Raw genomic sequence first — 144,179 nt, 5'->3', positions numbered from 1 at the left:
CCAAGTTGACCCTGTCAGTGTGAGAGTAGTCCTAGGGGCCAGAGAAGTAGGGCCTGCACCTAGTCCTTGGTGTCTGAGAGGATCCAAAGGCCCATGTGCCACCTGAGAGAACTGAAGAGGTGGGGACCCTCAGGGGCAGACGGAAATACAATAGCCACACGGGCCCAATAGGTCAGGGGGCCCACATCTGTCACCAAAGCAGATAGAATTTTGCATTATGATGGGCTGTTGGACTGTAAAGGGTCCATAAAGGGTCCTCCTGTGTCTTTGTCCTCACTGGGGACCCTGTTATAGATTTTGCACTGGGAGGCCCTTTTCTTCATTCTAGGTTGAAGTATAATATGATCTTTTATAATGTTGGTCAGATCCGGGTGATGGCTGGTAAATGATCTGCCCGAATACTACGGCTTCAGTAAACTTTTCCAACATTAGACTCAGCACTTTCCTACCGCTCAGTTATTGATTAGTGCTTAAGAAGCTTTTTTACTTGAACATATCTTCTGCTGGTAGACCTTAGAGCTTATTAAGCTGTTTACAAGGATTTTCTGCACCACTTAACCCTTCCTCCCACCCCACCACCTCTTTCCAGGCAGCGACCACTTCCTGCAGAACGTTTCTTTTGGAGATCCCCAAAATTCTCAATATTGACTTACTCCACCCAAACACAGGCCTGGCATATACATGTTATTATTGGAATAAGGAGAACTTCTTTGTGACTCGGAAAAATATCATTGTATTAATATTGTTGGGTAGACTTTAACTACCGTATGTAAAGCTAGTGTTATGTGTTATCAGCCACAGTCATTACATTTTGGGAGAGGCTGTATGATTATATTTCAGTGATGCCCCATAATTGATTATTGTGTTATTGGCTGATGATGATCTATCAATGTCTGTACATATTTTGTGAATATTTTGCTGACCTTGATTTTATCCTAGTAAATTGATTTTTTTTTTTCAAAAAGTTCCTTAATAGTTAAGAAAATAAATTATATAACATTATAAAGGTAGGTGAGCATTGTATATGCAGATGTAGCAGATGTCAATTCTTTGTGCGGATTCCGCAGCGGTTTACACCTGCTCCATAATAGGAATCCGCAGGTGTCAAACCGCATGTGAAATCCGATACACAAAAAACGCAAAAAAAAAAATCCCGGTAAATCCGTGGTAGTTCCGCAGGAAATCCGCAGTGCGGATTACCTGCGGATTTACAAAAATCAGTCGGGAAAAATCTGCAGAGTAATCCGCAGCGTGTGCACATACCCTCAATAAGCATTCAAACGACCACCAATCATTAATAGTTTACTAATCGACGGTCGTATCGTGCCACCAGCTGGTCCGTCTTAATGGAGTTTAAGTGTGCAGCAGAAGTGTGTTTTTATTTATGTAGCAAAGCTGTGTATTTATTGATGTGCATAGCTGTGTGTGTTGATGTAGCAGACCTGTGTGTGTTTAGCTGAGCTGTATGTGTATGTAGCAAAGCTGTGTGTGTTTGTGTTGATGTAGGAGAACTGTGTGTGTAGCAGAACTGTGCGTGTGTGTGTCTACAGGAAAGCTGTGTGTGTATGTAGCAGAACTGTGTGTATACAGCAGAACTGTGAGTATATAGCAAAGCTGTGTGTGTTGATGTAGCACAGCTGTGCATGTAGCAGAACTGTATGTGTACACCAAAGCTGTCTGAGTATGTAGCAGCACTGCGTGTGTACAGCAGAGCTGAGTATATGTATCAAAGCTGAGTGTATGTAGCAAAGCTGTGTGTACGTATCAGAGCTGAGTGTCTGTAGCAGAGCTGAGTGTATGTATCAGAGCTGAGTGTATGTGGCAGCACTGAGTGTATGTATCTGAGCTGAGTGTATGTAGCAGAGCTGAATGTATGTAGCAGAGCTGAGTGTATGAAGCAGAGCTGTGTGTATGTATCAGAGCTGAGTGTCTGTAGCAGAGCTGAGTGTATGTAGCAGAGCTGAATGTATGTAGCAGAGCTGAGTGTATGTAGCAGAGCTGTGTGTGTATGTAGCAGCACTGAGTGTATGTGGCAGAGCTGTGTGTATGTATCAGAGCTGAGTGTATGTAGCCGCACTGAGTGTATGTATCTGAGCTGAGTATATGTAGCAGAGCTGAGTGTATTGTGGGAATACGCTACCTGAGTGGGTTGGGGAATACTCGCTTGGCAGCAGGATAAACACTTCAGGCACGATATCTCACACATATCAGTCTTATTTGGTTTATTAGACATCATAAACCACATGACGTACAGTCCATTGCATTACATTTCATGAACCTGTCACGACCCTCAGTCCGTTCATGCAGCTGATAGCGGGGTTACCTTTCAAGAGTTCCACTCCTCATGCTGACTACCCGTCAGTCCCATGGTCCTCACCAGATTGACCGTCCAGGTCGATGGTCTCACAGTGCTTCCAGGACGACTCCAATCCCAAGAGCCTCCAACACTGACCATCCAGGGCCTACAGCACACAGGCCACTCAGCAGTGTCCAGTCAGGACACATGGAAAGTCTGTCCACACTTGTAGACTACCAAGCACTCACTCTGCTTGAGCTACACAAACCTCCTTTTCATAGGTGTAACCACACCCAGGTACCTGTCACATGGCTAGTCAGGTGAGCGTTACATCACTATAGGTCCTCATACTCCTACAGGGGAAAAGGTGCAGTGAGTGCCCTCACCCAGTGGTGAGGTATGTGGGTAGCCAGACCCTTCCATCTCTCATAGCTACCCAAAACCCGGACCCAGGTGCACTAAATGACATCTTCAGTACTTACGTGCTCTAATGACAAGATACACTGAGTTGCATCACAGGGAGCATCCATCCCTGTGACACATACCTCCCATTAACCACAATGCCGGACACTGTCTCACTACCACATCCATGCATACCCATGACCTCAATATGCCTCCGTGCGTATACTGGAGAGACCATGCAGTGCCCCCTACCTGTTACAGGGGTCACTGCATCACAGTATGTAGCAGCACTGAGTGTATGTATCAGAGCTGAGTGTATGTATCAGAGCTGAGTGTATGTAGCAGAGCTGTGTGTGTATGTAGCAGCACTGAGTGTATGTAGCAGAGCTGTGTGTATGTAGCAGCACTGAGTGTACGTAGCAAAGCTGAATGTATGTAGCAGAGTTGAGTGTATGAAGCAAAGCTGAGTGTATGAAGCAGAGCTGAGTGTATATAGCAGCACTGAGTGTATGTATCAGAGCTGAGTGTATGTAGCAGAGCTGAATGTATGTATCAGAGCTGAGTGTATGTGGCAGCACTGAGTGTATGTATCTGAGCTGAGTGTATGTAGCAGAGCTGAGTGTATGTAGCAGAGCTGTGTGTATGTAGCAGAGCTGTGTGTGCATATACACTAGAGCTGAGCGTACATGTACTGTGCATACAGCAGTGTGTATATATGTGCACTACAGAGAGTGTAGATAATGAGCATGCTGTAAAGCTATGTGTCTATAATACACATGGTGCAGAGAAACATTAACAATTGACCTATTACCTCCCTCTTCTACGTTAACATTTGCATTAAAATTAGTGGCATTCACCCCACCACTTTACACCACTAGGGAAGTTTTAATTCGTATAAAATATGTTTTTCCTAGTTTCTGTTTTCTGAACTTGAGTTGCATTTTTCAGTCCGAATAAAACAAATGCCGCTATGGATGGTGTCCATATGACAACTGTTTTTTTTTATCAAACCCATTAAATTTAATAAGAGAGTTTGATTTGAAAAACAGATCAAAATAGCACATGCTGCAACACAGACGTAAAATACGCTGAACAAGCCCCAAAAACTGTCACACACACTAAAAACAAATGAAAATGCAGCGCACTGATAAAAAAATGGTGTGTTTTTCTCCTAACGAAAAAAAAAATTAGATCTTAACGAATCCTAAAATATGAAAGCTGTTCTCTGATTGGTTGCTTTTGACGACACAGACATATTTCCTTTCCAACAGTTTCACAAATTCCCCCCCCATGAACTTTTCCCGCTATTTGTTTGAAATAAAAACAGTATTTGTTGCCCATAACAACCAATCACAGCACCCCTTTCATTTTTCCAGAGCACTGCATAACATAAAAGCTGTGCTATGATTGGTTGAGCAGCGCATAACATAAAAGCTGTACTGTGCTTGGTTGCTATGGGCAACAAAGACATTTATCAATGTTTTCCACTATGAAAGAGCAATAATTTAGTATTCCTAACCAACATTGTTGTCCCTGTAGTCACTAAAGCCAATAAATTATGCTCCAAACTTGGTCGTTCATAACAAAGACTGCATTAGGGAACAGGGTGGTTAGAATTCAGTTATCTACATATTTGTGTCCGTTGCCAGGGTCATGTGATGTGTATTACATGACGACGACATCTTCTGTGTGTCAGTGTTCAGAGCAGATAAGGCCAACTGTCCAGATCTGCTGAGATGATGACGCTCAAGCGTTCACGACACCGTGGAAACATGGCAAATATTACGCCATAGAACCTGATATATTTCACTGCTGCGATGTGAATAATGAGCGATGTTCTCCATCCAGGCTGTGGAGATGTCCTGCTGATCACAAGCACCAGAGCAGACAGTGAAGAATACCTGGTGGCAAATTCTCGTGTAGGCCCATTTGTTGCACGCTCTGCATGCTGTCAACTTAGTGGTGGCAATCAGCCTCTTGTATCTCCAAGTATCGCCGAGACATGGCGTGTGTATTTGTAATGATAGTGGGTTTGGAGGCTTATGACAGGAAGACGGGAATTGTGCAAGTATCTTCTTGCTGAGCCAGACGCTGATAGCATGTAAGAGCCTGCACTTGTGGGACCGCAGGGCCCTCCTGATAACATCACAGGCTGATAACGCAACGTCTCGTAAGACAAACTGATGAAAAGGTGGGGAGATTAAGAAACAAAAAAAGGCTTTATGAATGTAACAGTCATTAACAGGGATGCCTAGCCCTTTCCTACCCATGTATATGTGCTTTCCATATATATATACTGTATTACCCATGTGTATGATGTGAATCAACGCCTTCGAAATGTGGCGCTGGAGAAGAATGTTATCAATACCATGGATGGCAAGAAGAATAAATAAATCAATTTTGGAACAAATCAAGCCAGACATGTCACTAAAAGCACAGATCATCAAACTATGACTTGCCTACTTTGGACACATCATACGAAGAGAGCAATCACTGGAGAGGAACATCATGGTCGGAAGAATAGAACGAACAAGGCGAAGAAGAAGACCAGCGACCCAATGGCTTGCTACTATCAAGATAATGGTGAAGACCCTGGTGGACCTAGCTAGGCTTGCACAAGATCGATCTTCCTACAGATCTTTCATCCACCAAGTTGCCATGGCTCGAGACTGAGCCAGAGGCCGTTAAATAATATGTGAGGTAGAGAGTTTGCATCTAGCTCCTGAGACCCCCCCATCAAACCTCGGTTTTTCTGTGGAGAGATGCACTGCAGGCTTTACCTTTTTTAGTCACTACAGGGCAAATGTAGTATTGTATGGCGGCCATTCAGTGACTGGCAACAGTTTGGATCCCAAATATGGGACAACCCTCTACGATGTCCATGTGTCCCCTTCCTACATCCTACATACTTGCCTGGACTTCCCAGGCCGATAGGGGACAAGGGCTTATGTAAACCCTGGATGATCTGTAGAGGTAACCTGGGAGAGGTTAGGTTGGTGGATGGAACTTGAACGTCCACAGAAATGGTGACAACTATGACCTTAATGTATTAATACGTCAAACATGATCATTGGTAGGAGGGTGACCATCAGGGTATTTTTACATGGATTTTGGAAGAGATTCTGCTCCATAATCCACATGAAAACCCCTTTAAATACTCTTAATGAGCTTCCTATTAATTACATTGTGAACATACACTTCTAGTGCATATGGTGCTGTTTATTCTTGTATGTTTTTCTTCTTATGTAAAAAGTATCAACCTGTAAATTCCTGATCATTTCTGCTTGAAAAACTGCCCCAAATTTAACTACTGCATTATATCAGTAAAAAAAGAAATGCCCCATCCAAAAACTATGTAAAAAAAACACATCAGGTTTTGGATGGCAACTTTTCAGCCAGAAAAACCCAAGTCAAAGAACTGAGTGTGAATATATCCCTACACACAGATGAAATCCCACTGTAAATGCCTACAATTTTTCCTCCCATTGTTGCCAACATATCTCAGGATGTGTAGATTGTCCTAACTGTGCCTGAGCCTATTCACGTGCACGTATTACACTGCAAGTAACAAAATGGAAAATTTCCCATTGTGGGGTTATAAAAATTATTTAAGAAATTTAAAATAAAATCAGAAAATATTTATCAAATTTTGGTGTTTTTACATCAATTCTGGCCAGCTCTGCCAACCATTTTTTTTTTTTAAATTGGACAAAGCTTAGCTGGGACGGGCTGTGGCCAAGCGTGGCAAACAAATTCATCATGATTCAAGCCATAAAAGTGTTGTCAACTACAAAAAAAATGTATTCCGGCCCCTAATTGGAGTACATCTTACTGAATTTGGGTTGCATCTTACTCCAGAGCACTTTCAGAATGCTGATTTTCAGGAATTGTGGCCTAAATACTAACATATAGTTACCCCAAAATGGTGTGTTTAGAAAGTACAATCGTCTTGCACAAGACCTCCATATTTCTTCATTAATGAGAAAAATTTAAAAAAAATATTAGTTCTAGAATGGTAGGCTGAAATGCCCAAATTTTTGTGTTGCCCAAAAATTGGTTAATAGAGAATATGGACAGGGATTGTGCTGCTAGAATAACCTGTAGCATAACCCGTTTTAGCAATTTTATATCAATTAAAGTGAAACTTTTGCTGAATTTCTTAATTTAAACTGAGTCCTTCCACCTATTACCACTGCTCCACTGATTCTGGAACAGTTTTTCTTTTTCTTCTGTGCCCCTCCGTTCCAAAGTTATGCCCCCTGGTAATAATGGTGCACATATTCTCTTCAACTAACTGTGCGTATACCACAGGTCTTCTCTGTGGATGAAGCTGTGTTTTGATTGGCCAGTATCCGACGTGAAAAAAAACAAACGTTCTGTGGTATACAACCAATTGGCAGAAGACAAAATGTACCTCTTTAGTACAGAGGGTCATAACTTTTAAACGGAGGGGCGCAGAGAAAAAAGAAAAACTGTTTCAGAATCAGTGAAATAGCGGCAATGGGAGGATGTACTGAGTTTAAATGAAAAAAATCCAGTGAAAGGTTCTCTTTAAAGGGCGTTTCCATTGCTGTAACATGTAGAGATGGATGGAATTAGTTTCTTTGCATCACGATAAGATTCGGGTCATTTGGGGAAAAAGTTGACCCGAAATTCATTTTTCATAGTTATAAATTTGCCCCTAAACAGACACTGCTTTCCCTTTGGAATTGAATATATATAGCACAGGCCACGTAGTATATAGGAGCCATGTAGTATATAGCAGACAAATACTACGTGGCCTGTGCTATATACTATGTGGCTGCTACATACATACATACATATTGTAGAATACCCGATGCGTTAATACAGGCCACGCAGTATATATCAGTGGCCACGCATTATATAACACAGCCCAAACAGTATATAACACAGCCCACGTACTATATAACACAGCCCATGCAGTATATAGCAGCCACGGAGTATCTAACACAGGCGACGTAGTATATAACACAGGCGACGTAGTATATAACACAGGCCACGCAGTATATAACACAGGGCACGTAGTATATAGCACAGCCCGCGCAGTATATAGCAGCCACGCAGTATATAACACAGGCACACGGGCAACGTAGTATATAGCATAGGCCACGCATATATATATATATATATATATATATATTACAAATTTTTGTAAGTAGGACTTTTACTAGTAGTAACCTCCATTAAATCCTGATATAGCGATCATCACAAGATCTCATCCTGCCATCACTCTACTGAGCTCTGCTGTTTCATTACCCTCCAGGTTGCGTTATCTCAGAGCCATAAAGTGGGTGCTACTGTATGTAGACGCCCCGCACAGCAGGAATCAGGCTGGCAGACATACAGCTCCCAAGTCTCTGATGTCAGTAAACACTTCTCTGGATAAGTGAGCAGAGATAATCCATGGAGATAAAGATCCAGATAAAGAACAGAAATCCTGATAACCCTGATTATTGCAATCCAATATTTCGAAATACTTATAGGGGTTCCCTAGGATGCTGATAACCCATCCCTGACTTGGCCATTTTTTCATTCTACACTTCAGTTTTTACCTCCCTTTCTTCCAACAGCCATAACTTTTTTCTATTAAAATAGCCATATGAGTGCTTGTTTTATTATGGGACGTATTGTACGTTTAGAATTACACCATTTTTTTTAACCATATAATGTACTGAAAAACGTGAAATAACCAAATAAGTTGAAATGGAGAAAAAAAATGAAATCACGCTATTGAGAGGTTTTTTTTTTCAGTTTGTGGAAAAATTGATCCGGCAGCATATTTTTCCAGAACAGTATAATTACGGCGATGCAAAATGTAGCATTGTTTGTTGCAACCCGTAACCTTTCTTCATTTAGGTTGTTGGGGTTGTATGACCATTTGTTTCGTGAGTGTCAAGATGCAATGCGTAGTTTCCCTTAGTATTATTTTGGGGTGTATGCCTTGTTTTAATATTTTTTATTGCATTTTTGGGGGAGGTAAAGAAATAAAATTAAAAAAAAAAAGCAATTCTGCCATTTCGATGCCAAGTGCATTCATAAGACCCCCGGGCACTTCTATGCTGGAGTTCTCATGATTGAAACATTGGATCCCTGCGTGAAAGATGTCATTTTTATTGAGGCACAAGTGTCTATACAGCCATATCACTACTTCCACTTGTAAAAGCGTGCTGATAAGTTCACTTTAACCCATTACTTGCCAAATTAGCAATTTTCATTTTTTTTTTTAACAGATTTTTAATGATTTGGGTCCTAATGAATCAGAAGCATAATTTGCAAAATTTTTACAAGTACGGATTTTTCAGAAAAGGGCGTCCCAATATTCAATTAAAAATGACAATGACATGATTTCCTATTTTGAAAACATTCATTTTACAAACACAACACAAAAAATTGGACCTAATTATAAAAATTATAAAATCTAAGTTGCTAGAAGCTAAAGATTAGGCGTCCCAAAAAAAGGACACTGGTAGATAATGGGTTAAAGATTTTTGTAGAGTCTGGGTATCCTCCACATGCTCTGGTGTCCCCTCTCTCAAAATCAAGCAGTAGGACACTGCTGTGTCTTAGGCCCCATTCAGACGTCTGATTTTCGCATAGAAGTGCTATCCGTGTTTTTCAGGGCTATCACTTGTACCCGTGATAGTCTATGGGCGCCATTCACACGTCCGTGATTTTTGTGAAGTGATCAGTCTATGGAAAATCACGGAAACATGTCTGATTTTGATTTGAGCGTCAGATCAAAACCAGCAGTGCTACGGGTGCGTTAAAAATCGGACTGCACTTGGATGACATATGAGCGCAGCCTAATGTTCACGAACTGTCAGCATGAACACATCCAAGAAAACTAATGATGCTTGGACCACACTCTTATCAAACCGTGTGATCAAAATAATCGACCTGTTTTTATCATTTGTGAGAAAAACGGATGTCTGAATGAGCCCTACAGGGAAAATCATGTGCAATATGACAATCTCAGTACAACGCTGTGGAATATGTTGGCGCTATACAGACAATGTGAATAAGCTATGCCACCTTGTATGTAAGACCAAGTTCACACATTCAGTATTTGACATCAGTATCTGTAGCCAAAACCAGGAGTGGGTGATAAATGCAGAAGTGGTGATGTGTTTCTATTATACTTTTCCTCTGATTGTTCCTCTCCTGATTGTGGCTTACAAATACTGATGTAAAATACTGAAAGTGTGAACGTGGCCTAAAGCTCATTCTATATATGAGAAGTTTTCCATCTCCAACTATACTTTCTACTTTCATTGCTGTCAGTTTTCTAGAGACCTGCTTGCTGTCAATGAAGAGTTTTTATTTACAACCCTACTAATCTGATCATTCATGGAGCTCAGGTTGTGCCTTCAAAGGTAACTGAGCTTCTGGGCAAACATTTTTTTTAAATGGGCAACAATTCCCATCTTTTAAAATGACAGCACAGATATTACTTTGTTATCGGAATCCGAACAGAACCGATCCTGAGAAAGTTACGATGGCCCTCCCAGCCTCCGAATTAAGCAGAAGGGCCCTTTATGATTTCGGATGGCTAGCGAATCTAGTGTGTGATAAGTCAATAGATTGTGAACCTCACGATGGATACATTTATTCTACGGAATGTCATATGTATGAGATGTCATCACAATATAATGGCGGATTGTCATCAATATATAGGTTGGCGGAATGTCATCAGTATATAGGTTGGCGGAATGTCATCAGTATATAGGTTGGCGGAATGTCATCAATATATAGGTTGGCAGAATTTCATCAGTATATACAATAGGTTGGCGGAATGTCATCAGTATATAGGTTGGCGGCATGTCATCAGTATATAGGTTGGCGGAATGTCATCAGTATATAGGTTGGCGGAATGTCAGCAGTATATAGGTTGGCGGAATGTCATCAATTTATAGGTTGGCAGAGTGGCATCAGTATATAGGTTGGCGGAATGCCAGCAGTATATATGTTGGTGGAATGTCATCAGTATATAGGTTGGCGGAATGCCAGCAGTATATAGGTTGGCGGAATGCCAGCAGTATATAGGTTGGCGGAATGCCAGCAGTATATACTGTAGGTTGGCGGAATGCCAGCAGTATATAGGTTGGCGGAATGTCATCAGTATATAGGTTGGCGGAATGTCATCAGTATATAGGTTGGCGGAATGCCAGCAGTATATATGTTGGTGGAATGTCATCAGTATATAGGTTGGCGGAATGCCAGCAGTATATAGGTTGGCGGAATGCCAGCAGTATATAGGTTGGCGGAATGCCAGCAGTATATACTGTAGGTTGGCGGAATGTCATCAGTATATAGGTTGGCGGAATGCCAGCAGTATATAGGTTGGCGGAATGCCAGCAGTATATAGGTTGGCGGAATGTCATCAGTATATAGGTTGGCGGAATGTCATCAGTATATAGGTTGGCGGAATGTCATCAGTATATAGGTTGGCGTAATGTCATCAGTATATAGGTTGGCGGAATGTCATCAGTTTATAGATTGGCGTAATGTCATCAGTATATAGGTTGGCGGAATGTCATCAGTATATAGGTTGGCGGAATGCCAGCAGTATATAGGTTGGCGGAATGCCAGCAGTATATAGGTTGGCGGAATGCCAGCAGTATATACTGTAGGTTGGCGGAATGCCAGCAGTATATAGGTTGGCGGAATGTCATCAGTATATAGGTTGGCGGAATGCCATCAGTATATAGGTTGGCGGAATGTCATCAGTATATAGGTTGGTGGAATGTCAGCAGTATATAGGTTGGGCGGAATGTCATCAGTATATAGGTTGGCGGAATGTCATCAGTATATAGGTTGGTGGAATGTCAGCAGTATATAGGTTGGGCGGAATGTCATCAGTATATAGGTTGGTGGAATGTCATCAGTATATAGGTTGGGCGGAATGCCATCAGTATATAGGTTGGCGGAATGTCATCAGTATATAGGTTGGCGGAATGTCATCAGTATATAGGTTGGCGGAATGTCATCAGTATATAGGTTGGCGTAATGTCATCAGTATATAGGTTGGCGGAATGTCATCAGTTTATAGATTGGTGTAATGTCATCAGTATATAGGTTGGCGGCATGCCATCAGTATATAGGTTGGTGGAATGCCATCAGTATATAGGTTGGCGGAATGTCATCAGTATATAGGTTGGCGGAATGTCATCAGTATATAGGTTGGCGGAATGTCATCAGTATATAGGTTGGCGGAATGTCATCAGTATATAGGTTGGGCGGAATGCCATCAGTATATAGGTTGGCGGAATGCCATCAGTATATAGGTTGGCGGCATGCCATCAGTATATAGGTTGGTGGAATGTCATCAGTATATAGGTTGGTGGAATGCCATCAGTATATAGGTTGGTGGAATGTCAGCAGTATATAGGTTGGGCGGAATGCCATCAGTATATAGGTTGGCGGAATGTCATCAGTATATAGGTTGGCGGAATGCCTTCAGTATATAGGTTGGAGGACAAGGATTCGTGCTCCGTTAGAGCAGCCGTATCGATGATGTCATAGGGCGAGCGGCGCGGTTCTGTGGATGGGAGGAGATAGTGGTGTCATAAATACATTTATCATGGGTCCCATTGTACCGATGCTAGCGGCAGCCATCCCTGGAGCTCCTGTTATCTCCTTATTACACCTGCTCCAGTTAAGAGATCAGGCTGAATTTTTTTCCGCAGAATCCAGGGTTTTGGGACCGTTAATTATTCTCAGAGGGTTCGTGGGGCCCTAATCTTTCACTGGCAAGCAGCATCTCTAACTGTCTGAATCCTCCTCCTGTAGCTGCTGATAATACACCATCTGCATGAATGAACGCAATTATCAGGCCCTGTGCCGCGCCGCTGACACGACTGCACGATCCGATAATAAATGTGTAGTAATGACACGCCGCTGCTGATTATCTGCCCGATATATAGCCCTTTACTTCAATTGTTTGCCTATCTAAAAATGGCTCACTATAAACGCGGGGTTCTGTGCTCTTTATAGCGCCCCCTCGGCCCGACCGAGATCATTTAACCAGCCAATGCCCAGATGCAAAAAAAATCATCTCAAATTGCTAAACACACATAGAATTAATTATTACATTTGTGCTTTTTTTGGTCTAATTTTTGGTGTTTCTTTTTCTCCACCCGTTTGCAATATATCCTTCTTTAATTCACACCTTTTTTTAATTTAATTTTACGTTGATCACTTTTTTTTTATATGTTCATCATTGTGGCTGAATCAGCAATATACATTTTTTCACAAATATATTCCAGAACCCCCCACCGCCCCACTGGGGTGATTTTATATAAGTCCGCACTTATTGTGTACAATTTGAGTCATTTTAAAGGAACATGAAACTTTTCACATTAAAAAGTTGTAAAAAAAAAAGGTTAAAGAAAAAGTCATGAACCACATAAAGTTGTGGCCAAAAGTATTGACACCACTGCAATTCTGTCAGATAATACTGAGGCTATGTGCACACGCTGCGGATTCCATTGCGGAATTTTCCGCAGCGGATTTGATTAAATCCGCAGTGCGAAAAGTACTGCAGATTTATCGCGTTTTTTTGTGCGGTTTCCACTGCGGTTTTAGACACCTGCGTTTTTTTTAATATGGAGCAGGTGCCAAACCGCTGTGGATTCCGCACAAAGAATTGACATGCTGCGGAAAATAAACCGCAGCGTTTCCGCGCGTTTTTTTCCGCAGCATGTGCACAGCGGTTTTTGTTTTCCATAGGTTAACATTGTACTGTACACCGCATGGAAAACTGCTGCGGATCCGCAGCGTCAAAAACGCTGCGGATCCGCAGCAAAAAACGCAACGTGTGCACATACCCTCAGTTTCTTCCTGAAAATGATTGCAAACACAAATTCTTTGGTATTATTATCTTCATTTAATTTGTCTTAAATGAAAAAACACAAAAGAGAATGAAGCAAAAAGCAAAACATTGATCATTTCACACAAAACTCCAAAAATGGGCCAGACAAAAGTATTGGCACCCTCAGCCTAATACTTGGTTGCACAACCTTTAGCCAAAATAACTGCGACCAACCGCTTCCGGTAACCATCAATGAGTTTCTTACAATGCTCTGCTGGAATTTTAGACCATTCTTCTTTGGCAAACTGCTCCAGGTCCCTGATATTTGAAGGGTGCCTTCTCTAACATGCCATTTTTAGATCTCTCCACAGGTGTTCTATGGGTTTCAGGTCTGGACTCATTGCTGGCCACCTTAGAAGGCTCCAGTGCTTTCTCCCAAACCATTTTCTAGTGCTTTTTGAAGTGTGTTTTGGGTCATTGTCCAGCTGGAAGACCCATGACCTGAGGGAGACCCAGCTTTCTCACACTGGGCCCTACATTATGCTGCAAAATTTGTTGGTAGTCTTCAGACTTCATAATGCCATGCACACGGTCAAGCAGTCCAGTGCCAGAGGCAGCAAAGCAACCCCAAAACATCAGGGAACCTCTACCATGTTTGACTGTAGGGACCGTGTTCTTTTCTTTGAATTCCTCTTTTTTTCTCCTGTAAACTCTATGTTGATGCCTTTGTCCAAAAAGCTCTACTTTTGTCTCATCTGACCAGAGAACATTCTTCCAAAATGTTTTAGGCTTTTTCAGGTAAGTTTTGGCAAATCCAGCCTGGCTTTTTTATGTCTCGGGGTAAGAAGTGGGGTCTTCCTGGGTCTCCTACCATACAGTCCCTTTTCATTCAGACACCGACGGATAGTACAGGTTGACACTGTTGTACCCTCGGACTGCAGGGCAGCTTGAACTTGTTTGGATGTTAGTCGAGGTTCTTTATCCAACATCCGCACAATCTTGCGTTGAAATCTCTTGTCAATTTTTGTTTTCCGTCCACATCTAGGGAGGTTAGCCACAGTGCCATGGGCTTTAAACTTCTTGATGACACTGCGCACGGTAGACACAGGAACATTCAGGTCTTTGGAGATGGACTTGTAGCCTTGAGATTGCTCATGCTTCCTCACAATTTGGTTTCTCAAGTCCTCAGACAGTTCTTTGGTCTTCTTTCTTTTCTCCATGCTCAATGTGGTACACACAAGGACACAGGACAGAGGTTGAGTCAACTTTAATCCATGTCAACTGGCTGCAAGTGTGATTTAGTTATTGCCAACACCTGTTAGGTGCCACAGGTAAGTTACAGGTGCTGTTAATTACACTAATTAGAGAAGCATCACATGATTTTTCAAACAGTGCCAATACTTTTGTCCACCCCCTTTTTTTATGTTTGGTGTGGAATTATATCCAGTTTGGCTTTAGGACAATTCTTTTTGTGTTTTTTCATTTAAGACAAATTAAATGAAGATAATAATAACAAATAATTTGTGTTTGCAATCATTTTCAGGAAGAAACGGAGTATTATCTAACAGAATTGCAGGGGTGTCAATACTTTTGGCCACAACTGTATACCATTTTGAAGAATTCAGAACGAAAAAAGTCAAGAAATAACACAAAACAAACGAAAAGTGATATAAAAATGCAAATGATTAACTGGGCCTCTTGGTTTTCCATAAAAAAAAAAAAAAGTCCTGTATAGAAATCTGTACAAAAAGTGTATTATTTTGGATACTTTTTTGGTTACTTTTAGTGTGTTTATTATTTTACTAGATGGTGGCCCGATTCTAACGCATCGGGTATTCTAGAATATGTATGTAGTTTACAGCCACGTAGTATATTGCACAGCCACATATATAGCACAGCCATGTAGTATATAGCACAGCCATGTAGTATATAGCACAGCCAAGTAGTATATAGCACAGAGACGTAGTATATAACACTGCCCATGCAGTATACAGTATAACCCAGGCCACGTAGTATAGAGCACAGCGATGTAGTATATTGCCCAGCCACGTAATATATACCACAGCCACGTAATATATACCACAGCCACGTAGTATATAGCACAGAGATGTAGTACATAACACAGCCCAAGTAGTATATTGCACAGCCCACGCAGTATCTAACACAGCCCACGTAGTATATAGCAATGTGGGCACCATATCCCTGTTAAAAAAAAATAAAATATAAAATAGTTATATACTCACCTTCCGGAGCCCCCGGATCCAGGTCAGGCGTTTACCGATGCTCCTCACGACGCTCCGGTCCCAAGAGTGCATTGCGGTCTCGCGAGACCACTACGTCATCATCTCTCGAGACCGCAATGCATGGACCGGTCACCGGAATGTTGCGAGGAGCAGGAAAGGCCTCGGCTGGATCCGGGGGCTCCACATAGGCAGCATCAATAATAAAAAGTTGGTCACACAGGGTTAATAGCAGCGGTAACGGAGTGTGTTACACCGCGGCATAACGCGGTCCGTTAACGCTGCCATTAACCCTGTGTGAGCGCTGACTGGGGGGAGTATGGACTGCGGGCACTCACTGCGGGGAGAAAGGAGCGGCCATTTTGCCGCCGGACTATGCCCGTCGCTGATTGGTCGCGGCAAAAAGGCCACGACCAATCAGTGACTTGGGATTTCCGTTACAGACAGAAGGACAGACAGAAAGACGGAAGTGACCCTTAGACAATTATATAGTAGATTTATTATTATTTTATTATTTTATTAAATACATTTTTTATTAGTTATTATTATATTACTTATATTATATTTATATTAATATATTTTGTTATTTTACTATTTTATTTTTATATTATTTATTATTCATTATTTTATTTATTATATACTGATGAGATTTGACTTTTAGTGTGTTTTTTTTTTATTTTCCTAGAAGTTTCTCTATAGGACCAAAAGGACGAAAGATTAAAAAAAAAAAAAATCTGAATTTTTTTTAAACTTCCCTTTCATTATAAAATGAGAATTGAAACTTTTTGGAAACTTAAAAAAAAAACATCTCACATTACATGGAGCTGGCGATAGACCTATTTACATGGCTGACTGTCTCTGCTTTAATAAATGGCAATAGCAGTTTCAAATAGCAATAAGTTGCAAATATTTCTGTAAGAACAATGGTGGGAATTTGTGAAATGATATTTTATGCGTTATGCAGCAGGTTTTTTTTCAATATTTTATGAAATTTTTAAATTTAACAATAATTAAAAGGGATTAGAGATAAATTAAATAAAAAGGTAAGGAAAGATTCAAGATGATTAGTTTTGAACCTATTTCCCACAAGAATAAAGTGCAAATGCTTCTTAATAAATTTATTGCAGTTTTGGGCTGTCATTCCACTAAAAAATGAAATTATTGGCTTTTTATGGATATTGTTTATTATGCTCATATTATGCTCAGATTTATATTTATTTTTATCCTGAATGCATTCCTGCTCCTCTCCATTTCTGATATATGGCCCCTTCTTCCCTGTGTGTAATTCAAGTTATTTTAGCCAAGTGGGTGTGGCCATCTGTTCTTCCCTGTGGGTGTCTTCTTGGGGACCACACCCACATGACTAACAAAATTAGACTTATATCCAGTAAAGAGGAGCCATGTTACAGGAACTGACAGGAGTATAGGACCAAGAGAAAAATAACACTGGATTCAGGAGAACAGCGGCAATCACACCAGGAAAAAAGTTACATATTTATGGTAAGTGACAGGTTCTCTTTAAAAAAAGAAAAAAAAAAAATATTAAATATAGTTAGAGATGCATGTTATTTGCTGTTATGTCATTGTAAAGCGCCATGGAATAAATGGTGCTATAATAATAATTAGGGGTGTAATGAACGTGGAGGAAGCTGGCCCGCCGACGATAGAGCCCTTTTCAGCTGTGAACGCACATTTAGTTGCAGTGTTTTGTAGCGTAGAGAGCCCCTGTCCAATCAGAGGCTGGCAGCTGACGTCAGCGTGCCTGTCGCGGGCGGTGCCTGTTGTTGTGTGGGCTGGCTGTGGAGCAGGAAGAGGATGCGACTTGTGAAACAGGAACAGGTGAAAGAATACAAATAAACCATAATTACTGTACGAGGTTAATTGGGGGACATTATTAGTGCATAGGACCAGTTGGGGACCTTATTAATGTATGGTACCAGTTGGGGGACATTATTAATGTATAGGACCAGTTGGTGACATTATTAGTGTGTAGGACCAGTTGGGGGACATTATTAGTGCATAGGACCAGTTGGGGACATTATTAGTGCATAGGACCAGTTGGGGGACATTATTTGTGTGTAGGACCAGTTGGGGGACATTATTAGTGCATAGGACCAGTTGGGGGACATTATTTGTGTGTAGGACCAGTTGGTGACATTATTAGTGTGTAGGACCAGTTGGGGACATTATTAGTGTAAAGGACCAGTTGGGGACATTATTAGTGTAAAGGAACAGTTGGGGACATTATTAGTGTATATTACCAGGTGGGGGACATTATTAATGTATAGGACCAGTTGGTGACATTATTAGTGTGTAGGACCAGTTGGGGGACATTATTAGTGCATAGGACCAGTTGGGGACATTATTAGTGCATAGGACCAGTTGGGGGACATTATTTGTGTGTAGGACCAGTTGGGGGACATTATTAGTGCATAGGACCAGTTGGGGGACATTATTTGTGTGTAGGACCAGTTGGTGACATTATTAGTGTGTAGGACCAGTTGGGGACATTATTAGTGTAAAGGACCAGTTGGGGACATTATTAGTGTAAAGGAACAGTTGGGGACATTATTAGTGTATATTACCAGGTGGGGGACATTATTAATGTATAGGACCAGTTGGGGACATTATTAGTATATAGGACCAGATGAGGACATTATTCATGTAAAGGACCAGTTGGGGACATTATTAGTGTAAAGGAACAGTTGGGACATTATTAGTGTATAGGACCAGTTGGTGACATTATTAATGTGTAGGACCAGTTGGGGACATTATTAATGTATAGGACCAGTTGGGGACATTATTTGTGTGTAGGACCAGTTGGGGACATTATTAGTGTGTAGGACCAGTTGGGGACATTATTAATGTATAGGACCAGTTGGGGACATTATTAATGTATAGGACCAGTTGGGGACATTATTTGTGTGTAGGACCAGTTGGGGACATTATTAGTATATAGGACCAGATGAGGACATTATTAATGTATAGGACCAGTTGGGGGACATTATTAATGTATAGGACCAGTTGGGGGACATTATTTGTGTGTAGGACCAGTTTGGGGACATTATTAGTGTATGGTACCAGTTGGGGGACATTATTAGTGTAAAGGACCAGTTGGGGACATTATTTGTGTGTAGGACCAGTTTGGGGACATTATTAGTGTATGGTACCAGTTGGGGACATTATTAGTGTAAAGGACCAGTTGGGGGACATTATTAGTGTAAAGGAACAGTTGGTGGACATTATTAGTGTATAGGACCAGTTGGGGACATTATTAGTGTAAAGGACCAGTTGGGGACATTATTTGTGTGTAGGACCAGTTTGGGGACATTATTAGTGTATGGTACCAGTTGGGGGACATTATTAGTGTAAAGGACCAGTTGGGGGACATTATTAGTGTAAAGGAACAGTTGGTGGACATTATTAGTGTATAGGACCAGTTGGGGACATTATTAGTGTAAAGGACCAGTTGGGGACATTATTTGTGTGTAGGACCAGTTTGGGGACATTATTAGTGTATGGTACCAGTTGGGGGACATTATTAGTGTAAAGGACCAGTTGGGGACATTATTAGTGTAAAGGAACAGTTGGTGGACATTATTAGTGTATAGGACCAGTTGGGGACATTATTTGTGTAAAGGACCAGTTGGGGGACATTATTTGTGTGTAGGACCAGTTTGGGGACATTATTAGTGTATATGACCAGTTGGGGACATTATTAGTATAAAGGACCAGTTGGAACATTATTAGTGTATAGGACCAGTTGGGGACATTTTTAATGTATAGGACCAGTTGGGGACATTATTAATGTATAGGACCAGTTGGGGACATTATTAGTATATAGAACCAGTTGGGGACATTATTAATGTATAGGATCAGTTGGGGACATTATTAATGTATAGGACCAGTTGGGGGACATTATTAGTGTATAGGACCAGTTGGGGACATTATTTGTGTATACGATCAGTTGGGGACATTATTAGTGTATAGGACCAGTTGGGGGACATTCTTTTTGTGTAGGACCAGTTTGGGGACATTATTAGTGTATGGTACCAGTTGGGGACATTATTAGTATAAAGGACCAGTTGGGGGGACATTATTAGTGTAAAGGACCAGTTGGGGACATTATTTGTGTGTAGGACCAGTTTGGGGACATTATTAGTATATAGGACCAGTTGGGGACATTATTAGTGTAAAGGACCAGTTGGGGACATTATTTGTGTGTAGGACCAGTTTGGAGACATTATTAGTGTATGGTACCCGTTGGGGGACATTATTAGTGTAAAGGACCAGTTGGGGACATTATTAGTGTATAGGACCAGTTGGGGACATTATTAGTGTATAGGACCAGTTGGGGACATTATTAGTGTGTAGGAACAGTTGGGGACATTATTAATGTATAGGACCAGTTGGGGACATTATTAATGTATAGGACCAGTTGGGGACATTATTAGTGTGTAGGACCAGTTGGGGACATTATTAATGTATAGGACCAGTTGGGGACATTATTAGTGTATAGGACCAGTTGGGGACATTATTAATGTATAGGACCAGTTGGGGACATTATTAGTGTATAGGACCAGTTGGGGACATTATTAATGTATAGGATCAGTTGGGGACATTATTAGTGTATAGGACCAGTTGGGGACATTATTAGTGTATAGGACCAGTTGGGGACATTATTAGTGTATAGGACCAGTTGGGGACATTATTAGTGTATAGGACTAGTTGGGGACATTATTAGTGTATAGGACCAGTTGGGGACATTATTAGTGTGTAGGACCAGTTGGGGACATTATTAATGTATAGGACCAGTTGGGGACATTATTAATGTATAGGACCAGTTGGGGACATTATTAGTGTATAGGACCAGTTGGAGACATTATTAATGTATAGGACCAGTTGGGGACATTATTAATGTATAGGACCAGTTGGGGACATTATTAATGTATAGGACCAGTTGGGGACATTATTAGTGTGTAGGACCAGTTGGGGACATTATTAATGTATAGGACCAGTTGGGGACATTATTAGTGTATAGGACCAGTTGGAGACATTATTAATGTATAGGACCAGTTGGGGACATTATTAATGTATAGGACCAGTTGGGGACATTATTAGTGTGTAGGACCAGTTGGAGACATTATTAATGTATAGGACCAGTTGGGGACATTATTAATGTATAGGACCAGTTGGGGACATTATTAGTGTATAGGACCAGTTGGGGACATTATTAGTGTATAGGACCAGTTGGGGACATTATTAGTGTGTAGGAACAGTTGGGGACATTATTAATGTATAGGACCAGTTGGGGACATTATTAGTGTGTAGGACCAGTTGGGGACATTATTAGTGTGTAGGACCAGTTGGGGACATTATTAATGTATAGGACCAGTTGGGGACATTATTAGGGGCCGGGGCAGGGGACGCTATTACTCCCCAATCGGAGACATTAATATTCCCCATTGTGGCCAATACATTACTATTGTTTCATGGGGCCACAATTTGGGACTGTATTGAGGCATATAACTGTATGGGGGCAGAACAGCGCACGCTACGACTATATCGTTGGACTTGTATAGCTGGAAGAAGTGGAATAAATCTTGGCTGTCAGCGGCCCAGTGATGAGCTTATTAGTCACCGCGTTTCTAAGTGATGCACGTCACCAGGACAAACCACGACATTGTCTTCACTCCGTGGATCTGCAGCCTCCTAAGTATTTAACGAATGAATGAAAAAGGGATCAAACTCCAGCGCAGTCGGTAATGGGCAAGTAACGAGTCCCAGAATTCAGGGCCGACATTATGGGAAGATGAAAATGGAGACAAAGATGCGGCTGTGAAGTCACAACCCCTGTAACTGATGCGACAATGGAGGACGACCAATAACCCCAGAAAGACGTGAAAAACCATCGATTCCTACATTTATTGTTTTGTTTTTTTTACAAAAAGCGGAATATCGTCCTTAAGGGGAATACACGAAATTGTAAAATGGCTCCGTGCAGTCATATCATGGTGAACATCAAAGATTTAGGGTTTTGCCGTTCCTTTATCTGCCTCTCGTTTTCTGTGATAAGATAGGTAATAATAATAAAAGAAAATTGTAATTTTGGTGATCAGGAACCATGAACATAGACATATCAGATGGAATCTTGGTACAAATTCTGAGGAGATCAGTTTGTGGCTTTTTTCTGTGAATTTTCGTCTCCGCACCATTCGCTTTGGCCCATATGGCAATGCAGTTTTGCTGCCACCTGCTGGTAGGTATTGGTAGATACAGGCTTGCAGAATAAAGAATGAAAATACCAGACATAGAAAGAATAACTTTTATTCTACAGCTATATTAATTATATAAAATTATATAAAAAAGGCAGAAGTAAATTAAAACTTGAATTACAGGTGCATCTCAAAAAATTAGAAAATAATCAAAAAGTTAATTTATTTTTGTTAAACCTTAAGAAAAAACAAAATTAAAATATCACATAAATTATGTAAATCACTTATAGAATATCTAATAAGTAACAAAGAGGCCGTAACTACAGGGCCTTCTCACAAAATTAGAATATCATCAAAAAGTGAATTTATTTTGGTTCTTCAATACAAAAAGTGAATCTCATATTATATAGAGTCATTACACACAGAGTGATCTATTTCACGTGTTTATTTCTGTTAATGTTGATGATTATGGCTTACAGCCAATGAAAACCCAAAAGTCATTATCTCAGTAAATTAGAATACTTTATAATACCAGCTTGAAAAATGATTTTAACCTCTGAAATGTTGTCCTACTGAAATGTATGTTCAGTAAAGGCACTTGTAAGGAGGAGAGACGACCTCAGCGTGCCTTGTCCGGGACGAGTCCGGAACCACCGGTGCTGTCACCCGAGTTGCAGGGGGGGAGAGTTTAGTTCTCCGGACAGACCTTTGAACATGAGACCATGGAGGATATAAAAGGGCGACAGTGCGCGGGACGAGTTCAGTTTCCTGCGCTGGACAAAGTAGGCCCAAGCCAGAGTGGCCTACGGAAGCTTACCAGAGACGTCAGACAGAGCCGTTTCCAAAGATCGCTGACGGTGCTGTCTCCCGTAGTGCCACTGACCGTAGAGGGCGCACTCCCAGACAGGACGACCCAGGCCACAGAGTGCGGCTGCCTGACATATCAGCTCCTGCATACTCCCATGCTGTGGCTGCGTTTAAAAGAAAGGACTGCCTCCTTCAGCGGATCTCCCTCTTGGACTCAGAACCTGCGACCGGCCATTCCAGGACCACCAACGGCACCGGAATCCAAGGCTCTTTCCCTACCAGGATGACACTGGATTCTTCAAGCATTCAGGCCGGAACGCCACTGCTATCATCTCAGAGACTGCTCCTCATCAGTACTGGATGGATGCTTTTGAACTCTTCCCTTACTTTATTATACACCTGTTGTCCCTAAGTTGCACGTATACAGTTTTACTGCTCTATCCTCCATTTACCCCCTCCCTGTGTGGAGTAAGGCTAGTTTCACATTTGCGTTTAAAAACGCAGCATTTAAAACGCAAACGCAGGTGGTGAAAAAAACGCATGTAAACGCGTGCAAACACTGCATTTTTTAGACGCATGCGTTTTCTCATGCGGTAAAAAACCCGCGGCGTTTTGACGCGTTTACATGCGTTTTTTCCTGCGTTTGCGTTTTTGAAACGCATGCTGAGAAGTGTGTGACAGCTGCCAATCATCAAAATTATCTAGAAAACCCACTATAAATAGAAATAGCTAGGGTTGGGGTTAGGGTTAGGGGTAGGGTTAGGATCCCTAGGGTTAGGGTTAGGGTTAGGGTTAGGGTTTGGATCCCTTTATCAGCTTGATGGTGGGGGGTGGCTTATCAGTGTGTATTCTTGTTTTTTTCTATTGAAATGCATGCGTTTAAAACGCAACCAAACGCATGTGCTTAAAAACGCATGCGTTTACATAGACAGCAATACGTTTTCGGCAAAAAAACGCCTCTAGAAATTACTACATGTTGCATTTCTGCAACCAAACGCAAGCATAGAAACGACGCATGCGTCGTCAAACGCGTCAAAACGCATACAAAAAAAACGCATGCGTTTTTAATGTTAAATATAGAAAAAAAACGCATGCGTTTTTTTGCGCTAAAACGCAGCAGCAAAAAACGCAAATGTGAAACCAGCCTAACACTGTTAGGCTGGAGTCACACACAACGTAGAAAAAAAATTAGTCCGTTTTAGATGGACGAGAATCGCACAAATGTTTCCTGAACAGTGATCCGTCTGTTGGAATGCAAGGATGCACCCATAGACTTGCATTTGCGAGTCCGATCCGATAATCGGTGACAATCGCAGCTTGCTGCGATTTTCTCGGCCTGAAGAAAATGGCCGACAAAAAATTTTTTTAAAAAAATCGGCTGCTGGGAGCTAGTCCATAGATTAACATTGGTCCGAGTGCAATGCGATTTGTTATCACATTGCACTCCTCCATTTAAGTCGCCAGTGTGACCCCAGCCTTAGACTAAATCCCTCTGTTAACCCTTGCTCTGCCTCCAACCTTTACTGCATCATTTCACCTGCTTTCACACTCAATACTTGGTCAGGGCTCCTTTTGCATCAATGCGGCGTGGCATGGAGGCGATCAGCCTGTGGCGCTGCTGAGGGGTTATGGAAGCCCAGGTTGCTTTGGTAGCAGCCTTCAGCTCGTCTTCCTCTTGACAATACTCCATAGATTCTCTATGGGGTTAAGATCAGGCGAGTTTGCTGCCAATCAAGCACAGTGATACTGTTGTTTGTACACCAGGTATTGGTACTTTTGGCAGTGTGGACAGGAGCCAAGTCCTGCTGGAGAATGACATTTCCATCTCCAAAAAGCTTGTCGGCAGAGGGAGGCATAAAGTGCTCTAAAATTTCCTTGTAGACGGCTGCACTGACTTTGGTCTTGATAAAACACAGTGGACCTACACCAGCAGATGACATGGCTCCCCAAACCATCACTGATTGTGGAAAGTATTGAGTGCATTTACTGAACATACATTTCAGTAGGACAACATTTCGGATTTTAAAATCATTTTTCAAGCTGGTGCTATAAAGTATTCTAATTTACTGAGATAATGACTTTTGGGTTTTCATTGGCTGTAAGCCATAATCAACATTAACAGAAATAAACACGTGAAATAGATCACTCTGTGTGTAATGACTCTATATAATGAGTTTCACTTTTTGTAGTGAAGAACTGAAATAAATTCACTTTTTGATGATATTCTACTTTTGTGAGACGCGCCTGTACATTTGTTTTTCAGTGTTTTGTCCCAGTGGTGAGTTCCTAAGTTACAGCAATGGAGGATGGAATACATAGAAGGTTTCAGAGGTTGGAAAAATAATAAAACAGTATAATAAATAATGAGTGTTGTTTAAGGGGTCCTGAAATCGGGGCTTCAAATATGTGTTTTTGAGGCAGTAGCGAGAACAATTCCTCTACTGAATGTCTACGGATAAGTTTTCTTAACACTTCCATACTGTATGTAGAAATCTTGACAAATGAGGGCAGAGGTAGCAATGGTACCCGGGTCCTAATTTCAGGAGTATGAAAGGCACATGGTAGGTGGGGGCCCTTCAGATTTCACATTGGGACCCCATAGCTTCATATTGATCCTCTGGATTGTTTGGTGACATGGATCTTTATCTTCACCACCATTGGTTTACATCTAACGTATTAATAGCAGACAATCCAGTTAAGAGTATAAAACATGAAATTACCCGCAGGAAATATGCTGCTGCAGCCAATCACTGGCCTCTATGCCTGGTAGTATTTATTGGAGGCCAGTGATTGGCTGCAGCCGTCACATAGATGTACAGTACGTGACGTGGGAAAAGTAGCAGCAGTGCTGGAGCGGAGCTGGGCCTGTCAGCTGAGGATTGGCTGGTTTATTATTATATATGATTTACTGATCCATAGAACAGCGGTCTACAACTCCCAACCTGGAATTGTCAGGGCATGCTGGGAGTTGTAGTTTTGCAACAGCTGGAGAGCGACAGGACGAAGATTGTTTTCCTAGTGACTGATTTAGGTGCCGTCGTCTATACAGCGTCCCCTGTACCCTCAGCTCTGATCGCTTCGTTCCCCGTAATCCGGCTCAATCTTCTTCAGCTTTAGATGAATTCCATTCATAGATCGGAGAACTATCTGAGAAATTTTCTGCGGTTCATTTTCAGGGTCGGGCAGGAGCTGAAATCTCTGTAATATAAGAGCCACGGCCACTTTCATCTCATTCATAGCGAAGTTCTGCCCGATGCAATTTCTGTAACAGAATATGGACAGCGTTATCTCATGAGTTACATTATCGCACGCTGTATTTAAAGGGAACCGGTCATGTCCCCAAATGCTATTAACCTACAGATATAGGGTTAATCTGTCTGGCGGCTACTGGGAGAAAATAAACTTTATTCCTCCCAGAAGCCGCCAGCTTTCAGTCATAGAGGCGTACACAAAGTGGCTTTAGTCAGCACTCACAGCATTACAAGTGGCGGCTGCTAACTTGTCTGGGCACCATTGACTGACAGTTCACTCTGCAGCACATCTGTATAGAGCAAACTGTCACTCAAAGTGCCGGGCGTGCTTGCAGCCACCACGCACTGACTGTAGCTATCCCGGGCACACCTCTAAGACTGAAAGCTGGTGGCTTCCAGGAGGAAAAAACTAAAATGTATTTTCTCCCAGTAGTCACATCTTTCAAAAAGCACTTTAATGCTATTAACCTGAAGATTAACCCCTTATCTGCAGGTTTATAGCATTTGGGAACATGACAGGGTAACTTTAGAGGGAAGAAGCCAGCAAAAGCTAAAAAGTGAGTTAACCCAGTTTGTTTAAGAAGTGTCCCTTCAAGGATGCAGATCCCACATGTATCACCGTTTCTGGCTTCTTCAGGAGTTGCATAGACATCAGACCCCTGAGGAAGCTTCAATCAGGACTGTATCTCTTGTTTCCTACGTCCCATACTGCCACATTTACTTTGGTGAAATTCATTCATTATTTTGCAAAACCGTTACTGGTTCGTTCTGTATGAATTGTGGGTTTGTGCTTTATCCCACTTGGGTTGCATCATTTACTGTGCTTTATTGGGAACGTGGAGCTTTGATATATTTTATATATTCTGCTCCGATTATGCACGTCATGGATTTCATCGATTCGTCTCTTTGTAATACTTTGGGATGTGAGGGAATGGATCACCGTATTAGTGTTGTATCTTGTGTGGTTCTGGGTTTTAGATGTAGTGTCTTTGCTTTTTGATAAATGTTTAATAAATAATTGAAAATTGAATATTGATAAACTGACATTTGGGAAAATTCCAGGTTTTATATATTTTATTTTTTTTTGCCCCTCATGTTAAAAATTTAATTTTTGTGCAGAATGCTGATCAGTTGCCATAGAAAAAGATTTTTTTTTGTAGAATAATTTTAGTTCTTCATGCTTAAAGGGGTACTGTGGGGAGATAAAACATTTTGGTACTGTAAGGAGGAGATGCCGAGTGAATTTGAATGATCTTTATAACCCCTACAATTCAGTGTGACAGCAGCTGCTCCTCATTGTTCCCCCCTCCCATCTGGGACATTACATCATACACCAGTGTGCAGCCCCCCCTTGTGAGTAACAGCCATGCAGAGAAGAGGGGGCATGGCCACGTCTTCTCTTAGACTGGCTGTTCCTCGCAGTGGGGAGCTGCACACTAGTGTGTGGTGTAATGACCCAGACAGGAGGGGGAAGCAGTGAGGAGCAGCTGCTATCACGCGGAATTACAAGGGTTATAAAGATAATAAAACTGCACTGCGCATCTCATCTCTATAGTGTATGATTGCAGGAACAGGACAAAATTATTTTATCACCCCAGAGTACCCCTTTAGGGACAGGACTACATTTTTTTTTTTATTACCTTGGAGTACCCGTTTAAGATTCTGAAATAGTAAACCCTTGTCCTACCTGGCTCCAGCTGAAAAAGGAACAAAGGCGTGGGGGTGTCTTTCTGACGAATTCTCCACGGAAAACCGCAGTGGATCAAACACCTAAGGTGGAGAAAAAAAAAGAAAAAAAAAAAAAAGGATTATTGCACAGATCAACTGAGTATTGTATGGTGTAATAGGGGTCGTCCAGACCCTGGAACTATTTGACCTTAAGCTTAGAATGATATAAAACTATATAACTAAATCCAGATCCCCCATCGCTTCTCTGCTGCCGCTGCCCAAGTCCCTGCTAGATTCTGTATTCTCACCTCCAACAATGACATTTCAACATGGACACTTATTGTCTGCGTCATGGACCACAAAAGGGTCACATGTCAGTGTCAACTTGTCATCTCTGAAGACCTGAATATAAAAATTCCTGGAACTGGAAAAGAGTTGTGGTAGTGGTGGGGGATCATTAAAGCGAGTAATATTTAGAGTGGAGGCTCATACTCGCCTGCATTTAGAAAATTGGTCCGATATTGGTCCTGAAAAGTACAAGGAGATTTTTCTCGCCTAGCATCCATATGACATCCGTAATGCAATGTGCTTTAATATCAGCTTTTACATACAAGAATTCTCTATGTCATTTCAAGCTAGTTTACTAATTAATAAAACAATCTTAGATACAGATATAAATAGATGTAATTGAGATATATAATTACTGTACATGTATATAGCTCCAAATTAAATACATAAAAGAAAAAAAATGGAGTAGGGTCTCCCTAATTTCTAATAACCAGCAGAGGGAAAGCCAACAGCAGGGGGCTGATTTTTATAGTCTGGGAAGGGGATAATAAACATGGATCTTCCCAGCCTATTAATCTTAGCTCACAGCAGTCTGCTTAGCCTTTACTGGTTATTAAAATGGGGTGTACCCAAAAAATAATAATGTAGTGTCCCCCCTATTATTAGTAGCCAGCAAAGGCTAGGCAGACAGCTGAGGGCTGATATTAATAGCCTAGGAAGGGGCCATGGATATTGGCCCCCTCCCAGACTAAGAAAATCTGCTCTCAGTAGCCCTCTGCTCTTCCCACTGGCCCTGGTGTGGCAAGTGGGGGGATAGTATTGGGAATGAGGTCTGCTTTGTACTGTCACCTGACAGCAAGGTCAGTGGTTAGTAATGGAGAGGTGTCTATAAGACACCCCCCTTACTAACGCCACTGTCAAATTGTAATAAAGACAGCCAGAATAAAGTATTTTATTTGAAATAAAACTCGTCCCACTCTTTTACCCATTTAAATCACAAAAAGTAAGAATAAAATAAAGCAAACTTATACTCAGCAGAATCCATTTGTCCCACGTGGATGCGCCATTTCTGGGGCAGGTGAGGGCTGATGTTCTTAGTCTGGGAGAGGGCCAATATCCATGGTCCCTTCCTAGACTATTAATATCAGCCATCTGCCTAGACTTTGCTGGTTATTAATAATAGGGGGACCCCACATCATTTTTTTTGGTGGTGTGGTGGTGGGTCACCCCAAATTAACAACTAGTAAAGGCTAAGTAGACAGCTGTGAGCTAATATTAAATAGCCCAGGAAGATCAATGTTTATTACCTCCTTCTCTAACTTTAAACATCAGCTCCCAGCTGTCGGCTTTCCCTCAGCTGGTTAAGAAAATTATGGGTGACCCCATGCCAGTTTTTTACATTTTTAGCTTTTCTCTATAGCCATTCTGACGGTTAATGCTGTTATCTTACAGTACTCGGGTGGTGAAATGTTGGGTTTCCTATGAGATGGGTGTGCAAAAAAAAAAAAAAAAAAAAAAATCGCAGATGAACACAGAATTATTTATAAGCGCTAGTCAGAGTGCAATCTGATTTTTTTTATTGGATCCATTTTAAACACAGATGAGTGTGAGCCCCTATGTGCACAAACAGCAGGTGTCATACACCCGTCGTATTCATTGGAATAGGGCACGATACAACGATACATAATGCAATCTTCAATCATATAGTACATTATATGACTAATCATTAAGGGTATGTTCAAGCGACTTTTTTTTTTTTGCAGCATATTAAAATGTAAAATAATCAGCGGTTTACAGTACCAGCAAAATTAATGACATTTCTGAAATTTCTGCGGTTTTATTTTCCCTCCGCTTATATTTAGCCTTCCTGCATTTTTACCAAGACGCAGCACGTCAATTATTTCAATATTTTTGCAGCACTTTTCACCCATTCAAATGAATGCATTTTTTTTATAGTCAATTAGAAACACTGCAAAAAAAAAAATAAAAAAATTCTGCAAAAATGCAACGTGTGAACATATCCTCATAGCTTAGCAATGAGCGGACTTTACCTCTGGGTCTTTCCAGAAAATAGAGCATCGGTTTATGCAGTAAATGCTGAGGATAACTGTTGCACCTGCCGGAAAATAAGGCGCAAATAATCACTTATTACCAAATTTAAGATATTGTCATACTATGGAAATAAGGCCAGACAATGCTCTGTGAAACTGCAGAGGTTCCAAAAAATAATTGTAAGGAATCTCTGCCACCTGGTGGCCTTATTTGGTACTTCAACTTTTTTCCCCCGAAATATCTGACAGTTTCAATTGAGTTTTATTAGGCTTTGGGCCGAGTGTCATCAGTTTTTCTTGTACGTGAAAGAAAAAAAAAAAAAAAACATCCTCATCTAGATTTTCCTATCTAAACCAGTCTGTGAAAATCAAACTGCGCTTGGATGTCATCTGAGTGCACTCCGATTTTTTATTTTAATGGACTCATTGACTTGTATTGCTAATTTTAATTCGACACTTGGATCGAAAATCTGACGTCTCCGCGATTTTACACATGATCCACGGAAACATTTGAATGACCCCATTCACTATTATAGGTACAAGCGCTTTCCTTGAAAAATACGTTTAAGTCTCTGTGCCTGCATGTTTTGCAGCTGTCAAACAACCATGAGACATGCAGCCGTGGCAACTTGAACATATTATTCCAGCATGCCAAAGACACTCGGTTAGCACACGAGCATGCTCAGCTAACACCTTATCCGAGCACGTTCACTCATCACTTATCTTTTTGCAGGAAGGTATTTATTGTTCATTATCTAAAATCTTTTTAGAGTTTTGATATATTTTTCCATTTTTTGCAATTGTTGAACTTGATGTGTCTCGTATGTGCAATGTCATTATGACTTTAAGGACTCGATATTCTTGGTTGTTTAATTATCGGTAGGCAAAGATCTTTTATTTATACAAGTGCTTCTCGCAAAATTAGAATATCAAACAGTTAATTTATTTCCGTTCTTCAATACAAAAGTGAATCTCATATTATATAGAGTCATTACACACAGAGTGATCTATTTCACGTGATTATTTCTGTTAATGTTGATGATTATGGCTTACAGCCAATGAAAACCCAAAAGTCATTATCTCAGTAAATTAGAATAACTAGCAAAAGCACCTGTAAAGGCTTCCTAAGTGTTTAAAAAGGTCCCTTAGTCTGTTTCCGTAGCTCCACAATCATGGGGAAGACTGCTGACCTGACAGATGTCCAGAAGGCAGTCACTGACACACTCCACAAGGAGGGGAAGCCACAAAAGGTCATTGCTAAAGAAGCCGGCTGATCACAGAGTGCTGTATCCAAGCGTATTAATGGAAAGTGGAGAGGAAGCGAAAAGTGTGGTAGAAACAGGTGCACAAGCAACCGGGATAACCACAGCCTGGAAAGGATTGTTAAGAAAAGGCCATTCAAACATTTGGGGAAGATTCATAAGGAGTGGACTGCTGCTGAAGGTCTAGTGTGAAGTTTCCACAATCAGTGATGGTTTGGGGAGCCATGTCATGTGCTGGTGTAGGTCCAAGACCAAAGTCAGCGCAGCCGTCTACCAGGAAATGTTAGAGCACTTCATGCTTCCCTCTGCCGACAAGCTTTTTGGAGATGGGAATGTCATTCTCCAGCAGGACTTGGCCCCTGTCCACACTGCCAAAAGTACCAATACCTGGTGTACAAACAACAGTATCACTGTGCTTGATTGGCAGCAAACTCGCCTGACCTTAACCCCATAGAGAATCTCAAGAGGAAGATGAGAGACACCAGACCCAACAATACAGACGAGCTGAAGGCTGCTATCAAAGCAACCTGGGCTTCCATAACCCCTCAGCAGTGCCACAGGCTGATCGCCTCCATGCCACGCCGCACTGATGCAGTAATTGATGCAAAAGGACCAAGTATTGAGTGCATTTACTGAACATACATTTCAGTAGGCCAACATTTCAGATTTTAAAATCATTTTTCCAGCTGGTGTTATAAAGTATTCTAATTTACTGATATTATGACTTTTGGGTTTTCATTGTAAGCCATAATCATCAACATTAACAGAAATAAACACGTGAAATAGATCACTCTGCTTGTAAGGACTGTATAGAATATATGGGTTTCACTTTTTGTGTTGAAGAACCAAAATAAATTCACTTTTTGATGCTATTCTAATTTTGCGAGAAGCTCCTGTAGTTACGGCCTCTTTGTTACTTAATAGATATTCTATAAGTGATTTACATAATTTATCCGTTATTTTAATTTTGTTTTTTCTTAAGGTTTTACATTTTTTTTTAGGAATTAGGTATATAAGGGGAATGAAAATTTAATATATTTTTTTTATTGATTTTTTACAAAGTCTTAGTTCTGTTTATATAAAAGGATTTGTTATTTTACAGTATTTAACCCTATTATGGAGGTTAACTATGAGCAATGGTTTACATTTTCTCTGAATGAATTAATTTCTAGATCTATCCAGAGTTTTTGGACAAGTCCACCAATCCGTGATGGTGGCTAAGTGGGTGGACGGTCTGTATGGGAAAAAAAAAAAAAAAAAGACAGAATTGTCATTTTTTCGTTTGCTGCAACTCTTCTAAAAAAAAAAAATGCAAAAAGGGTCACACGTACCCCAAATATCAATAAAACCGTCAGCTCGCAACACAAAAACACCATTACCAAGTCAGTTGTACCGCAAAATGTACGCCATAATACAAAACCCCCAAACTATGGCAGAATTGTGTTTCTTCCCCCCGCCCCTATTATAAAAGGACATTACCCTGTGTTCCAAATCATTGTTTTGTTTTTCAAATAAACTCACGGATGGTATTGTGTCTCGGGGGTCAATGGATCACTGAAATCAATCTTAACCACAAGTGATAATTAGTTTTCCAGGTGATTCTAATTAACCCCTTCATGACCCAGCCTATTTTGACCTTAATGACCTGGCCTTTTTTTGCAATTCTGACCAGTGTCCCTTTATGAGGTAATAACTCAGGAACGCTTCAACAGATCCTTGCGGTTCTGAGATTGTTTTTTCGTGACATATTGGGCTTCATGTTAGTGGTAAATTTAGGTCAATCATTTTTGCGTTTGTGAAAAAAAACGGAAATTTGGCAAAAATTTTGAAAATTACGTAATTTTCAAATTTTGAATTTTTATTCTGTTAAAACCAGAGAGTTATGTGCCACAAAATTTTTAATAAATAACATTACCCACATGTCTACTTTACATCAGCACAATTTTGGAAACAACATTTTTTTTTTTGCTAGGAAGTTATAAGGGTTAAAATTTGACCAGCGATTTCTCATTTTTACAACAAAATTTACAAAACCATTTTTTTCTAGGGACCACCTCACATTTGAAGTCACTTTTAGGGGTCTATATGGCTGAAAATACCCAAAAGTGACACCATTCTAAAAAACTGCACCCCTCATGGTGCTCAAAACCAAATGAAAGAAGTTTATCAACCCTTCAGGTGCTTCACAGCAAAAAATGAACATTTAACTTTTTAATCACAAAAATGATATTTTAGCAACATTTTTTTTATTTTCCCAAGGGTAAAAAGAGAAACTGGACCCCAAAAGGTGTTGTCCAATTTGTCCTGAGTACGCTGGTACCCCATATGTGGGGGGGGGGGAACCACTGTTTGGGCGCATGACAGGGCTCGGAAGGGAAGGAGCGCCATTTGACTTTTTGAATGAAAAATTGGCTCCAATCTTTAGCGGACACCATGTCGCGTTTGGAGAGCCCCGTGTGCCTAAAGATTGGAGCTCCCCCACAAGTGACCCCATTTTGGAAACTAGACCCCCCTAAGGAACTTATCTAGATGCATAGTGAGCACTTTGAACCCCCAAGTGCTTCACAAATTGATCCGTAAAAATTAAAAAGTACTTCCCCCCCCCCCCCCCCCACAAAAAAATTCTTTTAGCCTCAATTTTCACATGGGCAACAGAATAAAATGGATCATAAAATTTGTTGGGCAATTTCTCCTGAGTACACCGATACCTCATATGTGGGGGTAAACCACTGTTTGGGCGCACGGGAAGGCTCGGAAGGGAAGGAGCGCCATTTGACTTTTTGAATGGAAAATTAGCTCCAATCGTTAGCGGACACCATGTCGCGTTTGGAGAGCCCCTGTGTGCCTAAACATTGGAGCTCCCCCACATGTGACCCCATTTTGGAAACTAGACCTCCCAAGGAACTAATCTAGATGTGCGGTGACCACTTTGAACCCCCAAGTGCTTCATAGAAGTTTATAATGCAGAGCTGTGAAAATAAAAAATCATTTTTCTTTCCTCAAAAATTATTTTTTAGCCCGCAATTTTTTATTTTCACAAGGGTAACAGGAGAAATTGGACGCCAAAATTTGTCCTGCGTACGCTGATACCCCATATGTGGGGGGGGGGGAACCACTGTTTGGGCACATGTCGGGGCTCGGAAGGGAAGTAGTGATGTTTTGGAATGCAGACTTTGATGGAATGGTCTGCGCGCGTCACGTTGCATTTGCAGAGCCCCTGATGTGCCTAAATAGTAGAAACCCCCACAAGTGATCACATTTTGGAAACTAGACCCCCCAAGGAACTTATCTAGATGTGTGGTGAGCACTTTGAACCCCCAAGTGCTTCACATAATTTTATAACTCAGCTGTGAAAATAAAAAATCATTTTTTCCCCACAAAAATAATTTTTTAGCCCCCAATTTTTTATTTTCCCAAGGGTAACAGGAGAAATTAGACCCCAAAGTTGTTGTGCAATTTTTCCTGAGTACGTTTATGCCCCATATGTTTGGGTAAACCACTGCTTGGGTGCACGTCAGGGATCGGAAGGGAGGGAGCACCATTTGACTTTTTGAACGCAAGATTGGCTAGAATCAATGGTGGTGCCATGTCGCATTTGGAGACCCCCTGATGTGCCTAAACAGTGGAAACCCCTCAATTCTAACTCCAACACTAACCCTGACACACCCCTAACCCTAATCCCAACCCTAACCACAACCCTAACCCCAACACACCCCTAACCCTAATCTTAACCCTAATTCCAACCCTAACCCTAAGGCTATGTGCCAAGTTGTGGATTCGTGTGCGGATTTTTCCGCAGTTTTAAAAAAATCTGCAGGTAAAATGCACTGCATAATTTCTTTATTTCATTGTTTTCCCTACCTGGGGGTGATAAAGTTGGGGTTTATTTACTATTTTTGTTATTTTGATCACTGTGGTGGAACCTATCACAGTGATCAAAATGCACCTGGAATGAATGAATGAATGAATGAATGAATCTGCCGGCCGGCAGATTCGGCGGGCACACTGCGCATGCACCCGACATTTTGGAAGATGGTGGCGCCCATGGGACAAGACAGATGGATACCGGGAGGAACACTGGGACTCGGTAGGTATGGGGAGTGAGATCGGATCGCGCGGGGGAGGACGGAGGGGACTGGAGGGCAGCGGAGGACAGGATGGAGGGGAGAAAAGACTGACGGCGGCGGCAGATCGCCACCATCAGTTGGTGGCAGGGGCAGATCACAGTCTCCAGCCATGGCCGATGATATTGCAACATCGGCCATGGCTGGATTGTAATATTTCACCAAGTTTCATTGGTGAAATATTATGATTTCTCTGATTGACTGTTTCACTTTAGCAGTCAATCAGAGCGATCGTAGCCACGGAGGGGGGGGGCAAAGCCACCCCCCCTTGGCTCAAGTACAACTCCCCCTGTACCTGCAGGTTGGGTGAAATTTCAGTTAACCCTTTCACCCGATCTGCAGGAACGCGATCCTGCCATGAAGCCACATAGGCGTCACAAGTTGGATTGGCACCGACTTTCATGACGCCTACGTGGCGCCACAGGTCGGGAAGGGGTTAAAGGAAAACTACTTAAAAATTATGTTCCACATTATTAAGCAGGTCACAGGTTTCAGGCAATATGGGAACTAAAAAGGATCTCTTTGCTGCTGAAAAGCGTTAAATAGTGCAATGCCTTGGTCAAGGGATGAAAACTTAAGAGTGATCATCATACTGTGAAGAGATTTGTGACTGAGAGCACAGACAGAGTTCATGCAGATAAAGGCATAATGAGTAGTGATGAGCGAATATACTCGCTACTCGAGATTTCTCGAGCACGCTCGGGTGTCATCCGAGTATTTTTTTACTGCTCGAAGATTTAGTTTTTCTTCGCCGCAGCTGAATGATTTACATCTGTTAGCCAGCTTGATTACATGTGGGGATTCCCTAGCAACCAGGCAACCCCCACATGTACTTATGCTGGCTAACAGATGTAAATCATTCAGCTGCGGCAAGAAAAACTAAATCTCCGAGCACTAAAAAATACTCAGAGGTCACCGAGCATGCTCGGGAAATCTCGAGTAACGAGTATATTCGCTCATCACTAATAATGAAGAAGGTTTCTGCCAGACAAATTCATTGGATTAAGAGAGCAGCTGCCAAAATACCATTACAAAGCAGCAAACAGTTATTTGAAGCTGCTGGTGCCTCTGGAGTCCCTCGAACCTCAAGGTGTAGGATCCTTCAAAGGCTTGCTTTGGTTCATAAACCTACTATTCGGCCACCCCTAAACAGTGTTCACAAGCAGAAATGGTTGCATTGGGCCCAGACATACATGAAGACTAATTTTCAAACAGTCTTGTTTACTAATGAGTGTCGAGCAACTCTGGATGGTCCAGATGGATGGAGTAGTGGATGGTTGGTGGATGGCCACCATGTCCCAACAAGGCTGTGACGTCAGCAAGGAGGTGGAGGAGTCATGTTTTGGGCCAGAATCATGGGAAACAGCTGGTAGGGCCCTTTAAGGTTCCTGAAGGTGTGAAAATGACCTCTGCAAAGTATATAGAGTTTCTGACTGGCAACTTTCCTCCATGGTATAAAAAGCAGAAACGTGCCTTCAGGAGCAAAATCATCTTCAGGCTGGGGTCACACATGCGAGTTTTACGGACGTAAGAGCGCAGAAACTACGTCCGTAAAACTCGCATTACATACGGCACAATTATTCTCAATGGGGCTGCTCCTATTAGCCGTATATTACGGTTCAGTATTATACGGCTTTCTACGGCCGTACAAAATCGCAGCATGCTGCGTTTGTCAGCGTACTGCGCAAATAATATGCCAATGAAAGTCTATGGGGGCGCGAAAAATACGGATTCCACACGGACCTGCAGTGTGACTTGCGAGAAATACGCAGCGCTGTTAGTGAAAAGTCGGTAATTCAATTGCCGGCTTTTCATTTCTCCTGCACAAACCCGACAGGATATGAGACATGGTTTACATACAGTAAACCATCTCATATCCCCTTTTTTTTTGCATATTCCACATTACTAATGTTAGTAGTGTGTATGTGCAAAATTTGTGCACTGTAGCTGCTAAAATAAAGGGTTAAATGGCGGAAAAAATTGGCGTGGGCTCCCGCGCAATTTTCTCCGCCAGAGTGGTAAAGCCAGTGACTGAGGGCAGATATTAATAGCCAGGAGAGGGTCCATGGTTATTGGCCCCCCCGTGGCTAAAAACATCTGCCCCCAGCCACCCCAGAAAAGGCACATCTGGAAGATGCGCCAATTCTGGCACTTGGCCACTCTCTTCCCACTCCCTGTAGCGGTGGGATATGGGGTAATGAAGGGTTAATGCCACCTTGCTATTGTAAGGTGACATTAAGCCAGATTAATAATGGAGAGGCGTCAATTATGACACCTATCCATTATTAATCCAATTGTAGGAAAGGGTTAAAAAACACACACACACACACATGATTACAAAGTAGTTTAATGAAATAAACACAGCGGTTGTTGTAATAATTTATTGTTCTCCCATTCCATTTCCAGGACCTCGCTTGGCAACATAATAAACGCACAAGATACATACCTTCTGCTGTCAGATCTCGTCCCACGAAGTAATCCATCTGAAGGGGTTAACTAATATTACAGGCAGGAGCCCTGCAAATGCAGCTGTGCTCCCTGCCTGTAATCCCCAGCGAATGAATGAAATGTAGGTCATTGACCTACATTTCCTTCAGTCGCGGTGATGCGCCCCTGCTGGATGTTCTCATGAACTGCAGCCTGGGAACTTTTTCCCACGCTCCAGGTCATATGAGGACATCCACCAGGGGGCGCATCACCGCGACTGAAGGAAATGTAGGTCAATGACCTACATTTCATTCATTCCCCGGGGATTACAAGCACGGAGCACAGCTGCATTTGCAGGGCTCCTGCCTGTAATATTAGTTAACCCCTTCAGATGGATTACTTCGTGGGACGAGATCTGACAGCAGAAGGTATGTATCTTGTGCGTTTATTATGTTGCCAAGCGAGGTCCTGGAAATGGAATGGGAGAACAATAAATTATTACAACAACCGCTGTGTTTATTTCATTAAACTACTTTGTAATCATGTGTGTGTGTGTGTGTGTTTTTTAACCCTTTCCTACAATTGGATTAATAATGGATAGGTGTCATAATTGACGCCTCTCCATTATTAATCTGGCTTAATGTCACCTTACAATAGCAAGGTGGCATTAACCCTTCATTACCCCATATCCCACCGCTACAGGGAGTGGGAAGAGAGTGGCCAAGTGCCAGAATTGGCGCATCTTCCAGATGTGCCTTTTCTGGGGTGGCTGGGGGCAGATGTTTTTAGCCACGGGGGGGCCAATAACCATGGACCCTCTCCTGGCTATTAATATCTGCCCTCAGTCACTGGCTTTACCACTCTGGCGGAGAAAATTGCGCGGGAGCCCACGCCAATTTTTTCCGCCATTTAACCCTTTATTTCAGCAGCTACAGCGCTGAAATTTTGCACATACACACTACTAACATTAGTAATGTGGAATATGCAAAAAAAAGGGGATATGAGATGGTTTACTGTATGTAAACCATGTCTCATATCCTGTCGGGTTTGTGCAGGAGAAATGAAAAGCCGGCAATTGAATTAGCGGCTGTTCACAGATATCGCACTGAATGAAATCTAAATACAGAATATATATATATGTGTCACAATGACATATATATATATATATATATACTGTATATATGTTTTCCCTAACATTTGAGCACATAAATCCATTAGATGTCGGTTTTGCAAGCCTGCGCGAAAATCTCGCAGTACGGATGCCATACGGATTACATACGGAGGATGCCATGCGCAAAATACGCTGAAACACCCTGACTACGGATCAATATTTTGGGGACATTTCTCCGTATTACGGCCGTAGTACGGACGTATAATACGTGGCGTATTTTCTTACGCCATGTGTGACCCCAGCCTCATGCTGACAATGCACCATCTCATGCTGCAAAGAATCCCTCAGAGTCATTGGCTGCTATGGGCATAAAAGGAGATAAACTCATGGTGTGGCCACCCTCTTCCACTGACCTCAACCCTATAGAGAACCTTTGGAGTATCATCAAGCAAAAGATCTATGAGAGTGGGAGGCAGTTCACATCAAAACAGCAGCTCTGGGAGGCTATTCTGACTTCATGCAAAGAAATACAAGCAGAAACACTCCAAAAACTCACAAGATCAATGTATGCAGGAATTGTGAAGGTAATATCACAGAAGGGTCCTATGTTAACATGTAACTTGGCCTGATAGGATGTTCTGGAGTTAAATAGCTTTTTTGTTCAGTGAATGTGACCTCCTAATGCTGCAAATTCCACAAATGAGCATTTTCAGTTCTTTAAAACATATCAAATGTTTAGAAATTCTACTGTGCCTAATAATTGGGAACAGTGCGTTGTGAGTTTTTTTAATTTTGGAGATTATACTGTTATCATTGGGAGGTTTCTTCAATAAAATTCGATGTATGATCTAACGGGTGATGATTGTTATTAGACTGACTGTCATTTGCACCGACCATTCAGGAAAATCCGAGAAAAATATCATTTGCATAATAATTTGGAACACGGTGTAGATGGTAGAGTGAATTGTGTAATTTAAAGGAAAAGAATAAAAAGGTTCTGGCTCTTAGAAGAAGGTAAAGATAGAAATGAAGTGAACAACTGCACACTTGGGAAGGGGTTAAAGCAGAATTTTGCTTTCAGAAAATAAAAATCGCTGACCTTCAGGAAGACTCCGACCATCACAGAACGTAATCGGTTTGCTGAGCTTCCGGGCGACTCCAGGTACTGGAGGATACAGGCGCAGGCTCTCCTTGATGCACATTGTAGTATACGGGATCTTCCCGAGGTCTTCCCTGCAGAAATATTTGGATGCTGTAACTCTAAAGAACTTTAGCTGTATGCGTAAAGAATCCAACCTAATCATGTCGTCCATTAGAAGAGGTGGGTTTGGCTGACATTAAAATTTTCTGGTTTCCTGGAATGGCTACTGAATTCTGCAACCACTCTAACCACTAAAATAATAATAACAATAACTATCAATAATCTAACAATAATAAACATTATTTTTAATTTATACAATTTTGATATCACAGTGATCGTACTGACCTGGAGAATTATATTACCAGGTCATTTTAATTGCACAATCAACGCCATAAAAACCAAACGCCACTAAAACATATGGTAGAAATACTTTTTTTTTTTATTACACACCACTCAGACTTTTTTGCCCTAATTTTCCAGTACATTGTATTGTAAAGTGAATGGAGTCATTCAAAACTCCAACTCATAATGCCAAAAATCAAGCTCTTCTATGGCTATGTGGTCGGAAAAAAAAAAAAGTTGTAACATTTGGAAGAAGAGAGAGGAAAAATAAAAAGTGAAAAAATAAAAAATGAAAAACTGGACTTATCAGAAAGGGGTACAAGACCTGCAAAATCCCTTTAAATCACACAATTAATATACAGCATCTAGAGCATTGTGTCTCACCATTCCACTGTGTCCCGACCTCCTAAGACCCCACTAATCTCCTCCCGACATTTCTCCTGGTGCTCGGGGTGCTTTGCTAAGGCGTATAATATCCATGAGATCCCGCTGGCCGTTGTATCATGTCCCTCAAACATGAAGGTGTCCACTTCCGCCCGCAGGTCCTTATCCAACAGTCCATGACCATTCTCATCCTAGAACCACACATGAGAGTAGAGTATTATATCAGGACAGCGTAAATGAGAAAAAACAATGACTACACCGAGAACGTCCAGGACTGGGCACTCACCTTCGCACACAGAAGGATATCAAGAAAATCCAGGTGTCTCCTTTGACTGATTTTGTCCAGTTCTCTCTCATCTTTCAGTGACTCCTTCCTCTGCTGAATGACTTTGTCTAGGATACAATCCACAATGGAAATTACTTTAATTTTGCAGATATTCCACTAATATTAAGGGAAGGTGCAGCGTCGTCTCATCCTGAGAAATGTGTGGGAACAAACTTTTTACAGTAAAAGCAAAAATTGAAGGGTAGAAGTTTCCTTACTGTATCATAAGAAAAGACATTTATGAGTGATAAATGTCTGATTGCCGGTGGTCTAAAGGGGAGGGGGCCCTGTGTGAATGGAGTGGTAGTGAGCATGTGCGACCACTGCTCCATTCACTGTCCATAGGAGTGGTGGTCGCACATGCTCACAACAGCTCCATTCATATAAGGGACATTAGGCTCAGGATCAGAGGAAGTCCCAGCACCTAGACCCCCAACAACTTATTTGTCTTGTGGATAGGCAATGTGCGCAATTTGTGGGAGACATCCTTTCAGATGGTAGATATTCTGCATAGTGTTGGACCCATAGTATCATGAATATATATATGTAAATATACCTTACCTGTATGTTCATGTGCTATTTTCAGCGCTCGCCGGTTGCGAAATCCTTCTGGGCTCAGGTAGTAGATGAAGTCAAAATGGTAAATGAAGCGACGGAACCTGTGATCCACCAGGTAAGAGAGCTCGTACACCGCTTTAATGTAGGCGTTGTCACTGCCAGGACAAAAAAAAAATCAAGATCCAATTGTAGCAAAGTAAATGTGACAGATAGAAGCTTCACTGTTGATTTAGAATCATCCATCAACTATAGGGGTTAAAATGGTTATAGCAGACAGGGAGTGGTTAGCTCAGCCTCAGGGAATACTGGGAAAGTTGTTATTGTGTCCTGGACATTCAAGAGCAAGGTTTGTGCTAGAGAGTCTCCTGCCAAACTGAACTCAGACAAGCTGTATAGACCGGTTCTTCCTGGAAAGCGACTACTGTAATCATAGAAGCACTCAGGACAGCCAGGAACATCTTTTATTACCTCAAGATAGAAGTGAGAGAGCTACAGCACCGGACTCATCCCCTCCCCCACCTCACTGCATGCGGAAGGTACAGTTCTACTTAGGTTAAAACACAGTGTGTGAAGAAATATTATCTGTTAAGACAAATGATCTGTAAAGAGACTTTCATATATGTTGATGAAGCATTGCATGAAGAGAAGCAATTATGTGTGATGAAAAGAAGCTTGAATAAACCCCTGTGATCAACTCCAGCTCAGAACTGTGTTATAGCTGTGCACCTGTAAACCGTTGCCTCCCCTCTACTGTGAAGAATTATAATTAAATGGTCACCCCGAGAAAGATTTCCCCAGGATTCCAAAAAGAACTCAGGTTTCCTTTGTATTGCTTTTACCAAGTGGTGTGCATGCAACGTAAGGCTCAAACCATGTTCCTTTAATATCATACAAACCTTAAAAGAAATGTTCCCAAAATCTAAAGATGTGGACAGGGGATGGCCTCCCGATTGCTGAGAGTCCAACCTACTGAAACCCCCAACAATCCCAAATGGAATGGATCTGCTCCATTCGTTGTGTATGCAACTGGTCAAGAAAGTTGAGTTCAGTGCTCTGCTAATTGCGCCAGTCCCTTAGAAAATGAATGGGGCAGGAATGTATCCTCAACCTCCACTACATGTAGATGGAGCTCCTCATGTTTTGTTTTTGCAGAAAAAACAATGTGAATGGCGACCTACGGTCACATCTGAGTTATGCTCCTGGAACTTTTCTGGCCCATATGCCCATCAGTACAGCCCTGGTGGCTGAGATTTCATGTGTCTCCATTCCATCATTTACCTGTCCGTCTGGCAGTTGCTGTTGTAGCTGAAGGCGCATTTCATGATGCTGTCAAGGGTCATGAGGCTGACATGATGGAAGAGCTCCACTGGTTTCTCGTTTGGTACCAGTTGCTCCCATTTTTCCTACAAGAAAGAGATTTGATCATTGACGTTTGTTACTCAACAGCCAAAAGGATTGAACATCAGAAGATTGTCCCAAGGACTTGGTCAAACAAAGTCCTAGTCTCTCCAATAAACACAGGAGAGGACATTACTAAACAATAAGTCTATGGACTCAAAGATTGTAGCCAGTGCCGAGTCCCCACACAGTGATTCTCCAGATAATGGAGGCTCCATGAACCTAGAGATATTTATTGGAAACAGTAATTACCAACATGATCTTGGTGCAGTTGCTCATTAGCCTCACATACGGCTTGAGGACGTCGTAATGAAAACCTGGAGTGAGCAGACGACGATGCTGGAACCATTTCTGCCCCGAGGTTACCAACAATCCTTCCCCTAGGATAAATGACGACATATGACATGTGCTCCTCCATACTGCTGATTGTATGAGCAAGAACTCTGTAGTACGTCCACTTAGTGTTAAAATGTTTGTCCAGCCTTATACTTTTACATTGTGCTGTTTTACTGTCATTTTCTTAGACATTTCATAACACAAGTCCATGGTGTTTTTCAGGAACTCAGTGCATACATAGTACCCATCACACCTTCTTCACATGCATTTTAAGGGTCAGATGTTCTGAACTGAAATCTACCTTTGATTTTCAGCCATATTACTCACCAATCCAGGGGGCTATAAATCTGTAGGCGGCGTCATCTTTCGGGTCTTAAAAAAAAAATAAAAAAATAAAATAAATTATATATATGCACAATAAATAGTAACGCATAACTTAGTGGGGTTTATACTAAGTTAATAAGTTATCCACTATGGATAGGATAGTGGATAACTTCCTGATCACTTGGGGTCCAACCGCTGGGACTCCACCGATCCTAACATCTGGGGTCGTGAAGAACCCCGTCTACATGGAGTGGAGAAGGAGCATGAGCACGTCCGCTCCATTCATTCCTTATGGGACTACCGGAGACAGCGGTGTGATGTACTTGGCTATCTTTGGCAGTCTTATAGAGAATGAACGAAGCGGAGCTGCACATGCTTGGCCTCAAATCCATGCAGATGGAGCTCTTCGGACCCCGAATGATCAATAAATTTATCCACTATGCTATCCTAGCTCTATAAAGGGGGGCCCTGCTCCTGTTTGTACAAAGTACAAAAAAGCTACAGCAAAACCAAAGAAAAGAGCCGGATCAAATATTGGTATAAGTGCAGTTAGTAACTGCACGTTCACACTGTGGCCATCTAACAGGAAAAAAACACAATAAAAACCTAAATGATCAAATACCCTGTAGTAAGTAAATAGATATAGTACATGTAAATAACATAGGGGACTTAGGTAACATTATATGCAGATGGGTAAGAAACTGGCTAAAAGACAGGAAACAGAGTCGTCGTGAATGGTACGTTCTCTAAATGGGATATAGTCAGCAGTGGGGACCGCAGGGATCTGTACTGGGGGCAGTGGGGTACTGGAGGGATCTGTAGTGGGACAGATTCTTTTTAACCTCTTTATTAATGACCTTATGGATGGGATTGAGAGTAAAGTGTCAGTCTTTGCTGACAACACCAAACTACGTAGGATATAAAATCTGACCTTGACATTACAATATTGCAAAATGCAATATTGCATATAAGATGCCTGATGAGCAAATGAGATTAATGTAGATAAAGTAAAGTAATGCACCTCGGACGGAGTAATCCTACTGAATATAAATTAAATGGGACCATTCCCAGGACTACAGGACAGGGGATTCTAGATACAGGTAAGGCTTCTTTCACACTTCAGTTGTTTGGCGTCAGTCACTTCCGACATAGTGACGGATCGACGGATCCGTCACAATTGTTGAGAAAACGGTTCCAACGGATCCGTTTTTTTGACGGATCTGTTACTTGGGGGTTGTCTGGGAAAAGTATCTACTTTTTGGAGCATGCGCAATTGAAAAAACGGATTGGGGCGACGGATCCGCCGAAATGACGGTCGCGACGGATCCGTCGCCCATAGGCGGCCATTCTATGGAATGACGGACGCGACGGATCCGCTGCGAACCGTCATTTCGGCGTTGACAAAAAACGTTTCAATGTCCGTCTATATCTAGACAACGTCCGCCAAATGGAACTGACGACCATCCGTCACAATCCGTCGCCAATGCAAGTCTATGGGAAAATAACGGATCCGCCCAAAAAAAAAATGACGGACCCGTTATTTGAGGAAACTGGCGGTTTTAGACTGACGCCAAAAAACTGAAGTGTGAAAGAGGCCTTAGCTGGGCAGCAGTACTCAATGTCAAGCAGCAGCTGCAAAAGCAAATGAGATTTTAGGACGTATAAAAAAAAAAAAAAAGATAAAATCCTGTGATCCCAATGTATTGTTACCCCTGAGGCCACATCTAGAACATGGGATCCAGTTGGGCAAATATAAGTGTGGCCAGTACAAAACACAGGCACATAACTTATTCCTTCCAAAGACCATACTAAGAACTAGGGTGGCACTCATGGGTGGAAAAAAGGCGATTCCGACAGCTTAATAGGAAAGGGTTCTTTACAGTTAGAGCAGTCAGACTGTGGAATGCCCGAACACAACAGGACCGCCCTGAGGGGTCACCTTGTCGGGGTGGGAAGGCTTTTACGCTTTTTTTATCAAAATAGTGTAAACCAAGTCCCTGATGTTATTTACCTTTACAATTACTACTTATTTGTTAGATGGCCGCAATGTGAACGTGCTCCTACACCAGTGCACATATTTCGACTTATCTTTTGGCTCATTTCTTGGCTTGAACTGTAAGACGCTGTGGGTTTTACACAGCGAAAATACACAGGTTGGAAAAAAAAAAAAAACCTCACCAAAAACTCATCGTGTGAACTTAACATTATGCTGCCATCAAAATAATTATTCTAAGCAGGAGATCTGCTGCCGGTAACACGACGCCCATCATTAAATAAGCGATCGGCGCTGGTTAATGGGCTGTAATCGGTCACATCTGATCAGGTCACACAAACAAACAAAAAGAAGTCCATTCACTGTAGGTGGAGTGGCAATAAATAACTAAAAAATCGATTATGTTGATCAGTGTGATCCAATTTTCTCAATTGCGTAAGTCCATGGATATCAGGACTGCACTCAGATGTCATCCGAGTGCAGTCCGATGTTTTTCACAGACTCATTGATTTGCATGGCTGAGTGCCATCTGAATATGGGATGCAAGTCATGTATGCTGCAATTTTTTTCTTCGACAAACTGTGTGAGGAAAGAAAAAAGAAATTAAATCAGACATGGACCATCCCATATAATAAACACTGGTCCAAGTGCGATCTGATGTGAGAGGCATGAATATAAACTTTATCTTCCTCTTGGGCTCTTCTTACCTTGTCTGGCCAAAACTGCCTTGGCGTAATCTGGGTGAGTAATTATAAGAGATGCATAGAAATTCCCGAGCCACAGAGTAAAGCCGTAGACGTGCGCCTGTGCCCACTTGGAAAACATGTCCAGGTCCTTTCCAACCTGCAAAAACTTCAAAAATAAAAAAACGTAGATCAGAATCGTTGGTCCCTGGAGCGGAGGCCATTATAAGATACACGAGGTCAGGTCTAACGTTCGTCTTTTTCTCCAGTAAGTACCATCATCTGCCCAGCAGTGGTCCTTCTCTTGTGGTAATACCCTAGATCTCAGTGAGCTTTACTTAATGTGCGGGAATATATAAGCATTTCATTTTCTGAGATTATGATCCTATTTTCACAAAAAAAAATGACTTTTTATGCATTTGCCCCATTTTTGGCTTTCTTCCATGGACAGGTTTCATGCTTTTAAATAGTTGGATTTGAACATTCAATGTTGCGCTGTTCAGAGCAACCAATAAGGTCACTGATTTTAATGGTTGGGTTTGCTCCATTTTAATAAATTCCTTCTATAGGGTGCACAGGGATGCTAATCATAGTAAGGTAGACAAGGGCGAACCAGAACAGTAAAGTTCGGGGTCAGTACTGAACACCTACTGTTCAGGCACAGACCCCGAACACGAACTTCTCCAGGAAGTCCGTGTTACTGTTCGGGTTCAGCCCCCCAAACATCGGGTGTTTCTCACACTGTCATGCAGATAACACCAGTGGCTCTGATTGGCAGAGGACAGCATGCGAGCCAGCAGCTTTGACCGGCGGTAAAAAGTTTACCTCCAGTCACAGGCGTCTGACTGATGGGAGTATTCATCAGCCGGTACCTACGCTTTAAATAAATTTAAAAAAAAAAATGGCATGGGGTCTCTTCTATTTTTTATAACCAGCATGGAAACAAAACCTGACAGCTGCGGGCTGCAACTCTCAGCTTTGTGCTTTATCATGGCTGGTTATCAAGAATAGAGGGGTCCCCACGCTTTTTGTTAAAATATTTTTTTTAAAAAACAGTGTGCTGTCCCCCAATTTTTGACAACCAGCCAAGCTAAAGCAGACAGTTGTGGGCTGGTATTCTCAGTCTGCTAAGGGGCCATTGATATTGCCCCCCCAGCCAACAAAATAGCTCCCCACAGTTGCCCCAGAAAAGGCGCATCCATTAGATATGCCAATTCTGGCTCTTTGCCCTGCACTTCCCACTTGCCCTGCGGCAGTGGCAAGTGGGGTAATAACTTTTTATTTGACCGGTGCGACAGTGGGCCCCTCAGCGGCACAGACCCGGTTGCGATTGTTGCCCTCCGGAATAGACCCTTGGTTTCAATTCATCTGTCAGTTTTCATATTGCTGCTTCCTCTCAGTGAATAAAACCTGCTCAGACTTCTTTCTATGCTTCGCATGTTCACACTTTAGTTTGTCTGTCCTGTTTTTCCGGGAACAGAGGAAAGGAATTCATTTCAGCAGGTCAGTTGCATAACTAATGCGAATGGAAGCAGGCGGGCCCCCTCTCGGGTTTCTGTTATTAGAACAGAAAAAAAAAAAAAAGTATCATCCAGATTTTTTTTTTGTGCTGTTTTAAACTCTAGCACATGACGGAAAATAGACAGGCTCCCTAATAGTCAATGGGGTCCCGCCGCATCCATTTGCATCAGGTATGCTACGATCCGATTTGGATATTAATTCCATTTCTCTTTTAGTAAAAGCAGAAAATCTGAAATGCAATGTCCAGACGAAAGTGTGACCACAGCCTCAACGGAAAAAAGGATACAGTTGTATCTAGCCGCCATTTCACTCGTTATAGAGACTCCAGTCCCATTATATAAAAAAAAAAAATAACATAAGGATAACATTTTTATTGCATCCCTTTGTTTAGAAAGTCCAACAGACCACGCTTTCCTATATTGTAAAGAAAAAAAAAAGAAGCAAATTGCTACATGAAGCTCCTCTGTGAGCCAATAGGACACCATTTCATCACATAGTTATGCCATAGATACATTTGTTGCATGTGGTGGGAACTTTCCTGCAGACGCCAATTGACTGATTCATTTATTACTAAACCTAATTTTTCAGTTTTATTTGCATTTGCCTGTTTGTTTGTTTGTTTTATTGGTCATTGTGGAAAAGGTTTAGGGTTTCTAGATATTTTCATCTGAATCATCAATTGAAACTTTCTTAAAAATGCTGCAAAATTTGCCAACATTTATCTCCTCTAGTTCTCCCCCGGAGTGGTGTCACGTGCGTCACATATTTTGATTAAAATTTTGGTAAAATTAAATAAAACAAACCTTTGCCTTTGTGCAGTAAGTCATAAAAAAAAGGTCAAGACAAAATAAAGAGCTTTTTTTTTAAATCTTCTTATCTTGAAAAATTTGGCACAAAAAAAACTAATGACAAAAGAAGAAAAGTGACTTAAAAAAAAATAAAAAAAATATTATATATATATATATATATATATATATATATATGTTTTCAGATATTTAGATGTGAGCGGAGCAGCTTCTGCACTGATACAATGTATCAAACTATCAGAGTTGTTGATTTTTGAGCTATTGATATTTGTCTAATTGGGGATTGCCAGACTGGATACTATTGTATCAAACTCTTTGTTCATCCCCTGCGTAATGTTTTCATCCACTGACAGCAAGCAGACATCTTGAAAGTGGGGCAGATTGCAAAATATGTTTACGCCATATTCATACAACCTCTGCCCCACTTTTTTTACAGATATATATATTTTTTTTACGTTTTTTTTATGTCTGAAGGTCAATGGGAGATGCGGGAACTAAAGACAAATGCCATCTATATACCCAAAATAAACGAATCTACGAAAGATAAAATGACGCCTTACCTCCCGAGCATTGCCATACAGCCAGTGACACAGGGGACCTGGAAATGGTCTGAATGCCGCCACCTGATCCCTCCAGATCAGAAACAGCGTAGAGACCTTAAAAAGCAAGTAGAGGAGACCAAGCCATGCAGCCCAATGCCAGAGAGCTGTGATCTGCAGGGAAAGCATGGCACCTGCCAATGTGCACAGTGCAATGCCAGCCTTGGTGACCAGTGACTGCACTAAAGCACCATGTATGTGGCTACAGAGATGGAACCATGGCTAGTGCAGGCCTAGGGAACAGCTGCACATGGCCAATGTGCTGTATGCAAGTGGAGGAGGTGGAATTTATTATACAATGCAGGGAGAGGGAAGGCGTAGCTGCTGCCTGCCCTTCTCTGCCAATCCTGCCCAGCAAGTATTTTTTAACCCTCTTCCTCCCATCCAGCTGTATGATAATGAGGACGGCTCAAGGTTTTATGAAAACAAAGTTTCCAAACTTTTCACCATTGTAGTTACAGGACACAGTACATACCGTTCAATATGACGGTGGAGCAGCGAGCACGAAACAGTAACAAAACTTTTATTTATTTTTTATCATTTTGTCCAGCATGGAAAGTTATGAAACTTTGCAAATCACTTTATTAAGGGGATTGGTGTTCATTCCTGTAAATAAATAACATACAAGTAGCTTCCTCTCCTCCAGTCTATTTGCCTGCCGTCAGCTGCAATGATATCATTAGGAGTACAGATGATGGCAGTGATTGGCCACCACTGGTCTCCTCCTTGAGTGTTGTGCTAATCAGAAGAATCTCCTGTAGGAGGTTTGACAGACCCTCACTGCCACCTATGGCTTCTTCTTGAAAACCACCCCATAAATGAGCATGCTACTTCTTTTAGGCCCCTTTCACACGTCCGTGTCTCTGGGGACACTTTTCACACGTAACTGAGACACGTACAGATGTAGACCCATTCAAATGAATAGGTCTATGCACGTCAGTGTGTTTCCACGGACCGTGTGTCCATGGGCAAAACATGCTGACATGTCCCTTTTTTTGCCGTCACGTCCCGACGTGGGTTCCCCCCTAATTTATTGAACCAACCAGACAAAACTCACAAGAATAGAGGGGTCCACACGCTGTTTTTTTTTTAATTATTTAAATAAATAATTTAAAAAATGGTGTGGGGTCCCCCCCATTTTTGACAACCAGCCTTTCTAAAGCTCACAGCTGGGGGATGCTATTCTCAGACTGGTAAGGCTACTTTCACACTTCCGTCTTCTTGGCTCCGTCGCAATCCGTCGTTATGGGCAAAAAAATGGATCCTGCAAATGTGCTCGTGATGCGTTTTTTGTCCATAGACTTGTATTAGCGACGGATGGGCACACGTCGCATCCGTCGTGCGACGGATCCGTCGTGTTTTGGCGGACGCGACGCACAAAAAAATGTTCAATGTAACGTTTTTTTGTGCGACGTGACCGCCATTTCCGACCGCGCATGCGCGGCCGGAACTCAGCCCCCTCCTCCCCACTCATCACAATGGGCAGCGGATGCGTTGTAAAACTGCATCCGCTGCCCACGTTGTGCTATATTTAGCGCAACGTCAGTCGGTATGTCAGGCCGATGGTTTGCGACGGCCCCGTACCGATGGAAGTGTGAAAGTAGCCTAAGAGGCCATTGATATAGGCCCCCAGCCTAAAAACAGCAGCCCACAGCTGCTAAGAAAAGTTGCATCTATTAGATGCGCTTTTTCTGGCGCTTTGCCCGACTCTTCCCACTTGACCTGTAGCGGTGGCAAGTGGGGTAATATTTGTGGGGTTGATGTCACCTTTCAGGCGCTGCTGAACTCTGCAGTTTTTGATGCATTTTTTTTGTATTTGCTTCTTCTGAAAAAAAAACGAATGAAAAAAATGCTGCTGCAGTTTTAAGAGCAGAATCAAAGCTTTTCTGTACCAGTAAAAAAGGGTTAAAAGCTCTGCTCCATATCTGCCCGATAATCGCATCAAATAAGCGGGAAAATGCATTAAAAGAAATGCAGCAAACACGCAATAATCAGAGAAGATTGTTATTGCGTTATGTGGTGTGGACACATGCAGAAAAAAGCAGCAGAAATAACGCAGCATTTACACTACTTGTGAACATGGCATCAACGTCACAGGTTTATGAAAAATGTTTATAGGTTCAATAAAGAAAAATGTCAATCGCATCTTTTTTTTACTTCATTTACTGATTCCCGTAAATAAACTCATCGCTGTGTTGTTTTACGGACGTATGAGAGGTGCAAAAACTACACATTGCACATGGACCAATGTTTCTCTAAATCACACTGACAGGTTAGAATAGATAGAATAAATGTCTACACATAAAATAGGTAGATATATATATATATATATATATATATATATATATATATATATATATGTCAGTGAGACACATATACAGTATATATATATTTATATTTAATACAGAGCTAGATAGCATAAAAGCCGGTAAATCAAATGCCGGCTTTTGCTATCTCCTTATCAAACCTGACAGGATAGGAGACATGGTTACATACAGTAAACCATTTCACATCCCTTTTTTTTGCATATTCCTCACTAATGATATTAGTAGTTTGTGTGTGCAAAATTTGGGGGCTCTAGTTGTTAAAATAAAGGGTTAAATTGCGGAAAAAACTGGCGTGGGCTCCCGCGCAATTTTCTCCGCCAGAGACTGAGGGCAAATATTAATAGCCTAGAGAGGGACCATGGTTATTGCCCCCCTGGCTAAAAACATCTGCCCCAGCCACCCCAGAAAAGGCACATCTGTAAGATGCGCCTATTCTGGCACTTAGCCTCTCTCTTCTCACTCCCGAGTAGCGGTGGGATATGGGGTAATACAACCCAGACAAGTGGCTCAGGTAGTGCAGCTCATCCAGGATGGCACATCAATGTGACCTGTGGCAAGTAGGTTTGCTGTGTCTGTCAGCGTAGTGTCAAGAGGCTGGAGTCGCTAGCAGAAGACACGCCAGTACACCAGGAGACGTGGAGGGGGCCGTAGGAGGGCAACAACCCGGCAGCAGGACCGCTACCTCTGCCTTTGTGCAAGGAGGAACAGGAGGAGCACTGCCAGAGCCCTGCAAAATGACCTCCAGCAGGCCACAAATGTGCATGTGTCTGCACAAACGGTTAGAAACTGACTCCATAAGGATGGTCTGAGGCCCGACATCCACAGATGGGGGTTGTGCTCACAGCCCAACACCGTGCAGGACGCTTGGCATTTGCCACAGAACACCAGGATTGGTAAATTCGCCACTGGAGCCCTGTGCTCTTCACAGATGAAAGCAGGTTCACACTGAGCACATGTGACAGACGTGACAGTCTGGAGAAGCCGTGGAGAGCGATCTGCTGCCTGCAACATCCTTCAGCATGACCGGTTTGGCAGTGGGTCAGTAATGGTGTGGGGTGGCATTTCTTTGGAGGGCCGCACAGCCCTCCATGTGCTCGCCAGAGGTAGCCTGACTGCCATTAGGTATCGAGATGAGATCCTCAGACCCCTTGTGAGACCATATGCTGGTGCGGTTGGCCCTGGGTTCCTCCTAATGCAGGATAATGCGAGACCTCATGTGGCTGGAGTGTGTCAGCAGTTCCTGCAAGATGAAGGCATTGAAGCTATGGACTGGCCCGCCCGTTCCCCAGACCTGAATCCGATTGAGCAGATCTGGGACATCATGTCTCGCTCCATCCACCAACGTCACGTTGCACCACAGACTGTCCAGGAGTTGGCGGATGCTTTAGTCCAGGTCTGGGAGGAGATCCCTCAGGAGACCATCCTACGCCTCATCAGGATGTGGTATTTTAATGTTCCCTTTATTTTTTTGAGCAGTATATATATAAGATTGATGGAATAAAAGCCATCAATTTAGCATCCGCGGTAGTGTAAAATCAGTGCAGGAGCCGACAGCATAGAATAGATGGATTATATACAGTAAATACACATAGACTAGGTAGATATATAGATGTCAGTGAGAAATATAATTAGGGCAGTGTGTGTGCAGCTTACTGTATATGTATTTAATACAAGATTATTTTTCTGGAAAAAATGGTGTGGGCTCCCGTGTAATTTTTGTAACCAGCAGAGGGAAAGTCAACGGCTGTGGCAGTTGTTTATAGCCTGGGAAGGGTGTAATACCCATGGGCTCACAGCTGTATACTTATCCTTTTCCGGCTATTAAAATGGGGGAAAATTTCCCACTGCGCTCACACTGATGTCACATAGGTAAAGTGAGTTCACTGGCTGTGAACTCGCAGGACCTGTCAGATGGCACTGTGAGCAGGAGAACTTTCTCCCACTCATGTTCAGCATGGAAGCCGCACTGGCTTTCAGGTAATAGACCTTGCTCAAGGTGCTGGAGGAGGTGGTTGAGCAAGAGCTTGATAACAGCTGTATCACACATAAAACCGTGCAGGAGACATGATTCTTGGCCACGTCACAACTTCACCACCAAAACCACCTCACTATTGAGTTTAGTTGTACACTAATGACTCTGCTATTGTGCTTGCAAGGCAAACTTTAGGGAGATAAATAATTCTGCAGCATTTTCGTGATCTATCACGATTCATTTTTATTTCACGATACGCGTTTCTCCACCAGAAGAATTAGGACCACTTTGTGATTCTTGTATTAATTGCATAATTATTTACACATTTGCCCATTTCTGGGAAACTATGAGACTACGCAATGGTCTACAACCAACATCATACCATATCCTTGTTGCATTTTCTATATAGACCGGTAATCTAAACATAGGCACATATAATGGTACAGGGGGCTCACTGCTGCAACCAGCAGGTGCTTAGCTACAATAGGTGCAGGGGTTACAATCGCTCCCAGGTCTTGGAGCCTTAGGGGCTCCAAAACTCTATTTGACCTATATAAAAAAATTAATGTGGCCCCCCAGGGTCCTGGTCGTCACAGTAATGTTGCTTTCCCCATGGGGAGAGTGATGTTACGTTTGGAGGCAATGAAGGAGAACTCTTTGTCAGGTAACACAATGCATGCAACATGTTCACACTCCAGACCAGAAGGGGGAGCTCTAAGCCTGTGTTAAGGTGAACTCACCTATAAGAACATCCTGATCTGGAGGGAAAGGGTTCAGTTCCTGTGAGAAAGACAGAGCGAAAGGAAGCAGAAGAGCTGTGCATGCCCTCAGAGCTGCAGCTCCCAGAAAGAGACATTCAGAAGGCAGAACTGTATTGCAGCGAGCGCGAAGGAAGTCAGAGCAAAGGAGAGGATACCAGGGGGGGACCTGCCCCGAATAGGCTGCCTCCCTCTGAGGCGCAGAAGCCCGGTAGCCGGAACACCGAACACCGAGGGAGTAAGGACCTTTATGCTTTACTTCAGAGACCGGCAGGACAGCTAATTGCAGGTTACCTGTTCGCCCTACACCCAGGAGGCACCCCTCAGAGGCCAGGGTGTGCTAGAGTCCCTATAAACAGCTTCAAGCCACCAGTCATATGGGTATGTCCTATCCGACTATGGGGACAGAGAGAGAAACACCACATCTGTGAGGCCCTTATGTGAAGCCATAGGCAGTAAGGGACTACACCACTACAGCGCAAGGGAAGGCTATTGATTTTCACCTGGACAAAGGGGACTCTGGATTTGCCTCCAAACCGGCTGGACTCTGCCTGCCCTGTGATCTGTTGCCCTGGACTGTGGATGCTGAAGTCTTCAGTAAAGGTAAAGAGACTGCAACCTTATGTCCTCGTTCTTCTCTGCGCCTCTCACCATCCACCATCTACACACCAGGAAGCCCTGGAGACACACTTCAGCTGAGGGAAGGTATACCATCTAGCTGCCATAACATCACCCCAGCGGACCCCTTAAAGCAGCGTCGGTCACCCTGACCGAATACCACAGGTGGCATCACAAACATAAACTTCATCCCTTTAAAGACCTTTCCCCTTTACACGGACGTCCCAGGGCCATGGACCAGGTCAGCCACCGTGACATCCCCCAGTGAACCGCAGAACCCGGTACCGAGTACCCCACGGCCCCATGGGGGCGATCCATTAACACTGTTAAAGACTTGCAATAATTGGGGGTCTTGTTGGAGCTTTTGAATTGGGGTCCATGAGCTTCATGTTACGCCACTGGCAACCAGGATATAATATTTGACTGTGGTCCGATCTACCAGGACCTCTATGATCTCCTCCCGGCATTTCTTCTGGTGCTTGGGGTATTTAGCCATACAGTATAATGTCCAGGTGATGCCACTGGCCGTTGTATTAATATTTCCACCTCTGCCCACAGATCTTCATCAGATAAACCATGACCATTTTCATCCTGATAAAAATTCAGATTGGTGTCTTCTAGGAAAGGATCGCACCAGCAGCAGTCCACTACATTACATGTACGCCCCACAGAACACAGAATCACATTATTGCCAATAACCAACCTGTTATTCTGACAGTTGCTTTGATAACTGAAGGCGCATTTCATGATGGTGTTCAGGATCAGGAGACTGACATGACAGAAAAGCTCCACTGGGTTCTTTTTGGGGGCCAGTTTTAACCATTTTTCCTAAACAAGATTTATTCAATCATTAACCCGAGACATTGAAATGTCCATCTCTGTAATTTGTGTGATTTATTTTTATGCAAAAGTTGCAATTTGGTTGTAAAAACAAAAAAAAATTGCAGCCAGATCACAAGCAAAGCACAGTCACATGCAACTTACGCTGAGTATACCGTGGCAAACTGTAAAAAATATATCCAACAGGTTTTGATTTTTGAAAACCTTCACAATTATTTCCTAAGTTTCGGTGAAGCCCTAGTGTTTCTCTGGGACTTATACCTATCCATTACGGTTACACAGACACAGTAGATTTTTAGATTAGATGGATTTTTTTTGGTGTCCGAGATGGTTCAGAACCTGGAAATTATTTCTTACCAGTATGACATTAACACCGTCGGATGTCACTTTGACATATGGCTTTGGGACATCATAATGGAATCCAGGTGTCAACAGTTTTCGGTGTTGGAACCATTTCTTAACCGACAGCACCAGCAAACCTTTCCCTGAATGACATGAAGGCCAAAGACAGCTAAATAGTCAACATGGCAGCAATATGTATAGATGTGGGGAGGTTCTCTGTGTTGGGACAACATTACTGTAGCATCAAAGGGGTTTAACACTTTCAAGATTCTCGTCACCAAACGATTGCATACCTGTAAAGAAACAAATACAGATAGTGCTCACCTTCCCTGGATCCAGTATCACCTCTCCAACGCTGCCCCGGTCTCTGTGTGTTGCCTACGGCGGTGACATCCCAACTACAGTCCATATCACCTAGAAATCCAGGAACCAGGGCACCAGAGCCACAAACGTGTGAATATGAAAGCCTGGTTAGATATAGAACATTTTGAAAATGTTACTTCCCAACCCATGGGATTTTGAGGGTAAAAGCAAAGCTGTCCTTTGGGTCTATAAGGCAATAGTATGTACATTTAAAGAAATTTTCATGATACATTACAAGACATACAAATTAAAATAATTAACATAAAACAAAGGCAAATAGTTACAAAATCAATTTAAAGGAGTAGTATGAGCGAAGCAATAAGGCATGAGGGCTGAGCTGCAGATAAGGGTACGGCCATTGGTCACCATCTGGTGTAAATAATTAAAAGGTTGGGAGAGTTTTATAATCAATACCAAAAACATGCTAAGAAACGAACATATAATCATACACAACAAAGTCAATTGGAAACATGATAAAGAACAAAATGAAAAAATAATTGTGTTTCCTCACCTTACCTGGACGGAATGGCCTTGATAGTTTCTGGGTGATAAACCATGAGAGTAACTCTGAAATTCCCCATCCACATAGGGAAGGCCCAGTCAAATTGTTTTACATATTTATAGTGTCCAAATCTTTTCCATCTCTTTTGAACTGTTAAGAAAGAGAAAGATCTCATCTAAAACAGAATTCTGCGATGAACGTCCATCGAGACCAGACTTTTGAATGCAGTTCTTGGTTAAATTATCATGGACGGATATGTTGGGGCCATAAAAGAGACACCAAGATGGCAATTTTTTTTTAAATGTTCGGGTGACAATTGTCAAATCCCCCACCAATCTGATATTGATCACCTACCCCAAGGATAGGATGGGTGATTAATACTGTAAGGTTGGAAAGACCATTTAACGCATTGGATAAAATTAGTTACTAATTATATCATAATGTATAAAATATTGTCCAAGGAAATGTGCACAAAAATTTGAAACCGGTAGGGGACGTCGGCCGGCAAAGGTGGAAACCGCACTGCGATCTGGACCTGTCTGATGGTCTAGAATATATTTGGTGGAATTTGGTGATTATACCATTTTGCTCTTTTGAAGAAACAGGAAAGAAAGTAGGATTGAAGGGAGAGAGAAATATTTTGAATTATTTTCCACTATTCTTCTAAACAATTGAAAAATGAAGTTCCCCTTCAATGTTTTTCTTAGGGGCTTAAATTCATCCCGATTTAGCAATGAGATATTTATTTGGAAAACTTTCCCCCAGTGTGGACAATGATTAAACATGAACTTGACTTTACTGATTATAAATTGATAACGAGTTCATTTTAATCAGTGATGTCGTCTGACAACTACGTTATCAGTAGGACCTCGCGTAAACCTGAAGACTTCAAGCAACGTAAAACTCACACAAAGAGCATAAAAATTTACAAACGGTAAGGAAGGTCCAAGGAACTGGACAAGGTTCACTGTCCTATCAAAATGCAGGGACTAATTACTTGCCCGTTACCCACTGCTCTGGAGTTTGATCCCTTTTTGTATTACTGTGTTTGGATTAGAGACAGAGAAAGAAGCAGTTTTATGGCATGTGAGGTGAAGGTGAAGCTCTGCAGTCATTGCACAAGATACACAACCTACAACACAATAGGCAGCGTACTGGCTTCAACCCTAAAAGGCTACTTGTCATTTGCAAAAACGTTTTCCAAATTATATTGGCTGCATAGCGCTGCTAATCCATGTGGTTTTTTTGAGTCCTGAGACCCCCCCACTTTTCATGCTCCACTAAACTTCTCGGGTGATTACAACTGTGTGATTTTTTAATGTAATTTATGCACAATATTATATATATATCTAAATATACAGTGGGGGAAATAAGTATTTGATCCCTTGCTGATTTCGTAAGTTTGCCCACTGACAAAGACATGAACAGTCTATAATTTTAAGGGTCGGTTAATGCAAACATTATGTTATGGGGGTTTCTCTGCTAAGGGCACAGGAACACTTCACTGCATCAATGGGAGAATGGATGGAGCCATGTACCGTAAAATCCTGAGTGACAACCTCCTTCTCCCCACCAGGACATTAAAAATGGGTCATGGGTGGGTCTTCCAGCAAGACAATGACCCAAAACATACAGCCAAGGCAACAAAAGAGTGGCTCAAAAAGAAGCACATTAATGTCATGGAGTGGCCTAGACAGTCTCCAAACCTTGATCCCATAGAAAACTCATGATGGGAGTAGAAGCTCTGAGTTGCCAACCGACAGCCTCAAAATCTTAATGATTTAGAGATGATCTGCAAAGAGGAGTGAACGAAAATTCCTCCTGACATGTGCGCAAACCTCATCATCAGCTACAAAAAAAATCTGACTGCTGTGCTTGCCAACAAGGGGTTTGCCAAAGGGATCAAATAAATTTATATAATTTATACAATGTGATTTTCTGGATTTTATTTTTAATATTCTATCTCTCATTGTTAAAATTAACCTACCCTTAAAACTATAGACTGTTCATGTCTTTATCAGTGGGCAAACTTACTAAATCATTTGTTTGTTTTTAAATTCTACGAAGGGGCTACTATTTTGCAACATATCATTATAAAGTATGTCCATACTTATGTATGCTTGTATATTATCCTAGCTTCAGCTTTACTGGACTGATGGTCACTACAATGAGGTTCCCCAGTCTCATTTGCGGAATGCCTTTTGATCATGCCATGTCACGGATCACAATGATAAAAGGGTTAAATGCCCAAGACTCCATTAAAGCATTATTCCCATCATTGAAAGTTATCACTTTTCCAAAGGGTAGGTGGGACCCCCACTGATTTTTTTTAAAGAATGGGGCATTTGCAATGGCCCTTCGATGAGTAGGGGGGCAGCTACTCCAATTATTCTCTGTTGTACTGGATCTAGAATCAACTGGGATAGCTTTAAAAATGTCTAGGGTTTTGTGGCATCTGTCCATCCAGCAAGGCACCAGTTGCTGTTGCCACCCAACCAGACCAGTAGAGCATCATGCCTGCATCCATTTAATTAATCTGGGACCCATGCACAATACTTGTCCAGCACCCATGCCCAGTGTACAGGAGGGTCAAAAGTAGAGATATTCTTTATCCAAGGCGTTATCATGGTGCGCAAACAATAAGGCACCCAAACTTGGTTACAAATCTGTATTTTGGGGCACCAGAAAAACAAAAGCAGAACATTAAAATCCAACCCACCTGAGAGGCATACCATACAACCAGTGACGTTTAGGATAAGGGAAGCTGCTGTATGCTCACTCCAACTTCTTCTTTCTGAGGAATAGACTGGAGACCTTGTAGAACAGGTACAGGACACACAGGTAGGCTGCCCAGTGCAAGAGCTCAGCAAAGCTCAGGGAGGAGAGACCTGGAAGCGTGGAAGAAGCCATGTCTGGATTTGATTCTATTCCATGCATCCAGGGACATACTGTATATATTAGTATGAGGAGGAGCAAATCCAAAGGACAGGATGATCAATAGAGGAGGGGATGAAAGTCTGAGGAATGTGTGATAGCAAGGTAAAGGTTCCACTCCCCCCTTAAGATAAAAAAACTGCATATTTTTCTTTAAGAGATAGCTGGAATTGCTGCTTTATTCTTCCATTGCATCTGCAACAAAAATATAATAAAAGAACCAACCACCTAGAGCAAGGATGACAGTCCCAGAAAAAAGGAAAACAGGGCAGGGTATATATATTAATATATATAAATCTTTATTAGTGGTAATGATACATAAAGATAAAAAGTGCACATGTTGGATAAAATAATTAAAATAAAATTTCAGACAGATATATATAATAGCCAATAGGCCTACGGTGTACCAAAAGAGATTAAGCAATTATATAGTAATTATATGTATATGTCCACCAGATATGTAAATAATTAAACACAATGAATGAAAACGTGAACTTTTAAAAATTAAAGAAATAACCCATAATAGGGTTAAAAAGGAAAGTGCCGAATGTGCAAAAGTGCAAACATGCAGTATAAGTTAGTGTAAATCACTCAAACAATCTATCAGGTGCATTGCACACAAAAAAATAAAGTGGGCAGTATGAAATAAGGAGGACATATACCTTATGGCGTCACCGTATCCAACAAAACGCACACCCAACGCGCGTTTCGGATACATGATCCTTCGTCAGGGGGTAATGGATATGTGTGACTAGGAGTTTATATAGTTTGCTGATGACCGGAGCCATTGTGCAGGCGGCGCAGACGCCGACAGGTAGACCGGAAGTTCCCACCCACAGCGTCACGTGGTCGGACGCACAGAAAGAACCCGGCGTTGCCAAGACCACAGCGACGCCGAGAGCAGAGACCGCGGGCCCCCGAAGGCGCATGCGCACCACTCCGGCGCCAGGTGTGAGCAATAGAAAAGAGAAGAATAATACCTGGATAGACCAATTACGAGGCCGACCGATAAAAAAAGAAAATGTAACGAACGCCCATAATGTAATTATATAGCCTAAGAGTATTAAAATGAAAAACCATATTGTTAACTGAGTATAAAGTAATTAAAGAGGAAATAAATAATGATGCGTAAATGAATATACTGGAATAGTAGTATATCACGGGAAAAGTGTAGTAATAAATATCAATATCCCATAAAATATTACAGGAAATTCACCATTAAAGAAAAAAGAGGGAAACAAACATGAAAAAAACTAATTTAGAACCTCAAATTATATTTGTGATGGTGCAACAGGAGGATCAGGATGACCAAAAATGAAAAAGTGATAAATGAATCAAAAATGTGCATGAATAATACAGTAGAGTAATATAAATCATACTCAGTAGAAATATATCAAAAATTGGGCTACATCGGTCACACTAATAAAATTCATATAAGCGGAAAAAAGAATAGATATGAGATAGAAAAACCCAATCACCAATATTTTGATATTATACAATAGCCCTGTCAAGACGATAGTAATATTCACAAAAACAAAAAAATAATAATATACACAATATAATAATAATAATCTTTTGTGTAGATAGAGAATCCGTCGACCATTCCTCGGGACAAGCCGATCACATGGAAGGAATAGAGGACATGGTGATGAGAATTAGTGAACATCATGATGATAAGGTAAGTAGAATCTGAAAGACCGAATTAATAAAAATATGAGCAACATAAAATAATAATAAAAACATAATTGAAGAATATACAAACACCTAGATAAGGAGTAGAAATCCAAAACAGTTAAAAAATAACACTAATACTGAAATATTTTAATAAGAAAGGGTTATTAAAAGGTTAAAAAAGGTTTATAAAAAAGGGGCAAAGCTAAGATTTTCATTAAGACCAAGTGGGGAAACAGTATCCAGAGTCCATATCCACTTGGCCTCCATTTGAGCTAAAGGTATGCTGATTTTACCCCCACGTTCATTCGATTTGATCATATCGATGCCAATCACTTTCAAAAGTGAGGCATCACAATTATGGTGGACCCTAAAATGCTTAGGAATTGTTTTTAAGGTAGAGATATCTTCCACATCTTTGGCCGCCAGAATACCCAGGACGTGTTCCCTTGTCCTAACTTTTAAATGTCTTGTTGTGAGTCCCACATATATGAGGGAACAGGGACACGTGGCATAGTATATTACAGCCTTTGACATGCAATTAATAGTATGTCTTATTTGATATATACTAGTCCCTTTTGAATTAGTAAATTCTTGGGCTCTTTGAATATTAGGACATGAAACGCATTTCCCACAGGGTTTACATCCAGTCTGTAGCCTAGGGCAAAAAGGAAGGGGAGGTAGAAGGTTATTGTTGTGTGTATAGTGACTCTGCACCAGATAGTCACCCAGATTTTTCGATCTCCTATAGGTGATGTTGGGCCTATCTCCAATATATTTCTGTAAGATGGGATCAGATTGGAGAATTGGCCATGATTTGTCTATATATGATTTCATCAGGTCAGCCTGTCCGTGATATTTTGTAATGAACCTTACCGGTTGATTAAGGGCAGACATTTTTTTAGAGTATAGGGCTTCATGTCTAGTTATATGTTTCGCTCTATTATATGCTTTTTTTATAGAGCGCCTACTATAACCTCTTTCCAGGAAACGTATTTTAAGCTCTTCAGATTGTTTTTTAAAATCTGTCTCATCTGAACAAATCCTACGCAGACGTTGGAATTGTCCCGTCGGTATTGCTCTTATAACTGCTGGAGGGTGTGCTGACGTGGCGTGAAGTAAAGAGTTCACGGAAGTGCTCTTTCGATATAAATCTGTACATAGACAACCGTCCACCCCCCTCCGAACGGTAACATCAAGAAAATCAAGCGTATCACGGTCAAATTTATAGGTCAAATGGATGTTATATTCATTCTGGTTTAGGAGTGTCATAAACTCCTTAAGTGTGTCAGCCGACCCTTGCCAAATTAAAAAAATATCATCGATGTAGCGTGTCCACATAAGGACACGCTCCATCAATGGCATTTCACCCGACATAAACAAGTCCCTCTCCCACAGCCCCAGGAACAAATTAGCGTAAGCCGGCGCGAAAGCCGCGCCCATTGCAGTGCCCTGGAGCTGCAGGTAGAGGGACCCCTTAAATAAAAAGAAATTATGTGATAAGGAAAAGTCCAATAACTGTATCACAAATGCGTTCATGTGGGTAGATAGAGATGAAGTCTGCGCAAAGTATTGAACTGCTTTGATCCCATCCACATGGCGAATATTAGTATAGAGGGATTCTACGTCGCAGGACACCAAGAATGTATCCTCCTCAATACAAAGACCATCAACCTTTTTCAAAAATTCCGTAGTATCCTTTGTAAATGATGGAAGTTCTTCTACTAAGGGTTGTAGTTTGGCAGCAATAAATTTGTTTACGTTTTCAAGGTAATTACCGCATCCGGAGATTATTGGTCTACCTGGGGGAACGTTTTGGTTTTTATGAACCTTAGGCAGTAGGTAAAGTGTTGATACCATCAGTTCTGACACTTGGAGAGCTGTAAATAGATCCTTAATAATTACCCCTTTGTCAAAGGCCCCCTTTAAGATAGTTAAGAGTTCGGTTTTAAATTTATCCAAAGGGTTAAAAGTCAGTCTCTTATAGCATTTACTATCTCTTAATTGCCTGAGCGCCTCACTCTCATATAATGTCCTAGGCCAAATTACTATATTTCCACCCTTGTCAGCTGGTTTAAAAATAACATCATCCAGTGTTTTTAATCTTTTCAGAGCCATTCTTTCATCTCCACTGAGATTGTCCGAGTCAGAGTAGAGAGGAATTTTGCCAAAGTCTCTACTGACCGTTTTTACAAACACATCAATAGCTGGACATTTTGGGTGTGCGTTTTGTTGGATACGGTGACGCCATAAGGTATATGTCCTCCTTATTTCATACTGCCCACTTTATTTTTTTGTGTGCAATGCACCTGATAGATTGTTTGAGTGATTTACACTAACTTATACTGCATGTTTGCACTTTTGCACATTCGGCACTTTCCTTTTTAACCCTATTATGGGTTATTTCTTTAATTTTTAAAAGTTCACGTTTTCATTCATTGTGTTTAATTATTTACATATCTGGTGGACATATACATATAATTACTATATAATTGCTTAATCTCTTTTGGTACACCGTAGGCCTATTGGCTATTATATATATCTGTCTGAAATTTTATTTTAATTATTTTATCCAACATGTGCACTTTTTATCTTTATGTATCATTACCACTAATAAAGATTTATATATATTAATATATATACCCTGCCCTGTTTTCCTTTTTTCTGGGACTGTCATCCTTGCTCTAGGTGGTTGGTTCTTTTCATGGTAGGAGTGGTTTCCACTCACGTTTATTGTTATCACTGGGGCATTATAATATATTACTATTATTATTATTATTATCATTATTATTTTTGCCCCGTACTGTGGTTACAATCTCTTTAACAAAAATATAATGTATACATTTATTCCATATATTGTGTACGATGATATATTATGTGAGGATCGTGCACCTTTGGGTTCCGTGTTGCTGTGACTGATAAAGTAAATATAGGAAAACTGACTGAACAGCCATATAGTCTGAACTGGTGCATAAGCAAAAAAGTCATATAGCAAATAGATCAATGGCTGCACTCAAAATTTACTGTGCTAAGGCAAGGAAATGTGCGATACATGAAATGTGAATAGCATAATGGCTTGGGAAATTTATGAAAAAACACATGAGATTCTTAGCACAAGATTTGGCCAAAAGTTGTGAGCCCATCCACCAAACGTCAAGGTAATCTCAAAACGGATGGGTACCTGAGCTGACTGCCTAGTGTGAACACTTACCTATGGCTAATAACATGGTAAAGCCTGCTTTTATAGGAAGGTCAGAACCAACTGTGTCTGGATGTAATTAAAATCACAGCATGGTGAAGGGCGGGGCATTCAAGTCAGAAAAAATAGTACATAGTAAATATAGGAAAACTGACTGAACAGCCATATAGTCTGAACTTGTGCTCAGGTACCCATCCTTAGGGAGCTTAGGAATAGGCACAGGCTGTGTTAGGAGGTGCCTCATCCCTCGTTCCCTATTGTTAGGGCCTTCCTCCCCCTTTTTCCATCCCTGTTGTTGGAGTTTGTTGTGCTGTCCGCTGGTCCGAACCTTGTGGGTAGTGACAACTCCCTTATGCTCCAACAACTTTGCCTACAGCCGAGGAGAAATGGAAGACTTAAGACGTCACTTCTAGTAATCAATGGTGGTTCCATGGCTGAGACAGGGCAGAGCTCGGATGAGGAGTATTCACTATGGTTAAGAAGGGTGCAATTCCCTCTAATTTTCAACCCACAGCCAAGAGCATAGCTGTACAACATGACCATGCATACATAAAGATCTAATCTATAGGGAGTGAATCGGTAAAGTAGGAGCTGGACCAGGGTCCTTGAGCTTCCACCACATTGAAGGACATCGATATTACAAATGGCACTTGATAAATTGACATTAACAAACGTGTTTTTTTTTCATCTCTACAATGTCGCTTGGGGGCCATGTAACAATTTTTCCATTGATGCTATACGGGGTGCAGCAGCCGTAATCAAGCCCTGGTGCCATTATGGGGTCCTCCTCCACAAAAGAAGAAATTGGAAATATAACCGGCACATAGTAGGTGAAAGGTTTATTAAAATCAAATCGCAGACTGTTTATCCATAATCTGTTATGTCTGTGCTCAGGTAAGTATGTCAGAGGGCATTTCCCAATTACTGATTTACAATCTGGTTGTATAATGACTCCACCTTAATATCTGGAGAAAAGGTGGACGAGGACGAACTGTGTCAGAGGGTAACTACGGCAGAGATCGATCCTATTCTGGACTCCTGCCTAAAAGCAGCTAAAGAAAGAAACATGACTTATGTTCTAATTCACTGTAAACTATTCACGAGTATATTAATAGTATATTATCAGACTGACTAAAGGAGTCGCTGTTGTTTAATTATCCATCAATAATACCCTTGAGAATAAGCAACTTTGTAAAACATCTTGATTAACCATACCTACTTTCAGTAAGCCAGGAGGCATAGACTGTTATCTTTATGTTGACTTTTGATTTTATACGTTTGTTTTTTGGCTGGTCAAGAATCATACACTGTCGTCATATGAGTCTTAAATGTTGATTTTTTTATATATATATTTTTGAATGGCTGATGTTTACCTCTTATATCAGCTCCTACAACTTCTTTCTCCTCATAGACTGATCGTTCATTCTCAAAATTCTAAATTTATGGGTAAAATCTCTCAGATTTTTCATATGTTACCCATGAAATGAGAATGTCCCAGAGGAGAAAGGATCCAATCTCTCTGATAACATATATTGCAATGTTGCTTATTTTCATATGAACTATTAATTTATGAAATAAAAATTAAAACAACGGTCACACTTTCAGGACAAGGTGATTTTTTGCCTCTCTGCGTTCTTTAAGGCAAAACTTTTTATTTATTTACAGGATATATTCTGATTTATTAAGGCTTGTTTATTGGCAATTCTATTAAAGCGTCGCTATTAGTTTTTTTCCTCTTTTGCAGTTTACCATTAGCTTTAATACATAGCAAAACTTTATTGTACGAATTATTCCGAGATTAAAGATAATTAATATTTATATTATTAACTGTGATTGGACTTTATGGCAAATACTAATAATTTATTGTTATTCTTATAATTTTTGTTCAGTTTTTCTTAAAAGGGATCTTGTCACCAGGTTTTCCCAATATAAACTACGGGCACCACATTTATCTCCGCCTTTACAGGTGCCCCCCATCATGCTCCTGCACAGGCTCACTTTTCTCTGCTCTGCTGAGGTCAGAGCAAATAATGAGCATTCACCGGGAGAGGCCAAAGAGCGCCAGACAGAGTGCAGTGCGCCTGTGCAAAATTGGGGGCGCTGTCCAGATGACATAGGACCAGTTATCCACATGATGCAGGCCAGGAGGATGGAGATTGAGGGAAGAGAGGAAACGCTGAGCAAGACCAGCAACACCCATCGGACCGGACCGTGCCACATGGAACAGGACTATAAAAAGTATTTTTGGGGGGACATATAGAGGGAGTTGGGGGCTTATATGCAGCTTGGTAGACTACTGTAAAAGAGGCAACAAATGTGGTGGGAGAGAGGAAGACCAGCGGCCCCCATTGAACTGGACCGCGCCGCATGGGGGGATAATGAAAGGTATTTTTTTAGAGGTAAGCAGAGTGGATTGGGGGCTTACGTAGAGGTTGCTAGAATACTATAAAAGAGGAAGTAAAGTTGGTAGTTTAGTTGGGAAAGCCTGGTGATAGGTTTCGTTTAACCATAATGTGCCGTAACATTAACTATATATTTATGATGGTTTATTATTGCCCTTGAGTATAAGGAATACAAATGCCTCGGGCTCCACGACTGGCAGTTTTTGAACTATCGGCTTCCTCATTTATGATGCCAACGTTGACTGGTAGAGAACAAAGGAAGCCCGTTTACCTAGCATACACCGCGGTCAGTACTCACTGCAGCACTTTAGGGTTTTAACCAACCAAAGTCAGAGTTTTCGTGATTCCTGCAGTAATTGCTGGTGGCGGATTTCCAGTTGCAAACGCAAAATTGCCCAAATATTAGTAAATAGGAACTGAGTGAATAGATGACTTTGATCATTCATTTTGATCAAGGAAATATTGTACTTTTCCTATCCAATTGTGGCAGCTTATATTTTGTAAAGGGGACAAAGATGAAATAGTCATAACGGTCATCATGTGAATTTGCTTCTCAGTAACTGATGGGAAAGTCTTATTAATTGTGAGATTTCTACAATTAGTTTCTAAGAAGATAATTTAAAGCTAACAGCAATTATAGCTGCAGTAATCTCTTGCAGGGAGGCACAAAGCTTAGTAGTTACGATCACTGCATAAGAGGTACAATGCTTGGCAGTACTCAATGGGCAAGCTTAAATTTCAGAAGAGAACAGCAGATAAGTTGTAGCAAGCTTCACAGATTCCTATTACGGTTTAATGTTCATCAGTGAGTGGAACAGGCTGCCACCAGTGGTGGTGAGTCCTCCTTCAATGGAAGTCTTCAAACAGAGACTGGACAGACATCTGTCTGAGATGAGCAGGGGTTGGACACGATGACTCTGGAGGTCCATTCCAACTCTAACATTCTAGGATTCATGCTGCGCTCCAAAGTGGCTTCCGGTCCTTTCCTAAGTCTACTATACCGCCATGGTGTTGTATTGCAAGACTGCACCAGCCACATGTACAAAATGGGCTGGCACCCTCAAGAATGTCTGCCATTAGCTATTTCTAGAGTCCACTTGCGAATAGGCAAAGAAGGATTTCTAACATGTGCCTATCGACTCTTGAAATATACACAGAGGGTGACACCTTGATAACACAGTTCAAGTCCATAGTTGACAACCACCTCATTACGAGTAAAGGTTCAACTTTAACACGGCTCGCCTGGAACTTGAACTTTTCACACTGCTTTTTTTTACATTCCCTTTGTTCCTAGCTCTTCTTGCGCCCTACCACCTTGTAAAATTTCTACAGACACAGGTCCCATATCAGAAATGGTCTTCTAGCGATTTCTTCAGGCTAGAATAGAACATGAGAACTGCAGAGTCAGATGAAAATTAATTTATTGACACAAGGGGGCTGAATACAAATTCACGTCACAATATTCAGATTTATATTTTTAAAATAATTAGAAAACCTTGTATCATTCCCTTTACACTTCACAAATACTTACTGTTGATAAATTACATACAATCCCAATAAAATACATATAAATTTGTGGATTTAATGTGAAAAAATATAGAAAAGTTTGCGGGGTATGAGTATTTTTTCAAGGTACTGTAATTGGTCCAGAATATTGGTGCTAAAACAGTATAGCGTTAAAAGGGGAACATCCACATTAAGGGTAGGGCTTTATGGCTACTTTAAGCATGTGCTTGTATTAAAATCACAAACGTAATTTCAATTATTTCTTTTGGGGAAAAAAACATAGCAACAAATTTTGACAATTTTTTTAAGGAAACGATTAATGTTGCCTCGCTTTCACAATGTTAGAATGAATTGCATTTCCCCTACGTAATTCTGTAGTGAAGTCGATAAAGTCAGGTGTCTTTAGATGACCAGAGCACCTTCTTCCACATGCCATGTAGAGGGCACAGCGACCATGTGGAAGAAGGTTGTCAGATCAGATGAGACCAAAGTAGAACTTTTTGGGCTTAATACAAAGCGCTATGTGTGGAGGAAATCAAAACACTGCATGTCAACCTGAAAACACTTTCCCCTCCATGAAAAATAGTGGTGGCAGCAACATGCTGTGGGGAAGCTTCTCTTCAGCAGGGACAGGGAAGCTGGTCAGAGTTGATAGGAAGATGGAAGAAGCCAAGTAGAGGAAAACTTGTTTGAGGCTGCAAAAGAAATGAGACTGGGGTGTAGGTTCAGCTTCCAGGAGGACAATATCCCTAAACATACCACCAGAGCTACAATGGATGGTTTAGATCAAACTATATTCATGTGTGTGAATTGCCCAGTTACAGTCCAATTCTAAATCCCATTGAGAATCTGTGACAAGACTTGAAAATTGTTGTTCAGAGATGCCTTCATCCAATCTCGCTGAGCTAGAGCTATTTTATAAAGAAGAATGGGAAAAATGTCATCTTCTATATGTGGAAAGCTTATAGAGACAGTCTCCAAAGGACTGCAGCAGTAATTGCAGTGAAGATTCGTCCTAAAATATGAGGGGATGAATACAAATGGACATCATAATTTTCAGAGTTATATTTTTTAAATATTTAGAAAATCATATATAATTTCCTTTACACTTCACAAATACTTCCCACTTCGTGTTGGTATATCACATAAAATCTCAATAAAATACATTTATGTGTGTGGGTGCAGCTTGAAAAATTTCATGGAGTATGAATACATTAAGCCACGGTAAGTTCCTAATATATCTTTGTCATGGTATAGGACATGGTTCATGGTCTGCTCTCTCAGGGTTAATATTGATGGCCTCTGTTTGGATCTGAGAAGGGTATTTATGCACACTCCAGTCTAGGATTCCCTATCAGCTATACTTTCATTTAGTCTTTGTGCCTGACCCCTTGAGAGTGTGCTCGGTTTGCATTTGCTTGTTTGTCTTCCGTGCTTTGCTTGTTTGTTCTGCTGTTTTTCTGATCTTTGGCTCCCTTTCTGACTATCTCTCCGCCTCACCCCTCAGTGACCTCGTTATCTCCTGGTTTTGATCTTGGCACATTTAACTACTCTCCAGTGTGTATCGTCTCCTCTGAACCCTGGCATCTGGCCCTGCCCTCGACCACCTCCTCCCCTGTCACGTGGTTCAGGCCCTGTTTGCTACCCGGTGAGTTCTCCGGCTCTCAGCTCCCTTGGTAGTAGTAATACCTTGGAGTCGTGGCAATCTTTATTGCTGAAATTATTTTGTTTTCTCACACCAAGCCCAAAATTAATTGTCTTAAAGGCCCCGTCTCACATAGCGAGATCGCTAGCGAGATCGCTGCTGAGTCACAAGTTTTGTGACGCAACAGCGACCTCCATAGCGATCTCGCTATGTGTGACACGTACCAGCGATCAGGCCCCTGCTGTGAGATCGCTGGTCGTGTCGGAATGGCCTGGACCTTTTTTTGGTCGTTGAGGCCCCGCTGACATCGCTGAATCGGTGTGTGTGACACCGATCCAGCGATGTCTTCACTGGTAACCAGGGTAAACATCGGGTTACTAAGCGCAGGGCCGCGCTTAGTAACCCGATGTTTACCCTGGTTACCAGCGTAAATGTAAAAAAAAAAAAACAATACATACTCGCCTTTCGGTGTCCAGGTCCCTTGCCGTCTGCTTCCTGCTCTCACTGACTGCCGGCCGTACAGTGAGAAGTGAGAGCACAGCGGTGACGTCACTGCTGCGCTCTGCTCTCACTGTACGGCCGGATCTCAGTCAGAGCAGGAAGCAGACGGCAAGGGACCTGGACACCGAAAGGCGAGTATGTACTGTTTGTTTTTTTTGGTAACCAGGGTAAACATCGGGTTACTAAGCGCGGCCCTGCGCTTAGTAACCCGATGTTTACCCTGGTTACCCGGGTGCTGCAGGGGGACTTCGGCATCGTTGAAGACAGTTTCAACGATGCCGAAGTCGTTCCCCTGATCGTTGGTCGCTGGAGAGAGCTGTCTGTGTGACAGCTCCCCAGCGACCACACAGCGACTTACCAACGATCACGGCCAGGTCGTATCGCTGGTCGTGATCGTTGGTAAATCGCTTAGTGAGACGGGGCCTTAACCTTAAAAGCTAACATTATGTCAGCCTGCAGCCACCACTATGGGGAGCTTAAAATATTACTGCATAGTGTTTTACTATTAAAGAGTAACTTAACTTTATTTAATTTATTATTGATCAGCCTTTGTAAAGTTATGAATCTTTGTAATATTACATTACTCTATTTTGTTTCCTTCTTTCTCCAAAATCATGCTGAAAGTGCTGGTTTATCTGCCTAGCTCGTGCTCTTTTCAAAGATACATTGGACTGTAGTTTTAGCAACAATCTGTTCTCATACACTCACTGTGTGAGCTTCTCTGCTCCCCTACCCCATGCTCATATAATGAGAGTTTGTTTATAGTGTATCATGTAGGATTAGTGTTAGACCTGCAGTTCAAAACAGCTACTAAAGCAGCTTGAATTAGGCAGATAAAACAGCACTTTCAGCATTGTGTTGGAGAATGTAGCAAGATAAGGTAATGGTATATATTACAAACATTCATAGCTTTGCAAAGATAGTTCAATGAAGTAACCTTAAGGTTACCGCATAAGAATGCATTCACGTTTTAATTTTCTAATTCTGTTTGCACATCATTCTGCATCACACAAAATCCTTCACGATCTGATCAATGCATAATTATTAGAATTATTTTACAATTCACATTTGTGTGTCCAATAGCAGCAGTGCAACATGACCAGTAAAGACACAACTGAATAACGGAGGTCACAGTCTTCAGGTTTTACAAAGCTTTGTCTATTTTCATCAGGTTCACATGAATGCCATTCACAGAACGTAAGACAAGCTCCTGAATCATCCTTGGTTCATTGTCAGGGTCTAGATCCAGGTGGAATCTCAGTAAAGTCAGTGCGATGGCAACTTTCATCTCATTCATAGCAAAGATCTGTCCAATACAATTCCTAGGGGAGAGAATAGAAAACTTAGTTGATTATTTTTATACATAACCAGTACAATATATAACATAAAATAGCAAAAATTATGTTAAAAAGAATTTTGGTTGTGCCAAGTAACTGCAGCTGATAGCAAATCTACTATTTTACCTATAAAACCCCACACAATCTCGAGTAGTGATGTTTAACTTGCAAGCTCTGTGTCTCAACTGTGATGTGCAACTGCCAAGCTCTGTGTCTCAACTGTGATGTGTAACCGGCAAGCTCTGAGTCTCAACTATGATGTACTTCTGCCAAGCACTGTGCCTCAACTGTGATGTGCAACTGCCAAGCTCTGTGCCTCATCTGTGATGTGTAACCGGCAAGCTCTGTGTCTCAACTGTGATGTGTAACTGCCAAGCTCTGTGTCTCAACTGTAATGTGTAACTGCCAAGCTCTGTGTCTCAACTGTGATGTGTAACTGCCAAGCTCTGTGTCTCAACTGTAATGTGTAACTGCCAAGCTCTGTGACTCAAGTGTGATGTGTAACTGGCAAGCTCTGTGTCTCAACTGTGATGTGTAACTGGCAAGCTCTGTGTCTCAACTGTGATGTGTAACTGGCAAGCTCTGTCTCAACTGTGATGTGCAACTGCCAAGCTCTGTGTCTCAACTGTGATGTGTAACTGCCAAGCTCTGTACCTCAAGTGTGATGTGTAACTGCCAAGCTCTGTGTCTCAACTGTAATGTGTAACTGCCAAGCTCTGTGTCTCAAGTGTGATGTGTAACTGGCAAGCTCTGGGTCTCAACTGTGATGTGTAACTGCCAAGCTCTGTGTCTCAAGTGTGATGTGTAACTGCCAAGCTCTGTGTCTCAAATGTAATGTGTAACTGCCAAGCTCTGTGCCTCAAGTGTGATGTGTAACTGGCAAGCTCTGTGTCTCAACTGTGATGTGTAACTGCCAAGCTCTGTGTCTCAACTGTAATGTGTAACTGCCAAGCTCTGTGTCTCAACTGTGATGTGTAACTGGCAAGCTCTGGGTCTCAACTGTGATGTGCAACTGCCAAGCTCTGTGTCTCAAGTGTGATGTGTAACTGCCAAGCTCTGTGTCTCAACTGTAATGTGCAACTGCCAAGCTCTGTGCCTCAAGTGTGATGTGTAACTGGCAAGCTCTGTGTCTCAACTGTGATGTGTAACTGCCAAGCTCTGTGTCTCAACTGTAATGTGTAACTGCCAAGCTCTGTGTCTCAAGTGTGATGTGTAACTGGCAAGCTCTGTGTCTCAACTGTGATGTGTAACTGGCAAGCTCTGTCTCAACTGTGATGTGCAACTGCCAAACTCTGTCTCAACTGTGATGTGTAACTGCCAAGCTCTGTGTCTCAAGTGTGATGTGTAACTGGCAAGTTCTGTCTCAACTGTGATGTGCAACTGCCAAGCTCTGTGCCTCAACTGTGAGGTGTAACTGCCAAGCTCTGTGTCTCAAGTGTGATGTGTAACTGGCAAGCTCTGTGTCTCAACCGTGATGTGTAACTGGCAAGCTCTGTCTCAACTGTGATGTGCAACTGCCAAACTCTGTGTCTCAACTGTGATGTGTAACTGCCAAGCTCTGTGTCTCAAGTGTGATGTGTAACTGGCAAGTTCTGTCTCAACTGTGATGTGCAACTGCCAAGCTCTGTGTCTCAACTGTGATGTGTAACTGCCAAGCTCTGTGCCCAACTGTGATGTGTAACTGCCAAGCTCAGTGTCTCAACTGTGATGTGTAACCGGCAAGCTCAGTGTCTCAACTGTGATGTGTAACCACCAGGCTCTGTGCTCAATTCTGACATGTAACTGCCAAGCTCTTTGCTTCATATCGAGTAATCGCCTTCCTAGTTAAACTGTATGCAAGTCACAGCATCATCTTCAAGTGGAATGTAGAAGTAGGGGGCATTCAAAGATGTCTTACCTTGCTCCAGCTGAGAATGGAACATACGCATGTGAATGTCTATTTGATGAATTCTCAGGTGAAAACCTCAGTGGATCGAAAACCTAAAATCATAAGATACACAAACACCTGCTAGTAAGAACACAACACAAACTAATAAGGTTCATTCACAATACATATAGAATACAAAAAGAACATCGTCGATAACCTGAAACTCATCACGAAAAGTCAAAACAAAGAAAATTATGGTCAAGACCATGTGGTCTATCATGCATCTCAAATTCTTCATAATTTTGGGCAACGTGTTGTTTTTCCATAGTCAGTACATTACATCATACACATCAGATATCTGATATATCCACAAGATCTAGGTAGCTAGATATTACAATTCTAATGTCAATGACATACAGGGAGGGACCATTAAAATTATTCTATAAAGCTAAATACCTATGGTGTGTGGCCTCCACTTACTTCAGGGTTATCCCAAACACTGGGAGATCTGTTCATGCAAAACATACTCATTACTACCACGGTACCTGTCAGATCAAAAGATAAAAAGAGGAACTCATGATTAATTGCTATAAGATAATGCAACAAAATATGTAACCAATATAAACTATATTCCTTGCACAGAACCAGCATATCCGGTATGGATCGGTGCAAGCATCCAACGTACAAAAAAGCCACAAAGACAAAAATTGAAAGAAGCGCTCCAAAAGCAGTGTAATATAAAAGTGGTTTGTGACATCCAAAGTTGAAAATAGCTATAGAAGAGCCGAGACGTTGCTGTCTGTCTCACAAAGTTTGGGTTTGGACACAATAAACCCTTCTTTCATCTGACTTTTTGGAGCACTGCTTTTGAGTTATGTCTTTGTATCGATTATTTCATCAATTTCAACAACAAACCTATTAATATTATTGTAAGAAAGTGATGGGACAAGTAGATTGGTATATTTTCCCAGGAGTCCTCCTATCCATACATCGCTCCAGGAGATAGAGTTGCAATCAACATTATTTAATCCCCGTTGCAATTTTAATTTATTAGCAAAAATGTACAAACTTTCTGCTGTTTGAATCAAACAAGAACAATATAAAATGGTCGATACTATGAACAGAAAAAGTAGATTTGCCAAATTCAACACAAAATCCCGTTTTTTACTAAATACTGCAGTCTCAGAATTGTTCACCCCCTTCATGACCAGTGTTTTTAGTACTTAGTAGAGCACCTCTGGCTGTTGTGACCTGTTACAAATATGATGCAAAGCCTTCAGCTTTGCATCATATTCAGTTGCCTTCAGAACACTAATTGTTGGGTTTAGATGCCGAAATCGACTTATTCAGATCCATTCAGAGATGTTCTATGTGGTTTAAGCCAGGAGTTTGCGATGATAATTCCAGAAAATGATTTTTTTTTAGAACTTAGTCATTCCTGGTGTTGTTCTAATTAATTGCTAGATTTAGAAAACTGAATGCATTTTAGTGTATGGAAAACTGTTTTCGAGAGGTAGAAGGTGTCTGTCCAAGAGACTGCTATTCTGCAGATGGAGCAAATTTTTTTACATATTTTTTTTTCCTCTGGAGGTTTATAGCATGCCACATATACAGTATGTTAAGCGTTAGTGTTCAGCTGAGCAGGTGTTTAATTTGTGCCCGAATGTAACAAAATTAGCTTATCCCTGCATTGGCTCTCACATTGAAGCAAAGTCTGTATTGAGATAATCAAATGTGAAGGGCAGGATTTTGTTTTATTTTGTAGTTTTTTTATTATGGTTTTATGGCTTTAATTTTCTTAAAAAATTGACCGACCTTTGGGCAAGCTCCGTCCATCAAAGAATGTGATTGGTTCTTTCAGCTCACGAGTTATTGCCGGTACAGGAGGGTAGAGACGCATACTCTCCCTTATACACATAGCGGTATATGGCAGCTTATTCAAGTCTTCCCTAGAAACACAAAACAGTAATAATAGAAAATACTAATATCACTCTATCAATATTGTCTACTCTGTCAGTTATGTATAAATGGTCACACCGATGAGGAGCTTCTCACTGACATTATTAGGAGAAAACCTATGACATAAAAAATGTTTGTAAAACCTGTGATCATGGAAACCATTTTAGATATTTTCTCTAGTGACGTGTTCTTCTAGTAACCTGATGGAGCAGACATGGCTTCTGTAGCTGTCACACACCACTAGAGTGGCCTGCTCTGGACCTATGCGTGAGTTGGAAGTGTATTCTATGCCTAGCCAAATCAACCTGAGGCTGGGGTTTACACAAGCCGATATTAAGGAACCGCAGATAACTGGTAATTTAATAGATTTAAACAGGCCCACTCAATATTACTGATTAAATAGGACAATGTGCTGTCGAGAATGATGATCTTTCTAGAAAACCAAAAAATTCTTTCATCTAATGAAGGTGATGGGATTCCTCGTAATGCTTTTTTTTTGTTGCAGCACTGTCATTGGATTTATTCTATTGCTGATAACATAAAAGCCAATAAATATTATATATTAGGATCTTACCACTCTACTGTGGTCCGATCTCCCAGGACCTCTCTAACCTCCTCCCGGCATTTCTCCTGGTGCTCGGGATATTTAGCCATGCAGTATAATATCCAGGCGATGCCACTGGCCGTTGTATCATGTCCTGCAAACATGAATGTGTCCACCTCTGCCCGTATATCTTCATCAGATAGACCTTGACCATTTTCATCCTGATAAAGACAGACAAAAGACTTTTGTAACGGCAAATATTTGGATAATATGGGAGTTGTCCTTCACTCTTGCTCATGGGTGGTGCTTAGTATGGCAGCTCTGTCTTGTTCACTTAAGAGGAGCAGAACGGCACCACCTTCCATCTGTAAGTATCATACAGTATACTTTCCCACCAGACAATACTAGGGTTTACCTCTATTACTTAACCCTAATTCTAGGGCTTATCTCCGTAACTTAAGCCTTTCCAATGCAGTATCTACAGTAGGTCTTTCCACCTACCATGTGCCTTTCTATGTATTCTCGATCTTCTCAATCTCCAAGTACAACATCTAATTTTTATTTCAAAATTTAGTATTAAAAAGAAATCAGGAACCTAGAACTACTATTTGATATTTATAATACTGATATCTTCTAAGGTGGCAGAGAGGCCTTTAGATGCCCTTTTGACACCAGGGCCTGGATGCAACTACTTCTCCCCCTCATATAACCTCTCCCCTGGATACATAGTGAATTATTTTTTTCAGTACCTTCGCACATAAGAGAATGTCCAGAAAATCCAAATGTCTCTTCTGCTTGATCTTCTCAACCTCTCGCTCCTGTTTTAGTGATTCTTTCCTCAGTTTGATTACGCTTTCTATATGAAACCGGAGAAAGTAAATTAGTAAACGAAGACAGCTCTCAGAATAGCTGTTTTTTTGGGAGATTTCACCAAGCTAGTTGCATGGTCCACCTCTGTGATATAATTGCCAAATCTCCTGTAACGTCCAAGAGACTTTTGGAATAATGGTAGACCTCTTGGACTGCCGTAAGAGTCAGCAAGTTTCTTGGGTCTTGCCAAGCTTGTCTAAAAAAGTCCCTGACTGAAACGGGGGGTGGAGAAGTGTGTAATGGGGCTAAAGACATGCGGCTTGACTACAACCGAAACTCGCCAATGGCGGGCCTCACTCTTTGCACATGTACATTCCATGGATGCTTGTCATTGAGAGTTAGAAAGTATGCTCCATGGTGGAAATGCAAATAGTATCTTCTACACTACTGTGGCCAGGCTGGTCTATCATTGTATATGTGTAAAATATTTTAATAAGCTAATTTATTGGATTATTAAATATATAAAAATATCTAGTATTTTAATATAAAATGTACAACATTAACAAAATCTTTACTTATTTTTTAAAACTAGTAAATAATTTATGATCTACCTGAGTGTTTGCGTGCTATTTTCAGAGCTCTCCGGAAACGGAATCCGTGTGGGCTCAAGTTAAAAATAAAGTCATTATGATATTGCAAGTTGCAGGTTCTATAATCCACGTAGAAGGCAAGTTCATACAAAGCCTTGATGTAGGCATTTTCACTGCAAAAAGAAGAAAGCGGTCACACATCTTACAGAACCCAGTAAGTACATGTCATGGCTTCTACTAAACCACAAAACAATTCGGAAAACTGAAATGTTTACAAATTAATCTTTTCTTTATTATTGAATAATAATAAAAACAGCACATAAAAATTGGGAGAATTAGCCCTCGTTCAGACGTTCGTTACTTTCATACGAGTTCTAACCCCGTTTTTCGTGGATAGAACTCCTCTTACACAGTACAGTCTATGGGGCTGTACGCATTTCCGATTTTTATGTGGCTTGAGTGGTCCACCAACATCACTGAGACACACCCGATTGCATGGGCAATCCACGTCTATGGGTCGGTGACAAAAAACGGGACAGCACTTTGATGCCATAATGTCATGGGAGACTAGGTGGGCAAGAGCTAATAACCTGGGCCCCTGCAATTTCCCTCAGAATAGGGAAATCCTGACTGACCCTCTACCTGGAGTTTACACTGATGGTGTGCATGTCCAGGCCTCGAACCTCACCCTGTCTCCTGTTTCAACCCTAGACTGAAACCCCCGCCCACCACCCAGTGAAGAGGTAATACACCAATACCCACAGTTAGCACAGACAAGGATAACGGAAAATATACACCCCGCCGCAGACACTCAGGAATACACTATAAATGTGCAGGGCAAAATAAATACAAATATAGGAAGGAGTAAATAAGACAAGGAAAATACACCACCAGCAACAAATCTCCAACTACCAGCTCACCACTCCAGACCGAGATAACAACGCACAAGACAGAAGTTATAATCGGCGATGCCCAATGTTCAGGAGAACTATATAAAGGCAATGGGCATGGCCCAGCTTCCAATCCGAGCATCAGGTAAATTAACCCCGGAACAGCTAGATAAAATCTAGCCGACGCCAATGAGCACATAGTGGTCAAAAACGGAATTACCGCTGTCTGTCGAACGACCTGGTTTGAACAGCGTCCGACATGACAGTACCCCGCCTTCTACGAGGGACCCCAGGGCCCTCACGGTTTATAGGACCCGGCTTGTCTGGATGGTGATGATGAAAAAACCTGACCAGCCGATCCGCATGAATGTCCGAGGCTGGTACCCAGGACCTCTCCTCAGGCCCATAACCATGCCAGTGTACCAAGTACTGTAAAGTGCGGCGCACTACACGAGAGTCAACCACCTTGGAGACTTCAAATTCCAAATTACCATCCACCAAGACTGGAGGTGGCATAGGCGCCGCGTCCACAGAACCCACCACCTTCTTTAAAAGAGACCTGTGGAACATGTTGTGTATCTTATACACCGTAGGGAGCTCCAATCGGTACGCTACTGGGTTAATGACGGCGGTGACCCTAAATGGACCAATAAACCGTGGACCCAATTTAAGGGATGGTATCTTGAGTCTTATGTTTTTTGTGGATAACCACACCCAGTCATCCACGCTCAGGTCCGGACCTGGCACACGCCTACTGTCAGCCACACGTTTGTACCAAGCACCCACACTCAACAGGCGCTGTTTAACTCTCCTCCAGACTGATGACAATTGTGCTCCTAACTGGTCCTCCTCTGGAACGCCGGAAGAGCCCCTCTGACTCAAAGTACAAAATTGAGGATGTAGCCCGTAAACACAAAGAAACGGAGACTCCCCAGACGACTCCTGGCGGTGATTATTGATGACAAACTCAGCCAAAGGAAGAAAGGTAGACTACTCCTCCTGGTTGTCAGAGACAAAGCAGCGTAGGTACTGTTCCAAATTTTGGTTAATACGCTCAGTCTGACCATTTGACTCAGGATGAAACGCCGAAGAATGAGACAACTTGATCCCCAGCCGTGAGCAAAATGCTTTCCAAAATTTTGCCACAAACTGAGACCCCCTATCAGACACGATGTCAGATGGAACCCCATGAAGTCTGACCACCTCCTGCACAAATACCTGAGCCAGAGTCTTAGCGTTAGGCAACGAAGGCAAAGACACAAAGTGCGACATTTTTGAAAACCGATCAACAATGAAGTGAAGTAGGTAGCTGGGTGACATTCAGAAAGCGGGGTAGAGGGAAGAGTGCCAGGGAGGCTAGTCCTGATCTGGTTCACCCCAATAAGTTTGCTAAGTTGGCAGATGAGGGGGTACCAGTACAGGGGTAGCACTGCTGCAGCCAGGCATGTCCTCTGAAAGCCGGAGGAGTGACTGCTCCAGTAAGGAGGGAAATAGGAGAGCAGGGCAGGCCAGGCAGGTGCTGGTAGTGGGGGACTCAATTATTAGGGGAACAGATAGGGCAATCTGTCACAAAGACAGGGATCGTCGGACGGTGTGCTGCCTACCTGGCGCTCAAGTCCGACACATCGCTGATCGGGTGGACAGATTACTGGGAGGGGCTGGTGAGGACCCAGCGGTCATTGTGCACATTGGCACAAACGACAAAGTTAGAGGTAGGTGGAAGGTCCTTAAAGATGATTTCAGGGAATTAGGCTGCAAGCTGAAAGCAAGGACCTCCAACGTGGTATTTTCCGAAATACTGCCTGTACCACGTGCCAGGCCAGAGAGGCAACGGGAGATTAGGGAGGTTAATAAGTGGCTCAAGAATTGGTGTAGGAAGGAGGGGTTTGGGTTCCTGCAGAACTGGGCCGACTTCTCATTTGGCTACAGGCTCTACGCTAAGGACGGGCTGCATCTCAATGGGGAAGGTGCAGCTGTGCTGGGGGAGAAAATGGCTAGAAGGTTGGAGTAGTGTTTAAACTAGGGATTGGGGGGGAGGGTATTCATTTTATAGGAGGGGAAGATAGTGCAGATAGAGACCTGGGCACAAATAAGGAAGTTGGGGGTGGCGGTGGCATGGGGGGTGGGGTTAGAACAGTTAGTAATTTAAGAAAGAATAGAGTTACAGAGAGGAACATCAAGTGCATGTATACTAATGCCAGAAGCCTCGCCAACAAAATGGACGAATTAGAACTAATGTTGTTGGAACATAATTATGACATGGTGGGGATATCTGAAACATGGCTGGATGAGAGCCATGACTGGGCTGTTAACTTGCAGGGCTATAGCCTGTTCAGAAATGACCGTACAGATAAGCGAGGGGGTGGGGTGTGTCTGTATGTAAAATCGTCCTTAAAACCCATCCTGCGTGATAATATAGGTGAATTTAATGAAAATGTAGAGTCCCTGTGGGTGGAGATAAGGGGAGGGGGAAAAAATAATAAATTACTGATAGGGGTTTGTTATAAATCTCCAAAACTAATGGAAGCAATGGAGAAAATCCTCGTAAAGCAAATAGATGAAGCTGCGACTTAAGGAGAAGTCATTATTATGGGGGACTTCAACTACCCTGAAATAGATTGGGGAACAGAAACCTGCAGTTCCAGTAAAGGTAATCGGTTTTTGACAACTATGAGAGACAATTACCTTTCACAACTGGTTCAGGACCCAACAAGAAGGGGGGCACTGCTAGACCTAATATTAACCAACAGGCCAGACCACATAGCAAATATAAGGGTTGGGGGTCACTTGAGGAATAGTGATCACAAAATAATAAGTTTTCATGTATCCTTTAATAAGATGTGTAGTAGAGGGGTGACAAGGACACTAAACTTCAGGAGGGCAAATTTCCAGCGGATGAGAGAGGATCTTGGTGCAATTAACTGGGACGATATCCTGAGACACAAAAATACACAAAGAAAATGGGAGACGTTTATTAGCATCCTGGATAGGACCTGTGCACAGTATATACCGTATGGGAATAAACATACTAGAAATAGGAGGAAACCAATATGGCTAAATAGAGCTGTAAGGGGCGCAATAAGGGACAAAAAGAAAGCATTTAGAGAATTAAAGGAAGTAGGTAGTGATGAGGCATTAAATAAATACAAAAAAATTAATAAATTCTGTAAAAAGCAAATCAAGGCAGCAAAGATTGAGACAGAGAGATTCATTGCCAGAGAGAGCAAAAATAACCCCAAAATATTCTTTAACTACATAAATAGTAAGAAACTAAAAAATGATAGTGTTGGCCCCCTTAAAAATAGTCTGGGTGAAATGGTGGATGAGGATGAGGAAAAAGCCAATATGCTAAATGACTTTTTTTCATCAGTATTTACAAAAGAAAATCCCATGGCAGCCAATATGACTAGTGATAAAAATTCCCAATTAAATGTTACCTGCTTAACCCAGCAGGAAGTACGGCGGCATCTAAAAATCACAAAAATTGACAAATCTCCGGGCCCGGATGGGATACACCCCCGAGTACTGCAGGAATTAAGTACAGTCATTGATAGACCATTATTTTTAATCTTTAAAGAGTCCATAATAACAGGGTCAGTACCACAGGACTGGCGTATAGCAAATGTGGTGCCAATATTCAAAAAGGGGACAAAAACTGAACTTGGAAATTATAGGCCAGTAAGTTTAACCTCTACTGTGGGTAAAATCCTGGAGGGCATTCTAAGGGATGCTATACTGGAGTATCTGAAGAGGAATAACCTCATGACCCAGTATCAACACGGGTTTACTAGGGACCGTTCATGTCAGACTAATCTGATCAGCTTCTATGAAGAGATAAGTTCTGGACTGGACCAAGGAAACCCAGTAGATGTAGTGTATATGGACTTTTCAAAAGCTTTTGATACGGTGCCACATAAAAGGTTGATACATAAAATGAGAATAATGGGGATAGGGGAAAATATGTGCAAGTGGGTTGAGAGCTGGCTCAGGGATAGGAAACAAAGGGTGGTTATTAATGGAGCACACTCGGACTGGGTCTCGGTTAGCAGTGGGGTACCACAAGGGTCAGTATTGGGCCCTCTTCTTTTTAACATATTTATTAATGACCTTGTAGGGGGCATTCAGAGTAGAATTTCAATATTTGCAGATGACACTAAACTCTGCAGGGTGATCAATACAGAGGAGGACAATTTTATATTACAGGATGATTTATGTAAACTAGAAGCTTGGGCTGATAAATGGCAAATGAGCTTTAATGGGGATAAATGTAAGGTCATGCACTTGGGTAGAAGTAATAAGATGTATAACTATGTGCTTAATTCTAAAACTCTGGGCAAAACCGTCAATGAAAAAGACCTGGGTGTATGGGTGGATGACAAACTCATATTCAGTGGCCAGTGTCAGGCAGCTGCTACAAAGGCAAATAAAATAATGGGATGCATTAAAAGAGGCATAGATGCTCATGAGGAGAACATAATTTTACCTCTATACAAGTCACTAGTGCGACCACACTTAGAATACTGTGCACAGTTCTGGTCTCCGGTGTATAAGAAAGATCTAGCTGAACTGGAGCGGGTGCAGAGAAGAACGACCAAGGTTATTAGAGGACTGGGGGGTCTGCAATACCAAGATAGGTTATTACACTTGGGGCTATTTAGTTTGGAAAAACGAAGGCTAAGGGGTGATCTTATGTTAATCTATAAATATATGAGGGGACAGTACAAAGACTTTTCTGATGATCTTTTTAATCATAGACCGGTGACAGGGACAAGGGGGCATCCACTACGTCTGGAGGAAAAAGGTTTAAGCATAATAACAGATGCGGGTTCTTTACTGTAAGAGCAGTGAGACTATGGAACTCTCTGCCGTATGATGTTGTAATGAGTGATTCATTAATTAAATTTAAGAGGGGACTGGATACCTTTCTGGAAAAGTATAATGTTACAGGGTATATATATTAGATTCCTTGATAAGGCGTTGATCCAGGGAACTAGTCTGATTGCCGTATGTGGGGTCGGGAAGGAATTTTTTTCCCCATGGTGGAGCTTACCACATGGGTTTTTTTTGCCTTCCCCTGGATCAACATGTTAGGGCATGTTAGGTTAGGCTATGGGTTGGACTAGATGGACTTAAAGTCTTCCTTCAACCTTAATAACTATGTAACTATGTAACAATCACCAAGATGACCGTGTTCCCAGCTGATGAGGGCAAATCAGTGATGAAATCCATGGAGATTTCCGTCCATGGCGTACTAGGTACCTCAAGAGGAAGTAGTGTGCCAACAGGACGGGAGCGGGGTGTCTTAGCCCTAGCGCACGTGGTACAAGCTGACACGTATGAGACCACGTCCTGTCGGATCTTGGGTCACCAAAACCGACGTGACACCAACTCCAAGGTACCTCTAACCCCTGGGTGGCCAGCCAGGACAGCATCATGATGCTCCGCCAAAACCTTTAAGCGGAGATGAAGCGGTACAAAAGATTTGTTGATGGGAAGCTCAGATGGTACCTCCTCCTGAGCCTCGGAAATCTCAGCCTCAACCTCAGTAGTGAGAGCCGAAACCACAACACCCTTTTGGAGGATGGGTACTGGATCCTCCCGAGGTTCTCCCCCTGAAAACACCTGGACAGAGCATCCGCCTTAGTGTTTTTAGACCCCGGTCTGTAAGTGACAACAAAATTGAACCGCATGAAAAACAATGCCCAGCGAGCCTGCCTGGACGACAGACGCTTGGCTGACTCCAAATATAGCAGATTCTTATGATCGGTAATAACAGTAACCTGATGTACCGACGCCTCCAAGAAGTGTCGCCATTCCTCAAAGGCCAACTTAATTGCCAACAACTCCCTGTTGCCGATATCGTAGTTACGTTCGGCGGACGACAGTTTCTTGGAGAAATAGGCGCACGGACGCAAACCACTCAAAGATGAGCCTTGAGATAGTACTGCCCCCACCCCAACCTCAGACGCATCGACTTCCACAACAAAAGGTTTTGATACGTCTGGCTGCACAAGAATGGGGGCTGAAACAAAACTGTTCTTAAGAAATTCGAATGTACGCACAGCAGCCTCAGGCCAAACGGAGAAATTGGTACCCTTTTTAGTCATGTCAGTTAGCGGTTTAGCAATGATGGAAAAATCCTTGATAAATTTCCTATAGTAGTTAGAAAACCCAAGGAACCGCTGAAGTGCTTTCAGGTTATCAGGCCGTTCCCAATGCAGCACCGCCTGCACCTTAGCGGCGTCCATTTTAAAACCAGAAGCAGACACAATATAACCCAAGAAAGGCAACTCTTGAACAGAAAATACACATTTCTCAAGTTTAGCATACAGCTTATTCTCTCTGAGAAGCTGTAACACCTGTCTGACATGATCTAAATGAGCATCACGGTCGCAAGAATAAATGAGAATGTCATCTAGGTACACGATAACGAATTTCCCCAAAACATGCGAGAACACATCATTAATGAAATGTTGGAACACTGCAGGTGCGTTAGTTAACCCAAAAGGCATCACCAAATTTTCAAAATGACTCTCAGGGGTATTAAAAGCCGTCTTCCACTCATCACCTTGACGGACTCTTATGAGGTTGTAAGCCCCCCTGAGGTCAAGCTTGGTAAACCACTTAGCACCTGCCACCTGGTTGAACAAATCTGGTATCAGTGGCATAGGGTATGGATCACGAACCGTAATCTGGTTCAACTCCCTGAAATCCAAACACGGGCGTAATCCGCCATCTTTCTTCTTCACGAAGAAGAACCCTGCTGTTACAGGTGAGGATGACGGCCTGATGTGCCCTTTGCTCAAACTTTCAGCAATGAAATCTTTTAACGCTTGTCTCTCTGGACCGGAGATGTTAAACATCCTTGCTTTAGGCAATTTGGCCCCTGGTTTAAACCTGATAGAACAGTCATAGGGACGATGTGGCGGCAACTCTGAACAACCCTTCTCAGAGAACACAGCCACAAAATCCAGAAGTGACTCAGGAACGCTTGAAGTCACAGCAGCCACACATGTGGACAGGCAATTCTCCTGGCAGAACTCGCTCCACTGAATTATGTCCTGAGTTTTCCAGTCAATTACCGGGTTGTGCATAGACAACCATGGAAAACCCAAAACCACCTGAGCAGGAAGATTCCTGAGCACCTTACATGTAACCCGCTCGGAATGTAGAACCCCAATGTGGAGTTTCACCTCAGCCACAAATTCAGTAATCTCCCCCTGAGAGGGAGGAGCAGCATTGATGGTGACCACGCGGATAGGATGAGGCAGTTTTTAAATCCTAAAACCTGCTGTGCGCGCAAACTCCTCATCAATGAGATTTGTGGCAGAACCACTATCCACAAAAACAGTAATTGGCAGCTCACTGCCAGCGATAAAAACCTTAGCAGGGAGCATGCATTGAGAAGCCACCATGGAGGATATACACTCACCGGCCACTTTATTAGGTACACCATGCTAGTAACGGGTTGGACCCCCTTTTGCCTTCAGAACTGCCTCAATTCTTCGTGGCATAGATTCAACAAGGTGCTGGAAGCATTCCTCAGAGATTTTGGTCCATATTGACATGATGGCATCACACAGTTGCCGCAGATTTGTCAGCTGCACATCCCAAAGATGGCCCATACAAGGCAGGATGGATCCATGCTTTCATGTTGTTTACGCCAAATTCTGACCCTACCATCTGAATGCTGCAGCAGAAATCGAGACTCATCAGACCAAGCAACGTTTTTCCAATCTTCTACTGTCCAATTTCGATGAGCTTGTACAAATTGTAGCCTCAGTTTCCTGTTCTTAGCTGAAAGGAGTGGTACCCGGTGTGGTCTTCTGCTGCTGTAGCCCATCTGCCTCAAAGTTCGACGCACTGTGCGTTCAGAGATGCTCTTAGGCCTACCTTGGTTGTAACGGGTGGCGATTTGAGTCACTGTTGCCTTTCTATCAGCTCGAACCAGTCTGCCCATTCTCCTCTGACCTCTGGCATCAACAAGGCATTTCCGCCCACAGAACTGCCGCTCACTGGATTTTTTTTCTTTTTCGGACCATTCTCTGTAAACCCTAGAGATGGTTGTGCGTGAAAATCCCAGTAGATCAGCAGTTTCTGAAATACTCAGACCAGCCCTTCTGGCACCAACAACCATGCCACGTTCAAAGGCACTCAAATCACCTTTCTTCCCTATACTGATGCTCGGTTTGAACTGCAGGAGATTGTCTTGACCATGTCTACATGCCTAAATGCACTGAGTTGCCGCCATGTGATTGGCTGATTAGAAATTAAGTGTTAACAAGAAGTTGGACAGGTGTACCTAATAAAGTGGCCAGTGAGTGTACATAAGCTCAGATTGGTCTCCTCCACACCCTCTGAGCTTAGAAGTTTTCCGCCGTTGCGTTTTTCTTAGACAGCAGAGGACAGATGTTAATAAAATGACCAGTTTTACCGCAGTAAAAACAGGCTCCCTGCTTCCTGAGCTCCGGGGCTCGACGCTTCACATGTGGCACCCCTGCGATTTGCATAGGCTCCGTGGGCTCACCTGCAGCAACCTCACGTGAACCTAAACCCTCTCCCATAGGCGGTGTCTCATGCTCCCCCTGACGCAAACGGCGATCAATGCGGACAATCAGACTCATAGCGGAATCTGGAGAAGCAGGAGTCTCGTACATCAGAAGGGCTTTTTTAACCCTTCCAGAAATCCCATGTATAAACTGACTCCGCAATGCTGGATCATTCCATTGTGTATCGATCGCCCAGCGACGAAATTCAGAACAGTAATCCTCTGCAACTCGCTCCCCCTGGCGAATAGTGCGTATCTTAGATTCTGCTAGAGCCATTCTGTCAGGTTCATCATAAATTTTTCCAAGAGAGGAAAAAAAAACTCTCCACAGAGTCAAATGCAGCAGAATCAGATGGCAAAGAAAACGCCCATGCTTGGGGATCCCCGCTTAACAATGACAACACCAGGCCCACACGCTGAGCCTCATTACCCGCGGAGATCGGGCGCATACAGAAATACAGTTTGCAAGCTTCACGAAAAGAAACAAATTTACTGCGTTCCCCAGCAAATTTTTCAGGCAAAGGAAATTTAGGATCAGCAACTCTACCTGTTGCTCCGGCTTGCACATTTGATACTGCTAGTCCCTGTTGCTGTACTGCCCCCCTCAACTCAGTGACCTGTAGGGACAGCGCCTCCAACTGGCGGGTTATGGAAGTCATGGGATCCATGACAAAACAAAAAAAAAGGAAACCCCTTTTTTTTTTTTTTGTGTTGGGCCGATTATAATGTCACCGGGAGACTAGGTGGGCAAGAGCTAATAACCCGGGCCCCTGCAATTTCTCTCAGACTAGGGAAATCCTGACTGACCCTCTACCTGGAGTTTACACTGATGGTGTGCATGTCCAGGCCTCGAACCTCACCCTGTCTCCTGTTTCAACCCTAGACTGAAACCCCCACCCACCACCCAGTGAAGAGGTAATACACCAATACCCACAGTTAGCACAGACAAGGATAACGGAAAATATACACCACGCCGCAGACACTCAGGAATACACTATAAATGTGCAGGGCAAAATAAATACAAATATAGGAAGGAGTAAATAAGACAAGGAAAATACACCACCAGCAACAAATCTCCAACTACCAGCTCACCACTCCAGACCGAGATAACAACGCACAAGACAGAAGCTATAATCGGCGACGCCCAATGTTCAGGAGAACTATATAAAGGCAATGGGCATGGCCCAGCTTCCAATCCGAGCATCAGGTAAATTAACCCCGGAACAGCTAGATAAAATCTAGCCGACGCCAATGAGCACATAGTGGTCAAAAACGGAATTATCGCTGTCTGTCGAACGACCTGGTCTGAACAGCGTCTGACATGACACATATGAGCAAAGTGGAAGAAGGTAGAAAAACGTTTCCTTTTTTTTTTAATTTCTCATCTGAGAAAAAGTGATGAAACTTGGACCAAACTTGGATGAAACTGATGAAAATTTGCTTAAACGCTGATCAACGCCACTGATAAAATTAGGATAATTTTTGTCATATGTGAAAAGAAAAAACGAACGTCTGAATGAGACCCAACCCAAAGGAAACTACTAAATGGTTGTGTAACACAGAAGATTAAATTCTATCAATATACTATGGACCACTAGATAATATTTTATGAGAAAAATTAATCGCACACCCATGATAGTCAAAGTAATAAGTCATTGGCACTACCCTATGATTAAGCGAGGCAAAACGTGATTTTTGATGTTCCAACACCACAGGGTCTGTATAGATATCCTACCACTATGATACATTTCAGATTTCTTTGCTTCCATTACTCTGACTATTTTCAGTACCGGATCAATTTTTTTTTTGTACGCTTTAGTATCTGATAAGAAGTTGTTCACTACTTACAAATATAAAGTCTCTTTAACCTTTTGTTTATGTATGTATATAATATATTACCTGGTAGTCAGTAGTAGCTTACAATATCATTTAATATTTTGTGTTTGTGTTATTTATCCTATGTAACCCTTGATGTTGCCTTTGTATAAAACTCCCAAATTTTATGGGTTTTTTTGTTTTTTTTTAATTAAAAATGTAGATAAGATTAATTTGTATATACTTTTGTAGTCTGGATTGTTTTTTTGGTTTAGTATAATACTCCCGAGTTGGACACGGAAGCCATTGGCTCTCTCTCCTATAGGTGCTTGGCTAGTTATAGGTTTTCTTATGACATGACTTTGGCAGCAGGATGCAGGTTGCCTGAGGAGGAGAGTCCTGTTGCCACCAAGTTGCAAATGCGATGGGACCACCACGACTGGGATACTTCTCTCCAAGGACCCTATTGTAACTACATGATATGTATATTCCGTATTGTTAGATAATACATTGTTGGCAAAAACCAAACCTGTTAATCTGGCAGTTGCTCTCATAACTGAAGGCGCATTTCATGATGGTGTCCAGGGTCATGAGACGGGTATGATGGAAAAGCTCCACTGATTTCTTATTTGAGACCAGTTTCTCCCATTTTTCCTAAACAAGATTCAGCATTAACCCAAGTCATTACAATCAGAAAATAGGTTGGCTGTTTAGAACGAGGTTGGGGTGACTGAGGTGGTTTCTAAACCTGGAAATTTCTCCTTACCAGCATGACATTAACACTGTCGGACATCACTCTGACATACGGCTTCAGGACATCATAATGGAATCCCGGTGTCAACAGTTTACGGTGTTGGAACCATTTCTTGCCCGACAGCACCAGCAATCCTTTCCCTGAATGATATGAAGGCCAAAGACAGGTCAAAGTAGGGGACCTATATTTCGAGTTACTGTTACTGGGCAGAGGAGCATGCACAATAATTGTAGATTTAGTAAAGCTTATTTAGGTGAAAAAATAGCCAATATTGTTACACATGAGCGAATGGATTTGATAGAAATCAAATTTGATCTCAAAGTTTAAATAAGTCGATGAATCCAATGAGTTTGAAAAATGTGTAATTTGCTTCACGTGTCTAGAGTGGCCACTGCTTTTTTTACACATTGCAGAAGATTACATTAGCCTTAGAAGGCTCATAAGACTTCCATAACACCTTGCAACTATCACATGGTATAACGATCAGGAGGGACCACCATGTCCCTGACTAAATGGACTTTTGGATCAGCAGACTGGACCTGTGGTGAGAACCTGGATCTGTGGTGAGAACTGACCCAATGTTGCTTAGGGCATACAGTTTTGACTAACCTCTAGTGTATGGTCACGGAGGATATTAAAGAATACCAAGTGGTTTTGTCTTGCCCAATTTGGACAATATCATCATATGCAAGTGTTCAAAACCTTACAAAATGAATCAAGCATGAGACAAAGGCCAGTCTTCATTCCACTTTCAGATGACGCCAATGAAAAGATTGTCCATAGCATCTCCCTGCCCTTTTATTATGTTCCATTCTGTTCTGCTGCTTCCACCAATGCCTCTCCCGTGTGTTCATCATGTTTTATTTATACAGTGCAGCTGATGCAGAGGTTGCAAGTACTGGTTCTATACAGCACATGTCCTGCCTTTCCATCATATTGTATACGGTGCTATTGCTGCCACTGTGCCACTGCGACTGGCAGTAGACAGGCACACATCTTCGGCCTTTCCATTGTGTTTTACATCTCTATTGTACTGCTGCTAAGAAAGCCAGTGCTGGTCGTACACAACTGGACATTTTTTTGCCTATATATATTTCATGCTATGCATTTTCTGCTACTGTCACTGTTGATAGACAGCCATATGTCTCCTGCCTGCCATTCTGTTCTATATATTTGCTGTACTGCTGCCAGGGATGTTAGTGCTGGCCCTACACAACTTGTTGCCTGTACATCATATTTTATACTGCACAGTTGTTGACAGTGTCACTACCGATAGACAGCCACACAACTCCTGCCTGTCCATTTTGCTCTATATTTATACTGTACTGATGCTGGAGCCCTAACCTGCACAGGGTAAATAAGATAAATTTGAAACTTATCCCCCAAAAAATTGGATAATTTTTGGACCGCGTTTCAAAAAGCCATTGCTTTTTTCACTTTCCAAGCAGAAAACTGTTATGAACGTAACATACGCTTGTTATGGACCTGGTGGTTAGGAGCACCCGGAATGACCTGATGGTTAAAACGGAAAACCTGGGACAAGCTCTGAGGAGGTGGTAACTCTACTGACCGCAATCCCTAATCCTATCACACACACTAGAAATAGCCGTGGAGCGTGCCTAACTCTCCCTAGACGCCTCTTCACAGCCTAAGAGCTAACTACCCCTAAAGATAGAAATAGAAGCCTACCTTGCCTCAGAGAAATTCCCCAAAGGAAAGGTAGCCCCCCACAAATATTGACTGTGAGTTAAGAGGGAAGTGACAAACACAGGAATGAAACAGATTTTAGCAAAGGAGGCCGAATCTTCTCTAGATAGACAGAGGATAGGAAAGGGAACTATGCGGTCAGTATTAAAAACTACAAAAACCACGCAGAGTGTGCAAAAAGATCTCCACACCGACTCACGGTGTGGAGGTGCAGCTCTGCACCCCCAGAGCTTCCAGCTAGCAGGGAAATATCATAATAGCAAGCTGGACTAGAAACATAGCATGTGCTGAGAAATATATTCAAAAACCAATGAACAACAAATGAACTAGCAGGGACTTAGCTTCTGCTGGAATAGACAGGTCATCAAAGAAATCCAAGAGAGATCTGAACCAGTACTGAGACATTGACAGCTGGCATGAACTAACGATCTGAGCAGAGTTAAATAGGGAAGCCAGCAGAAGCAATAAGCGAGGGCAGCTGAGAAAGCCAACCTCAAAGATCAGCATTTCCACTCAAAACCACCAGAGGGTGTCCAAGGACAGAACTCACCAAAGTACCATTCACGACCACAGGAGGGAGCCCGAGATCGGAATTCACAACACACGCTGTCAGAAAAATATGACTTATTTCTCATTGTTGTGGGGACACAACCAGAGCTGGCCTACTACTCCTCCCACCATTGGTTTCTGTAGGACCAAATCCTACATACAGCCTTCCCCTCTCTCTCTGTGAATATCCACCCCTTCCCTTCAAACAAATGGTTGGCTTGGAATGCTGAATTTATTGCCTGCCAGAACTAGCAGAGCCAAATGCATTTTCCTTCCAAAAAACTCTTTGTCTTCTAAGCAAAACCCTCAAAGTCAAATTCAATAATATACATTAATCCCAGAAAACAGCCTAGATGTGAGTTCAGCAAAGTTGGGAGTTCTTAGTTTTATGGCCGAAGCATAAAACAGGAACGTCCATCTTTGGCATTCATTCAGAGCCAGGAGACACAGCTGAACACCATGCTGTGGTGGTACTGGATCATTTCTATGAGATCTCTCCTCCCCTTTATCGACATGTCATACCTGTGACTGAGATTTAGTAAGTTTCGTATTTTTATCCCATTTTATTTTATAACTGTTTATACATATTTGTATTTTGTCGCTTTTGTAATATTTGTATTTTTTGTAAACACTGCCGATTCTTCTGGAGTAAAATTATAAATTTGCTAGCTTCGTTCTTCTTGTACTATGAGTGACCCACCACGTACTATGCGCAAATCCGTGTTACCAAACGGGTGTCCGATCCACCTATAAGAGGTGGGTGGTGGCAGCATAGTTTTCGTATTTATGTGGTGTTGGGAATTTAACGGTGACTGGATCGAGGTATATATATGTTCCTATCAGGAACTGGTGGTGTATATATACATCCAGTCAAATCACGTGCTACAATATTCAACATAAATTAGAGCAGCTGCACTCATTTACTTATCCTCTGTCAATACCCTTATTGGTCAGCAGGGTAAGGGGCGCCAGAGAGGTGCAAATTCAGACTAAGTTTCCTGACACACGTTCACTCAGATGTAACAGAAAAAGGGAAGACCTAGTACAAAGAGATGTCACACCCACACCCAGCTGGTCCCTGTACAGACTGGAAAGACCCTAGCCGCACAACTCAAACACCATCTCTGACCTGGCTCCCTAAACGGCCACTGAGGGGTTTCTCGTGCCTCCTGAAGAATCAGAGGGAAGGCGGTAACACAATGCCCACAAGAGGAGAAGAAACTGTGCAGGAAGATACCAAACCCAGGGTGATAAAATTAAAACAAGTTCATATAAGGTAGAGAGGGAAAGCCAAATGTAAATGGAACAAGTATAACCTCTCAGAAACCTAAAGAGGTAAAAGGAAGAGGAACTGGGAAGGAAAACAAACAGACTCACTGAAGTGATTCACTGGCATTTACCATGCAAGTTAAACTCCTTAGCTGAAGGGCTGGAACTCCTAAACCCAAGCCAACCTAGAGGTATAGCCAGCAAGAAAGTGCAGTGAAGGATGAATATATAAAACCTAACCCAGAATGTGATAGGGCAGACCAAAACAGGAAAATGAAAAACACCTGGAGAGAAGCCAACCAAGAAAAGGTAATAAAGACAATTACTGTAGAACCATCAGCATTTGGACAGGGAAGAAAAGGCAATAGCTCAGCAGATAGGGGAACTGACCATGCAGCAGCAGGTCAGCAGATTGAATCCCCAAACTGAGCCATGACAAAAACTTGTTGATGCGCGCAAGAAAGGAATAATGTTTTGATGGCTTGTTAAATAGCCGTTGCTTCTTTATTTTCCAAACAAACCTGTTTTTTCTTTCAAAGAAGGGATCATTTTTACACCACCTTTTGCCAAAAAGCCATGGCTTATTATATTTACATTGCATGTGTATAAACATTAGAATTGCAAGCATCTGCCTCCATAATAAAATTATTTTTGGACATTAATTAGTAATTGGAGGCTTTGCAGTGCCTTCGACTTACCGTACCTCCAATTGTTTTTTTGGGGAAAAATGTGGCTAAAGCCAATAAATTTGACTTTCAAAAGATTTGCTTATCTTTAAATATTTATTATTCAGAGATGTGAAAATCTATGAAGTTTCTTAAAATATGAGAAATACATTATCATGGGGCAAACTTTCTGTAAAGTTCAAGGTCAGGTTACGTACCTATAATTGCGGATAGGAAGTGAAAGGCTAAGTTGTCCTTTGGATCTATTAAAAAAAAGTGTGTATATATTTAAGATTGTAATAGATTAAATTAAATTCTATATCACTGTACAATTGTAAGCTTCATTGTCAGTTGGTAGATGATCATATTACCTAGGAGCCAAGAGTATCAAGAAGACCAAATGTTCTCTGTGAACAAACATGTAAAGATAATTTCCCTTATTCAGACTGGCCATCTCCAGCCCACATCAGGGACATCAGGATGGTACAATGAAAATTATATATTTCAATGACATTGCTAAAATAATCTGATTTAAAACAATCCACGCATACAGTGGGGACAAGTATTTGAACCCCCCGATTTTGCACGTTTTCCCACCTATAAAGAATGGAGAGATCTGTAATATTTATCGTAGGTACACTTCAACTGTGAGAGACAGAATCTAAAAATAAAAACTAGAAAATCACATTGTATGATTTTTAAATAATTAAATTGCATTTTATTGCAAGAAATAAGTATTTGATCACCGACCAATCAGCAAGAATTCTGGCTCTCACAGATCTGTTTTTCTTTAAGAAGCCTCCTACTCTGCACTCATTACCTGTATTAATTGCATCAGTTTGAGCTCATTATCTGCATAAAAGACACCTGTCCACACACTCAATCAATCACACTCCAACCTCTCCACCATGGCCAAGACCAAATAGCTGTCTAAGGACACCAGGGACAAAATTGTAGACCTTCACAAGACTGGGATGGGCTACAGGACAATAGGCAAGGAGCTTGGTGAGAAGGCAACAACTGTTGGTGCAATTATTAGAAAATGGAAGAAACAAAAGATGATTGTCAATATTCCTCGGTCTGGGGCTCCATGTGAGATCTTGCCTCATGGGGTAAGGATGATTCTGAGAAAAGTTAAAAATCAGCCCAGAACTACATGGGAGGATCTGGTCAATGACCTGAAAAGAGCTGGGACCACAGTCTCAAACATTACCATTAGTAACACACTACACCGTCATAGATTAAAATCCTGCAGGGCACGTAAGGTCTCCCTGCTCATGCCAGCACATGTCCAGGCTCTTTTGATGTTCACAAATGATCATCTGGATGATCCAAATGAGGCATGGGACAAGGTCATGTGGTCAGATCAGACCAATATAGAACTTCTTGATATCAACTCCACTCACCGTGATTGGAGGAAGAAGAAGGATGAGAACACCATTCCAACCATGAAGCATGGTGGGAGAAACATCATACTTTGGGAGTGCATTCCTACAAAGGGTACTGGATGACTGCACGGTATTGAAGGGATGATCCACTCCATCCCTCAGTTAGAGCATTGAAGGTGGGTTGTGGCTGGGTCTTCCAGCATGACAATGACCCAAAATACACAGTGACTCTGTAAGAAGCATTTCATGGTCCTGGAGTGGCCTACCCAGTCTCCAGACCTGAACCCAAAAGAAAATCTTTGGAGGGAGCTGAAACTCAAAGCTACCCATCAACAGCCCCAGAACCTGAAAGATCTGTATGGAAGAGGGGGCCAAAATCCCTGCTGCAATGTGTGCGAACTTGGTCAAGAACTACAGGAAACGTCTGACCTCTGTAATTGCAAACAAAGGTTTCTGCACCAAATATTAAGTTCTGTTTTTCTATTGTAACAAATATTTATTTCATGCAATAAAATGTAAATTATTTAAAAATCATACAATGTGATTTTCATTATTTTTATTGTTAGATTCTGTCTCTCACAGGTGAAGTGTACCTACGATAATAATTACAGATCTCTCCATTCTTTGTAGGTGAGAAAACTTGCAAAATCGACAGTGTATAAAATACTTATTTTTTCCACTGCATATTTGCAATCAGGGAAAAGCATTAAGCTACTTACGGGTAGCGGCATTTTTTGGAGGCCCATGACAGCACTACGAGAGAGGGGATCCGCCCATTAGGAACAGGAAACCTACAGATACAAAAGGGCGGCACCTCTCCCCTGCATCAGTTGTATTTCAGAGCCTGAGAGGACTACCGCGGTTAGTGGCATACAATTATACAATATATACAGTTTATATCAGAAATTTTTTTTTTTATTACAATGTAGCTAGATATTACACATGAGATCTACATATCTCCATAAATACATGTACACAGTCTTAGAAAGTGCAACCCCCACGTGCATAGGGAGGGAACTAAGGGTGCTGTCATGGGCCTCCGAAAAATGCCGCTACCCGTAAGTAGCTTAATGCTTTATTCGGACTCCCATGACAGCACTATGAGAGATTTACAGAGACATAAACTACCTTAGGGAGGGACTATAGTTTGCAGCACCCTTAACCCGAAGGTGAGATCAGAAGAGTAACCCAAATCCAACCTATAGTGCTTAAAAAAAGGTGGAAGGGGATGACCATGTGGCCGCCGTACATATTTGTTCCACTGATACTCCAGATCTTTCCGCCCAGGATGACACCATGGCTCGGGTGGAATGTGCCTTCAGATTCTGCGGAGGCGGCCCCCCACCTGCTGTATAAGCTAGAGAGATAACCTCCCTAATCCATTTAGCTAGCAAATACTTGGATACTCTACACCCCTTTCTCGGACTTTGGAAGGAAAGAAGCAGTGCATTATCTTTCTTCCAGATATCGGTGACTGAGATATACTGCAAAAGAGATCTCCTGACATCTAACGTATGGAGCTCATGTTCTTTAGGATTAGAGGGATTAGGAATAAAGGCTGGCAAGACTATTTCCTGTGACCTATGAAATCGTGACGCTACCTTCGGTAGGTATGCTGGATCCGGTTTAAGTACCACTCTATCTGATAAGAATTCTATGTATGGAGGAAGTCTAGAAAGTGCCTGGATATCCCCTATCATGCGAGCTGAGGTTATGGCAAGTAAAAAAGCTGTCTTAAGGGTCAACATTTTTATTGACGCATCTTGAAGGGGTTCAAAGGGGGGTTTTGTTAAGGATGACAGAACTAAGTTTAGATCCCACGAAACCGTTCTATCTTTATGTATTGGTCTAGATCTATTAACCGCTTTAATAAATCTCGCTATCCAATAGTTGTTGGCTATATTGCAGGAAAATAGGGCCCCCATGGCTGAAACCTGCACTCTTAAGGTACTAGTAGAGAGTTTCAATTCAAACCCCTTCTGCAGAAACTCTAAAATTTGATGTATTGGTACCCCTTCTTGGACATTAAATTTTGAACAGGCTAAGAATTTTCTCCAAGTTCTAGAGTAGATTCTTGTAGTTATTTGCTTCCTACTCTTTAGGAGTGTTTCTATAGTTTGGAGAAAAACCTCTATCTACCAACAGTGACCGTTCAAACTCCAAGCCGTTAAATGGAGCGGTGCCACTTGTTGATGGAAGATCGGTCCTTGAGAAAGTAGGTTCGGAATCTCCGGTAGTACCCAGGGAGGAGATACTGACATCGTCCTGAGGGAGGCAAACCATGTTCTTCTGGGCCAAAAGGGGGCAATCAGGATGACCTTTGCTCGATCTTCCCTGATTTTTCTCACCACTAGAGGCAATAGGTTCAATGGTGGAAACACATAGGCCAGTGGGAAATCCCATTTTACTAGGAAGGCATCCACTGCCAGAGGATTCTCCCTGGGATTTAGAGAACAAAACTTTTATACTTTTTTGTTGCTCCTGGTGGCAAATAGATCCACCACTGGCTGACCCCATCTGTGGACAATGTGGTTAAACACGTCCTTGTTGAGACACCATTCTCCTTGCTTCAGAATATTCCAGCTGAGGAAATCTGCTGTCACATTTTCCTTTCCTCTGATGTGAAGAGCCGTCAAAGATCGAAAATTTGACTCGGCTATCCGGAACAAGCGATCTGTGATCTGCATTAATGTTTCGGAACGTGTTCCCCCTTGGCGGTTTATATAAGCAACTGCAACTCTGTTGTCCGATAAGATTCTGACGTGCTGGTCCTGCAGATAAATGAGGAATTTTTAACAGCTAATTCAACCGCAAACAATTCTCTTTGGTTGGATGAGAATGTTGTGAAGGGTTTCCATTGACCCTAGACCACCATGTCTCCCATATAAGCTCCCCACCCCGAAGAGCTAGCATCTGTGGTTATTATTCGGGTAACATTTATTATCCAGGGTACCCTAGCTGATAAATTTTGTTTATCTAGCCACCATCTAAGGGACTGTAATGTAAATGACCCCAACGTTAATTTTTCATTTAACATGCCCTTTAAAGCTCTGTCTTAGAATAAGACCTCTTTTTGTAGGGATCTGGTATGGAACTGCGCCCATTTTACTGCTGGTATGCATGATGTGAGTAGGCCTAGCAGGGACATTGCTTGTCGAAAAGTCATGGAAGGTGTGTTAATCGCTTTGACACCTGATTTTGGATCTGTTCTAACTTCTCTATAGGGAGAAGACACTGTTGTGTTTTTGAATCTAACAGCAAACCCAGGAATTTTTGAACATTAAGGGGCTGTAATTTAGACTTTTTGAAATTTATGACCCAACCTAGGTGCTCTAATTTAGTCTTAGTAATTTCCCATTGTGATAGGCAGTGATCTACCGAATTCCCTACAATGAGCAAGTCATCTAAGTAGGGGATTATAAAGATGTTTGATTCCCTTAAATACGCCATGACTTCAGCAATTATTTTCGTAAACACCCTAGGGGCAGAAGTTATCCCAAAGGGAAGTGCTCTAAATTGAAAGTGTCAAGTCGTTCCACTCATTAACACTGCTACCCTCAGGTACTGCTGGTAATCTACATGAATAGGCACATGATAGTAGGCATCCTTCAAATCCACTACTATCATGAAACAGTTGTCAAAAAGCATTTTTATTGCCGAATTAATGGATTCCATTTTAAAAGTGTGCTTCACCAAAAATTTATTGAGGCCTTTAAGATTTACACTCACTGGCCACTTTATTAGGTACACCTGTCCAACTTCTTGTTAACACTTAATTTCTAATCAGCCAATCACATGGCGGCAACTCAGTGCATTTAGGCATGTAGACATGGTCAAGACAATCTCCTGCAGTTCAAACCGAGCATCAGTATGGGGAAGAAAGGTGATTTGAGTGCCTTTGAACGTGGCATGGTTGTTGGTGCCAGAAGGGCTGGTCTGAGTATTTCAGAAACTGCTGATCTACTGGGATTTTTCACGCACAACCATCTCTAGGGTTTACAGAGAATGGTCCGAAAAAGAAAAAAAATCCAGTGAGCGGCAGTTCTGTGGGCGGAAATGCCTTGTTGATGCCAGAGGTCAGAGGAGAATGGGCAGACTGGTTCGAGCTGATAGAAAGGCAACAGTGACTCAAATTGCCACCCGTTACAACCAAGGTAGGCCTAAGAGCATCTCTGAACGCACAGTGCGTCGAACTTTGAGGCAGATGGGCTACAGCAGCAGAAGACCACACCGGGTACCACTCCTTTCAGCTAAGAACAGGAAACTGAGGCTACAATTTGTACAAGCTAATCGAAATTGGACAGTAGAAGATTGGAAAAACGTTGCTTGGTCTGATGAGTCTCGATTTCTGCTGCGACATTCGGATGGTAGGGTCAGAATTTGGCGTAAACAACATGAAAGCATGGATCCATCCTGCCTTGTATGGAGCATCTTTGGGATGTGCAGCCGACAAATCTGCGGCAACTGTGTGATGCCATCATGTCAATATGGACCAAAACCTCTGAGGAATGCTTCCAGCACCTTGTTGAATCTATGCCACGAAGAATTGAGGCAGTTCTGAAGGCAAAAGGGGGTCCAACCCGTTACTAGCATGGTGTACCTAATAAAGTGGCCGGTGAGTGTATAATAGTCCTATAAGTCTTATCAGGTTTTTGAATTAGGAATAGGGGAGAGTAAAACCCTTTCCCTTCCTGAAAATGCGGAACGCCTACTAGGACATTTTTAGTGCACAGTGTCATTACTTCTTCTTCCAACGCAGATTGTTCAGCAGGAGATGAACGCAAGGGGGTTAACTTGAATTTGTCTCGTGGAATATCAGTAAATTCGAGTTTAAGTCCATGAGATACAGTGTCCTTTATCCACACACTGTTTGTGATTGTTGACCATTCTGCAGAGAAATGCAACAATCTCCCCCCCACGGGGATTACTAGTCATTGATCCTGTTTTTTTCTTTCTGCCGAAGAACGACGAAACATGAATCCTGTACCTCGTTTTCGCTTATCATCCCATCTGGATCTATCTCTCACTGGCGAGAAGGTACGCTTCCTTCCACGATTAAACTTCTTTTTGTTGAAGGGACGACGATACGAACCGAATAGGTTCGGAAATTTCTTCTTGTCATCACCTGCTTTCTATAATAGTTCATCTAGAGTGGGTCCGAATAAATATTCACCCTTACAAGGGATAGTACAGAGTTTTGCTTTCGCTTGCAAATCCCCAGGCCAGCATTTTAACCATAAGGCTCTTCTAGCAGCATTCGAGAGTCCAGCTGCTCTGGCTGCCAATTTTACAGAGTCAATGGAGGCATCTGATAAAAAAGCCGCCCTCTCCTGAATCACCGGTAATGCAGCGATTATAGAGTCCCTAGAGGCTCCCTGTTTTAGCTGTTCCTCCAACTGGTCCAATCAGACCATCATTGACCTTGCCGTACAGGTCGACGCCACCGCAGGTCTTAAGGAGCCAGCAGCCATCTCCCAAGTACCTTTTAGAAAGGTGTCCACCTTCCTATCCAGGGGGTCTCTGAGAGTTCCCATATCTTCAAATGGGAGAGAGGATCACTTTGCCACCTTGGCAATTGCCGCGTCCAATTTAGGGGCTTTCTCCCAATTGTTGACAGCTGGGTCATCAAAAGGATATCTACGCTTTTGCGCTGGCGGTAAAGATCCTTTTTTCTCTGTTTTTTTTCCACTCTTTATTAATGAGCTCTTGTATTTTCTCATTCAGAGGAAAAACTCTACGCCTCTTCTGCTCTAGACCACTGAACATCATCTGTTCTTTGGATAGCTGAGGCTTGGGTTCCGTTATACCCATAGTACCTCTGACTGCTTTTATTAATTTATCTACCCTCTCAATGAGTAAACAAAAATGAGCAGTGTCTTCTTCCGAAGAGGAGGCTGATGCTGCTGAACCGTCTGAGACTTCGCTGTTGTCTTTATCCTCAGATGAATCGGAAGTCCACTGAGCTTTCCGCTTAGAGCCTCCCGCTTGTGAAAGGTCTCTAATGGATTGTCTGACCTCCATTTTAACCATCTCCTTCAGACTGGCCGCAATAGAAGAGGATTCTTCTGCTACCTGAGGGGGCAAGTAAGGCAGACTAGTCTATAGATCTAAATGCCGTATCCCCCTCCCCTTTTCCAAGACCTCACCGTCTGTTGGATACAGGGGTCACATAATTTTTTAGGGTGTGAGTCAGGCAAGGGAGCTCCACAGATGGCACATTCCCTATGCTTTGTTTTACTGACATTTTTTCTTCCCTGTAGCAACAAACACATGAGGGAAGACTAGTCACTGAGTGAACTTTCACGAAGAGCACTTACCGGTGGTTGCTCACACCCAGAGAAATACCAAAGCAAGAGGGGGATCTTTCTTGGTCGAGGCTCCAGACCCCTGTCTGGAGGAACTTCTGCGGCCAGATCCATCGCTCCTTTTCACGTGTTCCTTCTCCATAGGCTTCTGGGCTGCTTCATCCAGCAGCAAAACCTGCTGATCATGATCAGACTCCATTCTGAATGATTTGGAGACCAGAAGCAGGGAACACGGAGGAGGATCTGTCTTATAAAGCCCCTCCTTCGGTCAGCACGTTACTGCACAGCGTCTGTTTGGGCCCCCACCTCCCTGCAGCTGTAGGGAATCACCGAGGCCCTGAGATAGAGCGGCGTGCAATCATCGGTGGGCGCCGCCATCTTGGTGCCCCCGCGCATGCGCAGGAGCACCGTGACCCGGAAGTCGATGCCGGCTCCGCCTTCCGACGTCACCACAGCCCACAGCGCTTCCTGTCAGCGCTGCAAGCAACGTGGGACATGGAGGCCAGCCAGCTGCGCTCCGGTCGGCGCCACCTAGATGCCGCCGCCTCAACACAGTCTCACAGCACTCGAGGGAGGGTGCCCGCTCCACTTACCGCACACTGGCTCTGGAGACAGGACACCCCCTGGCGACCGCTCCATGCTGCTTCAGTCACCGCCGTGCAGCCCCCCGGGACCACCGTGACTGCTTCAGGTACCCCGCACCGGCCGAGGTAGGAGACCCCCTCGCTACCTGAGTCGGCCGGCCGGCCTGGAATCCTTGTAGAAAGAACTTCTTTAGGATCCCGTCCCCTTAGGAACAGGAAACAACTGATGCATGGGAGAGGTGCCGCCCTTTTGTATCTGTAGGTTTCCTGTTCCTAATGGGCGGATCCCCTCTCTCGTAGTGCTGTCATGGGAGTCCAAATAAATAATTGCTTCTGTTTCAAGCCCCAGAATTTTTTATTTTTTGTAATGTATTATGAACCTGAATTATCTATCTACCATAGCCATGATTGTTGTGTATAGGTTGCTAAAAATATGCCTAGAAACATGGTGGTGATACTATTCCTCTAGGATGTTCCTATAGGAAAACATCACATACAGCTGTGCTCAAAAGTTTACATACCCCTGCAGAATTTTTGCTTTCTTGGCCTTTTTTTTATAGAATATGAATGATAACACTTTTTCTCCACTCGTGGTTAGTGGTTGGGTGAAGCCGTTTATTGTCAAATTACTGTGGTTTCTCTTTATAAATCATAATGACAACCCCCAAAAAATCCAATACTACATCATTGCTTTTAAAGAAAAAATGTTCCACAAACAAGTACAAGATGTTCTTATGGGACAAAACCTTTGCACAAAGTTTAATAAATCATTCACACACATACAGTAGAGAGAATATGAAAAGGTATAGAAAAAATTTCAAATGTAAAATATACACTCACTGGCCATTTTATTAGGTACACCTGTCCAACTTCTTGTTAACACTTAATTTCTAATCAGCCAATCACATGGCGGCAACTCAGTGCATTTAGGCATGTAGACATGGTCAAGACAATCTCCTGCAGTTCAAACCGAGCATCAGTATGGGGAAGAAAGGTGATTTGAGTGCCTTTGAACGTGGCATGGTTGTTGGTGCCAGAAGGGCTGGTCTGAGTATTTCAGAAACTGCTGATCTACTGGGATTTTCACGCACAACCATCTCTAGGGTTTACAGAGAATGGTCCGAAAAAGAAAAAAAATCCAGTGAGCGGCAGTTCTGTGGGCGGAAATGCCTTGTTGATGCCAGAGGTCAGAGGAGAATGGGCAGACTGGTTTGAGCTGATAGAAAGGCAACAGTGACTCAAATCGCCACCCGTTACAACCAAGGTAGGCCTAAGAGGCAAAAGGGGTCCAACCCGTTACTAGCATGGTGTACCTAATAAAGTGGCCGGTGAGTGTTTATACTGTTTATAAAAAAAAATCATAACCAGTATTATTTCTCACCTTGTCTGGACAAAATGGCCTTCATATAATTTGGATGATAGACAATGAGGTAGGCAAAGAAATTTCCAAGCCACAGGGGGAAGGCACAGTCAAATTGTTTTGCATAACTGTTCATTAGTTGCAAATCAGTCCCATCTCGCTTAAACTGTTAAGAAGAAGAAAGATTTGAGGTAAAACCTTTGAAGGTCCAACCAGTATCCAGAGTAGAAGACCCATCTTGACTACACATACATAAATCCATCTGAAGGGGTTAAATACAGTTACAACCAGGAGCCTGCTAATGTGACCGCTCCTGGCTGTAAGAGACTGGGGAATGAATGAAATGAAGGTAACGGAGCTGGTGACCAGCGGTGACGTCACCGAGGCTGCGCCCCCTGGTGGCATAAACTAATTTGAGCTGTAGCGTGGGAACTTTTCTGAATATTTTCTCATGCTACAGTTCAAATGAGCTTATGCCACCGGGGGGCACAGCTTTGGTGACGGCACTGCTAGTCACCAAAACTCCATTACCCTCATTTCATTCATTCCCCAGTCTTTTACAGCCAGGAGCGGTCGCATTAGCAGGCTCCTGGTTGTAACTGGATTTACATCGTGGGACATGACTGTATGGCTGACAGGTTTGGGGTATTGTTGCTTTTTTATTTTCATTTTTTTAGAGGAGAACGAGGGTCTTCAGTTGGATTGAGTGTACAATAAGGATAATCAAATCCTATGTGTTTATTTATTTAATTAAAATACTTTATTCTTAATGTGTGTGTATTTTTAACCCTTTACTAATATTAGATTAACAATGGATAGGTGTCTTATTGACATCTCTCCATTATTAACCAGGCTTAATGTCACCTTACAATAGCAAGATGACATTAACCCTTTATTACCCCATATCCCACCGCTACTCGGGAGTGGGAAGAGAGAGGCCAAGTGCCAGAATAGGTGCATCTTACAGATGTGCCTTTTCTGGGGTGGCTGGGGGCAAATGTTTTTAGCCAGGGGGGGTCCTATAACCATGGTCCCTTTCTAGGCTATTAATATCTGTACCCTCAGTCACTGGCCTTTCCCACTCTGGCAGAGAAAATTGCGCGGGAGCCCACACCAGTTTTTTCCGTGATTTAACCCTTTATTTTAACACCTCGAGCTCCAAAATTTTGCACACACACACACACTACTAACATTATTAGTGAGGGATATGTAAAAATATAACGGATATGAAATGGTTTACTGTATGTAAACGATGTCTCATATCATGTCGGGTTTTGTAAGGAGATAGCAAAAGCCGGCCATTGAATTACCGGCTTTTATGCTATCTAGCTCTGTATTAAATATAAATATATATATATGTGTCTCCCTGACATATATATATATCTACCTATTCTATGTGTAGACATTTATTTTAGCTATTCTATTCTAACCTGTCAGTGTGATTTTACTGTACACCGCACTGAATTGCCGGCTTTTCCATAGAACACCGCTGCGAATTTCTCGCAAGTCACACTGATGGTCCGTGTGTAATCCGTATTTTTCTCGTCCCCATACACTTTCATTGGCGTATTTTTGGAGGAATAAGCTGACAAACGCAGCATGCTGCGATTTTCTCAGCCCGTTAAATACAGCCGAGAAATATATGGCAGATAGGAGTTGTCCCATAGAGAATCATTGGTCCGTGTGCACTGCGTTGTTTTTGCGCCTCTCACTCGTCCGTATTTTTCTCTAGTGTGATGCTAGCCTAACACACACTCATTCTGCAAACTAATATATCACTTTATACTGTAACTAATGGCGGCTTATTGCCAGAACAGCATTCGTTTTTCTTGTTCTACTTTTTTTTTTTTTGCATTTTAATGAATCACTAATAAAGTAAAATAAATATTTTTTTATCAACAGATGAATGTGTTAAAATTCCTGCTACTTACTTGTTCGTGCTGATTCTACCGACCCTCCGTTTGATGAATATAGCACGGATTGCATCATTCAGTAGTGCTGGTGAGCTTTGAGCTTTTTTTTTTTCTCACTGCTGTAACTTGTCACGTCCTCCCTATGAGCTCTCCAGTTTCTAACTTTCTAGAACTTCTGAGCAACACACTCCTTTTGCTCCCAACACTCATCCCTACCGCAGGGCATGACTAACCATTAACTTTTCCCTGACCCGGTGTCTGCAGTGTCGCTCCCTAATCTCCCCAATATCACATATAAAAGGCATATTAATACAATAAACAGTTGTGTCAGGCATCAGCAGCAGAGAAAACATTAGCACGTTACATCATTAAATCGTCAGCAACATTTTCATTGAGTGACTTCCAGCTTCCATTTTTTAATGGTTACCAAGACCTGTAAGACAAGAACTCTGCAGAAGCAGCAACAGCAACAACAACAACAACCCCTTAGGGACTAGGATTACATCTGTATCAGTAAATGGATTCTTATTCTTTAGGACACAGTCGGAATATCAGACGACTGTCTTTATTAAGACCGATGCATAACTATGAACTTAGTCCCTTTAAAGAACATATTTCTTGTACGGTCTCCTATTACCATCAGAATTCAGTACCAGGGTTAAGCATGCAGAACCATCCAATACCCTTGATCCAGAAAAAATGGTCGGAATGGTCAAACCACACAAAAGAATAAAAGTATAGCCCAACCAACACCATGTTGACTTTGACATAATTCAGCCAACAACAGAGTATATACACCAAATATTAACTATCAGTAATTGGCCTGCATGGACCAACAGATATGTGCCATCCAGTAACCTCTTCCGGCTCAACAAGATTCGAACACTCGCCATCTAGCACCCGGGTCACATATACGTCAGGACTGCGGGGTGGAGGTCACACATTATTATTATTATTATTATTATTATTATTATTTATTGTTATAGCGCCATTTATTCCATGGCGCTTTACATGTGAGGAGGGGTATGCATAATAAAAACAAGTACAATATTCTTAGACAATACAAGTCATAACTGGTACAGGAGGAGAGAGGACCCTGCCAGCCAAGGCTCACAATCTACAAGGGATGGGTGAGAATACAGTAAGCGAGGATAGAGCTGGTCATGCAGCGGTTTGGTCGATCGGTGGTTACTGCAGCTTGTAGGCTTGTCGGAAGAGGTGGGTCTTCAGGCTCTTTTTGAAGGTTTCGATGGTAGGCGAGAGTCTGATGTGTTGTGGTAGACGGTTCTAGAGTAGGGGTGATACGCGAGAGAAGTCTTGTATACGATTGTGGGAAGAGGAGATAAGAGGGGAGTAGAGAAGGGGATCTTGTGAGGATCGGAGGTTGCGTGTAGGTAAGTACCGGGAGACGAGGTCACAGATGTATGGAGGAGACAGGTTGTGGATGGCTTTGTATGTCATGGTTAGGGTTTTGTACTGGAGTCTCTGGGCAATGGGGAGCCAGTGAAGGGATTGACAGAGGGGAGAGGCCAGGGAATAGCGGGGGGACAGGTGGATTAGTCGGGCAGCAGAGTTTAGAATAGATTGGAGGGGTGCGAGAGTGTTAGAGGGGAGGCCACAGAGCAGGAGGTTGCAGTAGTCAAGGCGAGAGATGATGAGGGCATGGACTAGGGTTTTTGCAGATTCTTGGTTGAGGAATGTACGGATTCGTGAAATATTTTTGAGTTGAAGTCGGCAGGAAATGGAAAGGGCTTGGATATGTGGTTTGAAGGAGAGATCAGCGTCAAGGATTACCCCGAGGCAGCGAGCTTGTGGGACTGGGGAGAGTGGGCAGCCATGCACTGTAATGGATAGGTTCGTTGGGGGGGTCGCGTGAGATGGGGGAAAGATGATGAATTCTGTTTTGTCCATGTTAAGTTTCAGAAATCTAGCGGAGAAGAAGGATGAAATAGTGGACAGACATTGAGGGATTCTGGTTAGCAGGGAGGTGATATCTGGTCCAGAGATGTAGATCTGTGTGTCATCAGCATACAGGTGATACTGGAAGCCATGAGATTCTATGAGCTGTCCCAGGCCAAAGGTGTAAATGGAGAAGAGCAGAGGCCCAAGGACTGAACCTTGAGGGACTCCGACAGATAGGGGGCGAGGTGAGGAGGTGGTGTTTGAGTGGGAGACGCTGAATGTCCGGTCTGTTAGGTATGAGGAGATCCAGGATAGGGCCAAGTCTGTGATGCCAAGGGATGAGAGGGTCTGTAATAATAAGGAATGGTCCACTGTGTCAAAGGCAGCCGACAGATCGAGGAGGAGGAGGACAGAGTAGTGTCGCTTGCTCTTGGCGGTTAAGAGGTCATTGGTGACCTTAGTTAGGGCAGTTTCAGTGGAGTAGTGTGACCGGAAGCCAGATTGTAAGCGGTCAAAGAGGGAGCAAGAAGAGAGATGGGAGGACAGTTCAAGGTAGACGTGTTGTTCCAGTAGTTTGGAGGCATAAGGGAGAAGTGATATAGGGCGATAGCTAGATACAGAGGATGGGTCAAGAGAAGGCTTTTTGAGGATAGGTGTGATTGAGGCATGTTTAAAGCTTGAGGGGAAAACACCAGTTGTTAGTGATAGGTTGAAGAGATGGGTTAGGGTTGGGATGAAGACTTTGGTGAGGTTTGGGATGAAGTGTCAAGTGCACAGGTGGTGAGATGCGATCTTGAGAGTAGAGTGGAGAGTTGATCTTCTGTAATGGTGGAGAAGTTGGTTTTGGAGGTGGAGGGCTGGGAAGTCGGGAGGAAGGGCTCTGGGGGTTGTTTACCAAAACTGTCTCTGATGTTATCAATCTTCTGCTTGAAAAATGAGGCAAAGTCTTCAGCTGAGAGAAGTGGGGAGGGAGGAGGTGCTGGGGGACGGAGGAGAGAATTGAAAGTGTTGAATAACTGTTTAGGGTTGTGAGACAGGGAGGATATGAGAGATGAGAAGTAGGTTTGTTTAGCTGTGGCGAGTGTGGTCTTGAAAGTAGTGAGGGACTGTTTGAATGCGATGAAGTGCTCGTTGGAGTGGGATCTTTTCCATCTGCGCTCAGCAGCCCTGGAGGCTCGCCTCAGTTCTTTGGTCAGGCTGGTGTGCCAGGGCTGTCTGTTGATTTTGCGAGCTTTGGTATGTGTAAGTGGGGCAGCAGATTCCAGAGCTACAGCTATTGTGGTGTTATATAGAGCGGCAGCGTCATCCGTGTTGTGTAAAGAACTTATGTCTGTGAGAGGGAGGAGGGATTCAGAGAATGAATGTAGGTCAAGATGTTTAAGATTTCTGCGAGGGTGTGAAAGTTTGTGGGGTGCGGATTGTAGACATGGAGTGGAGAGGGAAGAGAATGTGAGAAGGTTGTGGTCAGAGAGAGGAAGAGGTGAGTTAGAGAGGTTAGATAGGGAGCAGAGGCAGGTGAAGATGAGGTCCAGTGTGTGACCATCTTTGTGAGTGGCTGCAGAAGACCATTGAGTGAGGCCGAAGGAGGAAGTGAGAGATAGAAGTTTAGTGGCAGCTGAGAGGGAAGTGTCAATGGGGATGTTGAAATCGCCCATGATGATAGTGGGGATGTCCGCAGAAAGGAAATGAAGTAGCCAGGTGGTGAAGTGGTCAAAGAAGGTGGTAGCTGGCCCTGGGGGGCGGTAAATGACAGCCAGTTGGAGGTTGGAGGGGGAGTAGATGCGCACAGAGTGCACCTCAAAGGAAGGGAGGGTAACAGGGGGTGGAAGTGGGATTGGGGTGAAGGAGCAGTTATCTGACAGGAGAAAACCAACTCCTCCGCCATGTTTGCTGCTGCAGCGGGGGGTGTTAGAAAGGTGGAGGCCACCATAAGAGAGTGCAGCAGGGGAGGCTGTGTCGGAAGGGGTGAGCCAGGTTTAGGTGATGGCAAGAAATGAAAGTTTGGTAGTAACAAAGAGATCATGAATGTAGGAAAGCTTGTTGCAGACAGAGCGAGCCTTCCACAGAGCTCCTGTTAGTGGGACTGGGGAAGTGGGAGCTGGGCGATTGGGTATAAGGTTAGAGAGGTTACGGAAATTTGTGATAGAGCGTGGATGGGAGGTAGAAATGATGGTGGGAATGTGGTGAGGAGGACCAGGATTTGGAGAGATATCACCAGCAGTGAGAAGGAGCAGAGAAAGTGTTAGCAGGTGGGAGCAGGAGAGGGCATGATGGGGCTGTCTGTGTTTGGAGGCAGAGGATTGTAGGTTAAGGAACAGTTCTGAGGAGGAGGTGAGATGGATGGGGAGAATTGAAGCAGAGATGAACAGTTCCTTACTTGGTGTAGGGATTAGGGGAGGTAGCCTAAAGTGAAGGATTATAGGGGTGAGAGTGAAAACAAACAGAAACATTGTTTACAGTGACTGGCCAGTTACCTTCAGTTCCCTTCAGGTTCAATTCAGGTTTTAATTCTACTGTTATCTTCACACTTTTAGAACACACTTCTAGAAATCACACTTCAGACTAAAGTCATGCAGACTTTAGCTATGCAATATATGTACAACTAAGGGTACCGTCACACAGTACCATTTTGATCGCTACGATGGTACGATTCGTGACGTTCTAGCGATATCGTTACGATATCGCAGTGTCTGACACGCAGCAGCGATCAGGGATCCTGCTGAGAATCGTACGTCGTAGCAGATCGTATGGAACTTTCTTTCGTCGCTTGATCACCCGCTGACATCGCTGGATCGTTGTGTGTGACAGTGATCCAGCAATATGTTCGCTTGTAACCAGGGTAAACATCGGGTAACTAAGCGCAGGGCCGCGCTTAGTAACCCGATGTTTACCCTGGTTACCAGCGTAAACGTAAAAAAAACAAACAGTACATACTTACATTCCGGTGTCTGTCCTCCGGCGTCTCAGCTTCTCTGCACTGTGTGAGCGTCTGCCAGCCGGAAAGCGAGCACAGCGGTGACGTCTGACGTCACTGCTGTGCTTTCCGGCTATGGCGCTTACACAGTGGAGAGAAGCAGAACGCCGGGTACAGACACCGGAATGTAAGTATGTACTGTTTGTTTCTTTTACGTTTACGCTGGTAACCAGGGTAAACATCGGGTTACTAAGCGTGGCCCTGCGCTTAGTTACCCGATGTTTACCCTGGTTACCCGGGGACTTCGGCATCGCTCCAGCGCCGTGATTGCAACGTGTGACCGCAGTCTACGACGCTGGAGCGATAATCATACGATCGCTGCGACGTCACGGATCGTGCCGTCGTAGCGATTAAAATGGTACTGTGTGACGGTACCCTAAGTGCGTTCAGGTGTGAAGCAGAGAGGAGTGGTCTCTGCTTATCTTGGTCAGAGAATTAAGGGTGGACCAGATGCATACAATCAAGCCTGAGTAAACAAGGTCATAACACAGGGTAAGCTGGGGTGAGCTGAAATGCATACCATGAGAATGCTAGGAGCAGAGGGAAGTCTGTGTGCAAAGCTGGGTGATGTATGCACACATAATTAGAATGACACTTTAAATAGGACATCATATTCATTCAGGAACCGAAAACCTAAACGCTGCACCTGTCAGGGGAACATTAGAAATGTTTTTGTATATGTGATGAAAATTTCCACTTAATGAGAAGAAACAGAGACTTTGAAACTGAAAAATTAAAATGCAAATCCCATGAGAAAGTTGTGTCAATGAACATTAGGGTTTATCACCATTTTTGGAAAGAAATCCAACGCCACTTACCTTGTGAGCAATGCCATACAACCAGTGACGTTCAGGACCCGGAAAAGCACTCAGTGCTGTCTCCAGCTTCTTCTGTGTCAGGAAGACTCTGGAGATCTTGTAGACCAGGTACAGGACACACAGGTAGGCTGCCCAGTGCATGAGCTCAGCGAGGCTCAGGGAGGAGAGACCTAGCAGTATGGAAGAAGCCATGTCTGGACTTTCCTGCTATACATCCAGGAACATATATAATAGTACCAGGAGGAGCTGCAGTCTCACATATCCAAAGGGCAATGAATAGAGGAGGGGACAATTACCTGGGGAAGGTGTGTGCACCGGCACATACACAGACATTCCAGTGATCAGTTCACGAGAGAAACTGGATTGTGCAGAGTGAGAAGGCAGGCAGCCATAATGGTATTGTTATCTATTAAAGATATTTATCTGTAGAAGGCTTTGGAGCCTTCTATTATAAAGACAATGCACCACTATAATAATAAATTCATCAGGAGAGGATTTAGAACCTCTTAGAAAATGCAGAAAATAGCGTTCAAGAGTAAATATCAACTTTAAGGCCGGGGTCACACTTGCGAGAGCAATGCAAGAAACTCGTGAGTGTCTCTCGCCTCAATACCCGGCACTGCCGACGGCATTCGGATCCTGAGTGACGGCGGCAGTGTCGGGTATTGAGGCAAAAGACTCGCTAGAGTTTCTCGCATTGCTCTCGCAAGTTTGACGCCGGCCAAAAGGAAAGGTTCACACTGGATGAACCAAGGGCAGACGCTGGCTGCACGACTGCTCCTCAATGTGGCCTGTGTCTTGGCTGACAAGTAGTGATGAGCGAGCGTGCTTGGATAAGGTGTTATTGATCATGCTCGGGTGCTAACCGATTGACTTTTGGGTGCTCGAATACTATGTTCGAGTCCCCACGGCTCTATATCTCACGGCTGTTCGACAGCCGCAACACATGCAAGGATTACCTAACAAACAGGCAAGTCCAATGTGGATCCCAGAGTGGCGTCTCCTAGCCCCGATCCATGTCTTTGACAGGTCTCTCCCTATATACATAGCTGTATAGAAAGACATGGACAGCACATCCAAAATTCATACACCAATCTAAAGCCGCGAGGCAAAGTTTACCATTCTGATCACTGTGTATGATACCTGCTGCCACGTCTTAGTGGATCCCTAACCTTAAAGGTGTGGCGCCATGCACCAACCACAGGGAAAGACCTTTCCGGAGCACAGCTGGGAGAAAAGAGCCAGGAACCGATTTTGACTAATAATCCAAGATGCATTTATTTTGTAACGCTGAAACATTTCAGAGTAGAACAATAAGACTATGTTCACATGCAACATTTCTGCAGCATGTTTCTTTTTGCTGCATTTTTTATGCAAATTAAAAGCTGCTTTTTAAAGAACCAGTAAAAGCAATGAGATGTAATAAATCTCGCGTACGCGCTTGTTTTTTTTTTCCCAACTGAATTTGAGAACTGCAGCGTTTTTTAAATCTGCTGCACGTCAATTATTTCAGCAATTTTCTAGCATTTTTTTCCACGATAGACAGCAATGAGAATGTGAAAGAAAACCACTTCAAAAAATGCACTGGCATTTTTTGCAAAGTTTTTGATGTGCTTTTTGGTGAATAAAACTACCTTTATCAAACATATACTCTAGACAAAACCCTCATTTAATCTGCACCCAAAAAAACAATAAATTAACACAAATGAAGCAAAATTAGCATTTTTACTGTCAAGAAAGAAGGTTTTGGCTGCGGAAAAAAATGCTGTGTGTGAACATAGCCTAATGGAACAAGTGACCGATTCAAGCCGTCCATTGTTCGTGAAGCAGGAATCTGATGCTTCCTTTCAAGAGGAAATTTATGCTTCTCAATTGAAAAATTTGGGCTCATTCTGTGATTTCTTGAAAATAGTCCGAGGCTTTCCTAGCAACAGGATTGATGTGACCAACGCCGGTCTTCATGAATCGGAGGCCTAAAAGCTAAAATTTCTAAAAAGTTTACATTTCTAAAATATTGAAAAGGTTTCATAAACCTGAAAGAGGTGATAATTGGAGAAAAAGCCCTATTAAAATGAGAAGCCTTTTTGATAGTGAATCTTAACATGAGATTTTCATGGGGGATTAAATTATGGAAAATATTTCATGTTTATTTTTTTAAATGTTTGGTCGGGAAATCTGTGGCCAATCCGTGTATTTCGGGAAGACATTGGACCAAATTGCATGGACGTGTGAGTGAGCCCTAGAGGCCATTGTAATGATGTAACAGCATTGTGGCACTGTATCTACAAATGGTTAGACATGTATCATCAGATTATGCTAAGAAGGGGACATTTATTTATTTATATTATATTATATTTAGATAATAAATTGCCCAAAAAAATTATTTGTAGAATTGAATAAAACAAAATATTCCAAGCACGGTAGAAAGCAAATAATAAATGAGGGAGCTTCATCCTGTGTAATCAGGACTTGCACTTCTGAGAACCATGGAAGCCTATGTGTACTTAGAGATTTAGTATAGATCATTCTGAGCGTATTGTTTGCTTTAGGCATCCTTAAACGACCACTGATCGGTAAACGTTTACCAACTGGCGGTCATATTGTCCTGATTGAAACTAATCAGAAATGTTACTGTCAGCTAATATATTCTATATTATACTTCTATGCTGAGAAATGTCTTCAGCAATACATATTGGTGCACTATCCCCAGATGTTACTTACTTATAAGTCCGCAGAACTTTGGAACACTTTAGAAATGTGTGAGTTCCGTGGAATAAGTGTCAACCTTACGGATTGTCCTGGCTCCGCTAAGACCTTTGGGCATTAGGGCAGTGCTCAGGGGTTCAAGGCCACAGAGGGCTTATAGCCCAAGTCGGATGTAAAAGGGTAGTTGGGCACAGGATGAGTTTTTCCGCTGCAAATCCATGACAAAATCTGTATGAATAACTTGTAGTAAAAATCCACCTCAAAAACTCTGAAGAAGTAAAAATCCCTGGTGAATTTACTTGCAGAAAATCTCTGCAGCTATTTAAATTTGTTAATATGTCATCTACATGGTTGTGGATTTTGGCTGCCAAATTTTTCACAGAAAATCCACTGTTATGCTGCCTCCCTCAATGAAGCTGGAAGCATCCTCAAGGCTATTATATAACGAGAATGCATTCCTGACTAATTCTGCTATTCCATTTAAATTCCTGTAAGGGGCATCATACAATACCCTTCAGGAACTGACCAGTCCATAATTATTAGTTTTTATTTTACAATACGTATTTTTGTGGCTCATAGCAGCAGTACAACATGAATAGTAAAGACACGACAGAGGCACGGAGGTTCAAGACTTCAGGATTTATGATGAAGCTTTTTCTATTTTCTTCAGGTTCAGGTGAATGCCGTTCACAGAACGTAAGACGAGTTGAGGGATCAGCTTTGGCTCGTTGTCGGGGTCCAGACTCAGCTCAAATCTTGGTAACGTGAGTGCGATGGCAACTTTCATCTCATTCATAGCGAAGTTCTGTCCTATGCAGTTTCTGGGGGAGAGAATATAAAAGGTTTTGGTCTTGATTGACAATTTTAACCCTTTATCTTATATTTTGTACTCATTATGTGGAATAATAATAAAAATAAGAACTTTGATTGTGGCAGGTAAATGCCACTGATGCCAAATCTACAGGCTTTATATATGAACACCCAAAACATACCATACAATAGTGTATATTGTGAGTGGGCACAAGCTGAGATGACGGTTTTATATAGGCTACCTGAGACAGAAAAGGAGACAAACGGCCAGGCCCGGCAACTATCAATTAAATGACATACTGTATTATAAATTGTGTTAACAGTCAGTTCTTCTTACTAGGGTCAAGCTCCAATTTCTATGCACAACTCTCACAGGTAACCACAAAGCTCTGTGTTTGATCCTTGATGTGTAACCGTCATGCTGTGTTCCTCAACCAAGATATGTAACTGCTAACATCTGTGCCTAAAATCTGATCTATAACCTCCAATATTCTGTGCCTCATATTGAATAAAAGCCTCTTCTAATTAAACATTATGCAAGTAATTGTGCCATCAGTAAGTAAGATTGTAGCCAAGTTTTGTTTTCAATTCTGATGTTCTTTGCTTCAACTCTGATGTGTAACCACCAAGCTCTGTGCCTCAACTTTGATGTGTAACTACCAAGCTCTGTGCCTCAACTCTGATGTGTAACCACCAAGCTCTGTGCCTCAACTCTGATGTGTAACCACCAAGCTTTGTGCCTCAACTCTGATGTGTAACCACCAAGCTCTGCGCCTCAACTCTGATGTGTAACCACCAAGCTCTGTGCCTCAACTCTCATGTGTAACCACCAAGCTCTGTGCTTCAACTCTGATGTGTAACCATCAAGCTCTGTGCCTCAACTCTGATGTGTATCCACCAAGCTCTGTACCACAACTCTGATGTGTAACCACCTAGCTCTGTACCACAACTCTGATGTGTAACCACCAAGCTCTGCGCCTCAACTCTGATGTGTAACCACCAAGTTCTGTGCCTCAACTCTGATGTGTAACCACCAAGCTTTGTGCCTCAACTCTGATGTGTAACTGCTGTGCTGTAATGCCTTGTATTGAATAAAAACCTTTCTCATTGAACTTTAGATGAGTTTTAGTATGATGTCAATGTAGGGAGCCCATTTTTAAAATGTTTCTAGATGTCTTACCTTGATCCAGCTGAGAATGGAACATACGCATGTGAATGTCTCTTTGACGAATTCTCGGGTGAAAACCTCAGAGGGTCAAAATCCTAAAATCATAAAACAGACGACTCATAAATTGGGTTGTGAAAATTTATTGCTTCATTATACAAAGTAATAGAGTTCATTCACAATATACGGTATATGAAAAACAATGTTAACTTAAAATTCTACACGAAAGGCAGAGAAAACATAATATTATGATATAATTATATGATTGCCGACTATGTGGCCAATCAAGCGCAAGTCGAATTGTGCATACACTTAGGGTAAAGGTACCTTCACACTAAGCGACTTTGCAACGATAACGATAGCGATCCGTGACGTTGCAGCTTCCTGGATAGCGATATCGTTTAGTTTGACAGGCAGCAGCGATCTGGAACCTGCTGTGATGTCGCTGGTCGCTGAATAAAGTTCAGAACTTTATTTGTTCGTCAGATCGGCGTGTATGGTCGTGTTTGACAGCAAAAGCAAAGATGCCAGCAATGTTTTACAATGGTAACCAGGGTAAATATCGGGTTACTAAGCGCAGGGCCGCGCTTAGTAACCCGATATTTACCCTGGTTACCATTGTAAAAGTAAAAAAAACAAACAGTACATACTCACCTTCTGCTGTCTGTCACACGTCCCTCGCCGTCTGCTTCCCGCACTGACTGTGAGTGCCGGCCGTAAAGTAAAAGCAGGAGCACAACGGTGACGTCACCGCTGTGCTGTACTTTACGGCCGGCGCTCACAGTCAGTGCGGGAAGCAGACGGCGAGGGACATGTGACAGACAGCAGAAGGTGAGTATGTACTGTTTGTTTTTTTTACATTTTACACTGGTAACCAGGGTAAACATCGGGTTACTAAGCGCGGCCCTGCGCTTAGTAACCCGATGCTTACCCTGGTTACCCGGGGACCTCGGCATCGTTGGTCGCTGGAGTGCGGTCTGTGTGACAGCTCTCCAGCGACCAAACAGCGACGCTGCAGCGATCGGCATCATTGTCGATATCGCTGCAGCGTCGCTTAATGTGAAGGTACCTTAAGTGTTCATCCATAATCAGTACGTTATAGATCTATCTATCTCTCTAGGCTCCACTTACCTCAGGATTATCCCACATGCTGGGTGATCTGTTCATGCAAAACATACTCAGAAGTACAACAGTACCTGTAACATCAAAGTATAAACAATGAAGTTATAATAAATAGTTTTAAGATAATATACTGTAATACAACATGCTAAAACTTATCATTTCTTCAACATCAATTACTCCAAAATTGTGTGTGTATGTGTGACCCTAGTCACTACTCACGGACAGGCCATGAGGCAGAAGAGTCAGACGTTCTGGGGTCAATACAGAGAGAGGACGTAGATAACCAAGAGATAAGACGGAGGCGAAAGTCTGGTCACAGTCCAGGGTCAGTAACAAGAGATAGCAAATCAAAAGCCGAAGGACAAGATAAAGGGGTCGTCCGAACACGGTCCAAAGGGTCAGGCAGCAGAAGATCAGAACTCAGAGCAACAGAAACAGGCTAACACCCACCAAGAAGCACAAACTTCTTCTGGCAGGGATCAGGGGCAGACAGCTCAGTTAAGTGGACACCTGTAGAAAGTCCCACATGTCCCAGTCACAGATTGGACAGCAGAGCTGTCAATCAAGGCCCCAACAGATCAGCAAGCCATTACACAATTGGACAGTCAAGCTATCAATCAAGACACAGCCAGCTCAGCAAGACAGTTTCCATAGAACAGCATAGCAATCATTCACTGAGCGGAGGAATTGCGACATTTTATATAATATATATATATATATATATATATATATATATATATATATATATATAATCGAAATTTAACACAGTTGTTTATTTGCTATTTGCAGAGGGTGTAGGACCCCCGACAATTAGTTGATTGCAGTTTTATTGTTTGTTAGTTTTTTAATTTTTTAACATTTCAGATTTAAAAAAATGTGACTGACCTTTGGGCAAGCTCCGCCCATCAAAAAATGTGATTGGTTCCTTCAGCTCACGAGCTACTCCTGGTACCGGAGGGTAGAGGCGCATACTTTCCTTTATACACATAGTGGTGTATGGCAGCTTACTCAAGTCTTCCCTGGCAACATGAGACAGCAATAATAAAATTAATGATAGGACAATGTTTACTCTGTCAAATATTAAAAAAAAGGGCGACTCCCACGAGGAGCTTCTCACTGACTTTATTGGGAGAAAAACAGTTAGAAAAATAAGATTTCTAAAATCTGTGATCATGGAGACTTACTAGAACAAAGGAAGACAATTGCAGCCAAACCACAATAAAAATGACACTTATTAAGTACTCTCCATCCCACACACAGTATGATGCCCTCACTGTGCTCTCCACCCCACACATAGTATGATGCCCCATGCAATACACTCCACCATTAAAATTAACTGTATCTGTGTTCAAAGGGCAAAGACACAGTTGAAGGTGGGATATAAAAAAGAAGAGAATGTCCAGCTTCACCGAGTCCGTAAAAAAGAGTTTTCTTTATTCACAAACTTTAAACATGGAGGATACAGACTTCAGCACAACCATATGGGTAAGAATCTCAACGCGTTTCTGCAGACTAAGCTCCCTTAATCATGACATGATAAAACTCTTTTTTACGGACTCGGTGAAGCTGGACATTCTCTTCTTTTTTGGACTTTATACGCCTGGACACAGCGGGTCCGTGCTCCTGAGGTTTGGTTCTTGCATCACAGGTGAGCTGGTATATATTCCTTCTTTTGAAGGTGGGATATACCCCATCCTCCCAGAACATCGGCATAGCTCCTCAAAGTTGGGACATCCCACTGGATCAAGGTACGGATATTAGTGATACTCAAATGCACATAATAAAGATCTGCCTGGTAGCTTGAACAGGCCAAAAGGGGAGGCAAGTATGAAGTGCAAGACAAGTCAAAGTATGCAAAGGTCTGAGTCTCAAAAATATTGTTTCGAAGCCTGCCCGGGGAAGGAGGGCTGCGCTGTACACCATGAGTCCAGAAGTCTTCCGGATGCTGTCGATTTATGTTTGACAAATGTACTGTACCTCTGTATTGCAGATGTGAAATCGACAAAGTTTTGCACCAGAATCCGAAACCATCAACTATTGCTTTATCTCCTGTTTCCTTGGCTTCATTTTAGCACCATGGGTACACCACAAATGACACCATCCAGTCATAAGGAAACATGTCACCCACCGTATCTACATTTATGTGCCAACCACGGAAGCCCAATAAAACATGCATGGCCACCACCGCAACAAGGATCCCACCCTTGCTGGTTGTACTTGATATTACCCACAGCATTAGGCCACCATACAGTGTTTCCCCTTAGCCTGGGATAGCTGATAACAGCAACGTACAGGTCCCATTTATCTACACAGTATAGACGGATTAGGTGTGTCTGTTACTGCATTTGTTCTTTTGCATGAATTAGTTAGATCTAATTAGACTGCACTCATGTTCTCACCCACAATACAATATTCTGGCTAATTCTTGGCTTAGTGTTACCAGTATTCCTTACACCCATTACCATGGTAGATAAGTAAAAGCTTACTTAAAACATTAGACATGGGGAGTGGCAATCACTCCAGAATCTTCCAGGACTTCTTCTGAAACCAAGACTTGTTCTGTTGGAAAGTCCAATGAAACCCAGGCTTCACCTTCTTCACATAAGTACTAAGATTTCTTGTTGCTTAATTGAATCTTTCATGCCCTTCACATACTGCAGGATTCCAATGTCAGGAGAAGCAAAATGACCCCAGAACACCATAAGCCCCCACCATATTTTCCTGTAGGCATGATCGAGCCTCCATCATGCTTCACTATAGATAAACAAATCTAAAAATACCGCTGATCCATATGCCTGAAAAGTAGTTTTGTTTCATAGACCCACAGAACAAAATCCCTAAACTTCTGTGGCTTATTTTCATTGTTTTGAGCATATTGAAGACAACTCTTTTTGTGCTTTTGGTTCAGTAGAGGTGACGTCTTGGAGTTTGGCTTGGAGACCTCCAACATTTAGTATGCACCTTACTGTGCAAACTCAAACCTCAGTGCCTGCTACCACCAAATCCTGCTGCAGGTTTTTGGCTGTAACTCAATGGATTTTGACTAGTTACCTACTCAGAAATCTGGTGTCAGCTTCTTCTTCCTGTCACGTCCAGTTTGTGTAGCAAATGTTCTTTCCATATTGAATTTGTGAACCATGTTTCCGGTTGTATCTCATGCAACATTCAGCTCCTTTCTACCTTTTTGTAACCTTTTTCTTGTTTGTACAAAGCAATAATCTCTTCACTTTTTGGACCACTCTCTTGATAAGAATTATAGCAGTTTCTTTACCTCCTTTGTTACCTTTTTCGGGCAATAGTACTTTGTAGGGTTGCAAAAATTTGGCAGTTTTTACTGTGTAGTGGGCACAAATGGTGAATTATAACTGTATTGGGAATAAAAGGGGACATTATTTCTTTTCAATCCAAATAATTACTTGTAAGTGAGTACAGCTGTGGGCATTATCCTCATGTGGGGTTACACTGGGTCTAAAATCAGGACTGCTAGTTGCACAGAAATGTAAGGACTATGAGTGCCCAATTTTATTGGCCCGTGTACATAAGTGCACCCTTAGCCTTGCCACAATTATAGTAGTACCACGGCTTAGTGCTCTTTATGCTGCACAGTCATGGGCTTGAATCTGTTGATTCCACCAGAAAAAAACAATATATAGTATTATATATTGAATGTTCTTACCACTCCACTGTGGTCCGATCTCCAAGAACCTCTCTGATCTCCTCCCGGCATTTCTCCTGGTGCTCGGGGTATTTAGCCATACAGTATAATGTCCAGGAGACCCCACTAGCTGTTGTATCGTGTCCTTCAAACATGAACGTGTCCACCTCTGCCCGCAGATCTTCATCAGATAGACCCTGACCATTTTCATCCTGATAAAGAAAAGACACTCATCTCTATTAATGGAAATGTTGAGATAATATAGATATTGCTCTGGATATTACTTTTTTCTAGAAACAGCTCTCCTCTTGTCCATGGCTTGTGTCTGGTATAGAAGTTCAGCCCTACTCACTTGAAAGGAGCTCCACTTCCTTCCACCCATGAGCATAGGACTGTCTACGTGTCCGTCAGATAATGCTGGAGGCTATCTTCTTTCATATGCATAATTTAAAGCACCAATGCAATCTCTGTAACAGGGTATCCAACCCAACTATGTGGAAAAGGATTTATTGGACCTTCTCAGGCTCCAAGTACAAGCTTGGTTTAATTTTATGTCATAAATTAGTATTAAAGTAATAATAAAATAATATTCAGCCAAGGACCTGGGTCTCAAAATAAAATATGCAACATGACCACCACTCACTTATTATGTGGCATTATAGAACTGATAACTTCTTAAGTAGAAATGTAGCAGAGGGGCCCTAGGGCCCTTTAAGACACCATGTCCTGAGTGCAACTGCTACCGCTGCTTCTTCCCTCGATAAATAGTAAATTATATGTGGAGCATTTCAGTACCTTGGCGCACAAAAGAATGTCTAGAAAATCCAAATGTCTCTTGTTCTTGATCTTCTCGGCCTCTGTCTCCTGTTTTAGAGATTCCTTCCTCAGTTTGATTACTCTCTCTGTATGAAACCAGAAAAAGCAAATTAGTGGGGTGCAATCATAATGGACACCTCTATGGCTTATTTGGAATGTCCAGGAGGCTCCCAGAATAAGGGGAGATTTCCTGGAAAAGTCAACGAGTCTCCCTGACCTTGCAAACCTGGATAAAACCTCCTGGCAACCAGCTATTCTCAAAGGCATTTTCATTTTAGGAAGCATGGGAATGTGAAGAGGAGAGATGGAACGTGGAGGTGTATGGACTCTAGAAAAATTTCCGCATTCATTCTTTGTGACTTCCAGTTGTTGATCAGTTGAATCATGACAGCGTCAATGTGCGCACTGTGTACCTTTATTGGATGCTGCCCTTCCCGTGGTTGTTCCTTCCCGGGGAAAGGCCTGGCTATTCACTGCTTGCGTTGAGAAACACGTGATGGTGTCTCCGCAGCTATCCTTCATGCATTTGCATATTTCCCATAAGGGATGGGGGCAGTGTTCTGGATCACTGCGTTGAGAAACACGTGATGGTGTCTCCGCGGTGTTGGATGTTTTGGTCTCCCCGAGGCCAATCATCTGTGCCCTTACAGCCTTTTACTAGACACTGCTCCTAATAGCCAGATTCCTACTCCACACTGATGAGGGGCAAACACCCCGAAACAGCTGTCTGTGGATGGATACCATGCTTGGCATAGGTGGTTTTCCTGTATTGGATGATTTCCTTTATTGGATGCTGCCCTTCCCGTGGTTGTTCCTTCCCGGGGAAAGGCCTGGCTATTCACTGCTTGCGTTGAGAAACACATGATGGTGTCTCCGCAGCTATCCTTCATGCATTTGCATATTTACCATAAGGGATGGGGGCAGTGTTCTGGATCACTGCGTTGAGAAACACGTGATGGTGTCTCCGCGGTGTTGGATGTTTTGGTCTCCCCGAGGCCAATCATCTGTGCCCTTACAGCCTTTTACTAGGCACTGCTCCTAATAGCCAGATTCCTACTCCACACTGATGAGGGGCAAACACCCCGAAACAGCTGTCTGTGGATGGATACCATGCTTGGCATAGGTGGTTTTCCTGTATTGGATGATTTCCTTTATTGGATGCTGCCCTTCCCGTGGTTGTTCCTTTCCGGGGAAAGGCCTGGCTATTCACTGCTTGCGTTGAGAAACACGTGATGGTGTCTCCGCAGCTATCCTTCATGCATTTGCATATTTCCCATAAGGGATGGGGGCAGTGTTCTGGATCACTGCGTTGAGAAACACGTGATGGTGTCTCCGCGGTGATGGATGTTTTGGTCTCCCCGAGGCCAATCATCTGTGCCCTTACAGCCTTTTACTAGGCACTGCTCCTAATAGCCAGATTCCTACTCCACACTGATGAGGGGCAAACACCCCGAAACAGCTGTCTGTGGATGGATACCATGCTTGGCATAGGTGGTTTTCCTGTATTGGATGATTTCCTTTATTGGATGCTGCCCTTCCCGTGGTTGTTCCTTCCCGGGGAAAGGCCTGGCTATTCACTGCTTGCGTTGAGAAACACGTGATGGTGTCTCCGCAGCTATCCTTCATGCATTTGCATATTTCCCATAAGGGATGGGGGCAGTGTTCTGGATCACTGCGTTGAGAAACACGTGATGGTGTCTCCGCGGTGTTGGATGTTTTGGTCTCCCCGAGGCCAATCATCTGTGCCCTTACAGCCTTTTACTAGACACTGCTCCTAATAGCCAGATTCCTACTCCACACTGATGAGGGGCAAACACCCCGAAACAGCTGTCTGTGGATGGATACCATGCTTGGCATAGGTGGTTTTCCTGTATTGGATGATTTCCTTTATTGGATGCTGCCCTTCCCGTGGTTGTTCCTTCCCGGGGAAAGGCCTGGCTATTCACTGCTTGCGTTGAGAAACACATGATGGTGTCTCCGCAGCTATCCTTCATGCATTTGCATATTTCCCATAAGGGATGGGGGCAGTGTTCTGGATCACTGCGTTGAGAAACACGTGATGGTGTCTCCGCGGTGTTGGATGTTTTGGTCTCCCCGAGGCCAATCATCTGTGCCCTTACAGCCTTTTACTAGGCACTGCTCCTAATAGCCAGATTCCTACTCCACACTGATGAGGGGCAAACACCCCGAAACAGCTGTCTGTGGATGGATACCATGCTTGGCATAGGTGGTTTTCCTGTATTGGATGATTTCCTTTATTGGATGCTGCCCTTCCCGTGGTTGTTCCTTCCCGGGGAAAGGCCTGGCTATTCACTGCTTGCATTGAGAAACACGTGATGGTGTCTCCGCAGCTATCCTTCATGCATTTGCATATTTCCCATAAGGGATGGGGGCAGTGTTCTGGATCACTGCGTTGAGAAACACGTGATGGTGTCTCCGCGGTGTTGGATGTTTTGGTCTCCCCGAGGCCAATCATCTGTGCCCTTACGCACTGTGTACCCAACATAAGTGGGAGATCACGCAACCTCAACTATGTGATTTGCATAGTTGCATTCATGTTCCCACTAGATTCTAATCCCCTTCTCTCACTTTTGATTCTTTCATCACATCCATTCTAATTAGATTTATTACCACATTTTACAAAATTTCTGGTGTTTGCAATAAACCACTAAAACAAAAACAATGTAAATTGTTCAATACAACTAATCTAACAAGTGGTGTCTAAAATTCAGCACAAAATGTCACTTTTACTGACTCCTGCAGTCTCACAAATATTCACCCCCTTCATGACAAGTGTCTTGCTGTCTAAGTAGAGTCCTTCTGGCTGTTATGTCATAACATGGAACCTTAACCCATTACTTATGGTCAATGGCTCCCAGAATCTTCTATTTTTTGGTTTCTGTGCTGCATTCAACTTCTTTATATCGCATCAAAGATTTTCTATGAAGTTCAAGTCATGTGACTGTGACATCCACTGCAGAATCTTCCAGGACTTTTTCTGAAACCAAGCCTTGGTGGACCTTGAGGTATGGTTGGGTTCATTGTTCTCTTGGAAGGTCCAATGACACCTAAGAGTCATCTTCTTCACAGAAGACATGACATTTTCTTAAAGGATTTCCTGTTACTTGATTGAATCTTTCTTGCCCTCCACACACTGCAGATTTCCAGTGCTAGAAGAAGAAAAATGACTCCAGAACACCACGAGCCCCCACCATGCTTCATTATACACATCACTGAACCACTGCCATTCTTCACTGTAGACATCATCAAGCCACCACCATGCTTTATTGTAGACATCACTGAGTCACTGCTATGCTTCACTGTAGGCATCACTGAGCTACAGCCAAGTTCCACTGTAACCATAATGAGCCACCATTAAGTTCCACTATAGGTATCACTGAGTCACTGTTATACTTCACTGTAAGCATCATCGAGCCACCACCATGCTTAATTATAGGAATCACTAGGCCCCCTCCCTACTTCACTTTAAGCATCATTAAGACTCCACCAGTCTACACTGTAGACATCATGGAGCCCCCGCCATGCTTTCCTGTAGGCATCATTGGGCCCGCCATGCTTCACTGTAGGCATCACCAACCCGCCACCATGTTTTACTATAGGCATCATGAAACAACCACCATGCTTAAAAGTAGAGATCACTGAGCGTTGACCTTGCTTCACTGTAGGCAAAAGGTTCTTTTCAGGGTATGCTTCATCCTTCCTCCTCCAAAATACCGCTGACCCATTGGCCTGAAAAGTTCCAGTGTTGTTTCATTGCTCCACAGAACAAAATCCCTAAACTCGTGACTTATTTCTATGGTTTTGAGCATATTGGAGCAGACTCTTCCTGTGCTTTTGGGTCAGTAGAGGTGATGTCTTGGAGTTCTGGCATGGAGATATTCAGCATTTTCGTATGCACTTTACTGTATAAACTGAAACTTCAATGCCTGATGCCACCGAATGTCACTGCAAGTCTTTGACTGTGACGCAAGGTTTTTGATCATTTACTACCTGTGGAGGCAGCCAGTGACAACCTCCTCTTCCCATCACGTCCGGGTTCTCTAACAGATGTTCCTTAAATCTTGAATTTGTAAATCACATTTCCAGCTGTATCTCTAGGAATATTCAGCGACTTTGTATTTTTTGAAACCTTTTCTTTGCTTGGACAAGGTAATAATCTCTTCGCTTTTTGGTCCACTTTCTTGACAAGAATTATACAAACTTGAGGCCATTATCCACGAGGAATAGGCTAGGATTCCTGAGGAACACTGCCAGAAGATGGTGTCTGGCTGGTACCTGGTTTCTGCCTATACATCACATTGGCAGCAGGTCATAACAGCCAGAGAGTCCCTACTAAGTACTAAAGAAACTGGTCTTGAGGAAGTTTAATAATTTGAAGACTGTGCAATTTAAAATTCTTCTTGTTTGGTTGGTTTATTGCAAACAGCTGAAAGATTGTAAAATTTTCCTATAAAACCTGCGGTAATTTGCAAATGATATGAATAATTTTGCTTGCAACTGTAGAATGTAGAACTTTTTTAAAGTTAACATTTTGTTTTCTAAAAAGAAACTTGTGAATAATTTATGATCTCTTCTGACCTGTGTGTTCATGTGTTGTTTTCACTGCTCTCCGGAAGCGGAATCCATGTGGGCTCAGGTAGTAAATAAAGTCATTATGATATGGAAAGCAGCGGAATCGGTGATCCACCAGGTAGGAGAGCTCATACACGGCCTTGATGTAGTCATTTTCACTGCAAAAAGAAGAAAGTGGTCAGCTGTGTTTTACAGAGGAAGAACTTGACAACATCACTGCAGCAGAGTGTAGGTCCTCTGGATAAGAGAATCCTTTTGCCACCAGGTAGCAAATTGGATTGAACCAACCAAGTTTTGGGCCCCTTGACTACAAGGATCCCATGGCAGCTAAATTATTTACTTCTACTATATGCACATCCTTGATAATCTGTGTAGTTTTAGACATGAAATGTTTAAAACAACCAACCTGTTATTTTGGCAGTTGCTCTCGTAACTGAAGGCGCATTTCATGATGGTGTCCAAGGTCATGAGACTGACATGATGGAAAAGCTCCACTGGTTTCTTATTGGGGGCCAGCTTCTCCCATTTGTCCTAAACAAGATTCATTGCAATCAGAAAATAGCTCAACATACAGCGGGGAAAATAAGTATTTGATGCACTGTCAATTTTGCAGATTTTCCCACCTACAAAGAATGTAGAGGTCTGTAACTTTTGTTGTAGGTACACTTCACCTGTGAGAGACAAAAATCTAAAAAATCTAGACAATCACATCGTATGATTTAAATAATTAAATAGCATTTTATTGCATGAAATAAGTATTTGATCACCTACGAACCAACAAGAATTCTGGCTTTAACAGACTTATTAGTGTTTCTTTAAGAAGCCCTTCTACTCTGAACTCATTACCTGTATTACTTGCACCTGTTTGAACTTGTTACCTGTATAAAAGACACCTGTCCACACACTCAATCACACTCCTACCTTTCCACCATGGCCAAGACCAAAGAGCTGTCTAAGGACACCAGGGACAAAATTGTAGACCTACACAAGATTGGGATGGGCTACAGGACAATAGCCAAGCAGCTTGGTGAGAAGGCAACAACTGTTGGTGCAATTATTAGAAAATGGGATAAACACAAGAGGACTGTGAACCTTCCTCGGTTTGGGGCTCCATGCAAGATCTTGCCTCGTGGGGTAAGGATGATTCTGAAAACAGTCAAGAATCAGCCCAGAACTAAATGTGGGGACCTGTTCAATGACCTGAAGAGATCTGGGACTACAGTCTCAAACATTATCGTTAGTAGCACACCACACCCCAACTCGCGCATGCCGGCCCACGTCCAGGCCCTTTTGAACTTCACCAATGCCCTTTGGATGATTCAGAGGAAGCATGGGAGAAGGTTGTGTGATTAGAGGAGACCAAACTAGAACTTTTTGGTATCAACTCCACTCGCCGTGTTTGGAGGAAGAAGAAATTTGAGTACAACCCTAAGAACATTGTCCCAACTGTCAAGCTCGGTGGGGGAAACATCATACTTTGGAGGTGCCTTTCTGCAAAGGGGACAGGACAACTGCATCATATTGAAGGGATGATGGGTGGGGTCATGTATTGTGAGAATTTGCCCAACAACCTCCTTTCCTCAGTAAGAGCTTTGGAGATGGGATGTGGCTGGGTCTTCCAGCATGACAACAACCTGAAACACACAGCCAGGGGAACTAAGGAGTGGCTTCATAAGAAGAATTTCAAGGTCCTGGAGTGGAGTGGCCTAGCCAGTCTCCAGACCTGAACCCAATAGAAAATCTTTCGAGGGAGCCGATACTCAATGTTGCCCAGAGACAACCCCGAAACCTAAAAGATCTGGATAAGATCTGTATGGAGGAGTGGGCCAAAATCCCTGCTGCAGTGTGTGCAAACTTGGTCAAGAACTACAGGAAATGTCTGACCTCTGTAATTGCAAATAAAGGTTTCCTGTCATGGATCCCAATGGCTGAGGATCGCACTGGACAAGCAAAATAACATAAATAACGGACGAGCTCTAGGGTGATGGAACCTGGGCTGACCGCTGCCCTACTCCTGACAAACACAACTAGAAATAGCCAGGGAGCGTGCCTACGTTGATTCTAGACGCCACGCGCCAGCCTAAGAGCTAACTAGCACTGCAGAGGAAATAAAGACCTAGCTTGCCTCCAGAGGAATGAACCCCAAAAGGTATAGTTGCCCCCCACATGTATTGACAGTGAAATGAGAGGAAGGCACGCACATAGAGATGAAAATAGGTTTAGCAAAATGAGGCCCGCTATAACTAGAAAGCAGAATGATACAAAAGGGGTCTGAGCGGTCAGCAAAAAACCCTAATCAAAAACCATCCTGAGATTACAAGAACCCATGTGCCAACTTATGGCACATGGGGAGAACCTCAGCCCACTAGAGCTACCAGCTAGCATAGAGTCATAATTAGCAAGCTGGACAAAAAAACCAAACAACTGAAAAACAGAACTTAGCTTATCCTGAGAGATCTGGGAGCAGGTAGTCAGGAACTAAACTGAGCACATCTGAGTACATTGATAGCCGGCAAGGGAATGACAGGAAAGCCAGGTTAAATAGGAAACACCCAGCCTCTGATGGACAGGTGGAAACCAGAGACCGCAACCCACCAAAGTCACCCAGTACCAGCCGTAACCACCAGAGGGAGCCCAAAAACAGAATCCACAACAGTACCCCCCCCTTGAGGAGGGGTCACCGAACCCTCACGAGAACCCCCAGGGCAATCAGGATGAGCTCTATGGAAGGCGCGGACCAAATCAGTCGCATGAACATCAGAGGCGACCACCCAGGAATTATCCTCCTGACCATAACCCTTCCACTTAACCAAATATTGGAGTTTACGTCTGGAAACACGAGAATCCAAGATCTTTTCAACAACATACTCCAATTCTCCCTCCACCAGCACCGGAGCAGGAGGCTCAACCGAAGGAACAACGGGCACCTCATACCTCCGCAATAACGACCGATGGAACACATTATGAATAGCAAACGATGCTGGGAGATCCAAACGAAAAGACACAGGGTTAAGAATCTCCAAGATCTTATAAGGACCGATGAACCGAGGCTTGAACTTAGGAGAAGAGACCTTCATAGGGACAAAACGAGAAGACAACCACACCAAGTCCCCAACAAGAAGTCGGGGACCCACGCGGCGACGGCGATTAGCAAACTGCTGAGTCTTCTCCTGAGACAACTTCAAATTGTCCACCACCTGATTCCAAATCTGATGTAGCCTGTCCACCACCACGTCCACTCCAGGACAATCCGAAGGCTCCACCTGACCAGAGGAAAAACGAGGATGAAACCCCGAATTACAAAAGAAAGAAGAGACCAAAGTAGCAGAACTAGCCCGATTATTAAGGGCAAATTCGGCCAGTGGCAAAAAGGCAACCCAGTCATCTTGATCAGCAGAAACAAAACACCTTAAATAAGTTTCCAAGGTCTGATTAGTTCGCTCCGTCTGGCCATTCGTCTGAGGATGGAATGCAGACGAGAAAGACAAATCAATGCCCATCTTAGCACAAAACGTCCGCCAAAATCTAGACACAAACTGGGATCCCCTGTCAGAAACGATATTCTCCGGAATCCCATGCAAACGAACCACGTTCTGAAAAAATAAAGGGACCAACTCAGAGGAGGAAGGCAACTTAGGCAAGGGTACCAAATGAACCATCTTAGAAAAGCGGTCACACACAACCCAGATAACGGACATTTTCTGTGAGACAGGGAGATCTGAAATAAAATCCATGGAAATGTGCGTCCAAGGCCTCTTCGGGATAGGCAAGGATAACAACAACCCACTGGCCCGAGAACAGCAAGGCTTAGCCCGAGCACACACTTCACAAGACTGCACAAAGGTGCGCACATCCCTTGACAAGGAAGGCCACCAAAAAGACCTGGCCACCAAGTCTCTAGTACCAAATATTCCAGGATGACCAGCCAACACAGAAGAATGGACCTCGGAGATGACTCTACTGGTCCAATCATCCGGAACAAACAGTCTTTCTGGTGGACAACGATCAGGTTTATCCGCCTGAAACTCCTGCAATGCACGTCGCAAGTCTGGGGAGACGGCGGACAATATTACCCCATCCCTAAGGATACCAGTAGGCCCAGAGTCTCCAGGAGAGTCAGGCACAAAACTCCTGGAAAGAGCATCTGCCTTCACATTCTTTGAACCTGGCAGGTATGAAACCACAAAATTGAAACGAGAAAAAAACAACGACCAACGAGCCTGTCTAGGATTCAGACGCCTGGCAGACTCAAGGTAAATCAGATTTTTGTGATCAGTCAAGACCACCACACGATGTCTAGCACCCTCAAGCCAATGACGCCACTCCTCAAATGCCCACTTCATCGCCAAAAGCTCCCGATTACCCACATCATAATTGCGCTCGGCGGGTGAGAATTTTCTAGAAAAGAACGCACATGGCTTCATCACCGAGCCATTGGAACTTCTCTGTGACAAAACCGCCCCCGCTCCAATCTCGGAAGCATCAACCTCAACCTGAAAAGGAAGTGAAACATCTGGTTGACATAACACAGGAGCAGAAGAAAACCGGCGCTTAAGTTCCTGAAAGGCCTCCACAGCCGTAGGAGACCAATTAGCAACATCAGCACCCTTTTTAGTCAAATCAGTCAAAGGTTTAACAACACTGGAAAAATTAGTAATGAACCGACGATAAAAATTAGCAAAACCCAAGAACTTCTGAAGACTCTTAACAGATGTAGGTTGTGTCCAGTCACAAATCGCCTGAACCTTGACGGGATCCATCTCAATAGTAGAAGGAGAAAAAATGTACCCCAAAAAAGAAATTTTCTGGACTCCGAAGAGACATTTTGAGCCCTTCACAAACAGAGAATTGGCCCGCAGGACTTGAAACACCTTCCTGACCTGTAGAACATGAGACTCCCAGTCATCAGAAAACACCAAAATATCATCCAAATACACAATCATAAACTTATCCAGATATTCACGGAAAATATTGTGCATAAAGGACTGAAAGACTGAAGGAGCATTAGAAAGTCCAAAAGGCATTACCAAATACTCAAAATGGCCCTCAGGCGTATTAAATGCGGTTTTCCACTCATCACCCTGTTTTATCCGCACAAGATTATACGCACCACGAAGATCTATTTTAGTGAACCACCTAGCCTCCTTAATGCGAGCAAACAAATCAGTCAATAATGGCAATGGATACTGATATTTGACTGTAATCTTATTCAGAAGGCGATAATCTATACAAGGCCTCAGGGAACCATCTTTTTTTGCCACGAAAAAAAAACCTGCTCCCAGAGGGGACGAAGATGGACGAATATGTCCCTTTTCCAAGGACTCCTTAATATAATTCCGCATAACAGTATGCTCTGGCACCGACAGATTAAATAAACGACCCTTAGGGAACTTACTGCCAGGAATTAATTCTATAGCACAGTCACAATCCCTATGAGGAGGGAGCGAATTGAGCTTAGGCTCCTCAAAAACATCCCGATAGTCAGACAAAAACGCAGGGACCTCAGAAGGAGTAGATGAAGCGATTGAAATCAGAGGTGCATAATCATGAACCCCCTGACATCCCCAGCTTAACACAGACATTGTTTTCCAATCCAGGACAGGATTATGAGTTTGTAACCATGGCAGACCAAGCACTAGTACATCATGTATACATAATTATACAGTACAAGGAAGCGAATCACCTCCTGATGAACGGGAGTCATGCGCATGGTCACTTGTGTCCAGTACTGCGGTTTATTCATAGCCAATGGTGTAGAGTCAATTCCCTTCAAAGGAATAGGAACTTCCAGAGGCTCCAGACTAAAACCGCAGCGTTTGGCAAATGACCAATCCATAAGACTCAGGGCAGCGCCCGAATCCACATAGGCATCGACGGAAATGGAAGACAGTGAACAAATCAGAGTTACAGACAAAATGAACTTAGACTGCAGAGTACTAATTGCAAAAGATTTATCAACCTTTTTTGTGCGTTTAGAGCATGCTGATATAACATGAGCTGAATCACCACAATAAAAACACAATCCATTTTTCCGCCTATAATTCTGCCGTTCACTTCTGGACTGAATTCTATCACATTGCATAGTCTCAGGTGCCTGTTCAGAAGACACCGCCAACTGGTGCACAGGTTTGCGCTCCCGTAAACGCCGATCAATCTGAATGGCCATAGCCATAGACTTATTCAGACCTGTAGGCGCAGGGAACCCCACCATAATATCCTTAATGGCCTCAGAAAGACCATCTCTGAAGTTTGCAGCCAGGGCGCACTCATTCCACTGAGTAAGCACCGACCATTTCCGAAATTTTTGACAATATACTTCCGCTTCATCATGCCCCTGAGAGAGGGCTAATAAAGCCTTTTCAGCCTGAATCTCCAGGTTAGGTTCCTCATAGAGCAATCCCAGTGCCAGAAAAAACACATCCACACTGAGCAATGCAGGATCCCCTGGTGCCAATGCAAATGCCCAATTCTGAGGGTCGCCCCGCAGGAAAGATATTACAATCTTAACCTGCTGAGCAGGGTCTCCAGAGGAGCGAGATTTCAAAGAAAGAAACAATTTGCAATTGTTCCTGAAATTCAGGAAGGTAGATCTATCTCCAGAAAAAAACTCTGGAATAGGAATTCTAGGTTCAGACATGGGAGTGTGAACAACAAAATCCTGTATGTTTTGAACTTTTGCAGCAAGATTACTCAGGCTGGAAGCCAAACTCTGGACATCCATGTTAAACAGCTAAGGTCAGAGCCATTCAAGGGTTAAGAGGAGGTAAGAAGCAGCTAGACAGCAATTAAGGGCTAGGCAGCAAAACTCTGAGGGGAAAAAAAAAAACAAAATTTCCCTTAAACACTTCTTTTTCTCCTGCTTCAGCCCAAACAATTAACACTTTGTGGGCCGGCTATACTGTCATGGATCCCAATGGCTGGGGATCGCACTGGACAAGCAAAATAACATAAATAACGGACGAGCTCTAGGGTGATGGAACCTGGGCTGACCGCTGCCCTACTCCTGACAAACACAACTAGAAATAGCCAGGGAGCGTGCCTACGTTGATTCTAGATGCCACGCGCCAGCCTAAGAGCTAACTAGCACTGCAGAGGAAATAAAGACCTAGCTTGCCTCCAGAGGAATGAACCCCAAAAGGTATAGTTGCCCCCCACATGTATTGACAGTGAAATGAGAGGAAGGCACGCACATAGAGATGAAAATAGGTTTAGCAAAATGAGGCCCGCTATAACTAGAAAGCAGAATGATACAAAAGGAGTCTGAGCGGTCAGCAAAAAACCCTAATCAAAAACCATCCTGAGATTACAAGAACCCATGTGCCAACTCATGGCACATGGGGAGAACCTCAGCCCACTAGAGCTACCAGCTAGCATAGAGTCATAATTAGCAAGCTGGACAAAAAAACCAAACAACTGAAAAACAGAACTTAGCTTATCCTGAGAGATCTGGGAGCAGGTAGTCAGGAACTAAACTGAGCACATCTGAGTACATTGATAGCCGGCAAGGGAATGACAGGAAAGCCAGGTTAAATAGGAAACACCCAGCCTCTGATGGACAGGTGGAAACCAGAGACCGCAACCCACCAAAGTCACCCAGTACCAGCCGTAACCACCAGAGGGAGCCCAAAAACAGAATCCACAACAGTTTCCGGTCCAAATATTAAGTTCTGTTTTTCTATTGTATCAAATACTTATTCCATGCAATAAAATGGAAATTAATTATGTAAAAATCATACAATCTGATTTTATGGATTTTATTCTTGAATTCTGTCTTTCATAGTTGAAATTTACCTACAAGAAAAATGACAGACCTCTCCATTCTTTGTAGGTGGGAAAACTTGCAAAATCGGCAGTGTATCAAATAGTTATTTTCCCCGCTGTAGATTGAAGTTCTCCTATGTCTTCTAGTTACTGTTTTACATTAGAGAAGGTTTCTGGATCTTGACATTTCTCCTTACCAGCATGACATTAACACTTTCGGACGTCACTCTGACATACGGCTTCAGGACATCATAATGGAATCCCGGTGTCAACAGTTTACGGTGTTGGAACCATTTCTGCCCTGACAGCACCAGCAAACCTTTCCCTGAATGATATGAAGGCCAAAGACAGGTGAACGTAGAGGACACATAGGATGACTATAGCAGGTCTCACTGTTACGAGAGGGAGGAGCATGCATAAAAATTGCATAAAATAGTCTTAAAATGTAAAGCTTAAAAAGATGTAAAAAATAGCCATAGTTATCCTTCACATATATGTATGGACTATCTTAGCATATATGTGAGAAAAATGTTTTAATGATGCAGACCATCCTTGCAATTCAGGTCATGTGACGTACCTATCCATGGGGTTATGAAGTAATAGGCAAAGTTGTCCTTTGGATCTATAAAGAAATGATATATGGGTTAATGCATTTATTTAACATAGCGACGTGTATTAATTAACATAAAATAGAGCTTCTAGGGTTCGCCTTGATCAGAGAGTCACAGTTACATGGAAGGAACATGAAAGATACAAAACGAATAAAATGCAAACGAGAAAATAAGAATATCTACAGTATAAAACAGCAATATGTTCCTCACCTTGCCTGGACAGAATGGCTTTTACATAGTTTGGATGATAGACAACGAGGGAAGCAAAGAAATTTCCAAGCCACATGGGAAAGGCATAGTCAAACTGTTTAGCATAGTTATTCACCAAGTCCAAATCTTTTCCATCTTGTTTCAACTGTTAAGAAGAAGAAAGATCTCAACTAAAACCTATGATGGTCCGACAACTGCTCAGAGTAGAAGGTCCAACTGGATTTTTACATTTCAAGGCAGTTTTCAAGCATCGTCTGCATTTTTTTTTTTAACTCTAGTAACCTCAATCTTGTAGGGTCTCAAAAAGAAGGCATTACTATTATATGGGGGATGAAATATGGAAAATAGTACTGAAGAGGGTCTCAAAAGGGGACGTTACTATTATATGGGTTGGATGACACAATTACTGTGCAAGGACTTAAGGGGTTGGATACCGTGTATTGAGCACAAAAGGGACTTTAGAACTATGTAGGGGCACAAAGAAGGCTCTTAGATGTGCCTGTGAAGCAAAGTTTGAAATTTGGAGTATGACGTAATATATACATGGTGGTTATATTGGTTATTTATACTTGTTTATATTCAATCAGTACGGTAATATTATGACATCACGGTGTAGTCATCATGGTGTGGGGATATTGTTTCCCCTTGAATGGTTGTATTATTGGTAATTTTATTCTTGATTTACTAGAAATAGGTTTTGTTCAGTTAAAGCAATTGGATAATATCTTCAAGAATAATTATTGGTGATTGTATTTTATGTAGTGGTAAATTATCAAACATAGAATGTTATCTTATTGTTCAAACTTTATTATGTTAGCCGCCGTTGACTGTAGATTGTGTGTATGAATATATACAGTATATATGTATATATACACACATATGCTCGGACTGGCTGTTGGGGGAGCAGGTGATTCCTCTCGTGGGCCCCTCTGAAGGCATGCTGTTGAGCAGTGCTAACACAACACTAGATTCAATGTTTACAGAGAAAGGCGTCATCCAATCATTCATTAAACAAACTATCCAGTTTAGCATCATATTAACCCCTTAGTGACAGAGCCAATTTAGTAGTTAATGACCGAGCCAATTTTTACAATTACGACCATTGTCACCTTATGAGGTTATAACTCTGGAACGCTTTAACAGATCCCGCTGATTCTGAGACTGTTTTTTTCATGACATATTGTACTTCATGTTAGTGGTAACATTTCTTCGATATTACTTGCGATTATTTATGAAAAAAATGGAAATATGGTGAAAATTTTTAAAATTTTACAATTTTCAAACTTTGTATTTTTATTCCCTTAAATCAGAGAGATATGTCACAAAATATAGTTAATAAATAACATTTCCCACATGTCTACTTTACATCAGCACAATTTTGGAAACAAAATTTTTTTTTTGTTAGGGAGTTATAAGGGTTAAAAGTTGACCAGCAATTTCTCATTTTTACAACACTATATTTTTTTTAGGGACCACATCTCATTTGAAGTCATTTTGAGGGGTCTATATGATAGAAAATACCCAAGTGTGACACCATTCTAAAAACTGCACCCCTCAAGGTGCTCAAAACCACATTCAAGAAGTTTATTAACCCTTTACGTGCTTCACAGGAACTGAAACAATGTGGAAGGAAAAAATGAACATTTAACTTTTTTTTGCAAACATTTTACTTCAGAACCATTTTTTTTATTTTCACAAGTGTAAAAACAGAAATTTAACAATAAATTTTGTTGTGCAATTTCTCCTGAATATGCCGATACCCCATATGTGGGGGTAAACCACCGTTTAGGCGCACTGCAGAGCTTGGAAGAGAAGGAGCGCCGTTTGACGTTTTCAATGCAGAATTTGCTGCAACTGAGATCGGACGCCATGTCGCATTTGGAGAGCCCCTGATGTGCCTAAACAGTGGAAACGCTCCATAAGTGACACCATTTTGGAATCTAGACCCCTTAAGGAACTTATCTAGATGTGTGGTGAGCACTTTGAGCCCCCAAGTGCTTCACAGAAGTTTATAAAGTAGAGCCGTGAAAATAAAAAAATCTCATTTGTTTACACAAAAATGATCTTTTCGCCCCAAAATTCTTATTTTCACAAGGGTAACAGGAGAAATTAGACCACAAAAGTTGTTGTGCAATTTCTCCTGAGTACGTCGATACCCCATATGTGGGGGTAAACCACTGTTTGGGCGCACCGCAGAGCTTGGAAGAGAAGGAGTGCCGTTTTACTTTTACAATGTAGAATTGGCTGGAATTGAGATCAGACACCATGTCGCATTTGGAGAGCCCCTGATGTGCCTAAACAGTAGAAACCCCCCACAAGTGACCCAATTTTGGAAACTAGACCCCTTAAGGAACTTATCTAGATGTGTGGAGAGCACTTTAAACCCCCAAGTGCTTCACAGAAATTTATAACGTAGAGCCGTGAAAATAAAAAATCCTTCTTTTTTCCTCAAAAGTGATTTGGACCACAAAATCTGTTGACCAGTTTGTCCTGAGTACACTGATACCCCATATGTGGGGGGGGGGCACTGTTTGGGCACCCATCGGGGATCGGAAGGGAAGGAGCGCCGCTTGGAATGCAGACTTTGATGGGATGGTCTGTGGGCGTCATGTTGCATTTGTAGAGCTCCTGATGTACCTTAACAGTAGAAACCCCTCACAAGTGACCCCATTTTGGAAACTAGACCCCCCAAAGAGCTTATCTAGATGTGTGGTGAGCACTATGAAGCCCCAACTGCTTCACAGAAGTTTATAATGTAGAGCCATGAAAATAAAAAAAATCATATTTTTTCCACAAAAATGATCTTTTCACCCCCAAATTTTTACTTTCACAAGGGTAACAGGAGAAATTGGACCCCAAAATTTATTGTGCAATTTATGCTGAGTAGGCTGATACCCCATATGTGGGGGTAAACCACTGTTCGGGCGCATGGCAGAGCTCGGAAGGGAAGGAGCGCCGTTTTTGAATGCAGACTTTTATAGAATGGTCTGCGGGTGTTATATTGCGTTTGCAGAGCCCCTGATGTACCTAAACAGTAGAAACCCCCCACAAGTGACCCCATTTTGGAAACTAGACCCCCCAAGGAACTTATCTAGATGTGTGGTGAGAACTTTGAATGCCCAAGTGCTTCACAGAAGTTTATAATGCAGAGTCGTGAAAATAAAATTTTTTTTTTTTTCAACAAAAAAGATTTTTTAGCCCCCAAGTTTTTATTTTCCCAAGGGTAACAGGAGAAATTGGACCCCAAAAGTTGTTGTCCAATTTATCCCGAGTACGCTCATGCCCCATATGTGGGGGTAAACCACTGTTTGGGCACACGGCAGAGCTCAGAAGGGAGGGAGCACCATTTGACTCTTTGAGCGCAAAATTGGCTGTGGCGTTTAGAGACCCCCTGATGTACCTAAACAGTGGAAACCACCCAATTCTAACTCCAACCCAAACGCCAACACACCCCTAACCCTAATCCCAACCCGATCCATAATCCTAATCACAACCCTAGCGATAATAACAACCCTAACCTCAAACCTAACCCTAATCCCAATACACCCCTAACCCTAATCCCAACCCTAACCTTAACCCTAATCCCAAACCTAACCCTAATCCCAAACGTAACCCTTATGCCAACCCTAATCCAAACCCTAACCCTAATCTGAACTCTAACCCTAACTTTAGCCCCAACCCTAACCCTAACTTTAGCCCCAACCCTAACCCTAAATTTAGCCCCAACCCTAACCCTAGCCCTAACTTTAGCCCCAACCCTAACCCTAATTTTAGCCCCAACTCCTCTAGCTGCCGGCCGGCAGATCATGGCAGGCGCACTGCGCATGCGCCGCCATTTCCTTACCAAAGGAAGAAGCCGTCAGCCAGGAGGAGACACAGGAGGACCCAGGGACACCGGTAAGTATAACAGGGTCCCCGAGTCCCCCTATTTCTCTGTCTTCTGATGTGCGATCACATGAGAGGACAGAGAATTACACATCGCGCTTTTTTTTGCAGTCGCCGGTAAACAGTTAATTACCGTCGATCGCAAAACCGGGGTCGATAAAAACCGACCCCGATCATGTTCTTTGGGGTCTCGGCTACCCCCGGCAGCCGAGACCCCAAAGATCTTCCGGGTGCCGGCCAGCGGGCGCACTGCGTATGCGCCCGCCATTTTTTTGCCGGAACAAGATGGCGGCGCCTATCGGGAACCACAAGGAGCACCGGGGGAGACAGGTGAGTATCGGTGGGGTGATCGGGGACCCCATTTCTCTGTCCTCTGATGTGCGATCACATCGGAGGACAGAGAAATTAAATGGGAAATGGTGTTTTTTGGGTTTTTTTGCGACCGCCGGTAAACGGTTAATTACAGGTGATCGCAACCCGGGGGTCGGTAAAAACCCCCGAATCATGTTCTCTGGGGTCTCGGCTACCCCCGGTAACCGAGACCCCAGAGAAAATCCGACTCTGGGGGGCGCTATTCACTTTTTCCACAGCGCCGTTAATTAACAGCGCTGTGGTTTAAGTACCCTTAACTGCCGCCGTTAAAAGGCGTATCGGCGGTCGTTAAGGGGTTAAAGAATAAGTAGATTTGCGAACAATGGTCAGGGGGTTTTTTTTGCATGTAGCTGAACAGTGTTTTTCTAAATTACCACCCCTGTCCAAAACTATGTATACACAGGTGCTTCTCACAAAATTACCATATCATCAAAACGTTAATTTATTTCAGTTCTTCAATACAAAAAGTGAAACTCATTATATAGAGTCATTGCAAACAGAGTGATCTATTTTAAGTGTTTCTGTTAATGTTGATGATTATGGCTTACAGCCAATGAAAACCCAAAAGTCATTATCTCAGAAAATTAGAATACTTTATAACACCAGCAACACTTTTTCTACCACACTTTTTCCTTCCACTCAACTTTCCATTAATATGCATGGATACAGCACTGCGTGAACAGCCGGCTTCTTTAGCAATGATCTTTTGTGGATCACCCTCCTTGTGGAGTGTGTCACTGACTGCCTACTGGACATCTGTCAAGTCAGGAGTCTTCCCCATGATTGTGGAGCTGCTGAAACAGACTAAGGGACTTCTTTAAACACTTAGGAAGACTTTGCTGGTGTCTTTTGTTAATCTAATTTATTGAGATCATGACTATTGGGTTTTCATTGGCTGTAAGCCATAATCATCAACATTAACAGAAATAAACACGTGAAATAGATCACTGTTTGTAATGACATATATATATATATATATATATATATATATATAATATAAGATTCACTTTTTATATTGAAGAACTGAAATAAATTACGGTAACTTTTTGAGGATATTCTAATTTTGTGAGAAGCACCTGTATATAAAATGATCATTCACTATGGCTGACAAGATCTATTTAGAAAAAGTGTTCAGTATGATCCGTTGAGTTCAGCAACTCATTTCTCACTGTGCTGTTCATGGACAGTGAATGATCCATCGAAACACAGATTGCCCATGCTCAAAGTATAGCCAACTTTGATGCCCTCTGTCAGAAAAAGTTAAAAAGAAGCCCCCACGTAATGTTTAACACTGCAGTTGCTGCAGGTCTTGATTCTGTCTTAGTAATGAGATATTTATTTTGAATTAAAAAATAATTAATAATTAAACAAAACTTTGGGAATGATAAAGAAATAGCACGCACACTCCATAGAATCATTATCAGCAGGATGAGAACTATGGAAACAGATAAAACTGAAGCAAAACTGGCACAAAGGGCATAAATATCAGTGAAGTTTGGTCGCTGTCTGCTTCTCTTTGTCCCATTTTTCTATACTATACATAGTGAGCAGCTTGTTTATGACATGGAAGGTAAAGGTGAATCTCACCAGTCATGTGGCCTCCTGTTTATCCAACAAGCGGGACATTCCATAGTAATTGCACAGTTCCACCAGATGATATGTACGGTATATGTAGTTGGCACCTGGTAAATTGGGCAACACGGAAATACTACCATTATGTTCTCGGGTTCGGGAGGAATACCCATGGATTCTGCAATAAGTAATAACTTAAAAAGGATTTACGGTGACGCTCCTGGCCCTGATATTCTTCTCTTCCCGGAAGCAGCCCAATGAAGCTAACATCCTAAAGTTTAGAAACTGTTAGCAGAGATCCATTTTAATTCTTTCTAGAAACGCAGATTTTTAATTTATTTTAATTACCCTAAATATACACTCGCCAAGTTTATAAGGTTGGAAATGGATAATTCTCTGGTTGGAGCTACTCCACATTTAACGAAAAATGCCCCTCTTTGTGCCTTCAACACATGCTCCAACCTTGACTTACCACCTTCCAGGGACTCCATGACACAAGAAACCTTCTAAAAATCAATGGTTTTGTGAGCAATTTGATGACTTTTCCGGGATGTCCAAGAGGTCTCCTCTTTTTTTCAAGGAAATTTGGCAAGCATGCCTTAATATGGTAGCCTTTTAGGATCTGGTTACAGTCACAAAACAAGGTTGACAGCCATCACTCACTTGTAAGGATTGGGGAGACTGGTGGTGCACCCCTGATTAGTATGGCACATTGACTTAATTAGGATAGTATACTCAGAGATTTGCTTGAAATCCAGAAACCAAAGGCCAGCGAGGAAACAAAATCTGCACTGGTGGGCAGCACGGTGGCTCAGTTGTTAGCATTAGCACTGCAGCGATGGAGTCCTGGGTTCAAATCCCATCAGGGACAACATCTGCAAGGAGTTTGTATGTTTTCCCCGTGTTTGCCCGGGTTCTCCGGTTTCCTCCAACATTCCAAAGATAAAGAATTTAGATTGTGAGCCCCATCGGGGACAGTGATGATAATGTGTGCAAACTGTGAAGCGCTACGGAATATGCTAGCGCTATATAAAGATTATTATTAGAAATGTTTTTCTTCATTTATTATAGAAGTTTCCGTTCATTCACTTTCCTTGCAGAGACTTTATATATAAAACAAGAGGGGATTATAGGGAGAGAAATGGGAAGCGCAGACTTCAGTAAGTTTCCAAAGGTGTACACTCAGTGTGAATCCACTCACCTTTTTGGTGTCTTGAGATACTGTGTATAGATCCAATCCATGGATCACTCCGTTCCTATTTCCATTCAGTTTGCTGCAGAGATCTGGGAACTGATGAGCGCACTGAACAGTGCTTTCATAGGCGATAACACTTTGTAAATGTTTTTCCCAGCAATATGCGCTCCTGAACTTTATACACAAGTTTTTTTCACACAAGTTAAAAATTTCACACAATTTTTTTTTTTTTTTTTTTACACACAAATTTTTCACTAAAATGATTTTTCTTATCTATAAACACTATAAATATAATTATACTATATATATATATATATATATATATATATAAATTCCTTTTATGTTATTAAACATAGTAAAGTGTGATTTCATACTAAAACGTAAAATCCTACAAACATATACATTATAACAAAAACACTTCCTAGCACTTTTTTTTAGTGCTATTTTTTTTTAATTTTTATGAGATACTTCTAGATCAATAAAATTTATTTTTTCTTTATTAACCTCTGCGGGAAAAGTGATACCCCAGTCATTCCTGTTTAATGCCACAATAAATTCTTGCTCTTCTACTTCAGTGCCTTTCCAGAATATGCTTAAATCGGCAATGAAGCGACGGTAATATAATATATTGTTACAGTAAGGTAGTTTGGCATTTGGAAATAGTCACAATATGAAAGAAGGAAGTGGTTTTTTTTTTGTTATAATGTATGTTTGTAGGATTTTACGTTTTAGTATGAAATCATACTTTACTATGTTTAATAACATAAAATAAATTTTTATATATAGTATAATTATATTTATAGTGTTTATAGAAAAGAAAAAATTATTTTTAGTGAAAAATTAGTGTGTTAAAAAAAAAATTTGTGTGAAATTTTTTTTACATTTTTTTTCCTTGTGTGAAAAAACTTGTATATAAAATTTATTTGGCATATGAATTTTATTAGATTCCTCAGAGTGCAAAATCCTGCATATCTGGGTGTGTCTGACAAACAGATCTTTCAGCCCCCACCCAAATTGGCATGCAGGGATATCTGCTATAAAATGTGTTCAGATAGATCTGTTTGGCTATGTGCACACGTTGCGGTTTTTGCTGCGGATCTGCAGCAGTTTTCCATGCGGTGTACAGTACAATTTTAACCTATGGAAAACAAAAACCGCAGTGCACATGCTGCGGAAAATTCAGCGCGGAAACGCTGTGGAAAAAAAGAAGTAGCATGTCACTTCTTTCTGCGGATTCCGCAGCGGTTTTCAACCTGCACCAATACGAAAGTGCAGTTGAAATACCGCAGAGGAATCCGCAGAAGAAACCGCGTGAAAATCCGCAGTGGTTTTCCACTGCGGATTTTCTAAATCCGCTGCGGAAAAATCCGCAGCAAAATCCGCAACGTGTGCACATACCCTTTAAATACATCACATTATACCTGAGGAAGACTCCAAGAAGTCGAAACCGGTTGTATTTTAGCTTGAAAAAAAAAAAAAAAAATCATCCTTGAATCAGAATATTGAGTTCTATCATCATCCTTCAGGAGCGCGTGCAGAGACTTTAAAAACCGTGAAAAGTAAAATGCAAATTATATGAAAAAGTTTGATAAAGTATCATTAGGGTTAACCAACTTTTTGGAAAAAAGAACAAAACATAACATCACTTACAGTGGAAAAATAAAATGCAAATTCCATGAGAAAGTTGCATAAATTACCTAAAAAAAAAAAATATATAACAGCATTTACCTCGTGGACATTGCCATAGAACCAGTGACGTTTAGGACCTGGGAAAGAGCTAAATACCCTCTGCAGCTTCTTCTGTCTCAGGAAGAGACTGGAGGCTTTGTAGACCAGGTACAGGACACACAGGTAGGCTGCCCAGTGCAGGAGCTCGGCGAGGCTCAGGGAGGAGAGTCCTGGCAGCGTGGAAGAAGAAGCCATGTCTGGATTTAGATCTGTTCTATACAACCAGGGACATATATTGGTGACAGGAGGAGCTACAGTCTCACAAATCCAAAGGCCAAAGAATAGAGGAGGACTAACACCTGAGGAAGGTGTGTGCACCGGCTGATATACACAAACACACCAGTGATCATTACACCCAGGAAACTGGATTGTGCAAAAGTAGAAAGAAAAATGCGTAAAAGCTATTTCTATCCAGGGACTTTGGCGTTTTGTATCAGAAAAAAAAGCTCAACTATAAGGCTATGTGC

General features: G+C 42.4%; 4 protein-coding genes across 4 annotated transcripts in view; 1 reads left to right on the top strand and 3 right to left on the bottom strand.

Annotated features, from left to right (window-relative positions):
- PDZK1IP1 (PDZK1 interacting protein 1) overlaps positions 1-1,000 on the top strand; it is a 13,752-nt gene extending 12,752 nt beyond the window's left edge. Inside the window, exon 4 of the mRNA XM_077278163.1 lies at positions 1-1,000. This exon is cut by the window's left edge and continues 1,102 nt beyond it. The gene's annotated coding sequence lies outside the window, so the exon portion shown is untranslated.
- A 24,659-nt stretch (positions 1,001-25,659) lies between these two features.
- LOC143788021 (cytochrome P450 4A5-like) lies at positions 25,660-49,659 on the bottom strand. The gene is made up of 12 exons (XM_077277345.1): positions 49,345-49,659; positions 46,482-46,626; positions 43,785-43,829; positions 43,374-43,501; positions 43,002-43,126; positions 41,727-41,878; positions 41,127-41,233; positions 40,841-41,031; positions 40,073-40,206; positions 30,050-30,114; positions 27,730-27,812; positions 25,660-26,053 (listed from the first exon to the last, which is right to left on the bottom strand). The coding sequence occupies exons 1-12, from the start codon at positions 49,510-49,512 to the stop codon at positions 25,855-25,857; spliced, it is 1,542 nt and encodes a 513-aa protein (XP_077133460.1). The 5' UTR covers positions 49,513-49,659; the 3' UTR covers positions 25,660-25,854.
- Positions 49,660-72,099: 22,440 nt separating this feature from the next.
- On the bottom strand, positions 72,100-111,768 carry LOC143788559 (cytochrome P450 4B1-like). Its single transcript, XM_077278322.1, has 12 exons — positions 111,512-111,768; positions 103,926-104,070; positions 94,486-94,530; positions 90,090-90,217; positions 89,853-89,977; positions 78,092-78,243; positions 77,420-77,526; positions 76,701-76,891; positions 75,983-76,116; positions 74,648-74,712; positions 74,198-74,280; positions 72,100-72,285 (listed from the first exon to the last, which is right to left on the bottom strand). Exons 1-12 carry the CDS (start codon positions 111,701-111,703, stop codon positions 72,108-72,110), a joined length of 1,545 nt encoding a protein of 514 aa, XP_077134437.1. The 5' UTR covers positions 111,704-111,768; the 3' UTR covers positions 72,100-72,107.
- A 2,980-nt stretch (positions 111,769-114,748) lies between these two features.
- On the bottom strand, positions 114,749-143,949 carry LOC143788558 (cytochrome P450 4B1-like). The gene is made up of 12 exons (XM_077278321.1): positions 143,713-143,949; positions 134,961-135,105; positions 134,717-134,761; positions 134,337-134,464; positions 126,785-126,909; positions 126,385-126,536; positions 121,765-121,871; positions 120,991-121,181; positions 118,200-118,333; positions 117,324-117,388; positions 116,208-116,290; positions 114,749-115,038 (listed from the first exon to the last, which is right to left on the bottom strand). Exons 1-12 carry the CDS (start codon positions 143,905-143,907, stop codon positions 114,858-114,860), a joined length of 1,551 nt encoding a protein of 516 aa, XP_077134436.1. The 5' UTR covers positions 143,908-143,949; the 3' UTR covers positions 114,749-114,857.
- Between the last annotated feature and the right edge of the window lie 230 nt (positions 143,950-144,179).

This window comes from Ranitomeya variabilis, chromosome 8 (genome assembly GCF_051348905.1).
Source record: "Ranitomeya variabilis isolate aRanVar5 chromosome 8, aRanVar5.hap1, whole genome shotgun sequence".
NCBI classification, from domain to species: Eukaryota; Metazoa; Chordata; class Amphibia; order Anura; family Dendrobatidae; genus Ranitomeya; species Ranitomeya variabilis.
This window is presented reverse-complemented; position numbering and strand designations above follow the sequence as displayed.

Coding starts and splice junctions, on each gene's coding strand:
- LOC143788021 (XM_077277345.1), bottom strand. CDS start 49,512: ATGCTTTCCCTGCAGATCACAGCTCTCTGGCATTGGGCTGCATGGCTT. Junction 41,234..41,726: donor AATAGCACATGAACATACAG/GTAAGGTATATT, acceptor ATTGTATCCTAG/ACAAAGTCATTCAGCAGAGG. Junction 41,032..41,126: donor ATATCCTTCTGTGTGCGAAG/GTGAGTGCCCAG, acceptor GTGTGGTTCTAG/GATGAGAATGGTCATGGACT.
- LOC143788559 (XM_077278322.1), bottom strand. CDS start 111,703: ATGGCTTCTTCCATACTGCTAGGTCTCTCCTCCCTGAGCCTCGCTGAG. Junction 90,218..94,485: donor CTTCCTATCCGCAATTATAG/GTACGTAACCTG, acceptor CATATCATTCAG/GGAAAGGATTGCTGGTGCTG. Junction 76,892..77,419: donor ACATTCTCTTATGTGCGAAG/GTACTGAAAAAA, acceptor TGTCTTTATCAG/GATGAAAATGGTCAAGGTCT.
- LOC143788558 (XM_077278321.1), bottom strand. CDS start 143,907: ATGGCTTCTTCTTCCACGCTGCCAGGACTCTCCTCCCTGAGCCTCGCC. Junction 121,182..121,764: donor ACATTCTTTTGTGCGCCAAG/GTACTGAAATGC, acceptor TTTCTTTATCAG/GATGAAAATGGTCAGGGTCT. Junction 117,389..118,199: donor TGGGCGGAGCTTGCCCAAAG/GTCAGTCACATT, acceptor TTGATGTTACAG/GTACTGTTGTACTTCTGAGT.